Consider the following 144,179-nt stretch of genomic DNA (forward strand, 5'->3'; position numbering starts at 1 on the left):
GTTCATGAGTTCATGCCCTGCATCCAGCTCTGTGCTGGAAGCATGGACCCTGCATGGGATTCTTTCTCTCCCTCTCTCCCTGCCTCTCCCCGGCTTGCTCTCTCTCTCTCTCTCTCTCTCTCCCTCCCTCTCTCTCAAAATAAATAAATAAACATTAAAAATTAAAAAAAAAACAAAACAAAAAACGGGCACCTGGGTGGCTCAGTCGGTTAAGCAACCAATTTTGGCTCAGGTCATGATCTCACGGTTCGTGAGTTCAAGCCCCGCGTCGGGCTCTGTGCTGACAGCTTGGAGCCTGGAGCCTGCTTTGGATTCTGTGTCTTCGCTCTCTCTCTGCCCCTCTTCCGCTCATGCTCTCTCTCTGTCTCTCAAAAACTGAATAAATGTTAAAAAATTTTTAAATAAAATAAAAAAATTAAAGAAAAAACCCAAAGATACAAATAGATGTAAAGTAAAAGGACAGAAAAAGCTATATCATGCAAATAGCAACCATGAGAAAACTTGAGAGGCTATACTAATATCAGACCCAGTCAATTTTTTTAAGGTTTAAAGCAGAAAGTTTATGTTTAATATATACAGTAAATGTGAATTTAAATTAACCATTAGATTTCTAACATATACCATCATCATAATACTTTTTTAATTGAAACACAATATTGTATTAGTTTCAGGTGCCCAACATAGTGATTCCATATTTATATACATTACAGGATGGTCACCACCAAGTCTAGCTGCCATCTATCACATACAAAGTTGTGGGGTGCCTGGGTGGCTCAGTCAGTTAAGCATGCGACTTCAACTCAGGTCACTATCTTGCGGTCTGTGAGTTCAAGCCCTGCGTTGGTCTCTGGGCTGATGGCTCAGAGCCTGGAGCCTGCTTTGCATTCTGTGTCTCCCCTCTCTCTCTGCCCCTCCCCCGTTCACGCTCTGTCTCTCTCTCTCTCTCAAAAATAAATAAATGTTAAAAAAAAAATTCAAAGTTCTTACAACATTATTGACTATATTCCCCTGTGCTATACTAGACCCGATAGATTTTTTTTTTAATTTTTAAAAATGTTTATGCATTTTGAGAGAGAGAGAAAAAGAGGGAGAGAGAGAGGGCACTCTTATATCTTTAAATCTAAAATCTGTCTCCTATAGATAGCATATTGTCGGATATTGGTGTCGGATCTGATGATCTCTGCCTTTTAATTGGATTCTTTAATCCGTTCACATTATTGATAGTTGTATTTGCCATCTTGCTAGTTTTCTAAATATCTCATGTCTTTTTTGTTCCTCTATTTCTCCCAGACTGCCTTCTTTTACAATGTGAGTATTTTCTAATATAAGATTTAAATTATTCCTAAATGATTTTTTTTTATACCTATTTATTTAGTAGTTTTCTTAGTGGTTGCTCTAGGCTAACTGTGGACAGCTTACTATACTGTCTTCCTGTCCCATCCAGGTAAGATGTCCCCAGGGAAGGTCCTGGGCCGAGTGTGTGGGCAGGAAAGCTGCCTGAGCAAGAATGGCCTTGGAAAAGGGATGCCACTGAGAAGGACTGAGGCATTGAGACGGCCGCATGGTGGCCCCAGTGAGCGATACGGAGGATGCAGCTTTGATGGAGCATTTGGGGGGCTGCATGGCCCTAGGCATCACCTCGGATTTCCTGAGTCAGATGTTCAGGCCCAGGAGAGCAAGTGTCCTAAGGTCTGGGAGCAGCTCATTGGTAGCCCTGGGGTCAGGCTCCCCTGGCAACTGCCCCTCCTGCTCCTTCCTACACCTTAAGTACTTCTCGGTATAACCCCTGAGCTCGTCCACATTCCCTTCTGCCCCCAGAGACAAACAGGCTGTGGGGGCAGGGCTCAGTGGCAATGGTAGCTACCCTCTGCCCTTTCCCTAGAGTATCCTAAAATTCGAAGCCCGAGCTAAGCTGGGCTGGAGGGTAGGCAAAGCATGGAGTGGGGGGATTTGAACATGAGGAAGCTTGGAGGGGGACAGTCGCAGAAGGCTTCCGCCTATCTCATTCAACCAGCGGCCCTGCTAAGAAAGCAAACGGTCTCTATTGGAACCCCACAGTGGGTCTGGAATCTGGATCAGTGCATCAGTGCATCTGGATCAGTGGGTCAGTGCATCTGGGAATCTTTGGGAACAGACCTGGGAGCAGGGAACGGGTGGAGCACAGGACAAGGTGAAGACCGGGGTCACTCACACACCAGGGATCAGTTCACTCACTGGGGATAGGGCCCCGTACTACTCACTCAGACTTCTATGAAGGCCGCGACTGAAGACTGGGTCGGGGCAAGGCTGAAGCATAATGAGGGGTACTCTGCCCTTGAACCCTCACCCCAGGCCCCTGACCCTCGTCCCAAGTGATGCCCAGTCCCATGATTTGCTGCCTTCCAAGCTCCAGTCCAAAGTAGAAGTGGGGGATATGATGTCTGAGGACCCCCAAGAGAGACCTCTCAGAAGAGGTCTCTGCCTTACGCCTCCCACCCTCCCATCCTGACCCGCACCCCAACCCCAGTGCTGGTTCTTGGACTCCAGAAACTGAGCCTTCATGAGGTTTTCCCCATGAGATTTGGGGCTCCCCACCTCTCTGCCTCTGCACCCTCGGACTCACAATAGCCTTCGCTAAACACCCAGCCTAACTGAAAGAGGTACAGGGTGCGGGAGGGGTGGTTTGCAACCTGACAAAGTATCTAGGTCAGACAATGCACATGGGCAAGTGTTCATGCGCCCAGCACAATGCCAGGCCCCTCCTGGCACCGCCAGCCGCGGAAGGGAAAGCCTCCCCCTCCCCATCAATCGCCACCATCCCTACCTCCCAGGGCACTCTGAGAACATTCGAGGTCCCCAGGCCAAGCTCTGCTCCTCCCACCAGGAGGCTTGCGCTGGGGAGCTGGTGCTACTCTGCAGATGTGCACACTATACTAATCGGGGTGACAGGTCCCTCGGTCTCCAGTCTCCACCCTGCTGTCCCTCACTTCCCCTGCCCTGCAGCATCAACACCCAACTGAACCCAGCCCTGAGTGGCCCAGATGGAGAAGGTGGGGCCTTGGTGAGGGGTGGGGGTGGAGCTAGGGGGTGGGCAGCCCCTGAGTGTGTTTCCAGTGAGAGGGAGGAGAAGCAAGGCCTCCCGGGCAGGGCAGGGCAGGGCCACACAGGCTCCCCAGTGCCTGATGGCACCCCCACCCCTGCCTTGGCCTCTGCTTCTCCAGCTCAGGGTCCTTTGCAGGGCCTCGAAGTGGGTACTTAGGAAACAGTCCTTAAAGGCCTAGAAGGGTGGAAATCCTGGGGGAAATAATCCACCTTGTTCTTAGTGCCAGCACGAGCCAGCCTCTTCCCATTATATCCGTCACTCATCCATCCTCAAATTCGTCATTCATTCATTCATTCATTCGTTCATTCAGGAACTTCCAGCCTGGAAGAGCAGCTGGGAGGCTTGGTTGCCCCCTGGGGAGAAGCCTGAGGTAACCTTGGGCCCTAGGGCATATCCCCCAACCCCCCCCCCATCAGATTCCTCCCTTTCTCTCTGCTTGCCATCCCTCCCCCCCATCCATCCTCTGCTTTCTTCTGCCTCACTCCACGCCCCAAGGAGGCTGGCCTCCTCAGTCCGCATGCCCCTGGCTCTCTTGGTCTCTGGATTCCGGGTGGCTTTGGCTAGGGGGAGGCATTGGCAAGAGATAGGGGGACGGATACGGAACAGACAGTGCTGTTGCCTTGCTGTGGCAGGTCCTGGAGGTTGTCCCTCAGAGGGTAGTAATGGTTCCCGATGATGCGAAGCCCTGGGTACCCGGACATTCCCCACTGGCTTTCGTAACCCTGTTTAACACTTCTGCGAACTTGCCTCCATTTAACGCCACCTGTGTCCTGCCAGGGCCCCAACTTGTCCGCCTGTCACCTGCAGCCACCCATACTGAGGGTGGGCCCTTTGTCTGAGCCCCTGGGACAGTCAGGGAGCTTGACAGAAGTCAGCCTCCGGAGAGCTGGGAGGAAGTCAGGGAGGCACAGCAGGGCCCTGACAAGCCAGGCTGGAGGGAGGGAGACACAAAGGGTAGGGACAAGGTGCCACTCCTGCCTTTCTGTGAAGGATGTATTCCTTTTCTTTGCTTCTCTTTGTTTAATTACTTAGAAATTTTATTTTAGGTTTATTTAAAGAGTTCTCTAAGACATATTTATCATATTTGGGTCTTTTGCTTGCATAAAAAGGAAACTACAAACTAAATTTGTTAAGCTATTCCTAAAACTTCTTGACATTCAGAATTTGGCTCTTCTTTTTTTTAAATTACTTACTTAATTCATGTAATCTGCCCCCACAGCCAACGTGGGGCTCGAACTCACAACCCCAAGATCAAGTTTCACACGCTTCTCCTGAGCCAGCCAGGCGCCCATAGAATTTGGCCCTTCTGAATCACTTTTTAAAGTTTTGTCATTTCCATACAATAAAACTCATTCTTTTTAGTGTACCCACTAATTTTAGTCTTCCCACCGCTTCGTGCTGCTCCTTTGTGGTCAGCCCCATCCCTGCACCCCCAACCCCTGGTCTGTTCTCTGATCCTACAATTTCTCATGGGCTTGCCCCTGAGGAAGAGAGGGTGAGGCAGCTGGGCAGTAGGCAGCCTCCCTCAGGGGCTGTGGTCATTCTCTGAACACCCAGGTCACCTTTCCACACAGACAACACCCTGGGGCCTGGGCATGGGAAGGAGGCCCCCAGCTGCCAACACCCTCCACCCCCCCCCCCCACTTGTGTCGGGCCCGGTGGAGGGGAAGAGTTGGAGTCATGTCTAGGGGGTGCAGCTCCCCAGGGAGCTCTGGGTGGCCAGGGTGGACTGATCTGCATGCCTCCCTGGCTCTGACTGCCCTGGGGACTCAGCAAGGACAGGTGGTCGTAGGGAGGCAGCCACCCAGAACCAATAGAACACAGGACATGCCCTACCCAGCAGCTACTGCTACATTTATATCACTATCATTTCTTCTAGTCTGTGTCAGTCACCGGGCTAGACCTCATCCTCACCCTTGAACAGCAGCACTTTGTTGTTGACGGGACAATATTGACCCTATTTTTCAAATGAGGACACTGAAGGCTAGAGAGGGTGAATACCTCTCCAGGCCATCCAGTTAGGACCTGAACCCTGGTGTGTCTGACTCTGGCATGATCAGACGTCACTTATGGTTTAGTGTGGTTCAAATCCCAGACTAGTTGCTGTGTGCCTTTGGGTGAACCACCTAACCTTGCTGAACTTCAGGGTCTTCGTCTGTAAAATGAATGCGATACATTCTCCTGGCTTCTACGGTTGCCATGAAAATCAAATGTGACCCCAGTGTTTGGTGCAAAGTAGGTTACATGTTAAATATTGGTAGGGGGTGCATTATTTCCCCTCAAATCCGTACGTTAAAGTCCTAACTCAGATCCTCAGAATGTGGCCTTATTTGTACATAGGATCGTGGCAGATGTAATTATTTAGGTTAAGATGAAGTCATTAGGGTGGGCCCTAATCCATTATGACTAACATCCTCATGAAAAGGGAAATTTGGACACAGGACACAGAGATACGACATGGGGAAAGGCACCATGTGAAGACTGAGGCAGAGATCGGGCCGGTGCTTCTATCAGCCGAGGATGATACTAAGACTACAAAGAAGTACATAGATTAACTTGTCCAAGTTCACGGGGTTAGCAAGTCTCTCAGCTTGCCTCTTTGTAAAGGGAGATACTAATAATGCCCACTTCATGTTGGCTGCTCATGGCAATTAAATGCAGTAATAACATGAAACGTGCTTAGTAGCGTGTAGCATGTATTAAGGACTCATTAGGATCGTCTGGTTGTAGCTGCTCCTCAGGTCAGCCCAGCATGGGGCCTGCCCCCTCCACACCACATGCATTTCCAACACCGCCTTGACCCAGCATTCCCCCCTCCCTGGTGCTGCAGTGGGGCGGGCGGTGACCGCTCCTGGCTCTTCTCCAAGGCCTGGGATAGGCTGTTCCTCTGCAAGGGGCCTGCGCCCTACCGTCTCTCCCCTGAACCCCGGGCCCCGAACCGCAGTGAGGATGCAGGATTGAGCGCTTGCTCTCTGGATGGCCAAGTCCCAGGTGGGACCCAGGAGCCCTGGGATCACTGTCCCCCTGCCCAGTTCTTTTGGACGCTCTGTGACTTGCTACTTGCAAAGCCAAGCCTTTGCAGTGTGTTGGGGGGTGGGGGGTGGGCATGATGAAGAAGCCCCTGGGAGCTCTTTCCTGCTTGAGCAGGTAGCTCGTTCTTCCTGTCTCCGTGATGGGCCCCGGATAACTGTCAAGTCATGTCAGTCCCCCTGCAGATCTGGAAGCACTGCCCCAGCAAAGAAGAAGGAGGATAGGCTGAGAGAAACAGGACATACGTGGCCTTCCAGACTGGCACAGATCAGTGGAGACTCCTGGATCCCACATGCCCACCAGCATCCATGTGGCTGCTGTCGGCCTGGCATGGGGACTTGGGCGGGCATCAGAGTTCCAGGTGGCTCCTGGCTTGGAGACGTGTGAAACAATGAGGTTCCAGAACACTGGCCTGGTAAGAACCACCGCCGGACTCCCCTTCAGAGAGGCCTGACAGCCCCCTCTTCTCTGGGACCCAAGAGAGCAGGGTAGGCCTGTCCTAGGAGCCTCTCAGGGTCCTTTAGCCCTAGAACTTTGTGCTTTCTTGACTTTTCACTGCTGGCATCCGAAGCTACCAGAGCAGTAATCTGGGGACACCCCAACCCAGCACCCCCCCCAGAGGCCTGACCCCCAGGAAATAGTAGTCCAGAAGTGTCTGCTTGGCAGGAATCAAGCACCTGTTCCCACAGTTCTGTTTGGCTCCCACCAGCCCCCAAGAGCTCCCACTCCTCCCCCCACCTCTAGTGGGAGATGCTTAACCCACACCCCCCCACCCAGCCTGCCTTGTAGAAGGCCAAAGAGGGGCAGTGGACATCTCCCTTCCGCGACGAAGTGTTGAGAGCCCCATCCCATGACCTGCTTCAGCTGCTCCAGGCCAGAGAGCACCTCTTCCGGAGTCCCAGAGCCAACCCTAGTCCTCTGTCATCTGCCTACCACCCTGAGGGCTAGATGTGAGTTGGGAGCACCCCTATGCCTTTGGGCTGACCCTGACATCCTAGACAGAATTGACTCCCTCCCTCACTTCTCACCTCAGATGGACACCAGTCCTGCCCCAGGCAGGGGGCAGGCAGTCCCATGCACTGACTGGTTCTAAGCTGCAGGGACTCGAGATGGGTCTGGCTGATAAACCCACTGCAGCCTGTGACCACAGAGTCCCCTACCTGCCAACCAATGATGGGTGGACCTCATGGACCTGGATGGGACCCCTCTCCCTGGTGGGGACATATAAAGAGTCTAGGCTTCAGTCAGGTCTTTTGGGGGACAAGAGAGAACACCAAGGTCCACAGCTGGATCCTATGAGGCCAAGTGGCCTCTGTCCCCATAAAGCAACTATTTGCACTGCAGAAGCCTAGAAGGTTTCCTCCTCTTTCTTTTCCTTCTTGTCCAGGTGCCTCATGCTCTACCAACAGGCAGGAAGGACGGGAGCCCTGATCTCTTCTGTGACAGAGCCCAGCAGTGGGGACGGAAGTGGTTTGAGTGAAATGCTGAGCTCAGCAGATTTTAAGAGTGCTAGAATCAGCACCCGTGCTGCAGTGGGGGCGGGGGTGGGGGTATCAGGATGTCTGGGTGGGGCATTCTGGCGTCTAGAAGGATACGAGTGGGGGAGGGGTCAGCAGAAGAACCAGTGACAAATGCACTGAGACGCAGGGCAGTACCAAGGAGGGGGGACGGCAGGAAGGCTCTGAGCTGAGCTAGGAGAGTCTCCACCATCTTTCTTTAAAGAGCTGATGAGACCTCCTGGCACTAATGAAATCCCAGGCAGGATCTGAGAGTCTAAGTGAGAGAGATGCTGAGACTGGAGTTTCTGAGGCGTTCCCGGGAGTACCAGGGCCTGCTTGAGCTGTGGAACCAAGGTCCAGAGCAGAATCCATGGGAAAGGCGTGGAAGCCAGGCTACAGGGGGTCAGGGTGAGGAAAGGTGCTGACCACAAAGGAAAAGGGAAGTAACATTTGTTCTTAAAAGGGCCAAGGGAGCAGAGAGCTGGGGCCTGGGATGATGGATGCAGGAGACAGCACGGTGTCTTAGGCCTCAGGCCATGTGAAGAGGTAAAGAGAGCTGCAAATTGGGAGACGAGGGGACATGAGGTCTAAAGACGTGCATGTGACTATGCTGGCCAAGTGGGGGACTTCCAGGTCATGCCCCAGAAAGCTCTGAGGAGGTGGCAGTTGGTAAGAAATGGAGAAGAAGGGGCGCCTGGGTGGCTCAGTCGGTTGAGCGGCCGACTTCGGCTCAGGTCACGATCTCACAGTCCGTGAGTTCGAGCCCCGCGTCGGGCTCTGTGCTGACCGCTCAGAGCCTGGAGCCTGTTTCAGATTCTGTGTCTCCCTCTCTCTCTGACCTTCCCCCGTTCATGCTCTGTCTCTGTCTCAAAAATAAATAAACGTTAAAAAAAAAAATTAAAAAAAAGAAATGGAGAAGAAGCCCCGATATGGCCTCCTGGGCGTCACTAGTAATAAAGCTACCACTTGTGTGTTTACAAAGTCAAGAGTGGCCAAGTTAAAACCTAAGTCCGGTCATGTCGTGCCTCTGTTATCCTGCACAGTGACCCACGAGGACCCCCGATTTTGTTACTTAAGCATTTACTATCTCTCACCATAGATAGGGCAGGGCATTAGACAGAATCGACTTTTGTTCTCTCTTTTATCCTGGCCTGAAGAAGGTGCTCACTGAGCATTTGTTGAATTTAGGCCCCACAGCCAACCTGCTACAGTGCTGTTATTCTCGCTTTACAGGTGGGAAATGGGGGTTCCAGGAGAGTTGGTGGTTTGCTCAAGGTCACACAATGCCTCAGTGGTAGACTGGGGAGTGACTCGCGCCTGTTAGACTCCAGAGCCCGGTGTTTAGCCAACAAGTTTCCAAAAACAGGGAATATCCGAGGAGAAGGCCAGCCTGGGGAATCCCAAGGGCTGGGCCTGAGGGGGTGGGTCTCCTGGAGGGGAGGGGAGGGCAGCTGTAATTTGCACAGAACTGCATTGACGGGGGGCGGGTCCAGAGTTGGGTGGGAGGTCTTGTCCCACTTACCCCTTACACCTCTATCTTCTCTCCCTACCGCTCACACTAGGCTTCTTTCAGTTCCCTTTGGTGACACAGCTCCCCCCACCCACATACTCATGCACCCTGGCTTCTACCGGAATCAAGCCTCTCACCACACCCTCAGTCTGCCACCCCAGTCAGGGGAAGTGGGGGCAAGGGCTGGCTTACTGCTGGGAGTAAGGCTCCTGGGGCTGTGGAGGCCAAGTCTCTCTGCTCCCGCGTGGCCGGGCCCCCGTGGGGAGGTGCGGAGGTGGGGTGGGGGATGGGGAGTGATTGCATGGCAGGTGGTCAGGTGCACCCTCACTTCCCCTTTGCTTTTTCTTCACCACAGACAGCGTTGGGAGGCAAGGGGACCCTTCTGTTTTGGAAGAGCCTGAATGATGCTCTCTGCCCCTGCCCCTTCCTCGCCATGCCATGTCTCTGTCCCAGAGTGGTTCTTCGTTCAGGTTCCCTCGGTCTGGACAAGGCAGGACCCTAGTGGAGCTCCCCTATTGCTGGAACCTCGCGCCAATGCTATGAGCTTGGTAATATCATCTCCCCTTTACAGACAGGGAATGAGATTCACAGGACCTGCCCAAGGTCACTTAGCAACAGAGATAGATGCCAGCTCAAGCGTGGTGAACTTCAGGTACACATAGCCCCCGCATGGTTCCTAACAAAGTCAGAGTCTCTAAAAGTCGGGTCCTCACCTGAGCAAGAGGGACAGTGTATAGGGGGCAATGTGCAGAATCCTAGAGTCTCATGGTCCCTCAGACTCTGTGTGGGGCATCTGACAATAAAAGAATTCTCTTGATGGCTATTGTTCCAGATAATTTTTTCTGGACCAAATAGAATATTGTTTATCAAGCATAACTGGTCTCTGGTTAAAAAAAAAAAAAAAAAAAAAAGGTTCCCATTTTGTGATGGCCACTTTCAATTAAATGGCAGTTTCATTTTTACAGAAAAAAATATAAAACAATCTACCTACCCACATTTTCCCCATCCACACTTTAAATTTTAAAAACTATGAAATAGTGAAATATGCAGCAGATACTATTAATAAAACCCTTGTACATAATTAGATTTCCATTTTACATTAGGGCTGGGGGTTGGGGGAGAGGGAGAGAGATGCAGAAAAGAAGAAAAAAGACAACACATAGTAAGTAATGACACAGATTAGTAGTAAAGATGAACCCAGGTATTCCTAGAGGGAAAAGGGGAGGGGAGGGGAAGGCCAAAGTTGATTCATCAACTAATACTGGATTTGTGAAAAACACAGGAGCCTCTAAACTCTAAAGGGCAAACAATACTATCTAGAACTTATATATTTTAGTTGCTATCTAAAATTTGGTCAGTTAACTTGGAAATCTTCATTTATAAATTTTTTTTTAATTACTATAGAAAACAATGAAAAAACAAGAGTAATCCCTGAGTAAGCTGATTCCAGTGGGAATCAGACTTTAAAATAAGAATTTCATAAGGGAAACCAGTGAGGATGAACTCTAGAGCTCAGAAACCCGACGAAGGAGAGGAAGTCAAGGTAGGCTTTCCAGACGAGGCCATGCTGAAACAAAATTCGGAGAACAGTCATTATCAAGCAAAGAATGCTCCAGGAGAAGGAACAGGACGTATGAAGTTTGGGGCCAGTGAGTGAGACCCACTTGTGAAATCAAAGAACGTTCAGAAGACAGATGGATGGTCAAGGTAGCAGTTAAGTGTGGGACAAGAGACCACGCACTGATCCTGAGAGGTCCCAAAGGCAACCAGGGAGGGAGAGCTGGGGCAGGCAGGTTGAGACTCAGAAAAAGGGACAGAATGGCTTGAGGATCCTTGTCTGCCAGCACTTCGAGGAGGGGGGTGTCCGGATCCAGGTGCCAGCAGCTTGGCCCTGGAGCGACCCTCCAAGGAGCGCGGGCGGGCAGGGAGAGGACCGAGAAGCTACCTATCGGTCGGCCTTACCGCGCCCTCGTTTGTACTTTGTTGACGGCCTGTGTCTGACCCGAACTTGAACTCCCGGAGGGCGCGGGCTGGGGAAGTTCCCGGGCCCCGCCGAGCACTTTGGCTTCGTGGGGAGGGGGTCTGGGGCTGTCAAATGACTATTTTGCGGTTCCAGATTGCCGAAGGAGCCCAGTAGTCGGTCCAGGCCACCGCTCGGCCTGCCGTTTCCCTCAGAGGCCTTGGGCAGCCCTGGGGGGCCCGGCCTGGCCCGCTCTGCAGCCCTCAGTCGCCGGGTCAGAGCCGGGGGCGCCCAGGGTGGTCCCGAGGGGCAGGGCGGGGCGCCGCCGGCGCGCAGAGGCTCGGCGGCCGCGATCCAGGGGCGGGGGCGGGTGATGCGGAAGTGCCAGGCGAGCGGGAGGCGCAGCTCCGGGAGAGCGCAGCTCGGCCCCGCCGCCCGGCCCGTGCTCCCGGGCGCAGCCACGCGGGCGCATCGGAGACAGGTAGGTCTCGGCCGCCCGCGCTCCTCTCCGCGCCCTGCGGGCACCGGCCGGCGGCGGGCGGGGAACGGAGGTACGGCGGGCGCGCGGGAGGGGTCCGCGTCCGGCTCCTCCGGGCGCTCTAGCTCCCGCGGTGGCGGGGGGCAGAGGGGGCGCCCACGGCAGGGCGTGCCCCTCCGGTCTGGCGGCCTCCAAGGTGCTTCCTACGTCCGGATCAGTCTGGGGTGCCTCACACCCGCAGCCTTCGTCCCTCAGGCTCCCGGGGAGCCCGGGGACCGGCGGAGGGGTCACCGCTGTCAGGAGCCCCAGGTCAACTCTGCTCTCCCTCCGTCTCGCCGCCGCAAGGATGGGGAGCGCCCGGGCGCCCGACAGCGGTCTAGCTTGGGTCGTAGAGGGGTGAGCCCCTATTCCCCCCTTTTGCACGCTTCGCATCTCTTCCCCGGGCACCTGCCAATGACAGGAATTCGGGCAGAGTGTGTGGGAAGATGGTGTCGGGTGGAGGCGCCGTCTTTTGACTAGTGGCCGAGAACAAGAGGCACTGACCCTCGTAGCAGAGAAGAATCACGGGGCGCACTTCTTGGACTAGTTTCCTTACATACTTCCCTCGAACTTAAAAACAAAACGAGTCTAAAAGTAGAGGGAAAGTGAGATGACTGTGGCCGACGCGGGTAGAAGGTGCCCGCCACCGCGCGCAGTACTCTCTGGGCAGTCTCTGAGCAGGGGCAGGGGATGGGCGGCGGGCACGGCAGGGTGGGGGAAGAGACAGGGGGCGCCATCAGCCCGCGGAGCGTTCCAAGAGGCAGAAGCGGAGCCCGCGCCCCGGGGGTGGATCCGCGGGATTGGCCTGGGCTCCCCGCGCGCCCCAAACGGGGATAAGTGACGAGGACCTGCCAGGACGCAGGCGGGGCCGATGGAGGAGAATAGAGGGGCAGCAAGGCCACAAGCATCGTCCCGCCCTCCCTGGAACTAGCCGGTGGGGGCGCTAAGGCTCCGTCAAGTGGAGGGAGGCACTGGGAAACCACCCTTTTTTGCCTAAAGGCCTTCCTTTGGGGTTTCCCCCTGCACCCTGGCCTTCCCCTGAAGGAAGCCTAGAGAGGCATCTGGGCCTCAGCTTGTCTCGGGATGTGGTCAACTCACCTGGAGGCGGTGGGATTTAGGGTCACGCCAGGCGCAGGGAACCCTTTGCCTTATCCCTGAACTTAGTGTGGGATTTACCGGGAGGCTGTGTGAATCAGACAGGTAGCAAGGGGCTTGGGGCTCCTCCCACTACCGGGCTGCAGAGCTCCTCCCCTAGGGGGTCCCTGGTCTCCGCAGGGTTCCGGGCTCCTCAGGTGGTTGGCTCCGGGGATTCCAGGGCCTTGGTGTGAATTGTGGGGCTTTCCTACCCCAGCAGAGGTTCCTGGGCTGCCCTTCTCGATGCTTCACTGTTACAGAATTCACCCATAAGGGCTTTCTCAGGTCCTCAGCAGCCCACACCTTTTCCTTATTTCCATGGAAACTGATGCAGGTTCTTCTGGCTTTCCCCACTCTCCGGGGCTCAAATCCTAGGTGTGGGGGCGGCAGAAATGTCACCCCAAGTTTCCAGAAGGCACACGTGTTCAGCTGTCAATGAGTCAGGGCAGACCCCCTGGTCAAGCCCGCCCTCTACTGAAGAATCAAGTCCTCCCACCGGCAGAGCACAGTGTGGATGGACTTTCTGAGAGCTGTGCTATAGCTCCTGAGGTGCCCGGGAAGTCTGGGCCACTATTTCTACCTGGAGGGAAAGTGGGACGGGGCCCAAACGCATTGAAATTCAGAACTCTTGGCATTAGGATAGTCTGAATCAGATCTAAGCCCACCTCTAGGCAGGAGGAAGCCTCGTTGGGAAACACACTGAGCCTGGGCCTGGTGCACCTGAGGCAGAAGATCTTTCTTTGGCCTGCCTGCTGGATACCCTCCCTTGGCCCTGGCTGCTTGTTATGGGAGCCTTTTCTCCATACTCCCCTCCTTAGAATACCCGAAGCGATTGTGCATTACTGCCGTGAATAATTTCAACATCTTTCTACTGAACAGCACCGCTGGGCCAGGCTAGGCGGCCGGGGAGGGAGTCACCCTAACTTCCTCCTTACCCTGGGCAGAGAGAGGAGTAGGCCTGTCTGGTGTCCCAGCTCCATCACCCCTGGCGCAGCTGCGGGCCTGACCGTGTCGGGGGCTGGTCGTCAGGGAAGCTTGCCTTCCCCTCTGGGTCACCAGAGCTTTCCTCTGTCCACTTCACATAGCCAGAATGGCAGCTCTTGGTGGCTATCACCGGTCATTCTAGGACCACGGCCTCTCGTCTGAGGATGTGGGTGGGAGCTACAAATACAAATGTGGGTGGGGATGGGTGAGGCCATCCCCAAAGCTGTGAACCACACCAAATGTACAGTGACCGTCAGTGGGGGACTGGGGAATGGGCTACGGGGTGAGGGATTGAGAATTTGGTCTTGGGGACCCAAACGTGAATTTTTCCATGTAGCTTTCCCCCAGTTCACAGTGAGTCAGATTTCCGAGTTGTCTGTTCTGGCCACTTTCATTTCCCCTGGGGCTGGGTGGAGGCTGGTGTAGAAAGGGGAACTGAACCCTCAATCTTTTAAGGCCTGGGAGCAGGGCTGGGGGCTCTCCTAAACTCCCTGTCCTAGCCCAGAGCTGGGCACTGCCCTGAGGAGAGGCCCGCAGATGGAGACGTCTTAGCAGCGTGGAGGTGGCGCTTAGCAACCACAGCCAAAAAGGTACTGGGCAGGGAAACCGAGGCCAGGGCTCCCAGCAGGCCTGGAATGATAGGGTCCAGGCCTGAGAGATCATCTTGGTCAATCTGCCACCTAGGGCAGGCCACCTGGAAGCCCACCTGGGCGTAGGTACCTCCCAGAAACCAGTGGCTCCCAGGCCGAGCCTATTGATTGCATAGCTTTAGCTGTTAACATTTTTTTCAACCTGGGTCCAGTCTGCCTCAGTGGAGGCTGTCCAGGTATTGACTCAAACCCTAGTCCTTTTGTCACATGGTGGTGCCACAAAGGATAGCTCTTGTCCCTACCCACTAATCCAGACGCCCTAGTTCCTTCGGCCATTCCTTCCCTGACAGGCCTGCCCCCCCTTGGACCCTCGCCTGTGTCACAGCCCCAGCGGCCTTCCTCTTATGTCTGGTCTCAACCCCCCCTCAGAGGAGAGAGCAGGGCTGGTCGGGGAGAAGTAGCTGGAGGACAGAAGCTTCCAACATCTGAGGTGTATCAGTTGGCTGGTATTTCTCAAGTCCCACTTAAGGCTGCTGCCCTGGTGAGGCAGGAGGTAGACTGAGTGGGCTGATGGGATTTCTCTCAAGATGTCCAGGTGTGGGGAAGCTTCATCCTTGGAGGGAAACTGAGGAAGAAAGGAAGCTCTGAAGAGTGGGTGTGAAAACCCTTCCTCCATTCACATGCTGGGACTTGGTCTTTGGCCAAGTTTCCTAGAAGGGGGCATAGTGAGGGAGTTCTCTGGATAAGGAGAGGGAGGGCAGAAGGGGTGGGGAGAGGAGGGGAGCAGGGTGGGGCAGGAAGAAAGCTAAGCAAGGAAGTGGCATCGGCTGCAGATGGCCTTCGGTTTGACCCCACACCGAGCTCTGGAGCGCCTGTTGCACCGGTTTGCCCCATCTGAAGCAAGGGGACTGGCTTTTTGTCCCCGTGTATCAGTCACTCACCGGCTGTGGGCTGCCTAGCCGTGGAGTGAGGCAGCAATGGGCCGCCCTGTGCCTTTTGGGCCGCTGCAGCCTCACGGCAGCTGGGGAACTGATGCCCCACCTGGTAAAGCATGCCTGGCCGGGGCACGCATGCATCCCCTCTATCTGAACCCCACCCCCTCTCCCACCTCCCAAACACAAAGCAGATGCAGTGACCCTGTGACCAGAAAGCTGACAGCTGGAAAAGAGAATTGGCCGTGAGCATCTGGGCAGACCAGAGAGGAAGAGGAAGCCAGCAAATCCCTGGCTTGGCCCCCTGCACATCTTCCTGCTGCAGGGAGCGGCCAGCTGCAGAGCTTCTGATGTCCCCCTCTGGCTTTCTCCTGCAGATCCCTTTGCCATGAACCAGCCGGCCCCCAGGCCTCCCCCTCCACCCCGCCGTGTGCGACTCAAGCCCTGGCTGGTGGCCCAGGTGAACAGCTGCCAGTACCCAGGGCTTCAGTGGGTCAATGGGGAGAGGAAATTCTTCTACATCCCCTGGCGCCATGCCACACGGCACGGCCCCAGCCAGGACGGAGATAATACCATCTTCAAGGTAAGCCCAGGATGGGGGTACTCCTGGACTTCTGATGCACCCCCTTCCTAGAAGAGGACCTCCCCATACATCTTAAACTGACCGCTGTCCCAGCTGCCTTGCTGCAGGCGACCCCAGGCTTGGACTAAGGGGATGCAGGCATAACCACCGTGTGCCTTTTTTTTTTCTAACGGAGCCAAGAGGTGCCCCTAAAGTGTGCTTTAAAAAAAAATTTTTTTTTATGTTTATTTGTTTATGAGAGAGAGAGTGTGTGTGTGTGAGAGAGAGAGCAAGGGAGGAAGAGAGAGAGAGAGGGAGACAGAGTATCTGAAGCGGGTTCTATGCTGACAGCAGAGAGCCCGATACCGGGCTCAAACCCATGAACTGTGCAATCGTGACCTGAGCCTAAGTCAGACGCTTAACTGACTGAGCCACCCAGGCACCCCTGCAGTGTGCCTTTTTTTAACCTTGTGCCCAGAGCAAGGTGGGGACTGAAAGGCCCCCAGGAGACCTTCCTGTAACTCCTCCTCCTCCTCCTCCTCCCTTTTCTTGTCACTTTCTCATCACACGAGTATGTGTGCAGTGTGCGTGTTTGGAGTGCACATAACAACTATGGATATTTTTTGCTTGTATGTTCAGTTTTCTGCATGTGTGTCTATAAAATTCAAAAATGGAATCAACCTGGAATATCCTGCACTTTTCACCATCCAACATCGGAACCAGCTTTCCTCTGCCCTAAATGCCACGTCACTTTCCGTGACCAGTGCGGGGCTTAGCAGTTTAGATATCCAAACCCAGTTTTTGGACACTTCACATTGCTTAGTGCTTAGTGTTTCAGTGTCGAAGACCCGTTGCCACGGATACCCTCTAAACTCTTACCCTTTGTACATCTTAAATGATTTTCTTTGGGATTAGTTCCTAGAGTTCAACATTGCTGCGTCGAAGAGAATCCTTATTTTTAAACATTTGGATAGGGTCTCCTTAGTCTTTGCAGGTTGATATTTACCCTTTGAAGGTTCTTTTCAAATCCGTTTCTTATTTTTGACGAGGTAACACAATTCAAAATTTAAAAAGTGTAAAATGGTTTGCAGCAAAGTCTCCCTCCCACCCCTGTCTTCAGCCACCCATTCCCTCCCTGGAGGCAGTTAGTATTGTCAGTGTCTTGTTTATCCTTCCTGAGAGATTTTTGTGCATGTGTGCAGATATGTACCTATCTTTTCTCCTGCTTTTCACAAAATCATAGGTGTATACATACCCTCCGGTACCTCGTATTTCTTGAAGATTATGACGTTAGGATATCAAAAGCCCCCCCCCTCCTTTTTTTTTTTCTTGCTGCCCACTATTCCGTTCTAAGGATTGGCCATAATTTAACTAGTTCCCATTGAGGGACATTTATTTGGGGTCTTCCGCTTTTACAAAGAGTGCTGCAATGAATAAACCTTGTTTATGTGCAGAATTTTGTGCGGATGCTTCTGTACCCCTAGGATAAATTCCTGGAAGTCGAATTGCTACGTTAAAGGGAAGAAACCTTTGTAATCCTGGTATTAGCCAACTGACCCTCAAAAATAATACCAACGGCTAAAGTGTATGGAGCCCATCCAAAGTGCAGGCACAGTTCTGAGTGCTTTATGGGCCTTGGAGTCTCTGCTACCACCCTGTGAGGTGGGCACTCTGATGAGGACATCACAGCAAAAAGAGGCAAAGTGACATGCCCCCGGCACAAAGCTGGTGGGTGGCAGTTTCCAGATTCAAACCCGGTCCCACTCCAGATCCTATGTTCTCATCCACCATTCTCCGTAGAGATTTTACCTTATTTACCCTTGCAGGAGCGGTGGATAAGATGCCTTTCAAAGCACTTAGGTTTCCTTTAGTTTCTTGGAGCCCTAAGGGCTGGGAAGGCCTAGAGTCGTATCCCTACCTTGCAGAGGGACACTCAGGTCAGGCTGTGTGTCCCTGAAGGTCTCACTGGCTCAGCAGTGACTCCCAGAGGCCAGGAGGAGCTGGGGCTTTGGTGAGGGTCGAGGTTCTCTGTGGTTGCCTTATCTTTTCTTCCTGCCCAGGCCTGGGCCAAGGAGACAGGAAAGTACACCGAAGGGGTGGATGAGGCAGACCCGGCCAAGTGGAAGGCCAACCTGCGCTGTGCCCTTAACAAGAGCCGTGACTTCCGCCTCATCTATGATGGACCCCGGGACATGCCACCTCAGCCCTACAAGATCTACGAGGTCTGCTCTAATGGCCACGCTCCTGCAGGTATCACCCCTGACCCCATGGGCCACCTAAGGAAACTGTGCGGGAAGGCCCAGGGCCCTGGGCCTGCGAGATCATTACACCCCGGGCTTCCAGGAGTGGCCTGCGACGGACCATTTGTGAGGCCCGGGATGGCTTGGCACAGACCAGGCTTTGTGTCTATCTTGCTCACCTTGCCCTTGTTCTTGGCTCCAGTGAGTGTAGGTCTAGTGGCCTAAGGAGCTTAGTGCCATGGGGTTGGAGAGGTCCTTAGTGATTCCTGGTGGCTGTGTGGCCTTCCACCTTCCTGTTTGGGCAGCTCTCGGCAGGGAAGAAGCCACAGCAGGAGCTGCCCCATGGAGCCCTGATGGCCTTCTCCCATCTCCTCCTCCTCCTCCACTGACTGCGTTTCTGTTTTTGTTTTCTGTCCCTGCTCTGCAGAGTCACAGCCCAGTGAGGATTACGCTTTTGGTGCAGGAGAGGAGGAGGAGGAGGAAGAGGAAGAGGTGAGCTCCAGGCCACTCTTGGCAGTGTCTGCCTGCACTGACATGCTGGGCCTTGTTACGGCCTTTCTGCTGTCCTGCTCTGCTTTAGGATTAAGCGGCCCCTTTCCTCCGGGGCCCTACTGCCCTTTCTGTAGCTCTTCTCTGGAGCTTCTTCTTGGGAGTTCTGATAGGAACACAGTCAGCACCCTGAATCTCCTTAGGGTTTTGTTGGTACAAAACATGACCAGATGTCATCTGACACACCCTCAGGAGTTGGGGCTGAGTAGGTATTACTACCTGTAGAAGGCAGATGAGGAAACGGAGGCCCTGAGAGCTCACTGACCTGCCTGGGAGGGCAGAGCTGGGACTGGAGGCAGGGTCTGGCCTTGCTAAGCTGAACACTGGGGAATTAATTGCCTTTTGTGGTGCTCATGTGTTATTTCTTTAGCATCAGATCAATTCATTAACCTGGCCTCCCTTCTCTCTCTCTGGCCTCTTCCCTTCTCCTTTGCCTGTCTTCTCTTCAGCTCCAGAGGATGTTACCAAGCCTGAGCCTCACAGGTGGGGCTGGGAGGTGGTGTGGTTGGGGGCCTAGAGTAAAGAGAAGCTGCAGGTACCACAGGCACCTGGGAGGGGGCTGAAGGGAGGCCCAGGGCCAAGAGTAGGTGGGCCTAGGGGGCAGTTACCAGAAGTGGCATTAAAGCTCTGTTTGCCCCCACCCTCTGTAGAAGCAGTGCAACCTGGCCCCCCCATGGCACCCTATTCCTTACCCAAAGAGGATGTCAAGTGGCCACCCACTCTCCAGCCACCTGTGGTGCTGGGCCCTCCTGCACCAGACCCCAGCCTCCTGGGCCCCACCCCTGGCAACCCTGCTGGCTTTGGGGAGCTTCTCCCTGCGGTCCTGCCGAGCCTGCAGCCTGGGTCCCTGGCTGCCAGCCTGCCCCCCACAGGCGAACAACTCCTGCCCGACCTGCTGATCAGCCCCCACATGCTGCCTTGTAAGGACCCACAGGAGAGCGGGGGGGGGGGGTGGGGGGTGGGGGGTGGTTGCTGTGTCCAAAAACAGTGCTGGGGGGGGGGGGTTGGTTTGCAAGAAGGGTGGAGGATGAAGAGCAAAGATGCTCAAGCCAGTCCCTCCTTGGGTGGGGGGAGCTTGGGTGGGGGGAGATCTAAGTGGGAGAGCTGACGAGATGGCCTGGCTGCTGGGCAGAGAGCAAGTCAGTGGGCTGCAGAATGAGGCGGCACAGGGCTCACAGACTGGGTGGGCCTGCCCTCTGCCCCACAGTGACTGACCTGGAGATCAAGTTCCAGTACCGGGGGCGGCCACCCCGTGCCCTCACCATCAGCAACCCACAGGGCTGCCGGCTCTTCTACAGCCAGCTGGAGGCCACCCAAGAGCAGGTAGAGCTCTTTGGCCCCGTGAGCCTGGAGCAAGTGCGCTTCCCCAGCCCTGAGGACATCCCCAGCGACAAGCAACGCTTCTACACAAACCAGTTGCTGGATGTCCTGGACCGCGGGCTTATACTCCAGCTGCAAGGCCAAGATCTGTATGCCATCCGCCTGTGCCAGTGCAAGGTGTTCTGGAGCGGGCCCTGTGCCTCAGCCCACGGCTCACAGCCCAACCCCATCCAGCGGGAGGTCAAAACCAAGCTCTTCAGCCTGGAGCATTTTCTCAATGGTGAGGGACCCACATTATGTTCCTCCTGGCTTCCTGTCGCCCGGGAGCATGGTTCTAGCCTCTAAGGGTCTTGATCTTGCTGCAGAGCTCATCCTGTTCCAGAAGGGCCAGACCAACACCCCGCCACCATTTGAGATCTTCTTCTGCTTTGGGGAGGAGTGGCCTGATCTCAAACCCCGAGAGAAGAAGCTCATCACTGTACAGGTATACCACCATCTCCTCTCTCAAGCCCCCACTCTGCTTTGGCTTGAATATTGGGAAATCCTGGGGCTCAGCTCTTGCCCCAGGGTGGAGGCTCAGGGCTCTCTGAGCAGTGTGAACTTGGCGGCCAAAGATAATCAAGGCCCAGGGCTGTCCACACGTAACTAGCCTTTGTATGAAGGAGAAATTGGTAGCCCTTCTTCCTGATGGATGCCTCAGGCACAACTAGATTTGACAGTCCCGCCAAGGTTCTCCTGTCCCTCTTTGCCTCCCAGGTGGTGCCTGTAGCAGCTCGGCTGTTGCTGGAGATGTTCTCAGGGGAGCTTTCTTGGTCAGCTGATAGTATCCGGCTACAGATCTCAAACCCAGACCTCAAAGACCACATGGTGGAACAGTTCAAGGAGCTCCATCACATCTGGCAGTCCCAGCAGCGGTTGCAGCCTGTGGCCCAGGCCCCTCCTGTGGCAGGTCTTGGTGCTGGCCAGGGGGCCTGGCCCATGCACCCAGTCGGCATGCAACAATGAGACTGCGGATAGTGACTGGCATGGGCTTCCCAGGTGTCTGTGTGGATTCATGTGGAGGTGCAATGGCCCCAGTTGGCACCTGACTGGCTTGCAGGTCCTCTTTCTGGGTCTTCTGGAAGTGGATTTGTGCTAAGGAGAGGGAAGAGAGCTCTGTGTTCCAGGCTCTCCTCGCAGCATCTGAGGGAAGCTAGAAGCCACTTTTGCTTTCAGGGCTCAGTCTTCCTGGATGTGCCTCGCCTCTGCTCACTCTGGAGGAACTCCGCCATCAGCCCCGGTGAGCAGAGAACTCCCCCAATCCTAGGGGCCTAGCTGAGAGGGATCTGTCCCAGAGTGGCCCACCCTTGTGGTTGCCCCCCAATTCCTCAGGCAAAAACAGTCAAGTGCTGTGGGCCATGCTCTCTCAACAGGGCATGGGCCTGATCTGATTTGGGGGTTCCCTAGTTTGAGCCTCACACCCTCATATCTGAGACAGATATGCACATAGGTATTATACCAGATGCTTAAGGCTGGCAGCTACCTCCTTGAAAGAACATGGAATAGAAGTGGAATTTTATGTATTTTTCAATTAATAAATATTGAAAAGATCCAGTCGCTTCCATGCTGTTCTACCAGACCCGATTTCTGATATCAGCTGGCTCTATTTCCCCTAGCACCTGCCCTCCATCTCTGGGGCCATGACACAGGGCGGGTCTGCCTTCTAGGCTGATGAGTCAGTAGGGCGCCAGGAGCACTGAACTGGCTGGCTTTGCTTTCCAGGAGGAAGCTAGCTGAAGTAAGGGTGTGGATTTTTAAATGTATGCAGCCTAAGATCCTGTCCAAGTCAAACTCTGAGTACAACCGATGTTATGCAGGAAGGTTTGTTTCGTTGGTTTCAATATTAGATAGAGCTCTGCAGTCAAGCTTATTAGCTTAAAACCCAATTACTTTAACATACTGAATGATCCTATTGATATAAAACTAAAGAAAATGCAAACTAATCTACAGTGACAGAAAGCAGATCAGTGCCTACTTGAGCATGGGGTGGATGGTAAGAGGCATGAGGAAACTTTTGGGAGTAAAGGTATGTTCACTATCTTGTGTTAATGGTTTCATGGGTGTATCCTATGTCAAAGCTTATCAGCTGTATAACTTCAATATGTGCAGCTTATTCTATGTCAAGCATACTGCAATACAGGTTTCTTTTTTTCAAAGACCAAATATTGTACTCGGTAGGTTAGGAATTAATCCATCTACTTGGGTGGCCACAGGAGAAAGAATATACGTACCACAAATGTAGCATGAGCTTTAGGGTGAACTAGAAGAATAAAAGATGCAGAATGAGCCACTCCCCTGAAATATGAAGGGTCCGTGGCACCAAGAGCAGGAGCCTGCTGTTTAAACTCCATAGGCAGCCGTCTACCAGGTAGTGGCTAAGACTGCTCACTCGTGTCGTCTAGCTGTGTCATTTCAGAGCTCTGAGGCAGTAAAAGGAAGGAAAAACAAACACTGATTAAATTTTAAAAATTTATTTCTTTTCTTTTTTTTTTTTTTTTTGTTTGTTTTGTTGCTGTTGATTTGTTCTTGAGATGGCTGTAACACCAGACAGAACAGTGCCCTCAAATCTAACACCTGTGCAGGGCTACAACTCCTTTAAAACATTAAGATCAGCTTTGGGCTTCCCTCTCCCGCCTCACCCCCCCAACAAAGTCAAATAATTTCCACATTTTTTAGTAAAATACAGTTAGCCCTGTAAACACTTTCCCTCATATTTCCCACCCACCCTCCTTTTCCCCTCTCTCCTGTCTGTGGGTGAAAAATTAAAAAAAAAAAAAAAAAAAAAAATCTTAAAAAAACCTAAAACTCAGAATATACATTTATATCCCACTCACCCTAATTTTGGCTGATGACAACCCACTGTGGATTGGAAGTGGATTTAGAGATTGGATAGAGTCAGGGTTGGGATATACATGAATTTTGGCCCTCACAGGTCCTGGTATCACTGATGTGACCATGATATAAAACAAACAGGCTCCTCGTCTGAACAACTCTAGAGGTGGGAAGAAACGCTGGGAGAGTGCGATAAATTTCTACTCGTTTTCGTTAAAAGAGGAGGGGGAAAGGGCAAGAAGGGAGGGTGGGAGAGAAAGAGAGGAAAAAAACAATAGAAAACCTTAAGAGAGGATCCTGACCCTTTTCTTCCAATTGCAGCGATTTCATCTGAATTCCCATTTTCCCTAAGTAAATGGTTTCTGCTTCATAAAAATTTGTACTTTTATTTTATTGTATGTGCACATGCATGTTAGCATGTGTGTGTAGGTACGTGTGTGCATGTGTGCATGTCACTGCTGCCAAGTGAACGTTTCAGTTCTGGTTTCAGTTTAGTTTTCCTTTTTTTTGTTTCCTTTTTTATTTCTTTAAAATTACTTTTCCTTTTGAAACAAGTTCACCAGGAAACCAGCTCCCCTCCCACCACACCGGACAGGCCACAGCCATCTTTTTTTTAAACCGCGCTGATTTTCCCTCACACCCCCAAACAGGAACTCCTCAGGATGGCCTCTGAAGGCTGGAGTCTCTCCCTGTCTGGCGGGACGCCCTGGTGGCGGTGAAGGCCCCTCTGCCACAATGGAGGTTTCTGATTGTGGGACACAGTCTGGTTTTTGTTTTCTTCCTGTCTTCTAATTAAAAAAGACATTCCTGACAAAAGAGAGGAAACAGTCAATAATTGTGGTCCAGGACATAGTAAGCTTCTTACAAAGTCAAGGCAGACGTTTCTCTACTTGCTCAGGTACCTCATTCTACCCTCTGCAACAAGGACTCAGTTTAAAAAAAAAAAAAAAGAAGAAGTTGGATGTTTTACTTGTGATTTCAAGACAGCTTCTGCTTTAACGATACAGTCTGCAGCCGTTTTCTGATTCTGAGTGTGCTGTGGAAACTAGGGAATGTATGTTGGGGGTAGAGCGAACCAACAGGTCCAGGCTGCCCACCCCAAACCAACCACAAAATATCGATTTCAGTCTGTTTATATACTGGGGTTTCATGCAAGAGTTTAGCCTGAAGGAAGACTCTGCCTGCTCACAAAATTTTAAAAACCACTGATTTAGTCTGTATGAAAAGGTACTATGTAAAAGTATGAAGTACCATGGTTAAAAGTGAGGACTCTGGCACCACAATGTCCACACCTGAATCGTAGCTCTATAAATTACTGACTGTGACAATCACGCAAACCGTTTAACATTTGGAACCTCTATTCCCCTGTAAAATGGGAATAAAAACGGTCACTAACTCACAGAACCGCCTGAGGATTATCTTATAAAGCACTGGAAACAGTATCTGACCCACAGTAAAGGCACCATAAACGTTAGCTATCAACATTCATAGCTGTCCACTGAGAAGCCTGAGTGTATCAATGTTAGCTATTCCTGACACTGCAAAACTTGAAGATCCCAGATGATATCACTACTTATTAAAGAACCAAAGTTTAGAAATAATTTCTGGTGTGGTTAGGCACTGCTGAAGACTCCCTTAATCTACTGGTGCATTTAATAACAGAAACCGCCAGGGAGGTGCTGCACATTCGTTGAGAATTGCCTCCTGGGAGAATAAATTCTGCCTAAGACATCAAAGGTGGGGCTTAAGAGGAGAGCTGCCTTTCTTCTCCCAGTGAAGAAATTGGCACCCAAATCCCACTACCCAGTCCTTTCTGTCCTCAGTTAAGCTTCTTGCTTTACCTCAGAACGAGTGTTAGGAAGCACATGGGAGAAAAACTGATGATCAAGAGCTAGACAAAGAGGCTTTCCTACACCTTTCCTATACCTCTGGCCTTGGTCATTTCAGCATTCAGACGATAAAAGTGATAAAAACCTGGCATTTCAGCATCTAGACTATAAACGTGGTAAGAATAAGTATCTTTGCTCATTGATCTAGAAGGTCAATTTTAGGAAAATGGTGTCAGGTAATCACAGTCGAAATAGGTCAGCACTGTTTCACCAAGGTAGCCAGGTTAAAAAATACTTAATTCGTTTAACATACACATTTACCACCCTAAAATGTCTGTAAGAAGATTACAGGAAGATTTTTATTTATTTATTTATTTTAGCTCTTCTATAATAACTTTCCTGTGGGGGTGAAGACGGCATGCAAAAGCAGCTGACAATACTGGCTGCCTTAGCCCAAGAAAATCAGGGCCCTGCATTTCCTAGCTGTTCAGCAGTGTTAAACTGTTAAGTCCTTCCCTGACCAGCTATAGTATAAGTCCCATGATGGGCATTAAAACCTACGTCATCCCCAAGCATTCCTGACAGCCAGGGGAAAAGGTGAGACACTCACCTGGGTGACAGGCACAGTGCAGGAGTGTGAGCTATCGAAACAACCTGGTGAAGTCTCGCAAGGCCCAGCAAACTTGTTTACATTCCTCAGCACTGGAAAAGAAAAGGCAGGATGGTTCCCTGACTCAGGAGAAAGATACAATATGCTGAAAAACAACCGCAACACTGAAGTACACAGAGAAGGATCTCAGCTCTGCTTGGAGCTCTCTCTACTGTCTCTTGACTGCTTCTGATCTTTCTGTAACTCAAAGGCAAATACTAACTACTGCATATGAGAATAATTATATGCTGTATGCTTTCCAAAGAGTGTATGGAGAAAAACTGCCAAGGTTTGAATCTTGGGTCCACCGCTCTTGGGCGAGTTACCAAGCTGCTTCAGTTGCCGCATCTATTACTGACCTCATAATGTCTGGAGGATTATATCAGTTCGACACTTCGTTGAAGTCCCTGACATAAACACAAAAAAGCCAGAACTCCCAAGTAAAAAAGCAAGCATATCCACCTAAGGCTGATAATTTTAACTCTACAAGCTGAACTAAGAGACCCTGGTTTCCTCGTTCTCTTCCAAAGGCAGATTTTGTTTACAAAGCCCAGTCCAGCAACTAAGCCTCTATCAGTCATTGATTTTCTAGTTGAACAGGCTGCTCAGGGTTTCCTCCTGTGGGAGGAGAAGGGAGAGGAGATAGGAAAGGCTTAAGACATGTAGAAAGGGAGAAGGAGGAAGCAGGACTTGGTCCTTAGGCAAGCAGTGAGATGGGGTTTGAATAGCCCAATATTCATCTGACCCTGTTTTTTCAAAAGGCCTCTTTTGTCCAAAACAGTCACCAAGAAATCAGTTGATGCTCGCTTCATTCTTTTGTTGTCAGTCTGCATAACCAGTGTTGGTAACTAAACACAAAGCTAAGCTAAAAACAGTGGAAAAGGAAGTACTTCCTAATACGCTCATCCTTCTGCAACCCTCTCTTTGGCTCAGAAAAACTTAGGAACCACAGACTCCCACCTAGGGTTCATCTTCAGAAGAAAAGTGCTCTCTCCTTCTCTTAACAGTTAAACACCCGGGAAGGAACTGCTAACAATGACTCCACAGAGAAGAAGGTGGAATGAGAACTATCCCCTTAGTGCCTACATCTGGATTTCCCCACCTATTATAAGGTCTGAAATATCATTATGAACCTTGATTTAGACTCCAGGATTCGATTCGACAGAATATTCTAGAAACTTTCTTCCAGTCTCTCTTCATCTTAACAATGTAATGAAAATGATGAAGTCTTCTGGGTTTATTGAAATTCTGCCATTTGTGAATTTAACATGTTTCAAATACAACCATTACCTTCCTCAGTCTATTTCCAAATCAATACTGACTACAAAGGAGGTAGTTGGGGCGGCGAGCACATATCACTCACGCTTCCACTGTCACAAAGGAAAAAGATGTGTAACCCAAAAGAAGCCACTGTGAGGCATTCTATTGTAACGAACTACGATAACAGGAAACAGTTAAACCGTGGGACAGCAATGGGGACTGAAGATTCTTTTGCTATCCTAAAGCCTTATGTGTTTTAAATTCGACCCTTCTCAAACAGACAGCTTGGTTTAATCTGGAAGAGCACGATAACTCCACTCCTTGCCTCTCTTGTGACACAGGAGGAAAAGTGCCGAAACCAAAATGCAAGCACAGAGATCTGTGGTGAGCCAGGGTGAAGGAGGGGTAAGGCCAGCATCTCGAACCAGCTCAGCTCCACTCCTAGTCCTGCGGGCAAGTGCTCTGGTGTCCGGAGCTGCAGCCAAATGTTTAATGTGTCCTTCCTTGGTGATTAAGCCCAAAGAAATGAATTTTTTTAAAAAAGAAAAACGTAAAAGCTACAAGTATTTTGTTTTCTGCCTCAAACCTTCTGGCAATTATTTTCCATTTCATTCATTTAAAATGGCCACTATTTTTCTAGGTTCTATTTTCTGGCTTCCAGTCCCACAATTCCAATCCTTTCACCATACTTCTGAATACTTTTATGGTGACCATTCCTCAAACCCCATAATCCTAGTAGCGGTTTGCTGAGAAATGCAACCCTTTTCACCCAACGTTCTGGTGCATAATGGAGAGTAACCAGGCTCTAACTAACAACTTGAGCAAGAAGACAGCCCCATACTGGCCTCTAACTCTAGTGTCCATGCTTCCTTTTATTCAACATCTTCTGACCTTGAGATCATCATGCAAGTGATAAGAGTCAGAGAATAAACACCAACATAGAGAAATGGGAAATGATGGCAGGATTTCTTCTAGTCATAATTAGTGGTGCTTGGAGACCAAGAATGATTATTGCAGAATGAAAAGCCCCAGCAGAAGCTGACCAACTAAAGATGTTAGGGAATTAATTAATTACCAGTACTATGTGAAAAACAGGCTTGGACTTGCTGAAATGAAACTGAACCAGTTTACCTTCCCTGCTAGAATGGCAAACAAAGCAACATGTTGAGGCAGGAGTTACAGGACCTCAACTTCAAAAGGGAGACTGAGTCATGCATGGAACAGAAGGTTCAAGGGCAACGTGCATACTAGAGAAAGAGAATTACTATGAGGAGGTGAGCAATCTCAAACCTTTTCTCTAGCACCTTAACATTACAACTTCTGTTCATTTCCCACCACTGTCACAGCCTACTATAGGAGGAGCTGCAAAACCTGTTCAGCGGTGAGAGATCAAGTAGGCCAAGTTGGTAGTGCATCTTCATTTCCCCCTATCACAGGGCAAAGATCACAGATGTTTTTGTTTGTAACATTGCATTGTTTGGGTTCCTTTTCCGTGCCCCTCAGTTCTCCTTAAGTTAGGGAATTCCATGACTTTTCTGACTTTCTCTATCATTCTATTTGTCACAGATTAGCCCAGATAAGGGAATACAGGTTTGGTGGAGACTTATTTTAGAATGTGTGGGTGGTTGCCTTAGAGCTGTCAGGAGACATGCTCCGGCTAGCTTTGTAAGTGCATAATGACATTCCAGCAGGTTCTTTTCCATGGAGAAAGTTAACATTCACTGATCACCTACTACGTGACAAATCTTCAGATTTCCATGTGGTATCTCATAATAACCCTTGTGAATAAGATAGGTATTACTAACCCTATTTTGCAGATGAATAAGCTGAAGTTCAGTGACAACATTCAAGCCAACAGCCTTGACTGTAAGCCTAGTCCTTTGAGGGTTCTCTCCCCAGACTCCCATTTGCTTTATGGAAATTAGAGCCAGTCTGATCCTGCTCTTCTACTGACCAATACTAGATGGAATACAGCAAAAAATAGCAGAAAGAAGCCACACTCTTTCTCCTGAGACAGCTTGTAGGTGGAATTCTACTTCTACTGTGAAGACTCATAGTGAAAAGAACATAATTTTGTGAAGTTATCCCAGTCAATACACACCTATCTAGAAAAGGGGAAATTCCCTTCTTCTGCCAAAATGTGGCATGAAGGTAGTCACATGCTATGTTTCAGTCATGCATGTCACTTGATCTGTGGCTAAAAGTCAGTTACTTTGGGGACATGATGTTAAGACACTTAGTAAGCTGCAAAATAACATCACTCATAGGTTTGGGATTTTAACAAATTAACACAATTACTGGAGAAACTCCGGGAGATGAGAAAGTAAACCATTTTGCAAAGTAAGATTAAGAAATCAAGTCTCAGAAAAGAAAAGTAACCCTTGTACCATCGCCTAACCTTTATTTTCTTCCCCCTTTAAAAACTAGGTCTGGGTTATTTATAAAAGTATACCACATGCTCCTGAAAAAAAGTAGAGAAAGTTATGAAATAAAAAGTGAAAAGTCTTCTCTCCTCTCCGATCCTGGTCCTAGCTGTGTATCTTTCGAGAAATTTACTATGTATATGTATAATATATACAATAAAGCAGCTTTTAAAAGTGCAAGTTGGGGGGTGCCTGGGTGGCTCAGTCGGTTAAGCATCCGGCTTCAGCTCAGGACACGATCTCGCGGTCCGTGAGTTCGAGCCCCGCGTCAGGCTCTGGGCTGATGGCTCAGAGCCTGGAGCCTGCTTCCGATTCTGTGTCTCCCTCTCTCTCTGCCCCTCCCTCGTTCATGCTCTGTCTCTCTCTGTCTCAAAAATAAACATTAAAAAAATAAATAAATAAAAACTAAAAGTGCAAGTTGAGGGGCACCTGGGTGGCTCAGTCGGTTAAGCATCCAACTTTGGCTCAGGACATGATCTCACGGTTCCTGGGTCTGTGCTAACAGCTCAGAGCCTGGAGTCTGCTTCAGATTCTGTGTTCCCCCCCATCCCCTGCCTCGACCCCTTCCTGACTCGAAAATAAATAAACATTAAAACAATAACAACAACAAATAAAAGTCTTTAGGGGCACCTGGCTGGCTCAGTTGGTGGAGCATGTGACTCTTGATCTTGGGGTTGTGAGTTTGAGCCCTACACTGAGTGTAGAGATTACTTGAAAATACATACATACCATACATGAAAATTATATTAAAAAAAATAAAGTACAAGTTTGTTCACTTATAGATGCATCAAAAAGACTATAATACTTAAACTATAAAATGTTACTGAAAGAAATTAAAAACACCAATAAATGTAAAGACATCTCATGTTCATGGACTGGAAGACTTAAATTGTTAAGATGTCAATACTACTCCAAGCAATCTATAGATCTGATGCAATCTCTATCAAAACTTCTAATGACTTTTTTTGTGAAAATAAAATAATCTACCCTAAAATTCACATGGAATCTCAAAAGACCCCGAATAGCCAAGATAATCTTGGACAAAGAACAAAGTTGGAGGTCTTACACTTCCCAATTTCAAAATTATTAGAAAGCCATAGTAATCAAAACAGTATGGTACTGACATAAAGAGATCAATGGAATAGAGGAGAGGGCCCAAAATAAATCCCTTGCATATATGCTCAAATGATTTTCTTTCTTTTTTTTTTTTAATTTTTTTAATGTTTATTTTTGAGAGAGAGAGAAGAGAGCGAGCGAGCACAGGCGGGGGAGGGGCAGAAAAGAGAGGGAGACATAGAAAGAATCTAAAGCAGGCTCCAGCCTCTGAGCTGTGAGATCATGACCTGAGCTGAAGTCAGACGCTTAACCGACTGAGCCACCAGGCGCCCCTCAAATGATTTTCAATAAGGGTACCAAAGACCATCCAGTGGGGAAAAGGACAGTGTTGAGAATTCTTCTCAATCCAAAAGAACTGAAAGCAGGATCTTGAAGAGATATTTGTACACTTATGTTCATAGCAGCATTACTTACAATAGCCAAGAGGTAGAAGCAGTCCGAATGTCCATCAACAGATGAGTGAATAAATAAAATGTAGTATATACATAAAATGGAATGTTTTTCAGCCTTAAAAAGGAAGGACATTCTGACAAATGCTACAACATGGATGAACCTTGAGAACGTTATGCTAAGTGAGTCACAAAAGGACAAATACCATATGATTTCACTTGTATGAAATATCTAGAGTAGTCAAATCATAGAAACATAAAGTAGAATAATGGTTGATGGGGACTAGGGGACAGGAAGAGAGGGAGCTGTTTAATGGTTATAGTTTCAGCCTTACAAGATGAAAAAAAATTCTGGAATTGCGCAACAATGTGAATGTATGTAACACTACGAACAGCACACTTAAGAATGGTTGAATGGTTGAAACGGTAAATTCTATGGTATTTTATGACAAAATGTTTTTAAATTGTCAGTACAAGTTGGGTTATATGATACTGTTATTTTTTCCCCTGTATCATACACTTTCTATATCATCACATGCATAGTCTTGCATCTTTTTTTAGTGCCTGTTTAGTTACATTCTATTAATTATTCTCTCTTGATGGGCAATTAGAATATTTCCAGTGTTTTCACTATCACCAAACCTTACTGTAACACACATTATCAGACCTATAAATCATTCCACCACTGTATGAATATAAGTCAATACCTAAAGGAGTGTCTGGGTGGCTCAGTTTGTTAAGCAATCTCACTCTTGATTTTAGCTCAGGTCATGAGCTCATGGTTTGTGAGATGGAGCCCCACGTCAGGCTCTGTGCTTACAGTGCGGAGCCTGCTTGGGATTCTCTCTCTGCCCCTCCCCGGCTCACGTACATGTGCACGCTCCCTATCTCAAAATATTAGAATTTCAGTATCTTTAGGCGTGGCGAAAATTTTCCAACTCACTGCAGCTTACATCATCTACGTTTCACAACTAATGCTTCACCTATTCACATCTACATTCCTGACACCTGAATATGGATGAGAACAGAGAAGGACTTCAGAAAGATAAAGACAGATCTTATGAAGGGCAGTGGGCTGCTCAATGCACTTTTCTTTTGGAAGAAATAATGCTTCCACTTACCCATTAAGATCTGATACCAGTTAATACATTTGTACAGTAAAACTGATGCACACCTATACAGCATGATGATATGTCCCCCCCAGACTGGTTTCTTTCTAATGCCAATTTGTGCAATTCAATGTAAACAGACAGTAAATTGTGAGTTTACAAAGGCACACAAGAAATATACTCTTAGGTAAATTTGGTATGAGAAACAAAGATGTATTTTTTCCTGCACACCTCAGCTTCTGTTTATATTCCTTAAAAAGACAAAAAAAAAAAAAAAACCCCAAAACCCCACATCACTCACCTAGTGACTTGTTTGTGGAAATCTGTAAGTTGTTTGTGTGTCACTGTGACGGCTCCCACGGTTGTCTCCTTTGGCAAACCTTTCAAGGAATTCTCTAACCATCGACAAAAAGTCTGTGCAGAGAAGAGGGTTAAGAGTTATAAGAGGAGACAGGACTTACTCAACTGGACCCTACAAGTAATAACAAAGACTCACAGGTTTTTCTTAGCAGCATTAGTGCTTCCAGACTTGGAAGCAAGTAAAGGAATTAACAAAGCAGTACTATCTTTAGGCCTTTCAAACCTCTGGGGTTTGGAACAGTTTGGAAAGGAAGGCAAACCTAGACTTCCATTCAAAGAAGTAGTAGCAGGCATCATTTCAGAAAGAGCCCTTCTACTTTGGAAGTGAAGTCTTTTCTGGATGATGCTACTGTTCTATTCCTATCATTAAACTTCTGCCAGAAGTTTAATGATAAACTTTTTAATTTCAAAAAAATTAAACAGCTGCCAGAAAACTCTTTGGTGAAAAGGTCAAAGGCAAAAGTTCAGTACCACAAAAAGCAAGGGCAAAAAGTACAGTAAGTAAACATGTCAAAATTATATATACATAATATAAATCCAGAGCCCTAAGGATTTTAAGGTCATCTCTCTTAGGAGAACAGTCATTTCCAGTCACTTCTTTATGATACCTACCTGTACTCTGAGTCAGAAAATTTTGTTGCTCACTCTGGTTGCTATTTAAAAGAATATTATTTACTATCTGAGCATAACCTGATAGTAACCTGTCTGCCCCTATTCCCCTTACTTCCTTCCTCTTCAAACTAATAATCAAAATTCTAGAGACTTCCTCTGGGTTCTTATTTTCAATGAACTGTTTTTCTTTGAGTCCGCTCTAATTTTTCATGCCTTTCTTAAATAGGATGTATACTTTGGTCAGTTTTCAGCAGTAAGATAACCTTTTTTATAACTAAACTTTTACATTATATATTCCCCCGATATGTTGACTTATGATAACAAACCAGAGCAAAAGTAAATATTCCATTATAAATGCTTAAGAAGTATCGCTCTCCAAATGCTGCCCCCAAGAAAGACAACACTCTACTAAAAGATAAAAACACACAGGGAAAAGAGATACAGGAAGAACGCTTAATTTGATAATTTTGGCATCCAAAAATAGCCTGTGAGTTAACTACAGTACACCCCCAAACAAGAACAATAAGAAACAGAGCACCTGGGTCCATTAAGCGTCTGATTTCGGCTCAGGTCATGATCTCGAAGTTCGTGAGTTCGAGCTCCACGTCAGGCTCTGTGCTGACAGCTCAGAGCCTGGAGCCTGTTTCAAATTCTGTCTCCCCTCTGCCCCACTCTGCCCCTCCCCAGCTTGCACTCTCTCTCTCACTCAAAAATAAATAAACATTAAAAAAAAAAAGAACAGTAAGAAACTAAACTAAAAAGCAAAAACTAGCTAGCACACAATGGGTTTCAGCATCATCTGAAAAATTTGGTTGGAAACAATGAATAAATTTGCCAGATGGGTATCCAACAAAGAAAAGGAAGAACAGAGGTAAGAGTTTAAATAGTTTATTCAAGTCACAAGCAAAGATGATATGCCATCTTCTACTGAAGAATTTGTGTGAATTTTGGAAACGGTATGACTATGAAAGTGCTCAAGAATGCAAATTTTCGGGTGCTTAGGTGGCTCAGTCAGTTGAGCGTCTGACTTGATATTGGTTCAGGTGGTAATCTTGCAGCTGTGAGATGGAACTCCATGCTGGGCTCTGCTGAGCGTGCGGCCTGCTTGAAACTCTTTCCCCTCCCCACCACTCGTTTTCTCTCTCTCTCTCTCTCTCAAAAATAAATAAAAAGAAAAAGAATGTAAATTTTCTTTGGGTTTACATCATTAGAATTTTAATCAGTTGTTGGGGTACAGGCAACCCAAATTTATGTAAGAGTTCCTTTACAAAAACTCCGTTTCAGGTTGATATTTATATAAAACAATCACTTTAAATTTCTTGACACACATTCTGTGGGTATCTATACAGTAAACTCTTAAGAGCCTATGGCTATCTGGTTTTTGTTCCTGCTTAACCTTGCTGTTCTAATTTTCTTCTTCTGTTAGCACTTAACCACATGTTTAGAAATCAAGAATGTTTTTATAAAGTTAAATTTACAAAACAAGTTTTGTTAGTTGGGAACCAAGTATATTTGTAAAAAAGTGAAAAGAGCATGCAAATTTTTTTTCTCATGTCAATGACTTCTGGAATTAAACTTGTTGGTCTTGAGGGGCCCACTGAGTACTTTCTTCAGAAAAATACAAAAATATTGCTGTATAAGATTGAAACAGAACATACTGAACAACCAGCAACAGGAACTGTAGACACTATTTTATTCCTGAAGCAAGTTCCCATGGAAGAACTGCAGAGGTATCTGATGGAACCAAAGTCACATAGAAGTCTCAGAGTTTGATATATAGGAATTAAAGTTCAAGTGGCTATTTCTGAAGTATAAATATAAAGAAAATGTTAAAAATTTATTAAGCATCTGCCCTATATATGACTGTCTTTTGTTTGATTGAGCCAAAGATCAAGTAAAGCAAATGCTAAGGCAATATACATTAATCGCTGAACTTTGGAGATGAACACATAAATTGAAGGCAGAACTTTCAGCTCAGTGATAGAGATTTTTTTAAGTTAAAATAATGTTTTTAGTGTTTACTTTTGAAAGAGAGAATGCGAGTGGGGGAGGGGCAGAGAGAGGGAGGGAGACACAGAATCTGAAGCAGGTTCCAGGCTCTGAGCTGTCAGCACAGAGCCCGATGTGGGGGCTCAAACTCATGAATTGCAACATCATGACCTGAGCCGAAGTTGGACCATTAACCAACTGAGCCACCCAGGCGCCCTTCAGGGACATGAGATTCTAACAGTAAAAGTATACTTTGTTTTGTGAAATTGCTGAAACTGAGGCTAACAACTGCCATCAATGATACAAAGTAGGAGACAACATTGAGATGTAACAGACTTAAAGGTTACAATAAACTTGTATATCTGGAATTTTCTGTGGTTCTGGAAGACAGCTAGCTCACTTTAACTAGAACCAACTATGCACTTTTCTGAACTGCTTTTATATTAATATTAAAGATTACATATCCTAGTGTACAGGGTATATATATACTTTACCACTATGCTCAAAACTTTCATGCAGTGCACATAACCCCGATTTATGATCATGTGGCCCATACTGAAATTACTTGGACATTACTGGATAGCCTAAAAAAACATTCTGTGCTCAGGTGATAAATGAGCTGGTGCAAGAACTGAAACAAGATGCAAATTAATCCAAAGAAGAAACAAATCCAAGTGTACATTGTGAGCTAATTTTATATTTCTATATCCCCAAAAGCTTTGGCTAGATTTACCAAGGAAACTCATACAGTGCTATCTAAGGAGCTTGAAGTGAATTAACACTTCTCGAATAACCTGTAACACTGTATAACTGATATATGGGCATCTCACAAGTGAACAAATTTCTCAGTCATCAGCCACATAGCTGAATTCAAAGCTTAGTATTCACTTCGGGGAATATAAACCCTATGACAGTGACACAAACATACTTTCAAAAACCTAATAATGAACTATTGGCCTTCCATAGGCCCCTTCATCTAATAAACTTAGTAATATGCCTAGGTTAAGCCCCATGGATATACAACAGGGCTGGTTTCAAAGTTATAGTCAGCCTCCCGAAACCAAAGTTTAGAACTGTGAGAATGGGTTCTTCATGAAAACAAGCTTACCGGCCTGTCAACCTGCATGATCTCCCAAAGCACTTCAGCCACATCCGGTAGGGTATAGGGAGGGAGACAAAAGCAGCATGTGTGGAGCAGCTGGCTGACAAGTTGCTGTCCAAGCTGGTTCATCACCTGTCCAATCAGTTCTTTCCGTAATTCAAAGTCTTCTTCATGCTATAAGGAAGTAAGAGCAAAAGATATGTTCTAATTTCAACTTTCCACCTAGTAACTCCTCTTTCCTGGAGAAGAAAGTGTATACTTAATAGCTGGATTCAAAAACTTATTTTCTTCCTTCCTATAGTCTTTGAATATATATATGTATATATATATACACACATATATATATATACACACACGTATATATATACGTATATATATACATATATATACGTATATATACACGTATATATACACGTATATATATACGTATATATACGCGTATATATATACGTATATATATATGTGTGTGTATATATATTTCTAGTATCTCAGAAAAAAATAACTTTTTATAAACTGCTTTTCATTTCTAGTTTCTTAAATAAGTAGCCCATTCAAATAGTGGCTATTTCTCCACTGCTGTTACCTTCAATTCTATTCCACATTTACCCAAATCTAACTTTGAAAATTTTGTGAACCATTTTACTACTCCAGCCAAACAGGTCTCTTAATTGCCTAACATACTTAGAACTATCCTGACTTTCTCTGATTATGATTTATGCCCCAGTTAAGACTATCTTCCCCTCTCCAATCCATCCAAATTCTACCTATATCTAATGGCCCCATTGAGGTCCCTCTTTGTCCAGAAATTAACCCACTTCCCAACCTACTTCTGACCAAAAAGCTTTCCCTCCTCTGATCTCATAGCAATCATGACTTTTATCACTCATTTGGCAATCAAATACTACCTTCCTACTGTTATTTAAATGTTTATATCTATTTATCTTTTCAGCTAAACACTGAATGACATGGGACGAGAAATATTTTTATACTGCTTTATACAGCTTACAGCACTTAGTAGAGGCTATAAATAGTTGATGTTTTGGTTAGTGAATGGTATGTACAGATCAAATACAGGTCAAAAAGGAGAATCTGGAAATTCTCTAAGGAATAAGGAAGAGCTATGAAAAGATGATGAGCTGCAAAGTAGAAAGGTACAATGTTTCTACTTACATCATTGGCAACCCCTGTATGGATGAGGTCTCGTAGGAACCTCATGACACTACAGTTGGCATCCCGGTGGTCCAGGGTAGTAGAGGCAATGGCCCACTGCAAGATAGGGATGACTACTTGGCTCCTCAGCAAGGTAACAGGACTACGCTGAATAAACCTGGGTTGGAAAGACAGGCCAGGTATAAGTGACAGGATTAGACTCTAAAAGCAGCCAGACTAAATGGCAAAATTATAGACAGAGACAGTAAAAAAGGTCAGTGGTTGCTAGGGGTACAGGGTGAGGGAGGGCTGAACAGGTGGAGCACCGGGAATGAGGGTATTAAACTATTCCATGTGATATTATAATGGTGGATACATGCCATTATACATTTGTCCAAACCCATACAAGGTACACCATCAAGAATGAATCCTAAAGTAAATTATGGACTTTGGGTGATAATGATGTGCCAATACAGGATTTATCAATTCCAACAAACAGACCACACTAGTGGGGATGCTGACAGTGAGGAAGACTGTGGAGGTTGGGGGCGTGGTGGAGAGGTGCAGTGGGTACATAGGAACTCCCTAAACTTTCCACTCAATTTCCCGTAAGACTTTTCAGATCCTTTAACATACATGGAGAATCTCCATGAAAAAGATACTATATATTCTAAATTTATTTCACCAGGTAAGCATTTGTGTAAAGAGCATCTCTGGGGATTAGTTTTTCAAGGAAGACACACTGGGAAAACAGACACTGGAGAGCTCACCCAACAGTTCTCTCATATCAACAACAAAGGTGTTTCTAACTTGTCCAAAAACTTACCAAAGAAAGTGTTTGATATTTAATCCTGAGATGAAAGAGTCGATACTACTTTGCATTTATAAATGATAAAACATACACTACTTGTATAATTACATATAACAATTTAGTTTGAATAATTTTTAAATGATTTTATGTTCAGGGTGCCTGGGTGGCTCAGTTGGTTCAGCATCTGACTCTTGATTTCAGCTCAGGTCATGATCTCACAGTTTTGTGAGTTCAAGTCCCAAGTCAGGCTCTGTGCTGACTCTGTGGAGCCTGCTTGGGATTCTCCCTCAGTCTCTCTCAAAGTAAATAAACAAACTCAAAAAAATTAATTAAAAAATGCTTTTATGTTCACTAACTGATTTGTTTTCAATTCTTTTGTCCAGGGACTAAATAAGTAATAATATTCCTTCAGTGTTGGGAATAATATCATCAGTGTTATCGGTAAAAGGAATTTAAGCAATAATGGGGGTGGAAGGCTGGGGGCAGAACTGCAAAGTGAACTTCTAAGGCACCTTAAAATCCTAAAAATTTTTTCACTCTGAGATATGATATCTAAAGGATGCCAAGCTTCCTCAAGGAAAATGTGAAGTGAAGCATGATATCACAGCATCATAAAAAGTTAAAACCACAGGGGATTCTGGAGATTTTCTATTCAAATGTTTTTACAAAGCTGGTTTTATTGTCTTGTGCATGTTCCCTCCTTTGTGACAGAAACCCAGCTGCTTTCTCCTGCTCCCATCCAGCTCCTCTTCCTCACTTACAGGGATATTCCAGCTCACAACTTAACTTTGGGCTATGAATCACTAACCTACCTCTACTCCACTGACCTCATTTTATAGAGAAGCAAACAGTCAAGCGTTATGTGACAAGACGAAGCAGTGATGGGGATGAGCAATAAAAGAAAGGGTTGCTCTTCAGAAGGACTGACCTGGTGGCCAGCCTGAACAGGTCATCCACGGTGTCAGGGTGATTCTGGAGCCCATTCTGCTGTTCTAGCAGCTGAAAGGTGGGGATGCACAGTGCCTAAAAGAGAACAGTGATTTTAGAATAAACATGTGTATATAAATGCAACAGCATCCAGACTTGTTAAATATCACAATATACACAAAAGGAACAAAGGGAGGAAGAACGGATAGGAAAAGAAAAAGACGGATGAAAATCAGTTCAAGAAAAGGAAGACAGAAATCTTTCTCAGTTGATACAGTTTTTATATATGAAGTCCACATTTCAGAAAGGGTTAAGGGTATAGATTTTAGTTGATGAAACTGGATAGATGTCCTCTCAAAATTTTAGAATTTTCTCAAAGTAAAGACTGCTTATGTATTAGACGTGGTCTAGCCCACTAAGGAGATTTTTATAAATTTTAATAATAATAATAATAATAATAATAATAATAATAACAATGAAATGTCAGTTCAAAGGAAAGACATCTTGGGAAAGAGCATCATAATTTAACTCCCTTATATATTTTCTTCCCTATGACGAGAAGGGGAAAAAAACCAATATATCAGGAGCCTTTTCCAATGCTTGCTATTTACTCTAAAACCATCCCTGCTAAGTGAGCTAGTTCACTGATTTTTCCAGGCAAGAAATTAAAAACAGAATTATGCTTGAGCTTAGAGATCCTTTGTTTTACATCCATTTGTTCCTTTCTCTACCTCTCAAAAGACCGTATCTCTAGAGAGTATAAATAAGTTAGGCCGTAATAGCTGTAATGATCTTTACATTCATACGGTCAATCTCTTCTCTCATTCTCCTAAGCCATGTCTGTCCAGAGAACAACTAAAAAGTTTCTACCTCCCAGGGCACCTGGGTGGCTCAACTGGTTAAGCGTCTGACTTCGGCTCAGGTCATGATCTCACAGCTATGGAGTTCAAGCCCCAAGAAGGGCTCTGTGCTGACAGCTCAGAGCCTGAAGCCTTCTTTGGATTCTGTGTCTCCCTCCCTCTCTCTCTGCCCCTCCCTCTCTCAAAAATAAACATTAAAAAAAAAAAGTTTCTACCTTCCTGTTATTAGGAAATCAACATGACTGGAGGAGAGACATAGAGAAGGAAGAGAATTCAAGAGATGGTGAAGAACACACTGCTAAGCCTATAGACGCTCCAAGATACTGCCCAGGGAAAACAGACCTGGAGCATGTCTAGTAGTCCCTGCCGACAGCCCTCTTCCATGCCGTATTCATCCACAAGGATACTGCCAAGGTACAGGAAACAAGAATGCTGATGTACGTGGTACACATTCACCATCTGCCAAGAGAGAAACCAGTTAATTCAATTCTTGTACCCCAAAAAAAGTATCAACTTAGGAAAGTGTCTGGAGGAAGACATTCAGACACAGAGTGGTTTCTTCTCTTTAAGACAATATAGTAAAGCTTGTTGGCAACATTTCCTAAAACACAAGGCTCAATTCTTCAATAATTTTCAAGTACTCTCTTTAGAGTCCTATCAAGCCTTTTACCTTTTATCTTCCCAAAACAATGTTGTAAGAGGGTTGTATAATACATCAAGCTGGAAGCCATTAGGATGCTATCATCCAAGCTATTTGCAAACCCGTAGCATAAATCCCAACACCTAAAGGTTGTTCCTTTTGCCTTGAAGATGAACTCTTAAGGAAAAAAAAAAAAAAAAAAGGCACATATAGCCATAGGAGGGCTAAAAATACCAAACATCCTGAAGGAGACTCTGAAGGCACTGTTTAAATTTTGAGTTTCTCCTAAACCCCTCTATTTAAAGTAAAACAGTATTCCCAACCAAGATACCTGGATCTCAAGAAAATAAAAATGTTAATACAATATACATATTTAAATTAAATGATTTGTTTAGGATTTGTACCCTACTCTCCTCCAAAAATTAAGAGGCATCTGTACATTCATATGTTTAAAATGCCATCACAACACACGTATTGATTTTATTATATAAATTCAACTCAATGAATGGGGTGGGGGCTGAAAGACAAAGTAACTGACTCTTACTAGCATGTACCATGGAATGGAATGGGCAGGTGATGGGAGCTATGAATCTGTTTGGTACTGGGTACTCAACTGTATGCTCTACTGCTTAATGAATGATTTACGTCAGTTGCTGACAAACTTTTTCTTCAAGGGCCAGATAGTAAAAATTTTAGACTTTGCTGGCTTTACAAGTCTGTCTACGCAACTGCGCCACAGTAGCACAAAACTGGCCAATAGAGAATACTTAAATGAATAAGCATGGTTACCTCTTCTTTGTAAAACTGTATTTATAAAAATACGTGGCAGGCCCACTGGTTCTAGTTTGCTACCCTGTGAATTTTGGATTTAAAAAAATACTTTTTTTCCCCCACATGTACTGACTTTAGAACATACTTCCTATACAAGGTGCTCCTCTATTAGGCTGGTCACATACTTAATTAGCAGGAATTAAAAAAAAAAAAAAAATCCAAGTCACGAGGGTATCCTCTAACAGCAAAGGGCCATTAAATCAAGTTATCTTTGACCCAGAATGTATTACACTAAAGGGGACACTTAACCAAAGGTGGAAACATATGCAGTGCAAACATATGGCATCATCAGGATATAGTAAATGTAAACTTTACTCAAATCTGCAACATAAAGGAGGCAGGGTTATGCCTATGTCAACTGATAGGCACTTACTGCAAATGCAAGGTTGACACTCTGCCTTGCCTCTTTTAATTTTGTACCCATGGCACCTCACTTGCCTCAATCCAGTCCTGGCTCTGCTGTAAGGTTAACATCAACACAAATTACTTAGTGATCTAAGTCACTAGCTATAGGCATCTCATACAGAGTAGTTCTTGATGTGAATATGATCTTGGAGAACCTCATACAGTGAGTCACACCATTGCAATTACCTATCAATCTTGGTGATTAAAAGAGTCAAACTTGGGGCATATGGGTGGCTCAGTCGGTTAAGTATGTGACTCCGGATTTTGACTCAAATCATGATCTCGCGGTTTGTGGGATCAAACCCCGTGTTGGGCTCTATGCTGAAGCATGGAGTCTGCTTGGGATTCTCGCTCTCCCTCTATCTCTCTGCCCCCCCCCCCAAAACAAACGAATGAACAAACATTAAAAAAATAAGAGTCAAACTTATTTTTTGACAAATAACAGACTTATGTGACCAACTGTGGTTGAGATTAAAAAAAAATCTCTTTGGGCCAAGAGACAGCAAATTTTGACAGGACACATATTTTCCTTTGAGAGAGCGCACGCGCATGAGAGAGCACGAGTCGGGGAGAGGGGCAGAGGGAGAGAGAGAATCTTAAGCAGACTCCATGCTCAATGCAGAGCCCAAAGTGGGGCTTGACCCCTGGGATCATGATCTGAGACAAAACCAAGAGTCAGATGCACAACCAACTGAGCCACCCAGGTGCCCCAACAGGACCCATTTTTAAAAAGAAAACTAGTGGGGTGCCTGGGCGGCTCAGTCAGTTAAGCGTCTGACTTCAGCTCAGGTCATGATCTTGTGGTTTGTGAGTTCGAGCCCTGCATTGGGCTCTGTGCTGACAACTCAGAGCCTGGAGCCTGCTTTGGATTCTGTGTCTCCCTCTCTCTCTGCCCCTCCCCAGCCTGTGCTCTGTCTCTATCTTAGAAAAAAAAAAATTTAGTATAAAAATGCCTAGCACTGCTACAGAAGAGCTGAGCATTAAAGTCATTCTCTTTTCCTGGGGCGCCTGGGTGGCTCAGTCCATTAAGCATCCGACTTTAGCTCAGATCATGACCTCGCAGTTAGTGGACTCGAGTCCCGCATCGGGCTCTGTGCTGTCAGCTCAGAGTCTGGAGCCTGCTTCAGATCCTGTGTGTGTGTGTGTGTGTGTGTGTGTGTCTCTCTCTGCCCCTCCTCCACTCATGCGCGCTCTCTCTCTCTTCTCTCTCAAAAATAAACATTAAACAATTTTTTTAAAAAGTCATTCTCTTTTCCTAATTTCACACGGAAACGTGTTACTATTTAAACTATCACTACACAGAATAGATGACAGGCTGCTTCCCTCAGAGGCACCATACTTACCATGGGCACTACTTACTGCTTTCAAATATTTCTGAGTTTGTATTTAATACGTACAAAAGTGTTTCATTTCATCAGCAGAGTTTTTGTACTAAAGACTTCTATGTCAAATCCTGTACACGTTACACTTTCCCGCTTCGGGAGAATTTACCTGTGTAACTAGTGGCTGCAGTAGGGCTGCAGATCCTTTGCCTACACAGCGAACAGCAAAGCGGAGGCACCTGCAACAACGCTCTACAATCCGATTGTCAGCCCGGTGTTTATTTAGAGTCTCAGATAAAACTGGCCATATCTGAGTCAAAGAGCACAAGAAAGAAAACAATGAACTAAGAGCTGAAAAAAATGCTCCCAAGTTGATAACATCTGATTTGGTTTTCAAATAATTTGGAAAAAGCTTTCTTTACAGAAAAAGTTCAATACAGTATCCATCACCAAAACACAACCACTTCTTGAGAGAAGCACAGCGACTCTTTAGAACAGGAAGAGGAGCATGTCTAACTTCACTAAAAGATAAATTTTCCTGAACTTTGGACTTTCTGATTTAGGATGAAAAGGATTAGTACGAGCTATAGAGAAAGAGATGGTTAAAGATTATAGCTCCAACTTAGAATATTTTGAACAGAAGGACTGGAGCTAATGAAATAGCATTATGTGATACTGGTGAATATTTAAGGATACTTGGTGTTTCCCCCCCGAAGTCTGAATAGCACTTCTCAAAACATGCCTTTTGATCTTCATATCACCCTCAGTGAAAAAAGAAGTGCGTTTATATTGGGGAAACAGAAGCCATGAGGAAGAAATGGCTTTGTCAAAAAAATTTCTGCTAGTATTAATCAGGCCTCCTAGCAACTCTGAGATTCACGTAATCTCTCTCTACTTCTTTGGGTTTTCGGTTCATTACCCCACAGTCTGTTTTCTTATCAAATCTAAAGTAAAAAATATTTGAATAGTTCTATTCTTCTGTTGATTGAAATTTAAACTGTATCAACAAATTGGATCTTCCTATGAACCCAGAAGACAGTACCGTCTCACTTTAGTTACCCACAGCCTTGTAAAGAAAAAGGAAGAAAGCCTTGTTGCACAGGCATCTGTTAAGCACTTACTTCCTGTATGACTTTTTGGCACGGATGAGTTTGTCCATTTTCCACAATAGGATTGGTGTGTCTGGGGAAAGGTAACAAACCAAAATAGTTAAAGAGCAATGTAACTGAAATTCCACAGCCCCAAAGCCTGCTAGCTTACTTAGTCACATTGTCACCATAAAAAGAATGCCAAATAATTAAATTATGTATGACTCAATACCTTTCCTTTCTACTCCATTCAAACATGAGCACAGAGTTCAAACCAACCTCCTCCCCTTCCTTTGCCACGTTTAAGCTACTTCCATTAGAATATGCACACTCAATCCAACTCTAGCTTAAACGGGTTGTGGGGCACTACAATTATCTTTTCCATTTTTTCCCTTTAAAAATCAGAATATATAGGCTCTTCCAAATTAATTGAAAGTATTAATTAAAAACCAGACTGTCTACAGGGGCCTGGGTGGGTCAGTGGGTTAAGCGTCTGTCTGACTCTTGGTTTCGGCTCAGGTCATGACCTCACGGTTTCATAGGTTCGAGCCCCACAGTGGGCTTGCACTGGCAGCGTGGAGCCTGCTTGGGATTCTCTCTCTCTCTCCCTCTCTCTCTCTCTCTCTCTCTCTCTCTCCCCACTTCCCCACTCATACTGTCTCTGTCTCTCTCAAAATAATAAACTTAAAAAACAAAAAAACAAAACAAAAAACCCACAGACTATCTAAATCCACTATGAGAAACCAAGTACTGCTCCATTCCCAGCATTAAAAGGCAAAAGCTTTAGGAATCCTAATTTACCAAAGATGTTTCTCATGGTTCTAGTCTGAACCCAATGACATAGAATATGAGCCCACCCACAATATGTCAAATCCAATTATTTGCCTAGTTCTAGAATCCACTAATTTGAAAGAAAGCAGGAAAAAACAAAAACAAAAAACCCTGTATGATTACCAACCTCTTCAAAGGAAATTCTTTAATTTAAATGAGCTCAACAGCAACTTAACAAAAATCTCATTTTCTTTAAATTGGGGGATTTCCATCTATTGCAGATTTTCTTCCACTTATTATGAAATAAGGACTATTGTTAATAGGCTTTCAGAATGTCATGTTAACAGGGCTATCATAATTATACAAGAAAAGCACTGTACCAAATTAAAAACACCAGCTGACAAGAAAAAGCTAAAACACCTCAGTTTTAACTTACTCCACATAGGCTTTTTACACAAGTACTCTTATATTCCAATTGTATTTGTGGGTCTCACAAATTATGTAACTCAATAAGGATCACTCTTTGAACATTGTTACTCAAATGCCTTTTTAATCATTAGGCTCCTCTTGACTTCAAAGAAGGATTAATTTCACCTGATCAATATTTTTTTGCACCCCTACAATCTATAGCAATAGTTCTGAAAGCGTGATCCTACAAATGGCAAGCAGCAGCAACAGCTGTCAATTCTTGGGTCCTACCCCAAATCCAATTGAACCAGACACTCTGGAGATGGGACCCAGCAATCTGTTTTGATAAGCTGAGCCCTGAAGGTGACTGTGATGCATGTTAAAGTTGGATAATGACTGATCTAATTACATTTTACAGGTCTTTTGACAGAGGTCTACCAAAAACTAATTCTTAGAATTTATCTTTGCACCAAAGTTTCAGGTAATGGGGCTTATCGGTCCTCTAACAGAAGATTGTCAGATGTACCTGGAAGTTTAGGAAAAAAACACTTGCTTTCTTCAGTACATAATCATCTTATTTGAGCTTTTAACCTAAGGCAGGCATCCAGTCTCCCTTCTTACCTAAATATTACTGCAAGGCGATCTAAGAACACAGTGGGATCTGAGGATATGCCATTGCTGGGCTCCTGAGACAACAGCTGAAGAGACAGAAAGACATTAACACTCTGTTCTAACACATACAAACCTACAGCAAACACTGTAACATACACCTTTAGACATAAACCTCCTTCTCAATCTCTGCTTATTTCCCTAGAAGAGATTCCTGATAGTTACTCAAATGGTGCAAACTTTTATAACCATTAAGATATTATATATACTATAGTTTATATATGACATTATTTAATCTATTTTAATTTCACTTTCTATTATAACTTTTAAATTATTATGGCTTCATAACATATATTAAGAGATAAGGCAAGTTGCTTCTTATTCTTCTTTCCCAAAATTTCTTAAATACTTCTACCAGCATATTATTAGAGATAAACTTTAGAATCACTATGTCAAGTTCTCCTATTATTTTGCTGTAAATATAAATGTAACTTGGTAAGAGCAGACATCTTTATGATATTCTTTAACGGAACATTGTAGGTTACGGTTTTGGGTGCCAAATTGGTGTTTTCCCTGTTGTATCTCCTAAATGGTACTACTGATAGTGGAAATCTACTGACTTTAGAATACTTATCCCACTTATGCAGCTCCTTTTATAGATTTACTAATTTTAAGAACGTTTTAGTTCATTGCTCTTGACTTATCTAGGTAGACAGAAGAATACCTGTAAATATATAATTTTGTCTTTTCCTTTCTAACCTGTAATCATGATATATAGGTATAAAACCCCTCATTTAATTGGGCTCACCTTTTTCAATGCCATAACCTGAACAGAACAAAGTTCACTAAGGCATTCAGTAATCTTATCCAAAGGTAATCTGGCTAGAACAAGTGCTGTCCCTGCAAGACAAAGAAAAATACAAATAAAATAAAAGCTGAAACTGAGGTAACTCACTGGTCTACATCATTGGCTAACAGAAGAGGCTGGCTGGTTTCATTCTTTTAAAAAGATCATCACTTTTTTTCAGGTCCAGTATTTTGTTATTTAGGGCTGATTTTTCTTTATTTAGCTTAGACGACTAAGTGACTTTCACACTAACATTTACAACTGAAGTTAATATTATTTCTCCTCAGTAGCCTATGGACTTAAAGACGTTTAAATACATCTCCCCTTCCAATTCTTCATATACTTTAAAAACCTCCTTTACAAAACCAATGCCAGGGACACCTGGGTGGCTCAGTCGGTTGAACGTCTGACTTCGGCTCAGGTCATGATCTCGAAGCTCGTGAGTTTGAGCCCTGCATCCGGTCTGTGCTGAAGCTCAGAGCCTGGAGCCTACTTCTGATTCTGTATCTCCCTCTCTCTCTGCCCCTCCCCCACTCATGCTCTGTCTCTCTCTCAGAAATAAACATTAAAAAAAATTAAAAAAAAAAAAAGAAACAAAACGATGCCAAAGCTATTTTTATACGGCATGGTACAATGGCTCTCAAACTTCCCAGAGATTCTGATTTAGGAGGTAAAGGAGAACCTTTATTTATTTTTTTACAAGTACAGACAAGACATTTTTTTTTTTTTTTTTTTTTTTTTTTGTAAAAAGGGCTGAAATTAGAGATCCGATTCTAGTTATACCTAACAGAATCTATGAGCTAGGTGAGGTATTATCTCTGGGCCTAGTTTCTTTATCTGTAAAATTAGTGCTTTGAACCAAAGAGTAAGTTAAGTGTGCCTTTCTTTCATTTTCCAAATCATTGAAAAATCACTTTTTTTATTAAATAAAATCTTAACTTGAAATTCCAATAAAATAGGTTAAAAAAAAAAAAGTAGCTAGGTTAAATTAGAAGGCCCAGACCCTTCTCACTCAGCCTTCCTCTTGTCATACTCCCCACCAAATGCTTAAGCATATCCCCCAAAACCAAATGATTACATATTAGCCTAGGTTCTCTCAAGGTATAAAAAAAAAAAAAAGAAAAGAAAATCCCTTGACTATGATTTTTCTCATCTCCCAAAACTGCATTCAACAGAACAGTCACAAAACAGAACAAACAAACAAACAACAACAAAAAAGAACAGTAATCAATCCATATGTCTTCAAATGTGAATTAAAAAACTAAATGATTTCTTCCGGTAGTCTATAAGCCATACATGAGTTAGACTTATTTAAAACTGAAAGGGGGAGAAATCTAACTTAAATATGACTTTTCCTTTTAATTCATTCCTACAGAAAAGAATGTTACTACAAAGTTTTCTTTATCTAGAAGATAAAGATAACTGAGATGCCACATCCTACTACAGTTAGACATCACTTCGGCATCAAGGTTCAATTTCACTAGAAAATTACAAGATGGCAACAATAACCACTAGCAGTAGGTCATAAGAAATAAGGATATTTGACTCCGATTTAATGCCTTATTATCTATGCTATGAAGGGAAATGACAAAAACCCATGCTACAAAAAGAAAATGTCTTGGAAAATGCAAATACACCAGAAGGAACTTCGTCAGGTATAAGAACGAACAGTTAGTTCACACACAGGTCATCCAATCTAGCCAAGACTAACTTGTTTGCTACTCACAGAAGCTTAAATGATGCTGCACAGGTTATGTTACCCAATCCTTTATTTGATATATCCTCAATCCCCTCTAACTACCAGCTGTAAGGATTTTATTACCTCACAGGGCACCCCAATCTGCTTTTAGAGTTTAGTTAGAAAGCATTTTCTTTCTAAGAGCCAGTAAATATCAACAACTGACTACTACTCATAAAATAAATCTGTCCCCTCTTTTATAAGGTAATCTTTCAAATATTTAAAAATAGCCATCATGCGTAAAGTCTCTTCTGTCTGTGTTCCTAGCCTTTAATATCTCCGGTTCTTCTTACTCAACTTTATCACCACTTCGGCTGCTTGCCTCTGGATAGGCTATCACTGAGTGTAAAGCTGATCCATACTGGATCATACTGCTAAAAGACCAAGTTTCTACTACAGGACTGATCCACACACACTACCTTTAAATTTCCACCTACCTCTTTGGTATGGCAATGCTATTTGGTCTCCCTTTTTATTCTCCCCCCAACTCAAAAACGAACTATGTTTAGTTGGAATGTGTCGTCTCTGCCCAAAATCTAGGTCTGTGCTCTACACACTGTAAGCAGTTTTAATTAGTTATATAGCCTTAAAACATTCTAAGAGATGAACGCATGTGTATACAATCAACACCCTCCCCTGAGTGGAAAGGTCACCTTCTCCATCAGTAAGTATGTTGCAACTGAAAAACTGGGATGTGATTAATGTAAGATAACCCCCAGAAGTGGCTTAGAGATGTTACTGGTTAACATCTGAAGTAAATACCTTTTAGCAAGCCCACAGCAGCTTCCGGAGACAACATGAAGGAATCAAGGGAACGGGCAATCTCCAGGAGTCCATTAAAGTGCTGAGCCATGTGGTCTCGGCAGACAGAGCAAATGTTATGAATGGCTTTGGCTGCAGCAGAAGCCAGAGGCTTTTCACACAAGCCCTTCATCAAATAGCCCAAAACAGGGTCTAAGGAGAGAAGCCACAAAGTAAAGATTAGGTATGTGAAACTCAACGAAAACTTCTAGTTTCTTAGAACAGAGGTTTATATCCCCCCTCCATTTTTTTAAAAAGCAAAAGAACCATTAAAAAAACTTTAATGTTTGTTTTTGAGGGAGAGGGACAAGGAGGGGAAGAGGGACAGACACAGTGTGAGCGACGGAGCAGCAAAGAGAGGGAGACAGAGAATCTGAAGAAGAATCCAGGCTCCTTGAGCTATCAGTGCAGAACCCCATGCGGGGCTTAACCTCACGAATGCGAGATCATGAGCCGAGTCAAAGGAGGATGCCTAACCAACTGAGCCACTCAGATGCCCCACAAAAGAACCATTTTAAAAAATGAAATGTGGGGGTGCCTGGGTGGCTCAGTCAGTTAAAGCCTCTGACTCTTGATTCACGCTTGGGTCATGATCTCATGGTTCATGGGTTCAAGCCCTGCATCAGGCTCTGGGCTGACAGTGCAGGTCCTGCTTGGGATTCTCTTGCTCTCTTCCCCACCACTCTGGCCCTCTCCCTCTTGTGTGCTCTCGCTCTCTCAAAATAGATAAATAAACATTAAAACACACACACACACAAATGGAGCTTGATTTTGCGGACTTAGTGTCAGGAAGCCCTGGGTCCTCTCTATTCACCTTCTATTTCTTTCTTCATGGCTAAGCCTTCACACAAAACAGTCTGAAAACCACTAGTGGATATCATCATCCAAGTATCAAGAATAAGGTAATGTAAGAAAGAATATAAAGTTCAGAGAGTTACCATTATTTATACTCAGAGATAAGTCATTATGTAAAAACAGCCTACGTTAATTAGGACAATGGCAGTTATCTAAAGTGGACACTTTTATACTTGCTTCTTTATAGTTACAAAAGGCCTTAAAAACATGCAAATGGTGCTTTACTGCTTCTGGAAAATTATGTTTTATCTTTTAAACAATGGAAGTATACCAAAGAAACGGATTATGAAAATGAATTTCTACAAAACAAATTTTATTTATTTTTTACCTTACTTTATAAAAATCAGAGTGATTTTCTACGGAAAAATCACATATGATTAAAGAGTACTTCATGAGTACTTTAGAATAACCTCACACCAAACCATAAAAGGAGTAAATAATGTCTTCAAGCGCACTAAAAAGTTATTTCCATTTCCAGTCTAATAACCAATATAATGTACCAACCAGGATGAAACCCTGGCCCTCTCCACAGAAGAAGCCTTTTTGGGGCACCTGGGTGGCTCAGTTGGTTAAGCATCCAACTTTGGCTCAGGTCATGATCTCACAGTTCGGGAGTTCTAGCCCCACATCAGGCTCTGTGTTGACAGCTCAGAGCCTGGAGCCTGCTTCGGATTCTGTGTCTCCCTCTTTCTCTGCCCCTCCCCTGCTCATGCTGTCTCTGTCTTTGTCTCTCTCTCTCTCAAAAATAAACACTAAAAAAAAATTTTTTTTAAAGAAGGCTTTTTAAGCCTAAAAATGAGAAGAAGTAAAATGTAGAACCTAGTATAGGCAAACCATAATATTATAGACTTCTGTGATTCTCAAATGGAATATTTATTGTTTTGACTATTGCAAAGTAAGTACGAACATCTGTCTTATTGTCAAACTGCTTCAGGATTTGTCTTACTGCTGAAGCACACATTTGAATCCAACACTGCAAAGTGGTACTGAATGATAAAGCTTTTTTTTTTTTAATTTTAATGTTTATTTTTGAGAGAGAGTGTGTGAACAGGGGAGAGGCAGAGAAAGGAGACAGAACCCAAAGCAGGCTCAAGGCCCCAATGTCAGCACAGCGACCTACGAGGGGCTTAAACCCACGAACTGCGAGATCATGACCTGAGCCAAATGAAGGTGGCTGCTTAACCAACTGAGCCACTCAGGAACCCCTGAATGATAACTCTTAAACAAAAAAAAAAAAAAAAACAAACCTACTCTGTTTCCTGTGGGAAAATCATTCAGAAAAGAAAGCCAAATAATGGAAGTGAAGAAATCTAGGAAACAGGTATTTTGAAAAGATTTTTAAATGGTATGTTGAAAGTATCTCAGCTATAATGTGAGGATATCTAGGCTCTGTATACAGAAACAAGAAAAAAAGAAATATACATCACTTTTTTTTTAATGTTTGTTTATTTTTGAGAGTGAGCACAAGCAGGGGAGGGGCAGAGAGCAGGTGAGACAGAGGATCCAAAGTGCGCTCTGTGCTGACAGCAGAGATGCGGGGCCTGAACTCACAAGCTGTGAGATATGACCTGAGCGGAAGTCAGCTGCTTAACCAAATGACCCACCCAGGCGCCCCAAACATACATCATTTTTTAAGCAAGAGTTTCAAACAAAAAAAAGATATGTAAAACAAAATCAAGCTGAAAAGTGGTAATAAACATATAATCCACTAATTCCACTACTGAGTATTTACTCAAAGAATACGAAAACACTAATTCAAAAAGATATATGCACCCTCCTATGTTTAATGCAGCATTATTTACAAGAGCCAAATTATAGAGATATCCCAAGTGTCCATCGGTAGATGAATGGATAAAGTAGATGTGTGTGTGTGTGTAGCGGGGGGGGGGGGGGTGTATACATATACATACAATGGAATATTACTCAGCCAAAAAAAAAAAAAAAAAGAAAAGAAATAAAATCTTGCCATTTACAGCAACATGGATAGATCCAGGGAGTATAATGCTAAGTGAAATAAGCCAGAGAAGGAGAAGTACTGCATGATTTCACTCATGTACAATTTAAGAAACAAAACAAAGGAATAAAGAGACAAACCAAAAAACAGACTCTAAACTATAAAGAACAAACTGATGGTTACCAGAAGTGGGGTGGGTGGAGGAGATGGGTGAAATTGCTGATGGGGATTAAGAGTATACTTATCTTGATAAGCACTAAGTAATGCATAGAATTATTGAATCACTGTATTGTACACCTGAAACTAATGTTAACACTACTACTATGTTAACTATACTGGAATTTTAAAAACCCAAAAAGGTGGTGATTAAGATAAGTATAGGAAATATATCAAACTTAATGATATAATTAATGATATTCACAAGTTTGGTTGGGGGTTCTTAAAATTCTCAGAATATATCACTCTTGAACATCAAGGGGGCTTAATATATACTACTCTGGATAGTCTCTTTGGATTGTTATCTAGAAAATGAGAGGGATAAAAGAAATGATTTCTACTTTTACTTTCAATTCTAGAAGCAAACTGTTTCCCTATATAGAGATCTTATCTTTCAAAGATGATTTTTCCAAGGTCTGATCAGAGTATAAATGTTGTGTCAAACTAAACAATAACTCATATCATTACTCTCAATGTCTAGAAACATTCTGCCTACCCATAAAAACAGAAAAAGAACGAGAGCAAAAGAGGAAGAACAAAATCAGAAAAATCAGACACAGCAGCTACAGAGGGGTGAGTTCACACATACCAAGAAACTGAGGATTTCGATCAACCACTTCGCTCATCTCTCCAACCAATTCAATGCTGGTGTATCGCACAGCTGTATGTACAGTCTCTGGAAGACGGACAACTCCTTCTAGGACCTCAACAAGTGTTGGATTGTTCTCCCTGAGTACAAAAGGCAAGTATTCACAGTTACTGATTTCAGAGGTTAGGTTCTGGCCTGTTAACAGGCTGCAATGAGACGAATCATTGCTAAAGGGCTTTTTTCTAAAACAACCATTTGGATAAAAGTGCTTAACAGCTGGTATGAAAGTTTATTTGAGTCCTCGAAAAAAGCGAAAAGACAGAAATGGAAGATATCATTGTTTAAAGAGAAGCATTCTGCTCCTTAATCTTCTAAATGACAGTAAAGTGTCTAAAGACACATCCTGCTATCAAATAAGGCTCTTTAAATTGGAGAAGCAGGCATTTACTGTGGATGAATGTCTTCTTTTAAAGAATCCATTTTATTTATTCCTCTATCTGCAGTTCCTAGAACAGTGCCTGGCACATAGTGGGCACTCAATAAATATTGCTGAATGGCTAAATTAATGAATGAATAATTCTCACAGACCACTTGCTATTGGTTATTCTCCAAAAGATTTCTTATAACTGGATACTGAAGACTTTAAGAACAGAGAAGTATGGATGAGCCAGCTCACTATCTAAAGGAACAAGAATACAAGCTGCAGGAAGAGGTAAAGGTGCCCTGACGTGGAACATGAGGGAAATTAACCAAATACTCTCCACAGCTCCATGAATTTATTTTTTCCCTTTCCTTTTCTTTTTTCCACTCCCCAAGAATACTGGCTGAAATTCTTTACAGAGTGGAGGATGCCTTCAAAATGGTAGGATACGATCCAGAAATGAAAGATGTTTAAAATCCAAATAATGTCCTGGATTAGAGCAAAAGCACTCCCTGCTGATAAACTAAGTCTATTGAATCCTTTATATACACTAAAAAACTGTAACCAGGCAGTTCACTTGAAAGGTGGTAAAATAAAAAACAATGTAAAATCTTCTCTCGTTTATGCCTTATTGTTTCCTGGGGGCACTAAGCTAATTTTTGAGACTCTCTACCCATCCTTTTTCACATCAACACATATCAGTTAGAATATTAGTGATTTTAATATCAGACTATCACCGAAGGTTCCCAAAGATACCAAAAGGAGTTTAAGAGCAAATAGCGGTATACAATTCAGGACCAGAACTTCTTGATAGAGAAAAACAAACCTACTCTATCTCCTTGAATATTTACTGGGTTAGAAACAATGTAAGATTTCATTGACTAAGCCCTGAAAAGCAGCTAATAAAGAAGCACTATACTTTTCATAAATACATGCCAACCAAGGCTTTGGATAGAGAGCTCAACTGCAGGTATCTGATCACAATACAAGAAAACTTGATAGATATCAGCCTCAATTTATAAACTCAGAGCACAAAGTAAATTCTGCTTTTAGGAATTCATGTTAAAATCATAAATAGAATTTCTATGCTTATCAATTAGGAATCAAATTCTAATTAACTTAAACATTTCCAGTGGCAATAGCAAAATAACTGCCCCTTAGATTTTGCTCCTCTTTTAAGGTGAAACAGTGTCTATGTCTTGCCTCTCTGAAACTCGCAAATGATTCTCTAAGGCAGACAAAAAGGAGAATATAATGAAATATTTGTGAGAATAACTTACTGAAGGTCGCAAAATCAGATGAGAGCCAATTAGTGCCTATTCAACTGCTTTTAATCAAGTACCAACAATTTAACAGCCTAACAAATTTTTGATTGTACCAACTTTCACAAGGGAGCCTCGGTTGGAAAGATAAATCAACATTCTCTTCCTAGCATCAAAAACAAAACAATTTTAACTCTAGGAAATGTGGTTAAAACATGGATATCAGCAATGCATGCTACTCTAGAATAGACTCTGGAAGTCAGAAGACTAGGCAGCATTATAGAAGAAGTTCTAAGAGAATTTCCAAATATATACCATATAAGAAAAAAATGGTAATTTTCCTTCCTTTGATATTTAGAGTTCCCAGCAAAAGACTTATTAGACACTCACGGATCAACACTCTTTGCTATAGCAGCCATGATAAAGAGAACCGCTTCTGTCACCTCCCAGGGTGGGTTGCCTTCTTTCAGAGTAGAATATAACTAGAGAAGAAGAGGTGGATTATGGATCCATTAAAAGGAAAACAGAATAGAATTCCAAAACAAACAAAACAAAAAAATCCTGTTAGTTAAAATAAATCTAGCCCCTTGTTTCTAAATCTAATTATCTCTCAGAGCCAGGGGAGAATATTATTTTCTTTTTTCACATCTTCACTGACTATAAGTAAATGTTATTTTAATATCTAAAATAAACCCAGTTAGATCCCCAAGAGTATATCAAGGTTATCATCTGCGCCCACAGAATGAATATTATGGAAAAGCAAAACATAATACTTAAGTGTCTTTTCCTGATCATAGCTGATAAATACATATATACACTTATAAAACTGAAATACAATGTGAATTTTTTATGTATGTATTGATTTTACATTTCTATCGTTTTAAATACTTGTCTGCATCAAAACTGGCAGTACAGATTAAATTCCAAAAAAAGCAGCTATTTAGAAGTATCTATCACAATCCTATATCCAAGCAAGGGGAAGAAAAAGGAGACCAAGCAGAACACTCAGAGATGTTCTAGTCCAGAAATTTCCCAGGGCATATCCATCTGTGGAATGTGACTGGGTGTTATTCTAAATAGGATTCCTATAGTCAAATAACAAACACTGCTAAGTAAGAAAATTAAAGAATTCTCTTGTTGTAGGATTTCACAAAGCCTTTCATAGACTGCTTCAGTCATTTCCTAAATTTAATTGAAGATAGTTTGGTGTTTTGTTTGTGGGGTGTTTTTGTTTTTACCAAAAAACATCATTTACGACTGGTGCTCCACAGAAAATATCTTGGATAACATTGTTAACTTATGTAAATTTGTAAACTGAGGTCTGAAGAACAAGTAACTTGCTCAAAGCCACATTGCCAATGAGAATAGAGTTGAAATTGAACACAGGTCATCTGCCTGTGATCTGGTGATCTCATCGAATCTGCTTTCTAAGAATCTCCAACCCTTTGTAATTAGATCAATAAACACACTTTGCTTAATATAAAGAAAATAATTTTAATTTTATTAACACTTTCTAAATCAGATTATGCCCCAAATACACAAAATGGCTGGGTTACCAAAAATAATAAAATAAAATAAGGGTTAGTTCAGTATTGCTGACAAAGCATCAAAACTTGTATTTTAGAGCTTAGAGCATGATCCAGTAATATGAAAACCACCTGAAATTATGCTAATGTTAAGTGATGTGGAATGGTGATGACTGCAACCTCATGAGGGAAAATGTTACTGATTGTCAGGAAAAATCACAGGACTATGAATCTTCTACTCTAGTATAGTCACCTCTGGGATGAAACTGCACAGGAATCCAACCGTCAGTGTGGACAAAGGAAAAGCCAAATAACTAAAAGAGTTGCCAGGAGTTGGTACATAATTATTAAAGCAGAAAAACTTGCCTACTTTTCCTGGCTAGGTCCAAGTTCCCTATAAATACTTGGGGCTTTAAGGTTCATCTATGATTTTCCATTCCAACTGGACAAGTGGAACAGCTTTCATTACCAAGAATAAAAACCGTAACTGAAACATCCATAGTCTGCAATTTGCTTGTAAGATACTAAATAAAGCTACTATATGCCAGGCAGTGTGCTAGGCACCTGCATATCTACTGTCCCATTCAGCCATTAAAACCGAAGAAAAAGGTGGAACATTTACAGAAGACACAGAAGTGAACACACCTAAAGTGATCAGTAAAACTGCTAAGCATCTCCAAATGGACTTACCTGAGCAAAACACTCCATAGACCCAATCAAGAAAATCAAGTCTTTCACCAGGTCTGACACCCTCATACGAAACTCTCCAAAATCATCAGTTTCCTCAGGAACTCCCTCCTGAAATTTCAAGTCAGATAACATTTGTTTTAAATTCACTAAGGCTTTCACTGACCTCTAGAAAATCGAGAATAAAGAAAAAGCCATTCAGCAGTTCAGTACCAATGAACAAGAGATAAGTTGCCTAAATCAGAGGGTATTTTACTATACAGGGTGTCCTAAACTTTTAGGTATGTCAAGTCAATACAACCTATCTTTTACCTTTACTATGAGAAACTGTTCTCCCTTTTTTGCTCCCCATTTCCAAGTCATACCTTGCTCTGTTGTTGGAAAAATTTGGAGTGGTCAGAGTGGGAAGTGATCTACTTTAAGAGCTTTTAAGTTTATCTAGAAGTTTAGTACTGAAGAAGCCTCTGAAACTTCATGGTTCAAAATTTACCAAAATCAGGGTGCCTGGGTGGCTCAGTCAGTTAAGTGTCTCACTTGATTTTGGCTCAGGTCATAATCCCAGGGTCATGGGATCAAGCCCCACAATGGGCTCCAGGCTGAGCATGGACTCTGCTCAAGATTCTTTCTTTCACCCTCTGCCCTTCTCCCCAGCTCGCGTGTACTGTCTCTTTCAAATAATAATAATTAAAAAAAAAAAGATTCACAAAAATCATTATCACAACTAGATGCAAAACTGAATTAGACTTTAAGAAGAATTTTATGTAGGTAGACAGATACTATACTGTAGATAGATACAGTATAGTAAAATATTAATGGTAGAATTTAGATAATAGGTATAGATATTCACTGTAAAATTTTCATCTTTGCCAAACATTTGAAATTTTTCATTAAAAAATAGATCATTTTTATTTCATGCTTCCAATTGTGAGATGGTTAAGGGCATGTATAAGAATCTTTATCCATGACTATCTGGAAAAAAAACCTTAGTACTATTGAGAATTGCTGATCGAGTCCAACCTCCTTGCTTTAAGATAATGTAGTTGAAGATAAGATTCCTCAATTAAAAAACTACAGAATGGTGCCTGGGTGGCTCAGTAAGTTGGGCGTCCAACTGTGGCTCAGGTCATGATCTTGCAGTTCGTGAGTTCGAGTCCCTCGTCAGGTTCTGTGCTGACAGCTCAGAGCCTGGAGCCTGGTTTGGATTGTGTCTCCCTCTCTCTCTGCCCCACCCCGCTCGCATTCTGTCTCTTTTTCTCTGTCTCAGAAATAAACATTAAAAAAAAAACCAAAAAAACAAAAGAACACTAAAGAAAAAAAGATTGAAAACCACCAGACTACATCATCATGAAGATTCTTGGAGATGGAAAATACCATGACTCAAACAACAATGTTAACACTAAAATAAAGAGAACAAAGACAGTTACAGTTTTCATGTCAGATTTAATTGTAAGCAATGGAAAAAAACCTCTCCAAGTCCTAGGTTAAGGGACAGGAATTAAACCAACTAACCAACCAACCAAAAGGATGAAATAAATGCTGTAAGATTTGAATAAACTAAGCAAGAAGGGGGTTAAAGAGTTTTCCAATGGACTATTTTATAGTATTTCTAGTATATATTCTTCTAGGCAAGTAGATTATTCCTATATTTTAAGTTATAAAATCAGTATAAAGAAAAATGTGTATTTTGTGGGGGGGGGAGGGAAATCATATATAACTCTCCACCTCCTCCAATACTTTACTTTTGTGTTAGTTTTAAACCAACCATTATACTATTTAATTATACTATTACACTATTAAACATTATACACTATACTATTATACTATTAAAAATACAGCATATAAAGTTTTACATTCTGATTTTTTTCATTTAGCAAACCAACTCCTACTACTTCAGAAGTCACTACATTTAACTGTTGCTAATTGTCCATCAAGTGGCTGCATCATAATTTACGTAACTCTTCTTATATTGTTGTACATGAGTTCACCGTTTTTTTATTTTACAGATAATGCTTTGTACATAAAATAGCCATTTTTTTTTTTCTTTAAAATTATTTAAGGTAAATTCCCAGGAGAAGGATTCCTGGCTCAGCAGAATTGATTTCTTTCTATATAAGCCTTCTACTCTTCATTATACTGGTATTGATTCCTTCAGTGTAAGCTACAGAGTGATAGAAAACCTGTGGATTCCTTTTTTCAGTTCATTTTCAAATTAGCACTGAAAAGTGTAGGAAATTAAGATTTGAAGAAGTGGAGAAGGAAACTTACATGGTCTGGTTCTAGCTGGCAGTGTCGAGCCAAGGCATGGAGCAGCCTCTGAATGTAAGCTTTGAAGATTCCATGAATAACTTCATCATTAGTTTTGTACAAATGTTCCCCAAGTCGGTACCAAAAGTTAAAGGAAATTTCTACTACCTGTCAAATTAGAGAAAAAGAAAAGATTTATTTGAATCAGAAAAGGAATGGAATATGAAGACAATTTTATTACCAGAGCCTTACAGGAAAGAATATATACTTTAAAATATTATGAGTAAAGTTAAGAAGGCACCTGTTTTCTCTAGCAGATTTATTATTATCCTCCCAAACTATCTTCCCATGTTAGGACCCAAACTCTATTTAGGATGACTGGCTATGCAGTCCCTATATTTAGATGATAACTTCCCAACAGTAGATTCTGAATTTAGAGAAACAGATACAGAAATGGAAGTCTCTTTTAAAGTCTTTTTTCTCAAATCTATAACCCTTTCATTTATTTATTTTTTTAAATAGGATTCACGCCTAGAGCAGAGCCCAATGTGGGGCTTGAACTCATGACCCTGAGATCAAGACCTGAGCTAAGATCAAGATTCGGACACTTAACTGACTGAGCCACCCAGGCGCCCCTAAAATCCTTTCGTTTTGAGATTAACACACCTTTTGCCAGACAAACCATCTGCAAATCCCTGAAAATACCAACCTTATGTCATTTTTACTCCCCTACTTTTTTGAGTGGGACAGAAAGGGAAGAGTCTGGGACCTTATCCACAGTTCATCTTACTCATGAACTATTTAAAGGAGTGATAACTATTACATAGTGCTGTACTTCCTCCCCAAAATGTTTTGCGTTTCATCCAAATCTAGATATCCTCATGAGATCAAGCCAAACAAATAAACATTATTTTTTATGCAATAAGAGAAAAAGGGATGAGAATCACAGCACTCCTGTGCTTCTCCCTAAGAGGGGCCTTACCACCCTTTTCCCATCAAGGATCCAAAACAGATCTATTTAAAACAATATCCAATTTGGGAGTTCCTTCTCACTTCTTATACTATTAAGAGGAGGCAAAATTTCTTGAATAGACAAGATTTTTAAAAATCTAGCCAACTCTTTTAAGAGGCAGGGTATTGTAGAGATTTTGGAATGTAGACTTTTAAATCTTTTCAATCCCTCCCCCCACCTTTTTAAAGTTTATTTATTTTGAGAGAGAGAGAGCGCGTGCATGTGCACAACTGGGAGGGGGCAGAGAGAGGGAGGGAGTGAGAGGATTCCAAGTAGGCTCCATGCTGTCAGCGCAGAGGGGGCTTGATCTTATGAACTGTGAGATCATGACCTGAGATAAAACCAAGAGTTAACACTTAACCAGCTGAGCCACACAGGCACTCCTCAATCTCTTTCTCATTCCCACCCACAATTTGGAGAAAAACTTTGGATGTTAAAACTTATAGATGCAGAGTGAAGCTTTTATATGAGCTGTAAAGCTCTAAAAAGAATAACTGGATGTAGAGAAGGGACTCAGTAAAAAAGTACTACACTTTCTTTCTAATGGGTTCCCTAAGGTGCCCAGGGCAGTCAGCCCAGCTAACCAGGTAAGAAAACAGAAAAGAATTCAAAGCAGAAACCCAAATATAATTTAAAAAGAAAAAACTCCAATACAGAGGAAATTCCTATATCACGTTTATCAAAAATGAGACTACAGTTTCGCACAAATAAAAAGCGGGACGAGTGGCAATGGAATATAGGTAATATGCAACATACAGCTTGGGAGAATAGTGGCTTTAGCATAATATAGACACTACCTCATACTGAGGATGTCCTGCACAAATGAGCAGCAGTTCCAGAGTTCGTAGGTCCCCGAGACCTTGTCCTGGAGTACAAACTATTTTTTCAAGAAAAGTTTCACACAGTTCAGTGAAAATACGGCAGTAATTCAGAACTCTGTAGATGAAAGAGTAATGAGAACACCACGTCAGAAATCTGTATATTATATGTACAGACTCAGTTAATTAAATCAACAAAAGGATCCTTACCCTAAGGGACATGTGGTGATTATTTGCTATGTTGTATCAAAATCTCCGTAACAGCTACCTTTTTTTAATATTTTATACAGATAAGCAAATGACTCTTAAGTCAGTTCAAATTCTCAATTACTAAAACATCTGAACCAAATTCTTATCAAATCATACTTGATACTCCAAAGTTCACCCCTAATTCTTGGAGCCTTATCCTTTGTGAGGATCCCTTCCATGGTTACAATCTCTCTTTTTGCATCCAATTTACCACTCTAGGTTCAGTTGAGAATAGTAGACCATCTTTAGGATGTGGTGTCTTTATTTACAAATAGAGTCATAAAGAATCACGAAGGATGGAACCCAGGGCTACTGCCTGAAATAATTACTCACTTGTCTAAATCTTCACGTGCCACAGCCATATGATACGCAGTCTCCAATGTCAGGACTCCTTGAAAAAGTTGCATGGCTAACGGCAAGTTAGTCTCCACATTCTCAATGGCATAGAGAGCTGAGCACACACAATCTGAAGCAGCTTCATGTAGGTTGGATGAGGTCTTATCTTGTTGCTGGGAGATAGCAGGAATGGGGAAGTATGAAGTATGATCACTGGGCCGTAATCCAAGTACTAGCAAAACAATTACAGCCTGTTTCTGAACATGTACTTTAAATGTATAGCCTAACAGTCATGGCCTTCAATCAGACAATATTCATCAATCTTCCCTGTCCTATTTCTATTTCCCTATATGCCAAGCAAATCAGCCTTTTTGTACCTTAATCACAGTCACATGACTTCTAAAATTCCATGTGTTTTCTCCCCCCATACCAGTTCCTTCAAACAGAATGCCATGTGTTCCCCGTCCCCTGTTTTAGTCTGTGGAAATCTTTTCCATCTTTTTTTTCCTTCTGATATTCAAGTACTACCTAAAATAAAAGCGTCCAACAAGTCTCAAACACCCATACCTAACACATTATCATGCTATTTCAGAATATCAAAGTTCAACGGAGGTTCTTGTAACTTCTGGGGATGAGAGGAGAAGGTAACTTTGAAAGGAGCAAAGATCAGTTATTCAGCTTCTCATTAGCAATGATGCCTGCGAGTATACAAGAGAGAAAGGCCTGGGAAATCTTGAAGGGAAAAAATATTGAACCTAGAACTCTATATCTAGTTAAACCACCAACCAAGAACGAAAGCAAAATAAAAATGTTTCCCAGGAATGCAAAAATCCAAAGTTTATTTCCCACATATCCTTCTGAGGAAGGTATTTAAGGAGGTTCAAGAAACAATCCAATCCAGAAGCATAGTAGAGAGAAGTTCCAAGATGACAGCTGGAGAGCAGATCTAAAGAGCAACTGATACAAATTAGAGCAGATCAGAAGAAGGTTCAAAGAGCGAGACCTCTAGGGTTTCTATTCAGGAGAATACAGTTGAGAGGATGGATAAATTTAGTAAAGGCATATTAGTCTTCTGTGAATAATAAAATACAAGGACATTTAGAATCTCCAGAGCTGTACTAGCAAGGTCAGGAGAACACACAGATATAATTAAATCATTCATTAGATTATTCTTAGGTTAAGCGGTAGATTCATAAATATTTCTGATTGTTACTACCTTGTAAAAATTAAATGTTCAAATTTATTCTTTTGTAATGTTATATGAAGTATCATATTTGTAAAAGCTTTTTAAAAAAGAACTATGGGAGAAAAGGCTATATTTATAATAAAGTTGTGGTCAAACTATAAAGCAAACTGAAATATGCCATGATTTTGAACCACAATGAATCTAAGAAGAATGAGAATATATTTGACCCTGACCCTAAAATCGCTCTTCTTTTAAGTGGCAGAGAAGTCCTGACACTGGATCAGTAGAGAAGATGGTATCATGCTGGCACACTACTGAGCTCATTCCTTACCCCAGTCTTACTTCCCAGAAGTAACACTGTCTTGAGTTTGAAGTGTATCCTAGACTGTGCTCCTTTCATATGTAATCAATCATAATCATGAATTTTTCAGCCAACAGTGGGATTTTAATTTTATACTGACTACTCTTCACACAACTTGGTGACACGAGAACACAAATTACCATTACTAAGGTAGGGCATCAATAGACATGATAGCAAAATAATTATTAGCATCCTAACTTTCCTGAGTCTTAGCTCCTGATGCAAAAATGCAGCATAAATACACTGATGACAATGAAACACAAAAATGTCTCCTTGAATATGCCTTCCTTTTTCTTTTCTTTTCACAGCAGTATCAATCGAGTATCATGCTACCATCTTCTAAATAGTAGTGCACCAGCACACAACCAGTATCCACAGAGCTTCCATACTAATGACTTCATGGAAGGTAACTATCCAGGAAAACGGGACAAAGTCACTCCCATCTCCAAAGACCTGTTCAATATGTCCTTGAGATATTGCTGTTCCTTGTGTTAAAAAGTAGTCTTATTCCACATGCTTGCTTAGTCCTATCTACCAAGACAAAGGAATGTATTAGGAGGCATTATCACTTTCACAGTTTATGGAAGACATGCATAAATATATAAAAAGATACTACTGTTTATTCCATTAATCTCAAAAGCCCTAAATCTACCCTATGCTTAAGTGAACCCTGATGCTTAAGTGAACTATCTCAATTGCGAAGATAATATTCTCACCTATAACTGTCTGAGACCCAATGACCATTATTATATTTTTAAAACAGGTAAAAAGAGACCAATGGTTTTTTGTTACTTAGAGTTTAATATGTAAATCACGGATCTATGTATAAGACCGCTTTCCTATTAAATCTAACTACATTCTATTCTGAGTATTAATACTAATACCTTAATTTGGTACTTGGTAACAAGGAAGGGACACTGCTGCTTTCTTACTATACACCTTCCAATCACCGTGCAGAAATCTGAAAACACGATGTCCCAGAAGGTTAGTTATTACCGAAAGCGACTATGTGGTAGAAATACTTTCATAAACAAAGCCATTCCTTACCAAAACCTCAAAAAGGAGTGCTAGTAACTTATTGTTAGCCATGAAGTTACTGTCCAAAACTCCTAAGTTAAACCAACTTCCCAAACAGCGGAAGACCTTCATAAGCATCTTCTCATCTGTTCCTGCTTTTTCTACACAGGTCATCTGAAAAAAAGGAAAAAAAAAGTTAAATAATGCCCAACTTTATATTTAAACCACTAGGTCCAATCACCTTATAGGTGTAATAATGAGAAGGATAATAATAACAGCTAACAGGCAAAAGTGCTTTGTAAGTGTCGGATGCTGCTCTCAACACTCTTCATTAATCCCCACTAAAGCTACAGGCAGGCACTATTATCTCCACTTTGTCAACTGGGAAGCTGAGATAGATTACAGACTTCCCTCAGAATAGTTGTATTCCAGAAATAACTGTTTCTTAGATCCCACTTCTTCATTAATGTAATCTCATCAAAAAATTGTCTATAAGGGCAACTAGGTGGCTCAGTCGGTTAAGCGTCCGACTCCTGATTTCAGCTCAGGTCATGATCTCACAGTTCATGGGATCAAGTGCCCTGTCAGGCTATGCACTGACAGCGTGGAGCCTGCTTGGGATTCTCTCTCCCTTTTTCTCTGCCCCTTTCCCCGCTCATGCACGCTCTCTTTTTCTCAAAATAAACATTTTTTTTAAAGTGTCTTTAAAATAGTACTCGTCTATGCAGTTGATTTTACAGAATAAAAATAAGCTAGCCCGACTAATGTACATCCCCACATGAAAAGCTGACGTTTCAGCTTCAGCACTTGAACATTCTAGCAAATACGCCATTCCACATAAAGTGACTCTACTATAAATATGGTGGGTTGATAAAAGAGATAAAATGAAAACTCAGACTAAAACTCACCACTGTTTCTCTCTGCAAACTGTTTTTGTGATGTATATTTTTTCCAAAATCAAGTGTAATGTAACTTTTTCTGGATGAAAATAATGTTTCAAAATAACTTTTACAAGTAATGGATTAGAAATATAATTGCCATGGGGTTTGGGGGGCATGTGTTGGGGTTCAGAATCCCACAGTGGTCTAAATGTTGACCCTTGTACTTCTAGGTAGCCACAGTCCCCTTATGTTTGCAGTATCATCAGGCCAATTATAATTACATACTTCCCAATTAGTATGAATTGTACTGAACTGAATTGAAATCAAAGAAGAAAAACAGAAATGATTCAAGTTAAGTTCACTGCAACCACACATAAACTTGAATTGACGAAGCTCTTGATGTAAAGTCATCACAGAACCATTTGGCCTTTACACTTCCTGAATGACATTTCAATTTACTAAGATAGGATGTTTACAAATGGAATGTATAGAATGACTATACATTCTAACTTCTGACTCAAAAACAGAATTTTGAAAAAACCCTACATCTAAATCTAGTTGCTTTGAAGGGAAAAAAAATCTAATTAAATCAAACACACACCATAAAGCTTCAGAACTAAGTTACCCTGGGTTCCTCTTTAAGAACTGTATTATTGGGGCGCCTGGGTGGCTCCGTCGGTTAAGCGTCTGACTTCGGCTCCAGTCATGATCTCACAGTTTGTGAGCTCGAGCCCCGCACTGGGTGCTGTGCTGACAGCTCAGAGCCTGGAGCCTGCTTCGAATTCTGTCTCCCTCTCTCTCTGCTCCTCCCCCGCTCATGCTCTGTCTCTGTCTCTCTCTCTGTCTCTCCTCCAAAAATAAATAAAAACATTTAAAAAAAATTTTTTTGAAGAACTATATTAAGAACTCTGTCTCTGAATAAAAAACAAAACAAAACAGAACTGTCTCTTAAAGCAAAGCCTCAAAACCTGAAAGATAAATGCCAGAAGAGTTCACCAGTAAAAATATAGCAGAGGTAAGAATTGATCTTGGATTAACAAAATGAAGCATAAATGAAGGGAAAAAAAATATATTAGAGGACAGGCTCAGTTCAACTGTAAGAAAAAAACAATAATATTTGAAATTTTTAAAAGTTCAACACAATGTTTAGGAATGGCTCCCCCCGAATAGAAGACAAAAGTATAATACTGACAAAATGAGATGGAATAGAACGAATAAGGGAATGTGGGGGAAACCACGAAAAAGGTTTTAAGAGGTCTTTGGTACCTTGGATTACAGCCAGCCTATTTTTCCTGGCAATTATGGACTAATTTCATTTTCTAGATTCTGTAACATGACAAGCGACATGACACAATTATAGACCTTATTAAGTTTATTAAGTACCACAGGGAAAAATTTTTCAGATGTCATCACAACAAATCAAGCTATTGTCTGTTGTTAATTATGAGGAAGTGTTAGTCAAGCATATGACTGGAGAGTCCAAGCGGCTGCTGCACTTGACCACTGTCCCAGTAATGATGACTGCAAGGACTGTAGTGTCAACTGGATTCTTCTGACTTCACTTAAGTGCTTACAAAAAGAAAATGACAGGGGTGCCTGGGTGGCTCAATCAGTTAAGCATCCAACTCCAGCTCAGGTCATGATCTCTCAGTTCACGGGTTTGAGCCCTGAGTCAGGTTCTCTGCTGTCAGTGTAGAGCCTGCTTCGGATGCTCAGTCCCTCTCTCTCTCTGCCCCTCCCCGGCTAGTTCTCTCTCTCGTTCTCTCTCTCTCTCAAAAATAAATAAACTTTAAGAAAGAAAAAAAACGAAACAAAGAAAATGACAAGCTCGGGTCCCTTAACTCAATTTAAGCCACAGTCTGAGAACCAAAGCTTCCACAACCACTGTAAATGAGGCCCTTATTTTGTGTAGCTACAGGGCTAATATTTATACACAAAATTGTGTGGCTTGCTGAATTACAAACAACAGCTGAAATCACAATCTCATAAGATTTCTCAAGTGGAAAGTAGGAAATTGTAAAGCATGGGATTCTGAAACTTGGAATGGAGACATCTGGTTGGACCCTAATGAAACAATCTTGAACTCCCAGATTACCACATCTCCCTTACTAGAAGTAGTCTGCCTTCCAGTGTCTGAGAAGATGCCTTCTTCAGCTGCAAAGCCCTGCAATAACCTTATCTAAGATAGGTGCTTTCAAAGGGATGCCTATTCTCTTCAAGACCTACCACAACCATTTCCTGTGCCACCCATAATTATGGCCAAATCTTAGCACGTTCCAGGGGACAGGTACCCACAGAGGAAATAACTTACTAAGAGAACTCTGTAACTTTGCCACCATGTATATGAAGAAACCTAGAGAACATATGCGGAAGTGATTCTAAGGGTGTTAGACCAAGAGACACTGGAATATACCACTAAACTGAGGTAAACTCATTGATATGAATGTACTTCCTAGAGAGTCTGGATTTAATGAGTATATGGCACCCCTGAGAAGTACCAATAGGAAGGAAAATCACAGTACAAATATCTAGGATTTGGGAGTAAACCTATACCTTCTCTTTTGAGAAACAAGCTTCTGGCTTGCTACTGATTCTTGGCAGAGATTAAACATATGCCTGAGGTTCCCATCATGAACTGAGTATTGTGTGAGTTACCTAAACATAAGGTTGGGTATGCATAACAGCAACCTGTCATTGAACAGATATGGAATATAAGAGACTGAGTTCAAAAGGGTGTAAGAAAGTTGCACAAGCAGGTAGATCAGATTCCTCTGACACCAACTCTTCTTGCACTGATTCATCTCCCTCAATCCATGCCTGTTGCTTCCTGCCTCTAGTGATGCTCCTTAAAACTAGATAACTAAAGAAGAAAACTCAAGCTTGGATTACAGATGATCTGTCCAACATCATGCTGGTATCACCTAAAGGTGGACAGCTGCAGAATTACAGGCCCACATAGGGGCTGTAGTGAAGGACAGTGAGTGGTTGAAGAAAAATTCTTATGGGCAGAACTTCAAGCAATAGAATTCATTGTTCACCACATGTGGAGTAAGAGATGACTGAAAATATGGATCTACAATATGGGGCACCTGGGTGGCTCAGTCGATTAAGTGTCCAACTTCAGCTCAGGTCATGATCTCACAGTTCGTGGGTTTGAGCCCCTCGTCGGGCTCTGTGCTGACAGCTCGGAGCCTGGAGCCTACTTCAGATGCTGTCTCCCTCTTTCTCTGCCCCTCCCTGTTTGCACTCTGTCTCTCTCTCTCTCTCTCTCAAAAATAAATAAATATTAAGAAAAAAAAAAGAAAATATGGATCTACATGTATTTATGGACAATTTTCAGTGCTATGGATGATCAGGGATTTGGAAGAAGCATGGTCAGAAGATTGGTGACAAGAAGTCTGAGGCAGAAGTACATATGAATGGTATACAAACAGGCCCAGACTGTGGAGTGATTTCTGTCCTGTGTGAATACAGAGGAATCTTTCAATGACAGAGGGACAAAATGACAAACTCTATAATATCAGTCTCTTTCCCCAGCCACCCAGTGCTTACTCAATGGCCTCATAAACAAAGTGGCCACAGTAGCAGGGATGGAGGCTACACTAGAATTAACATGGACTTCCACTAAGTTAAAACTACTGATGAGTATCAAACCTGCCAACAGCAGAGACCAACACTGAGGCCCTAAAATGGCACCATCAGCCATAGGAACCAGATTGACTGATTATGTTGCACTTCTATCACAAAGGAAGCAGAGATTTGAAGGACAAGACTCATAGGAAGAAAGGAAGGAAGAGACTCATATTCTGGATATGGATATGCCTTCCCTGCTTGCAATGCTTCTGTCAGCAATGTATCATTTATGGATTCACCGAATGCCATATCCAACCATCATGGAATCCTGTCTAATCAAGGAATTCATATCAGGGTAAAGGATGTATAGTAAACAGCGAATCTGAGCTCTGTTGGTTTTGAGATCTTGGCCCCCAAGGAAGGAATGCTTCCACCAGGAAAACACAAACATGATTCCAGTAAATTGGAATATAAGTCCACCATCTGGACAATTTGGGCTTCTTATGCCACTGAACCAATAGGGAAAAAAAGGGCAGGGGGTTAATCTGTAGGCTGGAGTGACTGATCCCAAAAACCACGGGAAAACTGAGTTCCTTCTATACAATGGAAGCAAGAAGTTCTTGGTCTGGAACCCAGAGAATTTTCTAGAGAGCTTCTTAGTAATTCATGCTCAATAGTAAAGATTAATGTAAAACTACAGAAGCAACAACAAAAAACAGCGGGATTGCTGATGGCTCAGATTCTTTGGGAATGAAGGTGTGGGTCACAATACTGATATTGAATTAGAAAATAACAACCATGGCTTTTTGCCTCTAGGGAGCAACTTAGTATTTTAAGCTTCCTCACCAAGAGAGATACCACTGTACTAGAGTAGAAAGCCAAATCTTCTATAATTTCTGTGCGCCGGTTAGCTCCAATTCGTAAGGAACGGCTATGTACTTCTTCAGGTAACACTGTAAGGATCTCCAGCAAAAAAGGCAGAGAAGTTACATCATTGCTATATCTGGAAAAGAAAAGGGGAGAGACAGAAGTTATTTACAGTCAGAAAATAATCACATAAGATAACAACAGGCCTCAGAATAACCTACAAAAGCAGCATTTTTACTACTGCTAAAGTGGAAAAGATATATATGTAATTTTTTGGAGAGGTATCTGGAGATCAAAATTTCAACTTGTATAATCTTTGACCTAGCAATTCCACTTCCAGAAATTTCTCTCTCAGAAAAATCTCGCATACACATGCAAAGTATACAAAAATATGCACTGTGGTATTTTTATAATAACAAAAAACTGGGAAAATATAAAGGTCCTCCATAATTAGGATAAAAAAAGTTACAGACAGTCATACAATGGAACATACACAGCCATTATACTGAATGAAATATCTACGTCCTAACATGAAAAGATGTCCACAATGTATAAAGTAAAAAAAGTATATGGAATATATTACATATGAACAAATGAATACATAGTACATTAAAATGCATATGCACTTATTTTAAAATGCTTAAGAGAAAAGTCTGGAAGGCTATACAGCCAATCATTAATAGTGATTACTCATGAAATATAGGAATAGGGAGACAGAAAGGCTTTTACCCTGAAACCTTCCATACTATTAGAATTTTTTCAAGAAGCATGTGTTAATTTTCTCAGTAAACATTTTCTTAAAACAAAAAAAATAAATTATCCATATAAAGGCCTTAATGATGCACTGTAGTGGGAGGTAAAAAGGACATCCACTTTGTTCAAAAATAATTTTCTTAACCAAAATGCAAGCAAATACCAAGATTATCTTGCCAAGACCATGAGGAAATGCTTTTATTCAAAGTAGTAGGCTCTGTGTATCTAAAAATGATACTGTCCTTTTGAACAGATAAGAAACAAACCCCAATTAATAAGAACTTTTATGCATAATGACTTTTAAAAAAAATTTAATGTTCATTTCTGAGAGAGAGAGAGAGAGAGAGAGAGAGAGACAGAGACAGAGACAGAGACAGAGAGATAGATGAAAGCACGCATGGGGGAGGGGCAGAGAGAGGGAGACAGGATCCCAAGTGGGCTCCACACTGACAGCAGAGAGCCCAATGGGGTGCTCGAACTCACAAACTGTGAGATCATGACCAAAGCCAAAGTTAACTAACTGAGCCACCCAGGGCCTCATATGACTTTCAATTTAATAATCTTAAAACATTCTGACAATGTTTTTATAGAACTGCTGACATGTCAGTTAGTGGGAGTGACCCACAAGACCGCGAAAGACTTTGCTGCAGTTAACTCAAGGAACATGTGTGTGTGTGATTTTAAGGGCCTTTTATGTCCCACGCAACATACTTCTGTAATACTTAAATTTTAAATGATTTTCTTTTAATCCAACAAAAGTTAATAATAAATAATTCTACGTTAAGGGTTTGGGAAAATACTCCACATGTCTAGCTAATGCTAACAAATTTCTCTTTGTAGCTTAATAGTTATTCCAAATGCTAGTATACAGTCAGTACAACTTACTTTTCCACCAATGTTTGCACACATCCCTTCCAGGAAGGCATCTGTAGTGCAAGATCTGCTATTGCTAAAGCCAGCTGAATAAGAGAGAATAAATAAATGAATCGATGAACAGATATAGGGTTACCATCAACACTAGTTGGCAAGCAAAGAAACTAAACTTTTTCCAAACAATATGACAACGAAGACTGACACCCCCCTACCTCTCCTCATCTCCACAACTACATATCCATGTAAACTCTTCTGGGCTGGCTACCAATTGCTAGGATTTAAAAAGTTAACCTCTAAAAATGAAAAAACCAAAACAACAAAAAGAAGCCAGAAAGAACACACTATAGATTTTCCTCAGAATACATTAATACTTACTTTTATTTGGCAATACCATAGAACTTCACGGACAGATAAATTATACTTTGCCAAAAGGCCAAAGCTACTGACAAAGTCAGCCCTTTGACTCACTTCTCAAGTAATGGAATGCCATTTCCCTTCTCTTTCCATTTCTCATCTTGAAGCCTTAGGCAAAAGCCTCCTTCCTCTTCAAGGGCACTTCTACGCCAGGCAGAGAACACATGTGAGTATGTATTCACTAAAGCTTCCAGTTTTCCTTTCCAATGTATTTCCCAGTCTAAGGGGGAAAGGCCAGATGGTTCACTATTTCATTCATGAGAATTTTACCAGCCAATTGATCCAGAAAGGATTTTTTTTTTAAAAGCAACTATGTAGACTTCTGACCCAGAACAGTAAACAGTACTTTTATCATCTGCAATTTTAACAGTGGGGTGGGGGGAAGGGCACATTCCTGCCTGTGAAAACTTCTACTCACCTCCCCCACTTCTGGTATTTAAATTGGTTTTAAATCAAATGAACTCTAAGATTAATATAGAAGATTTACATTTTCACTTTCTATCCACTTAAGAATATAGCAAGGAGTCTGTAATAAAGTTGTTAACATTACTTAACATGGCCTAGCAATGTCAATCAAAATTAATTTGATGAATCCAAATGACCTTACAAATTTCCCTAATGAGAAGCACAGGATTTACCTGCGTTACAATGACAGGTGACAAGTCTTTCAAGTTCTGGATATGGGTTAGTAATGAGTCCCGTAAAGAGGCATGAGAGTCTGTGGGGAGCTCATAAAATGAGGTCTGAATCTTCATTTTCATGGTCTGTGCAGCAAAATAGCATGATTCCACATCCTGTCGGATCTGTAACAATTGGTCTGAAATCTCCCATGCATGAACCTGAAAGCAGACCAAACAAAAATGTCTTAAAGATTATTTTACTAAATAATTTTAATGTATCTCAATACACATAAAAACACATATAGACCAAAGTATAACAAAAATCTGACAAGCTAAATCACCCACTAATTCAGCCAATACCTCAAACTATGTATTTATAGGCCCTGTTCAACAAAAGTATTACCTAAATTCTTCTGACTCATTCTGGGAAGGCATGAGAGTTATCAATCAGGTCAATAGATCTAATCTTGCTGATCAGAATCATTAATTGTGTAGGGGGAGAGTATGAAGAAAAAAAGTCCCAAAAGATCCTACTAAAACTGGCACTGTGTAACTTCCAAACCTATCTATACGTTGGATGTTTCTTTTCCACCTGAATAAACTTTTGTTCACTCTGAGAATGGAGTCTAGAAACCATTTTAATATATCTATAAATAGGAGAATAGATTTCATATTGGTCTCAATAAGCCTACCTTTCAGTCTTTAGTTCCTGAATAAGACAGCAAAAAAATTATCTCACCCCAAGTGAATATTTCTCATACTTCTATTATTTTCTGATGTATTTATGTTTGGCATAGTACTACACATAATGCTAAAATCATTTTCACAGGAGAAAATAAATATATCTATTAAAATAATAATGGAACAAAAGCACAGGAATTGGTCTCTAACAGCCAGTCACAGTTATAAAAGAGAGTTCTATTTTGAAAGATAACTTTGAGAACAAAGTCCAGTACTACACAGAAGACAACTAATTAACAACTGATAAAATTCTAATCTAATTCTACTAAACTGCCTCTTCTTGGGAGAAGGCTAAAATGTCTGGCAATAAGGAACTGAAGAAAAAGTTTCAATCTTAGTTCAGGAATAAAGGCAATTGTGAAAAGAGATCACATAGATCTGCCTAGTCAATTTCTTATGATGATAGAGTACTTCACAAGTAATATATAATGATTCTTCAAGATCTTTCCAAAGATAAACAGAAGTTAAGGAAGAGAAACAGGTAGAATAAATGGTCTGCACAAATTCCCAAAGTAAACTGAAAACAGAGAGACCCTGAAATTCATGACAGGTTTATTAACATAAAACTGAGCTTTCGGGGCACCTGGGGTAGCTCAGTCGGTTAAGCGTCCAACTCTTGGTTTCGGTTCATGTCATGATCTCATGGGGTTTGTGAGTTTGAGCCCTGCATCGGGCTCTGCACTAATAGTGCTTACTGAGACTGCTTAGGATTCTCTCTCCCCCCCCCCCCCCCCCCCCCCATGTTCTCTCTCTCTCCCTCTCTCTCAAAATAAATAAACTTAAAAAAAATTCTTAAAAAAAACCCCAAAACTTTAGCATTCAAATAAGATGGTGGAAAATAAGCATGAAACATTGTATCACAAAAAATCTTCCAGTCACCTAAGTTTTTAGCTATTCAGTATCTAACCAGTAACTCAAGCACACCTGTAGTTTAATGACATCAAAATATATTTTGCTCAAACTGATATTTTATAATCGAGTCTTTTTTTCTTTTTTTATTATTTAAAAAAAATTTTTTTTAAGTTTATCTATTTTTGACAGAGACAGAGTACAAACATGAGCGGGGGAGGTGCAGAGAGAGAGAGGGAGACACAGAATCTGAAGTAGGCTCCAGGCTCCCTCCAAGCTGTCAACACAGAGCCTGACACGGGGCTCGAACTCAGGAACTGTGAGATCATGACCTAGGCCGAAGTTGGACGCTTAAATGACTGAGCCACCCAGGGGTCCAGTCTTTTTTTTTTTTTTTTAATGGTTATTTTTGAGAAAGAGAGTGCAAGCAGGGGAGGAGCAGAGAGAGAGAGGGAGACACAGAATCCAAAGCAGGCTCCAGGTTCCGCTTAACTGAGCCACCCAGGGGCCCCTAATCTTTTCTTTTTCTTTTTCTTTTTTTTAAAGTAAGCTCTATGGCCAACATGGGGCTTGAAATGATGACCCTGAGATCAAGAGCTGCGTGCTCTACTGACTGAGCCAGCCAGGCACCCCTCAAACTGACATTAAAAAAAATAATTGCAGAAAGATTCTATGAAGCCTTGTAATCTCCATAAATGCCCTCATAAAAACACACCAATTAACGAACAAAATTAAAGCACTATGGACATTTAAAACAAAACCGGATATTATTGAGTTATCTCTAAGAACCCCAAAATATAAGTTGCTGGAGACAAACCAGTAACATCTAAGACCCGTGTAGTTTCAGCTTCAGTAAAAGCAGAAGCAGAGGAAAACAACAGGGTATCTAATGGATCTAAGAGCAGAGGAAAACCTATAGAGCCAAAAGATATTCAATGGAAAGAAAGAACAGAGAGACAATTTGAGAACTGAAAGTGGAAGAGTTTTGTCTAATCCAAAAGCAGGTGGGTAGAAGAGGCCTACATAAAATCTAAGGAGATGGTGCAGTCTAGCTTCTATAAACTCTTGTAACTGGAAGGACAGGATAGGACTACAAACTGAGGACAAGTGCTGTGAACTGAGTCAAAATAATGCAGGACAAGTAAAATGAGATAAAGGAAGAAAAGAAGAAGGTAACAAAGCTAAGAAATCTTAGGAATCAAACTACCATATTTGTAAATACTATCAGAAAACAACAGAAAAGGAAGTTCTTTGAAGATGAAAACACTACCCATAACCACACCTCCTAAAGTTCAGAAAGACTAATTTCACACACAAAAAAAACAACTGAGGTCAAATGCTATATAGCTATAGGAGGAAAAAGAAAATAATGAACAGAATAACATCTTTACAAGGAAAGTAGGCCAGAAAAACATTAAAATTTTTTTTAACGTTTATTTTTGAGACAGAGACAAACAGAGTATGAGCGGGGTACAGGCAGAGTGAGAGGGAGACACAGAATCCAAAGCAGGCTCCAGGCTCTGAGCTGTCAGCACAGAGCCCAACGTGGGGCTCGAACCCATGAGCTGTGAGATCATGACCTGAGCCGAAGTCAGATGCTCACCCGACTGAGCCACCCAGGCACCCCTAGAAAAACATTTTTCAAACTAGCCTAAAGTCCAAAGGACATAGAAGCCAACATGAAAGGGCTCAATGGCCAAAGATAAAAAACCTAGTGTAAGAAAGTAGATTATTACGATAGTGTTGGGTTATAACTCAAAAATAAAGCAAATACCCATGAGTCCACAATGATGTGAATAATGATCAAATAAATAACTGCAGAGAAGTTATCTGTAAGATGTAAGACATCTTTTTTTTTACAGAAGAATGCTTAGTTAATAAATGTAAGAAGGAATGAGAAAAATAGACAATCACTATTTCAATACCACAGTAATAATTGCTACAGCAAGATTCATGGATGGGGGATAAAATCAGTGCACTTTAAAAGAAACAGGGTATATCAAAGCATCTCCCCAAAATATTTATTGGTCTTAATGCATGTCCACAAATTCTTGGACAATTACTATGTAAGAACTCGGACTACTCTGCTGGAGAGACAATGTAAAGACACCTAAAACTACATGTAAACAAGAGGAGCCCAGCTAAGTCCAGCCTTCCAGCCATTTCTACCAGAGTGTCAGGCATGTAAACAAAGCCATCTTAGAACCTCCAGACCAGCCCATCCACCAAACTTCATGGAACAGAATTATCATCTACAGAGCCCTGCTAGAACTTGTGACCTACAAAATTAAGAGATACAATAAAAGGATTTTTGTTTTAAGTCAATAAGTTTTAGGGTAATTTGCTTCACAGTAGATCACAAGAACAAACCACCAAATATTATGTGCATCTTGATAAAAGAGGATACCAGAATGACAACAGGATCAAATCTGTGTGTCATCAAGTCTCTGGATTCTCTGGCAATTTGCAGGAAATACAGAGGAGACTAGAACTGACTCATAAGTATACAACTGGCAAAATCCACACTTAGGAAATTCAACAGGTCAAATGGCCCAGATTCTTCAACAGTTAAATAATCTATATATAAAGAGAACCTACAGATTAAAAGACACTCAAAACACATATTCTTAAAAACAGCAGCAAGGGGCTCCTGGGTGGCTAAGTTGATTAACCATTTGACTTCGGCTCCGGTCATGATCTCACGGTTCTTGAGTTCAAGCCCAGCACAGAGTTCTGTGCTAACAGCACAGAGCCTGCTTTGGATCCTCTGTCTCCCTCTCTGTGCTCCTCCCCAGCTCATGCATACACACACACACTCTCTCAAAAATAAATATTAAGGGGCACCTGGGTGGCTCAGTAGGTTAAGCGTCTGAGTTCAGCTCGGGTCATGATCTCATGGTCCGTGAGTTCGAGCCCCACGTCGGGCTCTGTGCTGACAGCTCAGATCCTGGAGCCTGCTTCAGATTCTGTCTCCCTCTCTTTCTGCTCCTTCCCAACTCATGCTCTATCTCTCTGTCTCTCAAAAATAAATAAATGTTAAAAAATTTAAAAAAAAAATATCAAAACAACAACAGGGGTGCATGGGCAGCTCAGTCAGTTGATTGTTGGACTCTTGATTTCAGCTCAGGTCACCATCTCACGCTTCATGGGTTCAAGCCCCCCCATCAGGCTCCACGCTGACAATACAGAGCCTGCTTGTGATTCCCCGCACACTCGCTCATAAAAATAAATAAAAAATAAACTTAAAAAACAACAACAACACAGCAAGACTAAAAACTATAAAGAAATACAAAGAAAGAATTACTATGAAAGGACAGTGGTTACCTTTAGGGAGAAGGAAGCAGTTATGTCAAACAAAGCACAAGGAAAACTTCTGGAATGGCCAGTAGAGTTCTATTTCTTGACTTGGGTGGTAACTATATGGATACCCACATTCAGTAATTTACCAGGTTATACATTCCTCCCATGCTGTTTTCTGTATCTGTGTTTAAAAACCAAACTGGAGCGACAAAACAAACTAAAAACTTCAATGTAAAAGTTCATTACTGGGGTAAGCATCTGACTTCAGCTCAGCTCATGATCTCGAGGTTCATGAGTTCGAGCCCCACGTTAGGTTCGGTGCTGACAGCTCAGAGCCTGGAACCTGCTTCAGATCCTGTGTCTCTCCCTCTCTCTGCCCCTCCCCCACTCATGCTCTGTCTCTCTCAAAAATAAACATTAAAAAAAAATTACAAAAAAAGGAAAAGTTCATTAATTGTACAATGAATGCCATACTGTGCTTTAATCTGAATGGCAGAAACCAGTAAAACTTCCAATTGTATCATTATGGGTTATCTATATTTCTAACTTACATCTTTCTACCTCTTTAAAAGTAGAGACTTGGGGAGCCTGGGTGGCACAGTTGGTTAGGCATCTGACTCTTGGTTTCAGCTCACGTCATGATCTCACAGTTCATGGGTTTGAGCCCCACATCAGGCTACACGGTGTTGGCGCAGAGCCTGCTAGAGATTCTCTCCCTCTGTCTCTGCCTCTCTTCTACTTGTTCTCTCTCTCAAAATAAATGTTTCAAAATAAATAAAACAAACATAGAGATCTCAAAAGAAAGGGCAGAATCAAAAGTCAAAACAAAACAAAACACTACTTCCTTGTGGACTGTTAAACTTGGGGGTAGGGGTGCAAAGATTTATTTTTCAAGCATCTTTTTTAGACTTTTTTTAAAAGTAACCTCTACACCCAATATCTCACGAACCCAAAATCAAGAATAGCATACTCTTCTGACTGAGCCAGCCACATGGCCCAAAAGTAACACATACTAAAAACAACCAATGGGACAAGAAACAACAAGAAGGGAAATTGAAAATATCTTAAAAGAAACTGGAAACACAAACCAAAAATTTTTTTTTTTATTAAAAATTTTTTTTTAATGTTTATTTATTTTTGAGACAGAGAGAGACAGAGCATGAACAGGGGAGGGTCAGAGAGAGGGAGACACAGAATCTGAAACAGGCTCCAGGCTCCTAGCTATCAGCACAGAGCCCAACGCGGGGCTCGAACTCACGGACCGCGAGATCATGACCTGAGCCGAAGTCAGCCGCTCAACCGACTGAGCCACCCAGGCGCCCCTCAAAATTTTTGAGATGCAGCAACAACAGCCCCAAGAGGGAAATTTATAGTTACACACATTTATGTTAGAAAAGAAAAAATATCTCAGATCAACAACCTAACCTTATACCTTAAGGAACTAGAAAAAGAACTACTTAGCCCAAAGCTAGCAAAAAATAAATATTGGAAGAATAAAAGTTGGAGCAAAGATAAACAAAATAGAGAATAGAAAAACAAAGATTTGATTCTCTGAAAAGATCCAAAAAATGGACAAACCTTTATCTATGTTAACTAAGAAAAAAGAAATAAAATTAAAATGGGGACATTACCACCAATTTTACAGAAATTAAAAAAAAGATTTTAAGAGGGGTGCCTGGGTGGCTCAGTAGCTTAACCATCTGACTCCGGCTCAGGTCAAGATCTCAAGGTTCATGGGTTCAAGTCCCGCATCGGGTTCTGTGATGACAGCTCGGAGCCTGGAGCCTGGAGCCTGGAGCCTGTTTCGGATTCTGTCTCTGTCTCCCCCATGCTCATGTGCTCTCTCTCTCTCTCTCTCAAAAATAAACATTAAAAAAAATTTTTTTTAAGATTTTAAGGGTTACTATGAACAACTATATACCAACAAACTGGATAGTCTAGATGAAATGGATAAACTGCCAGAAACATACAATGTACCAAGACTGAATCCAGAAGGAATAGAAAATCTAAATAGACTATATTACTATAACTAATAAAAAGATTGAATCCAAGTCATCAAAAATCTTCCAATAAAAAAAAAAAAAAACTTCCAATAAAGAAAAGCCCAGGGCCAGGTGGCTTTACTGGTGTATTCTACCAAACATTTAAGGAAAATCAACTTTTCTCAAACTCTTCCAAAATACTGAAGAGAAGAGGGAATACTTCCTAATTTATTTTATGAAGAGAGCACTACTCTGATACTAAAGGCAAAGATATTACAAGAAAACTAGACTGGGCACCTGGGCGGCTCAATCGTTTAAATGTCCAACTTTGGCTCATGACATGATCTCTATGGTTTGTGAGTTCGAGTCTCACGCTGGGCTGTCTGCTATCAGCACAGAGCCCACTTCAGAAGCTCTATTCCTTTCTCTCTCTGCCCCTCTCCCACTTGCACAGTCTCTGTTTCTCAAAAATAAACATTAAAAAAAAAAACCAAAAACTACAGACCAATATCCCTTACAAATATTCATGCAAAAAACCTCAGCAATATGCTAACAAACCAAATTCAACAGTACATTAAAGGATTATCCACCACAACCAAGTGGGATTTATTCAAGGAATGCAAGGTGGTTCAACATACAAAAATCAAAGAATGAAGAATGAAGGAGAAAAAGACATAAACATCTCAATTGATGCAGAAAAAGCATCTGTCAAAACTTAACACTCAACAAACTAGGAAAAGAAGGAAACTATCTCAACATACAAAAGAACCATATATGAAAAACCCACAATGAACATCTTACTCAATGGTCACTGACAGCTTTTCAAAACTCTTAGACCAGAAACAAGACAAGGATCCCCACTTTTGCCACGTAAATTCAACACAGCATTGTGTTGGAAGTTCCAGCCAAAGCAATTAAGCAAGAAAAAGAAATAAAAGGTATTCAAATTAGACAGGATGGGGTAAAATGATGGTTACTCACATATGGCATGATCTTCTATGTAGAAAACCCTGAAGCTTCCTCAAAAACCTGTTAGAACTAATAAATGAAGTCAGCGAAGTTGGAAACTACAAAATCAACACCCCAAAATCAGTTTTTATACATTAACAATGAACAAGTTGGAAAGGAAATTAAGAAAATTGCATTTACAATAGCACTGAAAAGAACTGAATACTCAGGAATGAAGAAAGAAGGCAAAGAGACTTGTTTTGTACATTGAAAACTATAAAACACTGCTGAAAGAAATTAAAGACAACATCAATAAATGGAAAGACATCCTGTGTGCAAGGACTGGAAGACTTACTATTATTGTCAATACTATCCAAAGCCATCTACAGATTCAGTGTAATCCCTATCAAAATCCCAATTATGTTTTTTAGCAGAAATGAAAAATCCATCAGAAAATCTACACGGAATCTCAAAGGACCCCCAGAGGGCCCAAACAGTCTTGAGAAAGAACAAAGTTGGAGGTCTCACATTTCCCAATTTCAAAAGTTATTATAAAACCAGAATAATCAAAACAGTATGGTCCTGGCATAAAGATACAGATAAACCAATGGAATAAACAAAGAGCCTAGAAATAACCCCCCACAAATATAGTCAAATAATCTTCGACAAGGGTGCCAAAACTGCACAGTGGGGAAAGGAGAATCTCTTCAACAAGCAGAGTTGGGAAAAGTAGACATCCATATACAAAAGGAAGAAGGTGGACCCATGTACAAAATTAACTCAAAATACATTAAATTAAGACCTAAATATAAGACCTGAAAACTGTAACTCCCCAAAGAAAACATAAGGGGGAAAACTTCATGACAATTATTTTGATGAGGATTTCACGGATATAACACTAAAAGCAAAGGAAACAAAAGTAAAAATAGACAAAAGAGACTATATCACACTTTGAAGCTTGTGCATAGCAAAAGAAATAATCAACAAAGTGAAAAAGCAACCTATGGAATGGGAGAGACTATTTGCAAACCATGTATCTGATAAAGGGTTAATGTCAGGAATATATAAAGAACTTCTACAACTCCAAACAAATAAACCAAATAACCCAATTTTAAAATGGACTTGAAAAGGCATTTCTTTAAAGACAATATAATAATGACCAGCAAACACATGAAAAGATGCTCGACATCATTAGTAATCAGGGAAATGTAAATCCAAACTACAATTAGATATCACTTCACACCTGCTAAATGGCCACTATCAAAAGAAAAAAAAAAAACAAACAGAAAATAAGTGTTGGTGAAGATGTGGAGATACTAGAACTCTTTGTGCACTGTTATAAAACAGTAAATGTAAATAAAACAGTACAGATGCTATGGAAAACAATATGGAGGTTACTCAAAAATTAAAAATAGAATTACTATATGATCCAACACTCCACTTCTGGATATATATCTTAGAAAGATATTTACACACCCATGTACACTGCAGCATTGTTCACAATAGCCAAAAGTTGAAAACAACTCAAATGTTAATTGACAGATGAATGGATAAATAAAATGTGGTATATACTTAGCAATGACATATTATTCAGTCTTAAAAAAATAAGGAAGTACCATTACATGCTATAACATGAATAAACCTTGAGGACATTATGTTAAACAAGTAAGTCACAAAAAGGCAAATGCTGCATTATTCCACTTATATGAGGTATCTAAAGCAGTCAAAATTAGGGCCAGAAGGAGGGTGAGGTGGGGTATTTTTCAGTATGTCTAGAATTTCAGTCAGGCAGAATGGGAGTGGGGCTCAAGGTATCTATTATACAACAATGTATATGTGGTTGACAATATTATACCACATACCTGGAAACTGCTGGGAGGGTAAATTCATGTTATGTGTTTTTGGCCACAATTAAAAAAAGTATGGTATTGGGGGCACCTAGGTGGCTCAGTTGGTTGAGCATCTGACTCCTGGAGGTTGAGCATCTGACTCTTGGTTTCAGCTCAGGCGTGATCTCACGGTTTGTGGGTCTGAGAGCCCTGCACTGGGCTCTGCACTGACATTGTGGAGGCTGCTTGGGACACTCTCTCCCTCTCTCTGACCCTCCCCTGCTCGCATGCTCTCTCAAAATAAACAAACGTTAAAAAAAAAAAAAAAAAAGTGTAGTACTGGCATATGACAGACACAAGACCAACAGAATAGAATAGAGAACCCAGAAATAAATCCTTGCATATCTGGTCAAATGATTTTCAACAAGGACAACAGGACCCTTATTTTACATCATATACAAAAACTAACCCCAAAAGGATCACAAACTAAATATTTTTATAAAACTATAAAACTCTTACCAGAAAACATAGGGGAAAAGCTTCATGAATATTGGATTCGGCAATGATTCTCAGATCAAAAGCACATGCAGCAAAAGTAAAAGATAAACTGGACTATATCAAAATTTAAAATTTCTACTTATTATCAAAAGACAGGATAAATATGAAAAGGCCACCCACAAGTGGGAGAAAATATATGCAAATGATAAATTTCATAAGACGTTCATATCCAGAATATATAAAGAATCCCTACAACAAAAACCCTCAAACAACCCAATTAAAAAATGGGCAAAGGCCTGAATAGACACTTCTCCAAAAAGACACACAAATGACCAATAACCACATAAAAAAATGTTCAACATCACTCTTCATTAGGGAAATGTAAATCAAAACCACAATGAGATACTTCATTCTCATTAGGATAGCTACTATCAAGAAAACAAAATGGTATTGGATGTGGAGAAACTGGCAAACTGTGCGTTGCTGGTAAGAATTTAAAATAGTACAGCCACTATGGAAAACAGCATGGCAGTTCCTCAAAAACTTAAAATTACCATATGATCCAGCAATTCTGCTTCTGAGTATGTGCCCCAAACAATGGGAAGTAGGGACTCAGATATTAACACACCAATGTTCGTAGTAGCATATTTCAATTTATTTTTTGAGACAGAAAGTGAGGGAGGAGCAGAGAGAGAGAGGGACAAATGATCCAAAGCAGGCTCTGCACTGACAGGTTGACTGCAGCAAGCCCGACGTGGGGCTCAAACTCACAAACCACGAGATCATGACCTGAGCCAAAGTCGGAGGGTCACCAGACTGAGCCACCCAGGCATCCCATAGCAGCATATTTCAAAATAGCCAACATTGAAAACTCAAATGCTAACTGACAGATGAACAGATGAACAAAATGTGGCATATATACACAATGGATTATTATTCAGCCTTAAAAAGGAAGTACCATTAAAAGCTACAGACACAAAAGGACCAATATTGTAAGAGTCCACTTATATGAAGTACCTAGAGTAGTCAAATTCATAGACAAAGTTAGAATTTTGATTGCCAGGCATTGAAAGGAGAAGATAATGAGAGTTACTGTTTTTTTCAGTACAGTTTCAGTTGAAGAAGATGAAAAGTTCTGGAGATGGATTGTGGTGATGGTAATACGTTGATGTGAATGTATTTAATGCCACTGAATGGGTACTTTAAAAGTTAAAATGGTGCTAAGTGAAATTAGAGAAAGACAAATATCATATGACTTCACTCATATGAGGACTTTAACATACAAAATAGATGAACATAAGGGAAGGGAAGTAAAAATAATATAAAAACAGGGGAGGGGGACAAAACAGAAGAGACTCATAAATATGGAGAACAAACTGAGGTTACGGGAGGCATTGTGGGAGGGAGGATGGGCTAAATGGGTAAGGGGCACTAAGGAATCTACTCCTGAAATCATTTTGCCCTATATGCTAACTTGGATGTAAATTTAAAAAATAAATTAAATTTAAAAAAACCTGTATGCACCATTAAAAAAAATGAGATGAGAACTCACTCAACTTGTGGAAATTATATAGAAATATAGAATGCAGTTTGTGTACAAAGGAAAAAATAAATAAATAGTTAAAATGGTAAATTTTGTTACCCACTGAAAGAAAGAAACAAACAAACAAACACAGTTTAGAATCTGCTCAATCTCTTCTTAAAGGGATTTGGCCCTACTATAAAGATCCACCAGAAGCAAAAGAACTCATGTCAAGTGGAAAACATCATTTATTATCTGTTAAACTTTTCATAAACAATATATCCACTATCAAATAAAAGCAAAACTAGTAATAACAACAAAAGAAAAAGAAACAGACAATAGAAAATAACATATCTAAATGGACTAAAACAACTAGGATGCCTTAAACGAAGTGGCAAAATTTAATATCACCAATAATGGAACAAACAGATTTTATGCTACTCCTGATGTGATTCACTGAAAACAATAAATTATCATCCATGTAGTATTCCTCCAAAAATTGTTTCACCTGAATGCAACCATGAGAAAATGACGACACAAATCCAAATAGCAGGGCACATTAAAAACAAAGACAAAACGAGCCTGGATTGGTTTTTTAATGCCATTATCATAAGACAAACAAAAATACCCCAAAGAACTAAAAAGACCAACTACAAGCAATGCATTTTCCTTGAATGAATCCTAGATTAGAAAAATAAACACTTTAGAACTACCCTCCGACACAGCAATTGCACTACTAGGCATTTATCCAAGGGATACAGGTGTGCTGTTTCGAAGGGACACATGTACCCCCATGTTTACAGCAGCACTATCAACAGTAGCCAAAGTATGGAAAGAGCCCAAACGTCCATCTATGGGTGAATGGATAAAAATGTGGTGTATATGTACAGTGGAGTATTACTCAGCAATCAAAAAGAACGAAATCTTGCCATTTGCAACTATGTGGATGGAATTGGAGGGTATTATGCTAAGTGAAATTAGTCAGAGAAAGACAAAAATCATATGACTTGACTCATATGAGGACTTTAAGAGACAAAACAGATGAACATATGGGAAGGGAAACAAAAATAATATAAAAACAGGGAGAGGGACAAAACAGAAGAGATTCATAAATATGGAGAACTGAGGGTTACTGGAGGAGTTGTGGGAGGGGGGATGGACTAAATGGGTAAGGGGAACTAAGGAATCTATTCCTAAAATCATTGTTGCACTATATGTTAACTAATCTGGATATAAACTTTAAAAAATGAAAAAATAAAATTAAAAAAAAAGAAAGAAAAAGAAACACTTTAAAAGCAACTGGGAAATTTTAATATAGACTATGTTTTAGATAATACCATTATACCAAAGTTAAATTTCTAGAGCGTAACAATGGTTTTAGTTTAGTTTAGAAAAATGTTCTTGTTCTGACAAGATAAATGTCACTGTTTACGGGAACAGCATTATAAGGTCTTCAATTTACTTAGGAAAGATTAAAAAGATACATACACAGAAGGACAGAGAGAAGCAAATGGAGCACTGTCAAATTGAGGAAAAGGGTTTATCCGTGTTCACTGTACAATTCTTTCAAGTTATGAACTTGTCAAAATAAATAGTTTGGGGGGATGCCTGGGTGGCTCAGTCAGTTAAGTGTTTGAGTTCAACTCAGGTTATAATCTCATAGTTCACAAGTTTGAGTCCCACCCCGGGCTCTGTGCTCTCAGCTGACAGCTCGGAGCCTGGAGCCTGCTTCTGTGTCTTGCTCTCTCTCTCTCTCTCTACCCCTCCCCAGATCTCACTCTCTCACTCTCTCTCAAAATTAAAAAACCATTTAAAAAATTAAAAATAAATCGTTTGAAAAAAATTAAGTAGCTAATTAATATACTCAAGGAATTAGAAGCCAAATTGGAAAATTTCCATTAAGAAATGAAATCTATAAAAAATAATCAAATAGGGGAACCTAGGCGGCTCAGTCAGTTAAGCTTCCAACTTCGGCTCAGGTCATGATCTCATGGTTTATGAGTTTGAGCCCCAGGTAGGGCTCTGTGCTGATGGCGGAGAGCCTGGAGCTGCTTTGGATTCTGTGTCTCCCCCTCTCTCTCTGCCCCTCCCCTGCTCACGCTCTCTCTCTCTCTCTCTCAAAAATAAATAAACATAAAAAAAAAAGAAATTCTAAAACTGAAAAATACAGTAACCAAAATTAAAAACCAAATGGAAGGGTTAAAATAGCAATCAGAGAACTGAAGACAAGATTACTATGCTAGAAATAGATCAAGAGAAAATAACGAGACAGAAGCACAAAGTCAAAAAAGATGAACAGTAAAAAATGGGAAGAATCCGAGTGACATGGGGGACACAGTGAAAAAGTTTAACATACATATAATTGAAATCCTAGAAGGAAAAGAAAAAATGGGGCAGAAGTACTAAAGATAATGGCTAAGAAATTTCCAAAGTGACAGAGACACCAACCCACAGACTTAAGAAGCTCTATAAACCCTAATGACAGAAAAACCAGACCTATGCACATCTTAACACTCCTAAAAAGCCAAAGAGGAAAATCTACAGGGCAGAAAAAAAGATGTATTACCTTTAAAAGAACAATTAGACTGATAACTGACTTATCAACATAAACAATGGGAACCAAGTATCTTCAAAGTACTGAAAGAAAATAACCCCCCATCAGTTATTCTGTACCCAGCAAAAAACTCCAAAATGCAACAAAATTAAGATAAAAGGGGAGCCTGACTGACTCAGTTGGTAAAGCATGTGATTCTTGATCTCCAGGTTGTGAATTTAAGCCTGATGTTGGGCCTATTGCTTAATCGCTTATTTGCTTGCTTCCTTTCTTACTTACTAAATAACTAACTAAAATAAATTAATTTTTTTAAAAAAATAAAGGAGAAGAAGACAGTTTATAACCAAAAGACCCAAAAAGAAGAAAATACTAAAGGGTGTTCTTCATGGAATAGGAAAATAATTCTGGATGTAAACATGGAAATAGAAGAAATGAAAAGTAAGGGGAAAGGTTAAGTATGAGAGTAAATCTTTATGGACACTGACTATATAAAGCATATCATCTTGTGAGGCTTAAAACATATGAATACAAATACCGGAGAGGAGTTCTATACCCATGTAAGAAGTAGAAAGTCAGAAAGAACACTGCTTTTGCATTAACAATAAACGAAAGCAAATAAACTACAAAATAACTTTTCTTAAAATGCATCAGAAAGCTGAGATCCCAAGGCAACCAAGTAGACTGAAATCTAAAGACAGACCTCTCCAAGGAGACAGGAGGCAAGCACTGAATCATCTGTGGCAGAACATATGAGGAAAACACTCAGGGCACCAGATAACCAAGTAATAAAAATTCTGCTAAAATTATGAACAAATTGATGAATGCTGAGTGTGGGCTAATGTGAACATACAAAATCCCTAGGGCTCACAGGCACAAGGGTCACAACCACCTACAGGCTCCTCTGCACAGACCTCTCCCAGAAACTCAGAACAGACTGGGCATTAGGGCAAAAGACCGGTGAGAACTCCTTTGGCAGGATGATCCTGGACAGGAACAGCCTTAGCCGCAGAAAAGGCACAAAAAGCTGACTAGATAGACCCTCCCCCTCCCCTACTGAACAAAGCCTCAGACTCCGTGGGGACAGCAAATCCTGTCACCCTCAGGGCACAGGCTAAGACCTATCCCTGATGCACAACCGTGGAAGTCTCCTACGACTGAGGGAGGGGCAAAAAAATGTATCCTGCACAAGACCTGCCAGATGCAAGGCAGAGACAGACTTCCACAGGTGAGGCCAGGATCACTGAGACAACCCACCACTGAAAACGGCAGCACTGCAACTGTCTAAGAGTATGGTACACTGGGGCAACAGAGAACATTCCCGTCCCCTGTTCCCCCACACAAATAAACACTGAACACATCACATTCAAACTCCTGAAACACAGAGATAAGGACAAAACACTGGAGGCAGAAATCCATTTACATTGGCTCTGTAACAGCTCAACTGTAGAACTTTGTACTGTAATTACTTAGGCCACCGTTCATCTTTTCTAATAGGCTGTAAGCTCTTCAAAGGTAAAGAAAGACCTTAACTGTATCTACATCTCTCAGAATACTCTGGCCCTAAGAGGTACTTTAAATAAAGTATATATTAAATTTTTAAATATAAAGTGAAACGACACAACACCATCATCTCCTAAGTCCTTAACACCTCTTTGTTTTCCCAAATGAAAAAGCCCATCCTTTTACTAGGTAGCTAGATACTTACTGGATGGGCAGTCAGCTCTAAGAACAGAATCCAAAATGTTTAGAAAGAAAGAGCAACAGAGAACAAGCAAATCAGTTCTTTACAGATAAAGAAAACAAAGACCCTGAGAGGATGAGATGTTTTTCATTCAGAATCTTCACTTGTAGAACTTCACTTGCCTTGCCCAGATGGAGCCTTGGTTTTGTTTTGTTTTAAACATATATTTTGTTTTAGCAATGAAAAGAAGCTCAATAATTTCCTAGCTAAAATCTGAAGATTTAGAATTTTCAGAAAAACGTCAGTGAAGAGAACCTTAAAATCTCCCTAAAATGGGAGTCTTCTGAAATGAGTGTACTTTAAAATATTACCAGTATTTCTGAAATAGGAAAAAAGAGAACAGCACTGAAGCAACTAAATCAAATATAAAACTTATATCTTTTCATGCTCATTATGTAATTATCTTGGGTTTTTTTTTGTTTTTTAACTAAAATATAGATGGCAGCTATATGAATTTCCTAGGACACTTCTATGAGAAACTGGTCTTTGAAAAATTCCCAAATTGCTCTTTGTGCAAATACATCTGGTAGAACCAAAGCAAAAGAGCTGTCTTCTCATTTCAACCACTCTTATCGTCAAGCTGCTTCACCCACTGGTCAAATGTGCCTCTCTTTTCAACTATTTGTCTTTTGGAATAAGAATAAAATACAAGAGTAACCTCTAAAGAAACCTGGCAAACTTAAATATCATGGCTACTAAGTAAACTATCAATGAAAAATTACCTGGGATGATACTGTCAGTACTATAGATTAAGGGGTCATAATTTATCACTTTCTTTTGAATTCTAGGAGTTTCAGCATTGTCGGCATCCCCAAACAAGTAATCTTGTTTTGGTCACTGAATCATAAAGAAAATGCATCTAAATCCTGATATCCTAGACACTATAGTGCACTGCTCATTGTACTTCCCCTCTGCTAAGGCTGAAGAAGGAAGAGAAGGAAGGAAGGAAGGAAGGAAAAGGGATTCTTGACAAGGAGAGAATAAAGCACTTACACTTCATGGGACTTTCTAGCCACAGATGCCAGGTGCTACCCACTGAAATCCAGGCTTGGACTAAGCTCCACATTTCTGAAAGGACCATCTCAACCGAAGCCTGGGGCTCAGAGTCAGCAGGAGGAAGCTGCAGCTCCCACCAGCAGCACATTTCAAAGAGGCTGCAACAAGAGAACATTTTCCATTTAAGCATCTAATTCCAATCTTCCATTTCACATAGCAGTAGCAGAACAGGCCTGTGTATCAGTCTTTTCAAAGATATTTCCATGACTATGTGATGAATATGAATGAAGCAGGCTATGGCCCAGCAATCCTTTCACTAACATACTCTAAGTCTTTCATTACGCTTCACAGCAGATCCTAATAGTACTTGCTCTTTCCTTTCTTTAATGATGCTCTGTTGCTCCAAGACTCACTTCTATACCAACAGTTCTAAAACTGCCGAGAATCCACCTAAACCACTGAGCTGGCGGGCGGTCAACAATGCAAGCACACACCCAGATGGAAGCCTAAGGATTCCTTAGCTGCCAAGAATTAGAAGTGGATTAGAGCTGCTAGTTAATCCTACAAAAAACTCCTCAAATTAAGCAGAATTACTTAAAATACTTCACTGAGGACAGAAGAGCCCTGGCAAATGGAAAATGAAATTCTGTAAATACAAATATTTCAGTGAAATTTGAAAAGTAACATAAAAGTGTCAGGTTGCTGTACTTTTTTAAGCATTTCAATTAGTGAATAATATATTTATTAAATAAAGACTTTTAAAGATTTACAGTATATTGAGGGAGGGGGAGACTAAGAGTAGAGTGAAAAGAACAAAACAAAAACAAAAAAACCTATCAAAGAACACATTTTAGGCACATGTCCTATAGCAATGTGGCATAGAGCTAGAAAACCAGAATTTCCCAGATCAAGAAAAAAAAATCATTCTCATGGGACAGGTAAAAAAAAGAATAAGTCTAATTTACCTGAAACAGAGAAAATAACTTTTTAACTCGGTCAACTATCTTAAGTTTTTGTACCTAATCTTTTATGAGAATTTTACAAATTTAGGACAAACTGCTGGGTCTGTCACAAGATACCTTCTGATGGTTTTCTAAGACAGCAGGGAAAGAAAATGGTTTGAAGGGGGTATTATGAAAAACACAAACTATGGGCTAAAAAGATTACTACCTAAAAATTATATTTTTCAAAATAAGTTGTTTTGTAAGACGGCCTGAAATGCAAAACCCATGATGAAATGAACTTAGCTAATAACTTCATCACAGCAGTGATGAGTACACAACCCCCAGCTCCAAAAGGAGTGTAAATGAAAAATAGTCATATAAAGCCCCTAGCAAGCTCCCAGACCCACAGAATACTCTTGTGTGCATAAATAACTTTTCTAGAAGCAAAAAGGCTCATTTAGAGACAAATTCAGCCAACTTACATTTTGACAGCCATCTCTATAATGACTGAGTAAATAATTAAAAGGGAGATATTATTTCTCTTATGGGAGGGAAGAGATTCCAAGCTAAAAATAATTCTTTAAAAAATCATAAGCAAAAAACAACAAAAACAAACAAACAAAAACATAAGCTATTCAAATTCCATAAGAAATACCCACTTTTAAGTCAGCTTTTAGACTAGCACCCATATGCACTGTTCCATCTTGATTTCAATGAAAGGAATCCGTAAGATCAAATGACAAGACTGCACCCTGTGGTCTCCTCCATTTCGGATGATATCCCCGTGTTTCTGGGACAAGCATTTTCAAACAATCCTCAGTCGTAATAAACTCTGCCAAATGAAACTTGGCTCAAATTTGTGCTACTGTGGCTGTCAGTCATGTATAATATGGTACTGAGAAATCTTGCCGAGATGTTTTCATGACAAGAGTAAAAAATCCCTATCCAACTTTAAAATCCTTAATAACCTATGTATGTGAAATTTAACTTCAAGAATGGCCCTGAAAAAAGATAAATCTGGATCCATAAGATCACCTTGGGTTGGGAGTGACCGAAGTATGCATTGGTAATCACCTTGCTGTGGGCCTTACTAATTATACCAGGCAGCCCTACATTAAAAGTAGAAAATGCCAAGCTTGAAACCATTTGAAGCAAAGCCGATGTCAGTACTTCCTGAAAGCCAAAAATAGAAAAAGTGTATTTCCTTTTATCGCTGGTCCCTATTGCTGCCCATCTGAACAAGTTTTATAACAACTCATCTAAACCAGAAGAATGAGAATATCATCAGACATATTAAGCAATATGTTAACAACGTGCTTAAGATTCAACTTTTTCAAACTTATAGGAATATGAAATGTCTAGCTTAAAGTACTGTTTAAAAAAAAATGCACTGGAGTGTTAAAAAACTCTGAATCCTTATATAAAAAACATGTATATTTTCAGGTCTCATTCAAGTATATTCTTCTGTTTGGGGGCTACTTAAATAGGATTATACTATGGCTGAGACAAAATACAAGGAAACGATGAACACAGAGGAAAAACTGAAAAGAAATGGGCTATGGGCTTGAGGAAAAAAAATAGGTAAAAAAACAATGTAAACTCCATTAACAGAAAATTTCTCACCAAAGGAAAATAATATATGTTTCATAATATTGTCATTTTAGAAACTCTACAAGAAAGGAAAATTAAGTCAGTATTTTTAAGTGACTTTTCTCTTTTTTTATGTTTATTTATTATTTTTGAGAGAGAGAGCACGAGTGAGGGAGGGGCAGAAAGAGAGGGGAGACACAGAATCTGAAGCAGGCTCCAGGCTCTGACTTGTCAGCACAGAGCCTGACGAGGCGCGGGGCTCAAACCCACAAACCTCAAGATCATGACCTGAGCCGAAGTCCGACGCTTGACTGAGCCACCCAGGTGCCCCTAAGTCAGTATTTTTAAGGAGTTCTGCACGTCAAACACTACAAAATTATCCCCTTTAGCCACACTATGAATTTCCAATTAAAGACAAATAAAGCTTCTGAGACTTCACTTGTACAGCAGTAAAACACTCTGGTAGTATTTCAGTACCTGAGTGCAAGCTAGAAAAATACAGGAGTGATAATCTGAGCAATCTCAACTTCCTATGAATTAAATGCTTATAAATTCAACAGAGCTTAAAATTCTATAAAATCTGGAAAACAGTATGGCGGTTCCTCAAAAACAAACAAACAAACAAACAAACAAACAAACCAACCCACTCGCAATAGCCAAAAGGTGGAAGCAACCCAGTTTTCATGGATAGATAAGTGGATAAACAAAATGTGGTACATACGTTATTATACAGTCTTAAAAGAGGATGATACATTATTATACAAACTTAAAAAAGGATGAAATTCTGACACATGATACACCATGGATGAACCCTGAGGACACTATGCTAAGTGAATAAGTCAGTCACAAAAGTTCAAATACTGTATGATTCCATTCATATGAAGTACCTAGGGTAGTGAAATTCAGAGACAGAAAGCAGGTTGCTAGAAGCTAGGGGTGGAGGGAGGGGAAAATTGGCAGTTAACTTTAATAACCAGAGTTTCAGTTTTACAAGAGGAAAGTCTAGAGATGGATGTTGGTGATGGATGCACAACATTAATATACTTAAACCCACTGAACTGTACACTTTAAAATGGTTAAACGGTAGGGGCGCCTGGGTGGGTCAGTCGGTTGGGCATCCGACTTCGGTTTAGGTCATGATCTCACAGCTTATGAGTTCAAGCCGCACATCGGGCTCTGTGTTGACAGCTCAGAGCCTGGAGCCTGCTTTGGATTCTGTGTCTCCCTCTCTCTCTCTCTGCTCCTCCCCCATTCATGCCCTGTCTCTCTCAAAAATAAATAAATGTCAAAAAAAATTTTTTTAATAAATAAATAAAATGGTTAAACAGTGGATCTTATGTTACGTATATTTCACTGCAATTTGAAAAAAGGAATGAAACTGACACAACCTACAACCAGAACAAACATTAAAGATATTATGTGAAGTGAAATAAACAAAACACAAAAAGTACAACAGTGTAAGATTCTACTTATATAAGGTACCTGAAATAGTCGAATTCATGGAGACAAAAAGAATGGTGTTGCCAGGGGCTGGAGTTAAGAGGGAAAGGAGAATTACAGTTTATAGATAGAGTTTTAGTCTAGGAAGATGAAAAGTTCTAGAGATGGGTGGTGGTAACAGCTGCACAACAGGAAAGTATTTAATGCCACCAAACTTTATACTTAAAAATGGTTATTTATGCTATGAATATTTTACAATAAAAAAATCTATACCATCTATTTTCCATTTCCCTGATAAACATCAGTGCAAACAACGTGAAAAAAAAAATGCTGAAGGAATATCTGTAAAGCTTTGGAAGAAACCTGTGTTATAATTAGAATATACAGCACTGCCCTGATAATTTTACATCCTGAATCACACCACCAACTCTAGTGCAAGGCCTGGGAAGACAAAAATTAAACTAATCCAAACATGGACGAATGCCACCAGATAACAGACTACCATGCCAACATAAATACCATCACAAATGCTCATTCACAGGCTCCAGTACACCAAAGACATGAAATGTCTATATCTGCAAGGTCCAAGACTTGGAATGTGGCAAATAAGGAACTGATTTTAACTTTTATTTAATTTTAATTTAAGTAGCCACAATAGCCATCTGGCTAATGGCTACCATATTAGATGACACAGCCAGATTGGTCAACTCTGGAATAAAGGTCTCTAGTTTTTATCATTTATGTTTTTCTAGTTTCCAGCAAGGCAAGGCAGAGAGTAGTCCTATGTTCATTGAATTTACTGATTCACAGAATTTGTAGATGAACATTTTCTCTTTTCTAGAAGGTTTTTCTTTCAAAAGCATGTTACAAGAGTCACTTAATTGGAGGATGAGAACAAAAGCATTAAAAAAAAAAACCCAGATTTTTAGATGTCAGCTCAATAACTGCAACTGCTAAAAGGAAAACCAAAACACTGGTTTTTTGAACTAGGCTAAACAATCAACAAATTCCAAAAACGAAAACTAAGAAATTTGAAACTGAAATTCCATGATCCCTGACTTTCCTGATATGATATGTAGAAGAAAATTCCCAAGGATATGTGATAAACCAAACATGACAATGTCAACATAGTCCATCAGAGCATGATTTGACTTATCCTTTTTATAATTTCGTCATTCCTTTTCAGTTTCCAGACTAAAATTTTTGAGGTAACCTCTGACCCACAGATTGTATTTGTAAAAGTAGTCTATAATCTAAATTACAAACTTAAAACAAATGCATAGCATCATTCATTAGCCATATAAAGAGATGGTCTTTCCTTCCATTGCTTTCTATACTGTCTACTGATTTGGGTTACCAGAAGTAAACAAAGTGTTCAGAACAGTTCACTGATAAGATAGGCTTCCTTTAAAATCTGTCTCAAAATAACCTTTTTAAAAATACACTGGAGGGGCACCTGGGTGGCTCAGTTGGTTGAGCGTCCCACTCTTGATTTTGGCTCAGGTCATGACCTCTCAGTTCATGAGATGGAGCCCCACAACAGGCTCTGCACTGACAGCCTGGAGCCTGCTCTGGATTCCCTCTCTGCCACTCCCGTCCCAACCACACTCTCTCTCCAAATAAATATTTAAGAAATAAATAACAATTAATAAATGAGGGTGATACAAATTTATCTCACAAAGATAAATTTGTTTTTTAAATAAAGGATGAAAAGACTGAAAGCAGAGCATCATAGGACACCGAATGATAATGTTTATTTTCAATTACCCATAGGTATGGTAGAGAGGCAGCAAAAATAAATGAAATTCATAAAGACAAATTTCAGATATCCAAGTATCCCTTTGGAGATGCCTACAAGCAGCTATTCATTCAACACACATTTTTAAGAATCTGTCAGTCATCTTGATCACTGCTTACTTAATAACCATTAAGTTATTCCCTCAACTGGGGCGCCTGAGTGGCTCAGTCGGTTAAGCTTCCAACTTCGGCTCAGGTCATGATCTCACACTCCATGAGTTCAAGCCCCACATCTGGCTCTGTGCTGACAGCTCAGAGCCTGGAGCCTGCTTCATTCAGATTCTGTGTCTCCCTCTCAGTCTGACCCTCCCCCAACTAATGCTCTTTCTCTCTCTCAAATAAATAAATAAAATAAAATAAACATTAAAAAAATTTTTTTAATGAATAAATGTTAAAAAAAAGTTATTTCCTCAACTGTATCATATAAACAATTCTACAGTCTAGCAGGGAGAAGAAAACAGATTTCCAAAAGGTAAAGAAAATTATACAGATTATAAATGTAATTAGATAAAGTGCTCTAGGTGCTCAGTGGAGGCAGAAATGATTTCCAGTTGAAGAGAATCAACTAAGACTTCAAGGAAAATCGGGCACCTGGGTGGCTCAGTCAGGTAAGTGTCTGACTGTTGATTTTGGTTGAGGTCATGATCTCAGGGTCATGAGATCAAGCTCCGTGTTGGGCTCCACACTGAGCAAAGAGCCTTGCTTAAAATTCTCTCTCCCCCTGGCCCTCCCCTATGCATGTGGGTGCATGTTCTCTGTCCCTCAAAAAAATAAAAGGTGGGGAGACACCTGGGTGACTCAGTCGGTTAAGTGTCCAATGCTTGGTTTCGGCTCAGGTCCTGATCTCATGATTCCTGAGTTCAAGCCCCCCACATCGGGCTCTGTGCGGACAGTGTGCCTCCCCACACGCTCCACCCTCTCTCAAAATAAACTTTAAAAAAAAAAAAAAAACTTAAAAAAAAAAAGACTTCAAGGAGAAAGAATTTAGGCTGGGGTTTGAAAAGATAGGTTAGTTTCTTCATTTGAAGACAAGATTGCGAGGGTGCCTGGCTGGCTCGGTTGGTAGAGCATGCGACTCTTGATTTTGGAGTTGTAAATTCAAGCCCCATCATGGGTGTGGACATTACTTAAAAAAAAAATAAAATAAAATCTTAAAAAAATAAGTAAAATAAAATAAGACAAGATTGGGAAAGAGTAACAGCATAGACGTAGTAAAAGAATCAAAGAAATCACAAAATTGGACAAAGGTGGCATTCTCTACCACCACCCCCTCAAAACCATTTGCTTACTATTGGAAATATTACAGCTGTATGAATGCTGATGGGAAGGGCCCAGTAAAGAGGGAGTCTGAACGAAGATGCAAGTGAGAGGGTAACCAAAAGATCAAGGTTCCTAAGAATTCAGAAAATGAGATGCAGAGCACCTAGAGCTGACAGGAAAAGGGAGAAGCAGTTGACTAAAACTATGCTAAAGTTTTACCAAAAATGAGAAGTGAAGAATTGATATTATAGTATATTTAAGAAAATGACTAGAATGATAGACCCTGTAATCCAAATTAGAAAGAAGTAAAGACAAGACCTAATAAAGAAAAAGTAGGAGCCAGTCAACTGAATAAGGTTTTGATGAAATTCAAGAACTAATGCAGGGATTTGTTTAACATTATTAAGTTGACTGAACACATCTGTTTGCCCATAGGTCCCTTCCAAAAATCCATTAAAATCAGTGTAAACAGATTATTTTAAAGAGGGTGGGGGTAATGCTACAAGGACAAAAATGGATTTGTCCATTGATTGTTAATCAATCATTTGATTGATAAACAAAACAAAACTAGAAAGCTAATGGAGGAGTTAATTGTCTTAGCAGGTCTGAAAAAGTTGAAACTTTTTCAGAGGAAGGACAGGATGAAAATGGGGAAGCCAAGGGGCAAAATGATTCATGTTGCAAAATCCTAATCAGGCTCAGGAATTACAAGTACCAGGTACATCTGAAGGCAGACGCACAGGTAGAACAAAAAACAAAGTGGGTTCAAAATCTGCATAAGCAGTTAGACCAAGATTTTCTCCCTAACACAGTGGCAAGGCTACTATCCTCCCACCATCACAGAAGACTCAAGAGTTACTTTGCAAAGACTGATGCAGAGGGACTCTGGACTCTTAGTAGACTCACCTAAGGACAGGAATATCATACTGAAAACCAGTTAAATTAAAGCCAACATACTTAGTGGTAAGATCCATCCCTGGCTCATTCTTTCACCTGCCACCAACAGCCTCATTTATATCCAGAGGCTTGATCTCAGGATAAAAGTGGTCCAAGAAAAAAGACCAACAGAAATACAACAAGAAAGAAGGAGTGAAGGTTCTCAATTACCCATCAAATGAGGGAGTATTCCAAGAAAAGATCATGGGATCCAGGATTCAGTGCATCCATCCAACACAAGAAAGAGAAGGGAATTCCCTAAGAGTGTTAAAGAGATCCCAGGACAATAATTATGCAACAGACTTGGAGAACAACAAGGCCAGATTGGAGGAGAGAGAGAGAGAGCTCTCAGAAGAGGTTTCCTTCCACTAAAAAAGGAAACAGATTACCAATTTGAACATACTAAGAGGATATTTACATACTAACATAGAATTTGGGATGAATTATTGCAGATACACAGAAAATGAAGCAAATGTGAAAGAAAGAAAAGGTAAGGACTATCACCAGGAGGAAAAAAAAAAGTTGCACAAAAAGGGAAACATTACCACAGTACACATGCTACATGGTGCACAATGTGTATTTATTTAACCAAAACTATGTTAGATACAATGGAAGAGAAAGTAGAGGGAGCCCAAATCCTCATCTTTCATAGAGGAAAGTCTACACATAACTTCTCTTTTACACCCTAGGCCTTTTTCTTGTAAAGTTTCCATTTTATAACTTTTTAAAGTTTAAAAAATTTTTAAATTTTAAGTTTTAAAAATATAGATTTCAAAAAATAAAATTATATGAGATTACTTAAATCCTTAAGCCAACAAACTGGAAGAGTGGGTTGTGATCAGAGCAAATGTCTGAGTTAGTGATGTGGGGGGGACTGGTGACTTTTTTTTTCTTTTACATGTTAAGTTCTACATACAACATAGGTCTTGAACTCACCATCCCAAGATCAAGAGCCACATGCTCCACCAACGGAATCAGCCAGGGACTCAGGGTGGTAACTTTTTAATAATGACAAGATCCAGGGTTTGACTGCGTGACCATGTGGCTGAGTTAGTGACTTGAGAGGTTGGTGACTTCTTAGTAATGACAAGATCCAAGATGTGACAATATGACCACATGGTTGAGAAAAAGAGGTAAAGGAATTAAGGAGCTAAAATGTTAGCTGTGTTGTGAATCCAGATGCCTAAAAATGATAATGTGGGACTGTGCTAGACGTTTTCCAGTTCTATTCTTCTACCCTCGCCTACCATGCTTTTTGCCTCAGTATGCTGATCTCTATGGACTGTATCAACAGGTTCTTGCATCCCCTAACTTCTGGTTGGGTTTGCCCAAAGAAGAATCCCACGAGGTTAGGAGAATAAGGTCAAGACATTTATTCCTCCAGCCCCCTCCCTGAAAAAATCACCTCATGATGATTGTGTCCCTTCAACTGCCATTCCTCTCAAGGCAGCCAACTCCATAGTTTCCTTAATAGTTCAAGTAACCACTCTTCTCCTACTCTTTCTGGCCTAGAGATGTTAACAATTTGGCAACAGGTTACTACACTATTGCCACATTATACCAACATCTTTGGAAACAATACTTTTATAAAATAAACCCTTTTTGAATTACTCCATTTCAAGCTTGCCATCTTTTCCAGTTGGGGCCCTTACTGCAAATAGCAATAATGATGATAATGTAAGGTTGTAACAGAGCATAGCGGAAAGTAAGAATAGTGACTACCATTTAAATAATATTTACTAACTTTAAAAAAAAATTTTTTTTAATATTTTATTTATTTTTGGGAGACAGAGTGCCAGCAGGGGAGGGACAGAGACAGAGGGAGACACATAATCTAAAGCAGGCTCCAGGCTCCAAGCTGTCAACACAGAGCCCGATGCGGGATCATAACCTGGGCGGAAGTCAGGATGCTTAACAGACTGAGCTACCCAGACACCCCTAATTACTAACATACTTTAAGCTCTAGGTTCCAAGAGTTTTTCTAAGCTCTTTGTAGATATTAACTCAATCACCACAAATCTATGTGGCAGACATTTTTGTCTGGATCATTTCCATATACCATCCCCTAGCACAATTTCTAATATAGGGTAAGCACTCATTATTTAAAATACACACAACAATAAGCAGGTTTAGTAGGGAAGAGATGACTTTTGGTATGGTGTACGAGACTTGTGACTCCCCAAAAACTAAACACTAAATAAGACCATATATGAGTGATTTTCTTGTGTAGCCTACAGTGAGTCTAATTCCTTTATCTTCCCATGAGGTTATCCAGAACTTGAGGTCCCAAATTTTTTAATGTAACATTTAAAGCCAAAGTTGAGAAATTTTAAATATTATGCACCTGAAACCCAGAGGCTCACTTAAGAGGGCAGAGCACCTCTAAGTACCAGTTACAAGTTTTTTAAACAAAGGGAAGAATTTTAAAAATATGCTTGGGAATATAAAATGCAAAAATAAGAAAGGTAGAGTCAGCAAAATCATTAAGTATACACACACACTCTCTCTCTAACACAACACACACACAGAAATAAAGCATAAAGCACAGAAAATGTGAATATAAAAATTAGAGGAAGGATAAGGCATGTGAATCAAAGAATGCAGAAATACAGTAAGTATAATAGGTTGAAATTAAACCCCTCACTGCATGTTCACACAATCATATGGAATAATCAAGGCAGCTGTGATAAAGAATCTAAAGTCAGAGAAAAAACAAGGTTAGAGACCAAATAGGCAGCAAAATGTGAACTGGAAAGATCTTCTGAAACCAGAATTGATATTTTTTCCCTTCACATCACATTTCACTCGAAAACACGGCGGAAATTCACGTGTATAAGAATCTAGAAACCTGAGAAGTTTCGAGAATAATAGACTCAAACTAGAGTGAAAAATCAGCAAGGAACAGTGAGGTGAAAGCTACGACTGAAAGCTACGAAGGAACTGCCAGGTGCTACACTGGTACACCGAGAAGAGACGGATTAAAAAAGCATCCCTAAGTGGAAGATGGAGAAAGACTGGTATTGGATTCAGTTGAAAGACTAAACGGAAAAGCAGAACTGAAGAAGCATGTAGCGAGCTTAAAACTTAAACAGGACCAAATCGATGCCAAGAGCGAGTACAGGACCTACAAATCAGATTCTACAGGGTGGGGAATGAGCCAGTCCGCGACCGACCAGCTGCGACTAGTTTCCGAAAAGCGGCGTAAATGTAGCTTCGCAGCCCCACCCCGCGGCAGAGCAGCTCCTCCCTAAGGAGCATCACACGAGGCCAACCGCCCGGCTCAGGCTCCAGTTCGAGCCTAGGTCCCACCCCGCCCTTGCCCCGCGGCGCAGAACGGCCTCTCTCTGGGCCCCTCACCGAACGCTGCAGCTCCCCAAGCCAAAACGAGGCGCGCTCCTTTCCGCTAGGATCTGGGTCGTGGTAAAGCGCCTGCACTGCCTGGTACACGAGCTGCAAAGTCGGCTTTGCCCCTTCCATGGTGGTGGCAGTGGTAGCGGCAGCGACGGCTCTGGCGGTTCTCCCGAGGGTTCTCCGGTTGCTCCGCCTTCAGGCTTCCTCACTGTGTCGGCCACGGCCGCTCCCTGACTGGCGCCATCTCCTCTTTGGCCGTTACCAGGGCAGAGGGGTTCCCGTGGAAGTTGCCCCCTCGGAAACAGAGGTTAGATTGTATTCGGGTTCCCGGCCTTTTTTCTTATCCTCCCCCTAGACGCCAGACTTCTAATTTCAGCCGCCGTGCTCGCCTCTTTACCCACCGACTTGTCCTCAAAAGTCTGTCCCGGCGCGACACAAACCACGCAGCGTACCTCAGCCGCGTTAACCCGGACCGGAAGCCGCAGCACCGATACCTTTGGTACACTTCCGCCTGGTGCGGCGCAAACGGCCTCCTTCCCGGCACGCCTCCTCCTGTCTCCCCGCCCCCTCCCGGAAGTGGCCCTGCCAGGCCAGGAGCCGGGAAGCGGCAGTCGGTAGCGGGTGTCTCGATTACTCGCGCACGACTGGAGCAATAGGACCGATGTGTGTTCCACACCTGAGCCGCGCATCCCTGCTTGGCAGCGGATCCGAGGTCTTTCCAACCTCTTTCGGATTTCTCTATGCCCGTGGACAAGGCGCCTCAATTCAACTATCCCAGCAATGTCCACCGGACTGGAAGTGCAAAGATGACTAAAGACCGGGTTTCTGTACTGATTCTAGTGGATGAGACAGACACGTAATCAAATAATGTACAAAACTGAAATATGTGCCACATTGAGATGAATCCAAAATGCCTTCAATCCCTGTTCAGCCCCCCTTTCCACCAAGTTCTCACCAAAAAGGATATTTCATTCAATTGCCAGGATGCTGAACTCCAGAGTATTTATTTGCATACATCTTTAGGGTCATTTCCATATTGAATTGAATTTTTGTGTATGCCTTGCTTTCCGAATCAAAAATCAGCGGTGTAACAATTCTCAATTCACAAAAGAAAATAGGATTCTTGGAATCTGTCCTCTGAAGAAATTTTGGACATAAGGTAGTATGTAAAAGGATTTCCCAACATTGCTGCTAGTCCTTTGCAATAATAAATGCCACTATCTGATGAATGCTTACAGTGTGTTAAGCACTGTAGTTAAAAGGTCTGATTTGATGCTTTTAATAACTATATCAACTAAATCCCCATTTTGTAGACTAGGTAGGTAATGTACTTTGCCCAAGGTTACACAGTTCTTAAATGAAAGTCAGGATTTGAATCCAAATCAGTTTCACTACCTCAAAGCCTGTTAAATAATACAATTCCTATTATCTTGTGAATTAATTTCTGAATTGTTATTGTCAACAGATTAGAACAGAAAACATCATAATGAAAACTGTGTTAATGCACAGAATTGATATAATTTCACACAAAAGAAAAGAAACGATATTAAGGCTACCTAACTCACCCATTCATTAAGAAAAAATTTAAGGACATCTGGATGGCCCTGTGGGTTGAGTGCCCCACTCTTGATTTTGGCTCAAATTATGATCCCAGCCCTGTGTCAGGTTCCACACTGAGCATGGAGCCTACTTGAGATCCTCTTCCTCTCCCTTTGCACCTCTCCCCTGCTCATGCTCTCTCTAAAAAAATTTAAAAAAGAAAAAGAAAAAATTGAATAAGGCCATTTTGGTGTCTGCCCTCATGGAGTTTACAGTCTAATTGCAAAGAAAGACAAGCAATTCAATACAATTGAGAACAATAAAAGTTCTGGGGGCACCTGGGTGGCTCAATCGGTTAAGCACCAGACTTCAGCTCAGGTCATGATCTCATAGTTCGTGGGTTTGAGCCCCGCGTTGGGCTGTGTGCTGACAGCTCAGAGCCTGGAGCCTGGAGCCTGCTTCAGATTCTGTGTCTCCCTCTCTCTCTGCCCCTCCCCAACATACACTCTCTCTCTCTCTAAAATAAATAAACATTAAAAGAACAAATTTTTTTGAGTTCTGTAAACATTCACAAGCTAAAAAAATGACATTGGACCTACCTTGCACATATACAATAATTAATTAATTAATTAAAACTATAAAACTCTTGGAAGAAAATAGGACTATATCTTCATGATCTTGGATTAGGCAACAGTTTCTTAGATACAATAACAAAAGTACAACAACAAAAATAAAGATAAATTGGACTTAATCAACACTAAAAACCTGTGTGTCAAAGGACATCATTAAGAAAGTGAAATGACAATCCACAAAATGAAAGAAAAGGGGTATACCTCAGGGGTAGAACATCTGACTGCACAAAACGAAAGAAAAATTTTGCAAACATCTAAAGGATTAGCATCCAGTTCAGCACTCAGAGTTCAACAATGAAAAGACAATTCAGTTTTTCAAATAGGCAAAGGATTGGAACAGATATTTCCTCAAAGAAGATATGCAAATTAACATGCAACTATGCTCCACAGCCTTAATCATCAGGGAAATGCACATTAAAACCGGAATGAGATACCACTGCACACTCAGCAGAATGGCTAAAATTAAAAAAAAAAGACATTGAGTGTTGGTAGGGTGCGGAAAGACTGAAACCCGTACACCATTGTAGGATTGTAGATTGTAAATTGTAAATTTATAGGATTGTAGGACTGTAAAATGGTGCAGCTGCTTTGGAAAACAATCGCTATTCTTCAAAAGGTTAAACAGAGCTACCATATGAGCCGGCAGCCGTAGATGAATGTTCATAGCAGCATTTTTTGTTAATAGCCAAAATGTGAAAAAAACATAAAACAGAAACGGCTAAACAAAATGTGATGTATCTGGATGATGGAATATTAAATATTAAAGGAAGGAAGTCCCGACTGCAGGTCAAAGAGAGAATGACCTCAGGAGAACTTAATCCACCAACATGTTGATCTGGGACTTTCAGTCTTCAGAACTGCGAGAAAATCAACTCGCGTCAATCAGTCACAAAAATAAAGGAATGAAGTGCTGATACATGCTACAAGTTGATAAACCTCAAAAACATACTAAACGAAAAGCAGCCAGACCCACCCCCTCCCCCCCCAGAAAAGGCCACATGTCATAAGGTTTCATTAATTTGAAATATAAGAACAGGCAAATCTCTGGAGACAGAAAATAGATTGGTGGTTGCCAGGGAGAGAGAAAGTGGAGAGAGATGGAATATTCTGGAATCAGACAGTGATGATGGTTGCACAACTTTGTGAATATACTAAAAACCATTTAATACATCTTTAAGATGAATGTTATGGTATGTGAATTCTAGTTCAATAAAATCATTATTTTAAAAAGCTTTGTGAGGGGCGCCTGGGTGGTTCAGTTGGTGAAGCATCCAACTTCAGCTCAGGTCGTGATCTTGTGCTTCATGAGTTTGAGCCCAGTATCCGGCTCTCTGCTGTCAGCGCAGAGCCTGCTTCAGATCCTCTGACTCACTCTCTCTCTCTCTCTCTCTCTCTCTGTCCCTTCCCTGTGCTCTCTGTCTCAAAAATAAACAAACATTTTTTAAAAGTTCTGTGACTAAAATTTTTTAAATGCCATGTAGATGTTTGGCCAACATTTGCAAAAACAAACCAACCATCCCCCCCACACACACACACACATAGTGTCCTACTCATCTTTGTGTCCTCAAACCATTGTCTAACATATAGTGGGTATATACTAAAGGTTTTAAGACTGTCTCTTAGCACTTTACTCAGAAAAATCAATCTAGTTGCAACACTAAATGGCCTTAGGGAGGGGCGGGGGAGGTTGTGGGAAGGACAGAAATAAAGGAATTTTTAATACCCCTGGTGAGATGTGGTGGGGCCCTAGAGTGACACAGCAGTGCTGATGGAGATATGGATATTCAAGACAAATTCAGGAAGAAGAATTTTGATATGGTGATTGAGCTGTAGGGCATGATGATAAGGAAGAGAAACAAGGCTTCTGAGTATGGAACCCAGAAGAAACAGCTTTGGTGGCAGTGGGGAGGGGTGCAAGGGTGAAGACGGTGAGTTTAGTCTTAGCTATGTTGAGCATGGAGGTGTTTGTGAAAGGGCCAAGGCCGGAAGACCATAGCAGGTCTTCCCAACCAGGGACTGGTTGAAGATCCAGAGTTGAGAGTCATCAGTATATACTGGTGGGGGGTGAAGACAAGGAAATGGTTGAGATGAGCTAGAGAGAAGAGGGACGGAGGCAGGGCCTTGCAGATAAACACTAAAGGATTAGCAAGGAAGCGGAAGCTAGGAAGGAGTAGCCAGAGGGGAAGATGGGGAATCAGGAGCATGTACTGCAAAGGGATCATCTCTGAAGCAGCATCAAATGCTCCAGAAGGGTCAAATACTGTGAGAATAATAAATCTGAAAGAAAATGTTAGAAACGTTTTAAATACCTGGGGTGCCTGGCTGGCTCAGTTGGTAGAGCATGTGGCTCTTGATCTCGGGGTTGTAAGTTCCAGCCCCATGTTGAGTGTAGAGATTACTTAAAATCTTTAAAAAAAGAAAGAAAGAAAGAAAGAAAGAAAGAAAGAAAGAAAGAAAGAAAGAAAGAAAGAAAAACATTTGAAATACCAAAAGCTCTATGATGACTTTTGTCCTAAGGCACAATGGCCACACTAGGAACATTGAATTCTGGTGCAAAGTTTAATGTGCCCGACCCCACTCCCAACAAAAAGGTCCCCACTTCTTCCTTCTGTAAACCAAGAAATATATTCTATTTAAGAAAGAATGTTTTTCTGTAGGAAAGAAGAGAGGATGTTTCTTTTACTCACTAGTGGTGAGCTTACCCAAAGGTTGAATATCATACTTCAATAAATAAGTTCCTCTCCAGTTCCAGGCAGGTGCTGCCGTGGGGAACTTCCATAAAAGCTTAGGTCTGCCATGGTGTGGTACTCCTGACTTGTGGTGAACTTCAGGTTACATTAAGCATAGATCATGGCCCCGCACAGTTCTCCGTAATTCCTTCTCTCATCCCCTGACCCCTACTCCAAGCCCCAGGGTGAAATGAGCCACGGCACTTTGGGGATAAGTTGCAAAAGCAGTGATAGGGGAAAACCTGTTATAAGATGGCCGACAGGACTGATAGGGGAATACCAGTTCCTGCCTGAAGACTCCCCTTCCAGGTTTTTCTTCCCACACCACTTACTGCACCCAAACAGACTATATATTGTCCCCTCTGCTTATGCTTGGGACTCAGACCTCTGGAGAGTTATTTCCTCTGAGCCCTCCGGTGGAAAATAAACCTCCTGCCTTCCAAGACCTTTGAGTGCTGCTTGATTCGTTTGCTGTCTGATCCAGACCAGTTTCCATAACAGCAGCATGGCAAAGTCAATAGCTTACCCCCAATACAGATACCTATTCTTTAATTTTTTTTTAATTTTTATTATTTTTTTAAATTTACATCTAAGTTAGCATATAGTGCAACAATGATTTCAGGAGTAGATTCCTTAATGCCCCTTACCATTTAGCCCATCCGCCCTCCCACAACCCCTCCAGTAACCATCTGTTTGTTCTCCATATTTATGAGTCTGTTTATGTTTTTGTCCCCCTCCCTGTTTTTATATTATTTTTTGCTTACCTTCCCTTATGTTCATCTGGTTTTGTATCTTAAAGTCCTCATATGAGTGAAGTCATATGATTTTTGTCCTTTGCTGACTAATTTTGCTTAGCATAATACCCTCTAGTTCCATCCATGTAGTTGCAAATGGCAAGATTTCATTCTTTTTGATTGCAGAGTAATACTCCATTGTGTATATATACCATATCTTCTTTATCCGTTCATCCATCATTGGACATTTGGGTTCTTTCCTTACCTTGGCTACTGTTGATAGTGCTGCTATAAACATTCAGGTGCATATGCCCCTTCAAAACAGCATACCTGTATCCCTTGGATAAATACCTAGTAGTGCAATTGCTAGGTCATAGGGTAGTTCTATTTTTTATTTTTTGAGGAACCTCCATACTGTTTTCTAGAGTAGCTGCACCAGTTTGCATTCCCACCAGCAGTGCAAAAGAGATCCTTCTTCTCTACATCCTCGGCAACATCTATTGTTGCCTGAGTTGTTAACGTTAGCCATTCTGACGGGTGTGAGGTGATATCTCATTGTGGTTTTGATGATGAGTGATGTTGAGCATTTTTTCATTGTCAGTTGGCCATCTGAATGTCTTCTTTGGAGAAGTGTCTATTCATGTCTTTTGCCCATTTCTTCACTGGATTATTTGTTTTTTGGGTGTTGAGTTTGATAAGTTCTTTATAGATTTTGGATACTAACCCTTTATCTGATGTGTCATTTGCGAATATCTTCTCCCGTTCCGTTGGTTGCCTTTTAGTTTTGCTGATTGTTTCCTTTGTCGTGCAGAAGCTTTATATTTTGATGAGGTCCCAATAGTTCATTTTTGCTTTTGTTTCCCTTGCCTCTGGAGACGTGTTGAGTAAGAAGTTGCTGCAGCCAAGGTCAAAGAGGTTTTTGCCTGCTTTCTCCTCTAGGATTTTGATGACTTCCTGTCTTACATTTTTGTCTTTCATCCATTTTGTGTATGGTGTAAGAAAGTGGTCCAGGTTCGTTTCTCTGCATGTTGCTCTCCAGTTTTCCCAACACCACTTGCTGAAGATACTGTCTTTACTCCATTGGATATTCTTTCCTGCTTCGTCAAAGATTGGTTGGCCATATGTTTGTGGGTCCATTTCTGGGTTCTCTATTCTGTTCCATTGATCTGAGTGTCTGTTCTTGTGCCAGTACCGTACTGTCTTAATGATCAGAGCTTTGTAATACAGCTTGAAGTCTGCCCAATACCTATTCTTGTTTGGGTTGTTCAACCCTTCCTAGAGTTCCCTCTAGGAAGAATACAATACTTCCTTTCCTAATTCAAATTGAGTTTCTGTTACCTGTCATCAAAAGAGTTTTGATTAAATACTCTGCTGTCTTACTTTAGGCTGCCATAACAAAGTACCTTGGACTGGGTGGCTTAAATGACAGAAGTTTATGTTCTTATGGTTCTGGAGGCTGGAACTTCAAGATCAGGGTGCCACCATGGCTGGGTTCTGGTGAGAGCTCTCTTCCTGGCTTACAGATGGCCAATTCTCACTGTGTGCTTATATGGCAGAGGAAAAGACAGTGATCTCTCTCTCTCTTCCTCTTCTTATAAGGCCACAGTCCTATCTGAATAGGGCATCACCTTTATAACCTCATTTAATCTAAATGACCTCCTAAAGATCTTATCTGCAGTGCAGTCATCCCATCAGGATTAGGGCTCCAACTTTTGAATTTGGCAGGAAAGCAATTCAGTCCCTAGCATTTTCTATTACCTCCACTTGGCCTTGGAGAGCTAGGACAAGGCCCTTATATTCACCCAAAGGAACCAAACAACACCAGATTTCTTCGGCACACGGATGATACTAAAAACTCAAGCACAGCTGTGCTGACTCTCAAGGACAGAGATACACTAGGCTTAGCTAGAAGACAAATCCTTGGATTTCACTGCTTCCTGCTAGGAACAAACAGCCACAGTTTTCTCAAGTAGTGAAAGGATACTTGTAGGGTTGAAAGGTGCACACATAGGAAGGTTCATCCCAGTGTGGTTTGCCTGGTGAAAAATGAAAATATCCTGCATTTCCGTCGATAAGGAACTGAACATTAGGGTGCATGCCTACGTTAGATACTAGGCAGCCATTGAAAATCGAGTCAGAAGTATTGTTACCCTGTTACATAGGGATGAGGGATAGAAGCAGGAAAATACTCACCTTTAGCCCAAAAGGCTGACCTATAGCCTACATAGTTCTGATAAAGATCAAATACATGCTGGTTGCTACATTCTCAAAGGGCCTCATGACTGCCTGTACATGTCACTGATAATTAATATCAAGCTGAATGAGAAGCACCAGAGAAATCTTGTGAAAGTACTTTTAAAAGTAGAAATTCAAAGAAGACATTATGATCTAATACTCCCTGCAGGCCCCCTCCCCCTTGAGCACTAAGCATATAGCCACCAGCTTCATACAGCAAAAGTGCAGCTCTTTTTGCCCACAGGTCCTGTCCCCACGCTATAATAAAAGCACCTTTTTGCACTAAGACCATCTCAAGAATTCTTTCTGGACTGTTCTTTCTTGACCTCACATCGCATATGATAGTGGTATTTTGGTTATATAGAAAAATGTTCTTATATGTCTATTTTTTTTAATGGTTTATTTATTTCTGAGAGAGAGAGAGAGAGAGGAATGAGCAGGAAGGGGCAGAGAGAGAGGGAGACACAGAACCCAAAGCAGGCTCCAGGTCCTGAGCAGTCAGCACAGAGCCTGACGCGGGGCTTGAACCCATGAACTGTGAGATCATGAGCTGAGCTGAAGTCCGGTGCTTAACCGACTGAGCCACCCAGGTTCCCCTATATGTCTATTTTTTTTAAGCGTTCTTTAAAAAAAAAAAGTTAAAAGCTTATTTATTTTGAGAGAGAGAGGAGGAGAGGAGGAGGGGGAAGGACAGAGAAAGAGAGAGAGAGGGAGAGGGAGAGACAGAATCCCAAGCAGGCTCAGGGCTGTCAACACAGAGACGACTTGCTTTGGGGCTCCGATCTCACTGACCATGAGATCGTGGCCTGCAGCAGGAAGCCCAGCCAACTGAGCCACCCAGGCACCCCTGTCCTTATATACATGTACTGAAGTATTTACAAGTGATATGGTATAAAAAAAGAATATATCAGGTCTTTGTCCCCAGTTCCTAACAAAATGCTTCAAAAACTCTTGGAATTTCCTGAGTGATAAGAACGTCTTTGTTATTGTAATGAAGTGACTTGTGGTGGGTCCCTAGACGGTCCAGGATGCAGGTGGGTCACCGGAAAGACCAATTCAGGAGTTGTAACTTTGGACTTGACTGATCTCTTAGGAGGGAAAAGGAGCTGGAGATTGGTTTCAATCACATGATCACAGATTTAATCAAGCATGCTTAGTAATGAAACCCTGATCAAAACCCTGGACATTGTGCCTCAGTGGAGCTTCCTGGTTGATGAAGAAATTGATGTGCCAGGAGGGTATCACACCCTGAGTCCATCAAGAGAGGGCATGGGAGCTCTGCCTTCCTCTCAGACCTCACCCTAGATATAGCCTTTTAAAATAGAACTTTAATCATAAGTGTAGCACTTCCTTGAGTTCTGTCAGTTGTTCTAGCAAATTACTGACCCTGTGGGGGCTGTGGGAACCCCTGAATTTGTAGCCAGTTGGTCAGGAGTGCAGGTGGCCTGGGATCCCTGAAGTAAAGCTGACATCTGAAATGAAGGTGGTCTTGTGGGAGACTGAGCTTAAGACTGCGGAGTCTGATACTAACTCCAGGTAGTTATGTCAGAATCGAATTATAATCCATCCAGTTGGGGTGGAAACAGAAGAGGTGTTCATGGGGCGCCTGGGTGGCTCAGTCGGTTAAGCGTCCGGCTTCAGCTCAGGTCATGATCTCACGGTCCGTGAGTTCGAGCCCCGCATCGGGCTCTGTTCTGACAGCTCAGAGCCTGGAGCCTGCTTCCGATTCTGTGCCTCCCTCTCTCTCTTGCCCCTCCCCTGCTTGTGTTCTCGCTCTCTCTCAAAAAATAAATAAACATGAAAAAAAATTAAAAAAAAAAAGAAGAGGTGTTCATGAAGTCTATAATTTAGTCTAACAGACATAAGCCACTCCCCACCCCCCATAGATGAAGCAAATATGAGAAAATGTTAATAATTGTTAAATGGGGATTAGTAAAGTGTCATATCATTCTACTTTTCCTTTTTTTTTTTTTTAAGTTTATTTATCTATTTTGAGAGAGAGAGAGAGTGGGCAGAAGGAGCAGAGAGAGAGGGAGAGAGAGAGAGAGAGAGAGAGAGAGAGAGAGAGAGAGAATCTCAAGCAGGCTCTGCACCTATAGTGAGTTTTACTTTCCTTTACTATAGTGCAGAGCCTGATGTAGGGCTTGAACTTATGAACTGTGAGATCATGACCTGAGCTGAAACCAAGAGTCAGACGCTCAACTGACTGAGCCACCCAGGTGTCCCTTTTCTCTCTACTTTTCTACATGTTAGAAATTTTCCAAATTAGACACAGGGCCAACATGGCAGAGAAGTAGGGGGATCCAAAGTTCCCTCATCTCACAAACAAAGCAGGGTTGAATCTAAAGTACTTTGAACTCTGAGAGTCCGGGAGGAAAAGAAACAGTCGCTTCCAGGGACCCACCGGGACAACCTGACGGGCCATAGGGCTACTTCAACGAACAAATCAAAGCACACCTTGTGGAGTGTTCAAAACATCACTACGAGTAGGGAGATAAAGTAACCAGATTCACGAAAACAGAGAGCAAGTAACACTCTCCAAAAAACACCTGCTGAAGGGCCAGGCCGTGGACAGTGTATGACCCCTCTTTAATATGGTAGTGCTCGCAGGTATGGGACACATCACAAGCTTTTAAAACACATAAGGGACAGAAAACTAGCCAAAATGATGAAACGGAAGAAGTCTCCTCAAATGAAATTTTCCAAATTAAAAAAAAAAAAAGTCAAAACCAGGGGGAGAATCATGTCAATTTTTATTTATTCACATGACAAGATGTCAGAAAATATTATTAGAAACATAAACAGGTTGTGCCCAGCCTATGAAAATACCCGTTGATATAAAATTATATCTATATTTGTACATAAGCAAGGAGAGGTGTCTGTGAGGCTATTCACCAAAATGTTAACAATGGTTATTTCTAGTGATGGGATTTTGAGCGGCTTATACTTTCTTATCACCACTTGACATATTCCATATTTCTTTATTTTTTGGCTACTCCTCCATTAACACGTAGGCTGTATGTAGACAGGGGCTCTATTTTGGTCACTATTCTATCCCCAGTGCTTTGAAAGGTGCCTGGCAAATGGCAGGTACAAAATAATTATTTGTTGTATGCATTAATGTTATATAAATAATAATGATTATATAACTTGAATTTTCTTTATAATGATGATTTACATTTTTGACAAACATATTTGATCAAAACCAATACAGCTGGGATGCCTGGCTGGCTCAGTCAGTAGAGCGTGTCCCCTTTTTTTTTTTTTTTTTAGGTTTATTTATTTATTTAAAAAAAATTTTTTTTAACGTTTTATTTATTTTTGAGACAGAGAGAGACAGAGCATGAACGGGGGAGGGGCAGAGAGAGAGGGAGACACAGAATCGGAAGCAGGCTCCAGGCTCTGAGCCATCAGCCCAGAGCCTGACGCGGGGCTCGAACTCATGGACCGCGAGATCATGACCTGAGCTGAAGTCGGCCGCTTAACCGACTGAGCCACCCAGGCGCCCCTTAAGTTTATTTTAAGAGTGAGAGTGCAAGCACATATGCATGGGGGAGGGGCAGAGAGAGAGAGGGAGAGATTCCAAAGTAGGCTCTATGCTGCCTGGATGCAGGGCTTGATCTCACGACCCTGAGATCATGACCTGAGCCAAAATCAAGAGTCGGACTTAAGTCACTTAACTGACAGGTGCCTCTCGACTCCTCATCTCAGGTTCGTGAGTTCAAGCCCCACTTTGGGCATGGAGCCTACTTAAAAAATAAATAAAAAGATAAAAAAACCAACAGCTGTTTTTTTTCCCAAATGATACTATAAACGCAAAAAAGTCAGAACCATCAGGGAACCAGTGTTTACTAAATCTTGGTGGCTAGTTGCCAAAAAAGGCTGCACAGCCCAAGTCTCTCCTGGCCCTTCTCCTGACTACTCAGCCCTTGGGACACATGTTCTAGACCAAATGCTTTCCAGCTTCACAATGCGAGACAGCTATAAACCCAGCATCGAACAAATCTCTTTTCCCTCAATTAAATCCACATGCAGGGCTCATGCGCTGAGGACAGCGTCTGCTTTTGTCCAGCTCTCCCCTCAGAAGTGCCCTCAGTCCTGGCCAACCTTTCACCCGATTTTGCTTGCAAAGCAAATTCAAACTGGTGGAAGAGGCTGGGGGAGGGGGGGGGTGGTGAATAGAGATCATGCATTTCTTTTTAATTTTTTTAAGATCGCGAATGTCTGTGGAATAATGAAAGCACAAATTAACTGCTTGCAGTCCAAAGAAGCCTTGTTTAAAGATGTTCTGAGGGACAATTCTGATACATTGGGTGGGAAAGCACTGAGTCAGTTTGAATTGTTCTCCACATTAACAAAGTGGGAGGTTTATTTTATTTTATTTTATTTTATTTTATTTTTATCATTATCTTGTGCCTGGTATCCTGCAGTTCAGAGACCAAAAAAGGGAGATATGTTTTAGCAAAGGAAATACATTCCTGCACAGAGAACCCAGGGGCAATGGAGAAAAAACACACAGTTCAGCAAGGGTCCACCAAGCTGCCCCTGAATCCCCCTCTTTTGTTTCCTACAAAGTCTTCCTCTGTTGAGCTCTTCTCTTTGGAAGCCAGACATTGGGGTAGAGGGAGTAGCTTTCTCTCAACAAGATTACTTTTTGTAAGACATGTTATATCTACATTTCTTGACACTTAGCCCAGTTTTCTTTCAGGTTTTTAAGCAATGCATTGGGACTGGTGTGATTCAAACTGTTGCCCAGTCAGGCACTTCCAGAAGAATTCACTTCCTCGAAAATGCAGAAGGCCTCACTCTCTCTCTCTCTCTCTCTCTGTCTCTCTCACACGGCTTGGTAGAAAGAGGGCTGTCCTAAAATCAGACCCCCTGGTGCCCATCCCAACGCCATTTTTTTCTAGCCATGTGACTCTAGCTGAGTAACTATTTTCCTTAGCTGGCCTCTCCGGCCTAAAGGGGTCATGATAGTTACCTACCACACATAAAGAGGACCAAATAAGATAATGTGAAAGTGCCTTGGAATTGGCCTAGCGGAAACGACTGTTAAAGTAGTTAAATACCAGTTTACACATATGTGAAGTCCAACAGTCACTTCTGGTCTTGTTGAGAGACTTAGAAATCACAAGTTTTTACCCTCATCAAAAGGCTTTTCAAATACTGGAGGAACAGTGTATTTAATGAACTTCCCAGGCAGTAAACAAACCAAAGGCTTGGTTCATCCACGAGCCAAGCACCTGTCACACCTGTCACACTGCCTGCATCTCCCCGCTTCTCTGAGCTTATCGGCCAGTTCTCGCTTCCTGAAGAATTTAGGTATTTAGACCCACTTCTGACTCTCACCTTCCCTCCGTTCTGCTTAGTGACCACCGAGCACATACCTGCTTTCGTTCCAAGCTGCTGGATCTCAACTGCAGGACTTCTTTCCATGAACAAACCCCAAGCCCTCATCATGCCCCAGCCTTCTAGATCTCTCTACAACCTCAGACATTCCAACTTCCCTCTTCCCCCAACGTCCAAATAATTCACCTTTCAGGACTCCAACCTCCATGATCGATCCCTCTCTACTTGTTACTTTGATTCGCCCTGGTCCTATCAACCCAGCTGCACACTAAAATCACCTGGGAGAACTTTAATTTTGGCCTTGACTACCTCCTTAGACCAGTTAAATCAGAAACCCTGGGGCTAGGGCTGGAGGTCCAATCTGGGTACTGTAGAGCTTTCAGGTGATTCTAATATGCAACTAGGTTAAAGGTCATGCCTTCGTTTTTGTTACAAAAGTTTCTCAGCAGGAGAGTTACTGGCATTTGGGGCACAATTCTTCCTTGTGTAGTTTTCACTCAAGTATCACAGAATGTTGCTAGCACACTCCAGAAATGGTGACAACCAAAAACGCACCAAACATCTCCAAATACCCCCATTTGGGAGTCTCACCACCTCCTCTTTCTTTTTTGCACCCTCCCTTCTCCCCCATGAAGGCCCTTCCCTTCCTGCCTCGGCCTTCAGTTCTCAGGTGACCAACTGTAGCTTGCTCAGGACGAAGGGGTTTCCCAGGACGTGAGACTTTCGGCACAAAAGTAGGAAAGTCCCAGCTAAATCATGATGGTTAGTCACCCTAGATTTTCTTCTATCACCTCCCATAAAGGATATTCATTGTTTTTTCTCCCCTTCTGAACCCCAGCCTTCCTCCTTTCAAAGGTCATATTGAGAGCAACCTTGAGGAGGTGGCTAACACAAACCAGGCCACCTGAGTTTCTCCCTCAGCCTCTGTAATTGGAACCGGATGCTAGTCTCAATTTGGCTAGTGCTAAAAAAAAAAAAAAAAAAAAAAATTAAATTTGGGAATCGTTGGTGGCCATTTTCTACCATGAAAACTACAGTGGTCTGTGGGGAGAATGGGGAGTGTGGAGAGTCTGTCTGTAGCAACAGAGAGACATATGACTGGAAAGAACAGAGGTGAGGTAGAATCTTCCTGGCTTCCCCACAGTGCTCAAGCGATTTTCAAACTTGAGACTGTACCAGTATCCATCACCAGAGGGTTCCTTAGAACACAGATTGTTGGGCCCCATGCCCAGAGTTTTCAATTCAGTAGGTCTGGGTGTGGCCCAGAGATCTGATTTTCTAAGAAGTTCTCTGGTGGTGTTGATGCTGGAAGTTAGAGACTCCTGCTCTGGGCCAGAGTCCTCAAAGAGTCTTTTGAGAGCCCAAAAGACACAGCCCTGCCCTAGAGTTACATGAGTCTTGATCTTTCCAATAAATTTTCCCCCCCTAAATAGCTTTACGGAGATATAATTCACATACCATGCAATTCACCCCTTTAAAGTATATAATTCAGAGATGCCTGGGTGGCTCAGGTTAAGCGTCCGACTCTTGATTTTGGCTCAGATCATGATCTCACAGTCGTGAGACTGAACCCAATGTGGGGCTTGGTGCTGGACTGAGCCGTGGAACCTGCTTGGGATTCTCTCTCTCCCTCTGCTCCTCCCTGGTTCACGAGGGCGCGTGCGCATGCTCGCATGCTCTTTCTCTAAAAAAAAAAAAAAAAGATAAATTGTACAATTCAATGATTTTTAGTAGCTTCACAGAATATGCACAACCATCACTAGTCAATCTTAAAACACTTCATCACCTCAGAAGAAATCCCATCCCTTTTATTCCTCTTCTTACCTGCTTCCCTCCCCATCCCAGCTGTAAGCAAACACTTATCTACTTTCTCTACAGAGCTGACCCTTGAACAGCATGGGTGTTCGAGGCACTGACTCCCTGAACAGTTGAAAATCTGCAATTTCACTTTTGATTCCCCGAATACTTAACTCTTAATAGCCTATTGTTGACTGGAAGGCTTACCAATAACATAAACAGTTGATTAACACTTACTTCGCATGTTATGTATATTTCATATGCTCTATTTTTATAATAAAGCTAGAAGAAATGTTAAAATCATAAGGAAGAGTGCGTGGGATGATGCTCTTACAAAAGAGACCACAGAGCTCCCTAGCGTTTTCTGCCACGTGAGGACACAATGAGAAGAAGGGAGCCCTCACCTGACCATGTTGGGACCCTGATCTCAGACTTCCAGCTTCCACCACTGTGAGAAATAAAATTCCGTTGTCTGTAAGCTGCCCAGTCTCTGGTATTTTCTTACAGCGGCTCCAACGGACAAAGACAGGGTCCTCTGAAGCATTTTTAACCTTGTTGAAGTCCGATTTATCTACTTGTTGTTGTCGCTCATGCTTTTGGTGAGGAATCCTTTGCCAAATCCAAGATCATGAAGATTTACCCTTACATTTTCTTTTCGGAGTTTTATAGCTTCATATTTTATATCCATTTTGAGGTCATCTTTGGATACTGTGTGAGAACTTCGTTCGTTTGCTTGTGTGTCATCAGTTTTTCCAGTAGCATTTGTTGAAAAGATTATTCTTTCCCCATTAAGTGATCTTGCACCCTTGTTGAAAATCAGTTGACCATAGATGGATGGGTTTACTTCTGGACTCACACATCTATTCTATGGGTCTATAACTATTTTTATGCCGATATCACACTGTGTTGATTGCCATTGCTTTCTTGTAAGTTTTGAAACTGAGAAGTGTGATCCTTCTGCTACTTCTTTTTTCAAGATTGTTTTGGCTCCTCTGTGTCCCTTACTATTCAATATAAATTTTACAATTAGCTTGTTAATTTCTACAAAGAAGTCAGCTCGGACACTGATAGAGATTACACTGAATCAGACCAGTTTGGGAATATCCCCACCTTAAAAAACTCATGTAAATAACGGCCACCTGGGTGGCTCAGTCAGTTAGGTGTCCGACTTCAGCTCAGGTCATGATCTAGCAGTTTGTGAGTTTGAGCCTCACATCGGGCTCTGTGTTGACAGCTCAGAGCCTAGAGCCTGCTTCAGAATCTGTGTCTCCCTCTGTCTCTGACCCTCCCCTGTTCACACTCTGTCTCTATCTCTCTCAAAAGTAAATAAACATTAGGGGCACCTGGGTGGCTCGGTCGGTTAAGCATCAACTTTGGCTCAGGTCGTGATCTCACGGTTCGTGAGTTCGAGCCCCGCGTCAGGCTCTGTGCCGTCAGCTCGGAGCCTGGAGCCTGCTTCAGATTCTGTGTCTCCCTCCCTCTTTGCCCTTCCCCTGCTCACACTGTCTCTCTCGCTCTCAAAAATAAATAAAAAACATTAATTAAAAAAAAATTTTTAAATAAACATTAAAAAAATTCATGTAAATAACATCTTCTATGCCACAAGAGAGTCCTGTTCATTTTAAGATTAAAATAATGATTTTTTTCAAGATAAGCCTTTACTATATGATCCAGCAATTTTATTTCTGGGTATATATCCAAAAGAACTGAAAGTAGGAAGCTGAAAAGTTACCTGTGTTGAACATGAACCCATGTTCATGGCAGCGTTATTCATAATAGTCAAGAGGTTAAAGCAATTCAAATGTCCACCAGCAGATGAATGGATTAATAAAATGCAGTGTATCCATACAATGGAATATTACTCTGCCTTAAGAAGGAAATTCTGACGTGTGCTACAACATGGATAAACCTTGAAGACATTAAACTAAGTGAATTAATCTGGTCACAAAAGATAAATACTGTGTGATCCACTTACATATCTAGGGTACTCAAATTCATAAAAACAAAAAGTAGAATGATGGTTGCCTAGAGCTTGGCAGAATGGGAAGTTGTTGTTTTCTAATTTTTTTTAATGTTTATTTATTTTTGAGAGCTAGAGAGAGACAGGACACAAGCAGGGGAGGGGCAGAGAGGGACACACAGAATGTGAAGCAGGCTCCAGGCTCTGAGCTGTCGGCACAGAGCCCGACGCGGGGCTTGAACTCACGAACCGTGAGATCGTGACCCGAGCCAAAGTCGGACGCTTAACCGACTGAGTCACCCAGGCACCCACGGGGCATTGTTGTTTAATGGACATAGACTTTCAGCTTTGCAAGATTAAAAGATGTGGGAGATTGGTTGCACCACACTGTAGATATACTTAACCGCACAGTTCAGTACACTTAAAAACGGTTTAGATGGTAAATTTTATGTAATGCATTATTTACTTATTTTTTATTTTATTTTTTTAATGTTTGTTTATTTTTGAGAAAAAGAGAGAGAGAGAGAGACAGGGTGTGAGCGACAGAGGGGCAGAGAGAGAGGGAGACACAAAATCCGAAGTAGGCTCCAGGCTCTGAGCTGTCAGCATGGAGCCCGACGCGGGGCTTGAACTCACAGATCGTGTGATCATGACCTGAGCTGAAGTCGGAGGCTTAACCGACTGAGCCACCCAGATGCCCCTATGTAATGCATTTTTTAACACAAAGAAAAGATCATTTAGAAATTTAAAAAATTAAAAGAAGGCCTTATGATTTTATTTAAAGAAGCAATTAGTGTCTAGATTCAGCTAGAGCCAAATACACTTCTTTGGTTTAATTTGTGGAAATGTTTATACAGTCGAATTTTAATTATTCTGTAGGGACTTCTCTGCCCCGAGAATCATCCTAGTCCCCAAGCCAACAATAAACAGAAACTGAGACGGAAGGATAGAACTATATGACTCTCAGTGTGTTTCTGTCATGCCAGGTGGGCCTTTCTGGGTCACCGCCTATTGTGTCTCAGGATTTTTTTTAAGTTTATTTATTTATTTTTTGAGGGAGAGAGAGCAGAGGAAGGGCAGAGAGAGGGGGAGATAGAGAATCCCAAGGAGGCTCCACACCATCCGTGCAGAGCCCAATGTGGGGCTTGATTCCACAAACCCATGAGATCATGACCTGAGCCGAAATCAAGATCCAAAGGCTCGACCAACAGAGCCACCCCAGGCACCCCTGTGTCCCAGGATTTAAGGTGCATTCTACTATGTCACTCAGCATACGTTAAGGATTAGGCTTTATTAGGTAAGAGGAATTCTTACAAGGCTGGATCAACAAGCAAAGAGAAAGCAGGGGTCCCGCATCTATCTATGACCCGATAGAGTGGTATCCTTGGGGTCAGGGTCCTCTGCTGGATCCACAGAACATGTCCATGTTCTGCCGAAGGGACATTGCCTCTCTGTTTTACCTTGTTCTCTCAGTGCTAATGAATCAGGAAAGAACGACTTGACAAATGTCTGACCAAACAAATGGCTGGAAATACCAGCCTCTGGAGCATCCAGTATACCATTCCCTTCCCCGAGTTCACATAACAAATGTTCAAAGGCTCAGCGCAATAACGTTGCCCCTGCGTTACGTTTGTATTTCTCCTTAATAACAGGATCACCGTGTCCCCCGTGTCTGTATATGCCATGGGGAAAAGCAGCAACAAAGGAAAATCAATCAGAATTTTTAACAAAAGAAGGGCCAGCAGCAATGGACCCTCCCACCAAGAAGAAACCACGGTGAAGTTATTTCCCAGACAGCTCTAAAGTTCTCTCTCCCCTAGAAACAGCTACCCAGCCAATTTTCGGCATGTCTCCACCCTTGTCCCAAATATAAATGAAAGCAAACACTTACCTATGCTTACTGCGTGCCAGGAACTGATCCAAGCTTCTTACATATATTAACTCACTTAATCATCACACCAACCCGGCGAGGAAAGCACTAATTTTATGCCCATTTCATTTATTTACTAAATTTAAAAAAATTGAGTATAATTGATGCACAGTGGTGCATGAGTTTGGGCATACAACACGGTGTTTGTTTTTTTTTTAATTTTTTTTAATGTTTATTTATTTTTGAGACAGAGACAGAGCATGAACGGGGGAGGGTCAGAGAGAGAGGGAGACACAGAATCCGAAGCAGGCTCCAGGCTCTGAGCTGTCAGCCCAGAGCCCGACGCGGGGCTTGAACTCACCGACCGCGAGATCATGACCTGAGCCGAAGTCAGACGCTTAACCAACTGAGCCACCCAGGCACCCCAACACGGTGTTTTGACAAGTCTATACACTATGCTGTGCTCCCCACAAATGTAGTATCTGTCACCATACAACTCTATCCCAATTTCATTGACTATATTCCTTATGCTGTGCCTTTATGCCCATTTTATAGATAAGGCAACTAAGGCATATAAAGGTAAATGAACGTGAGTCAGGGTAGAAAAACCAGGACTGGAACCCAAGGAGTTTGTCCCAGAGTCTGTGCTTTTTTTTTTTTTTTTTTAATGTTTATTTATTTTTGAGAGAGAGATAGAGTCTGAGCAGGGGGGCGGGTAGAGAGAGGGAGACACAGAATTGGAAGCAGGCTCCAGGCTCTGAGCTGTCAGCACAGAGCCCGACGCGGGCTCAGACTCACCAACAGTGAGATCATGACCTGAGCTGAAGTCAGATGCTTAGCTGACTGAGCCACCCGGATGTCCAGACAGAGTCTCTGCTTTTAACCACCAAACTAAATCAGAAGTAAGACGCTGTGCTAAGTTCTGCAGGAGTCTTATATATGCATCATCCTAGGACCTGGACAGCCTTAGGGAGAAGAGCACCAATGAATGTGGCGAGAAAGGGGGTGCACCCTGGAATAGAGCAATGTGGATGGGAGAAATTGGAGAGCATTGGTGAGTGTAGAAGAGCAAAATAAGTTTCAGGGAGTACAGCTGGGAGGGAGCTTTCGGGTGAAAAAACGCTGACATGACAGAGGTGAAACGGCAGAGTCTTGTAAAGTTCTCTGGATTCTTTCAAAATAGTTTTATTGAGGGGCACCTGGCTGGCTCAGTCCGTGGAGTGTGCGCCTCTTGATCTCTGGGTTGTGAGTTTGAGCCCCACGTGGGATGTAGAGATTACTCAAAAATAAAATCTTAAGAAGATAGCTTTATTGAAGGATAATTGACATACAATAAGTTACACTTGTTTAAAGTGTAGAACTTGACAAATTGTGACATATGCATACAACTGTGAAACCACAGCCACGGTCAAGATAATGAAAGTAAACATTACCACCAACAGTTTCCTTGTGCCCTTTTGTAAATCCTCTCTGCACCTCCCTCCAGACTCTCCATCTGGTAGTCCAGAATCTGTTTTCATAACTTTAGATTATTTTACATTTTCTAGAATTTTTTAAGAAATAGATTATACATTATTTACTCTTTTTTTTTCTTTTGGTCTGGTTTCTTTCACTGGGTATGATTATTTGAGACTCATCATGTTGTTGTTTATCAATAGGTTATTCCTCTGATAAGGGACTTATATCTACAAGATGAAAACAACTCTTATAAGCAGTTAATAAAAGACAAATAATCCAATTAAATAAGGGGCAAAGGACCTGAACAGGCATTTCTCCAAAGAAGATACACAAATGCGCATGGAAAGATGGTCAATAGTCATCAGGGAAATGCAAATCAAAACAATAATGAGATACTACATTACACGCCCTAGGATGGCTGTAATGAAAAAGTCAGATAATAACAAGTGTTAGACAGTATATAGAGAAATTACAACCCACACACAACTACTGGTAGGAATATAAAATGGTGCAACCACTTTGGAAAACCGTCTTGCAATTCCTCAAGAAGTTACATACACAGTTACCATTTGACCCAACAATTCCACTCCTAAGCACACACCCAAGAGAAATGAAAACATATGTACTCACAGCTTACACACACATGCATATTGCAACATCAGTCATAATAACCAATATGTGGAAAAAACCCAAATGCCCACCACGTGAAGAATGGATAAACAAAATGTATAATCCACACAATGGAATAGTATTCAGCACTGAAAGGAATGAAATGGTGTTACATGCTAAAGCATGGATGAATCTTTTTTTTAAATTTTTTTTTTAATGTTTATTTATTTTTGAGACAGAGAGAGACAGAGCATGAACGGGGGAGGGGCAGAGAGAGAGGGAGACACAGAATCAGAAGCAGGTTCCAGGCTCTGAGCCATCAGCCCAGAGCCCGACGCGGGGCTCGAACTCACGGACCGCAAGATCGTGACCTGAGTTGAAGTCGGACACTTAACCGACTGAGCCACCCAGGCGCCCCATAAAGCATGGATGAATCTTGATAACATTATGCTAAGTGAAAGAAGCCAGACACACTAACGCACAAAAAAACATACTGCATGATTCTGTTTTAATGTTAAATGTTGAGAACTGGCAAATGTGTAGAGACAGGAAGTAGATTAGTGGTTGCCGAGGCCTGGGGGTGAGAAATTGAAGGCGATTGCTAAAGAGCACAGGGTTTCTTTGTGCAGTGATGAAAGTGTTCTCAAATTGTGGTAACGGTTGCACAACTCTGAATACATGAGAAACCATCAACTTGTACCCTTAAAATGGGTGGATTATATCTCGCGAAGGCTGTTATAAAAAATCGTTTATTTCTTTTTATTGATGAGTAGCATTTCATTGTTTGAATATACTTCAGTTTGCTTACCCACTTATCTGTTGATGGCGATTTGCTTTGTTTCCAGTTTGGGGCAGTTCAAAATAAAGCTGCAGGGTGTGCCTGATGGCTCAGTCAGTTGAGCGTTAGACTCTTGATTTCGGCTCAGGTCATGACCTCCCGGGTCATGAGATTGAGCCCTGCGTCCAGCTCTTTCTCACAGCGCAGTCTGCCTGGGATTCTCTCTCCGTCCTTCCCATGCTTGCGTGCTCTCTCTCTCTCTCTCTCTCAAAATAAATAAATAAACTTAAAAAGAAATTAAGCTGCTATGAACATTCATATACAAGTCTTTGTATAGAATATGCTTTCTCTGCTCCTAGGTAAATGCACAGGCGCAGAACGGCCAAATCATATGGTAGGTGTATGGAACTTTTTAAGAAACTATCAAATGGTTTTCTAAAGTGGTCGTACTGTTTTACATTCCCACCAGCAGTTTATGAGAGTTCCAGTTCTTCCACATCCTTGCCAACTCTTGGTATAATTGGTCTTTTTAATCAGACATCCTAATAGGTATGTAGCAATATCTCATTGTGACTTTTTTTTCAAAATAAGCTCCAGGCCCAGTGTGGAACCCAACGCAGGGCTTGAACTCACAACCCTGAGATCAAGACCTGAGTTGAGATCAGGAGTCAAACGGTTAACTGACTGAGCCACCCAGGTGCCCCTCTTGTTGTGACTTTAATTTGCATTTCCTGGGGCACCTGGGTGGCTCAGTAGGTAAAGCATCCCACTCCAGCTCAGGTCATGATCTCACAGATTGTGAGTTCGAGCTCCACATGGGGCTCTGTGCTGACAGCTCAGAGCCTGGAGCCTGCTTCAGATTCTGCGTCTCCCTCTCTCTCTGTCCCTCCCCCACTCACACTCCGTCTCTCTGTCTTTCAAAAATAAATAAACAATGAAAAAATCTTTTTAAATTTGCATTTCCTTAATGACTAATGATGTTTAACATCTTCTCATACGCTTATTGGTCATCCATGTATTTTCTTTGGTGAAATGTCTGTTTATCTCTTTTGTCCACTTAAAAAAATTAAGTGATCTGTGCCATTATTGAGTTTTCAAAGTCCTTTATATAGTCTAGACACAAGTTCTTTTTTAATTTTTTTTTTTTAACATTTATTCACTTTTTGAGAGACAGAGACAGAGTGTGAGCAGGGCAGGGGGCAGAGAGAGAGAGGGAGACACGGAATCGGAAGCAGGCTCCAGGCTCCGAGCTGTCAGCACAGAGCCCCACATGGGGCTTGAACTCACGAACTGTGAGATCATGACCTGAGATGAAGTTGGACGCTCAACCGACTGAGCCACCCAGGTGCCCCTAGACACAAGTTCTTTGTCAGATAAGTGTTTTGCAAATATTTTTTTCCCAGTCTGTGATTTGTTTTTTCATTCTTCTCACAGAACAGAAGGTTCCTGTTTTTTTTTTTTAATGTATTTTTAGAACAGGAGTTTTAATTTTGATAAAGTCTACTTTATCGCATTTTTCTTTTATAGATTGTGCCATATCTACAAAATCTTTGTTTAATTACAGGTCACAAAGATTTTCTCCTCTGTTTTCTTCCAGTAGTTTTATAGTTTTAGATTTTACATTTCGGTCTATGATCTCTCTTGACTTAATTTTTGCGTGTGGTATAAAGTATGGATTGAAGTTCATTTTTTGCATATAAAGATCCAATTCTTCCAGCCTCATTCATTGAAACAACTATCCTTTCTCTGTTGAATTGCCTTTTTAAAAATCAATTCTTGTCACTATATACATATACATATTTTTTCTCTGTTCACTACCATGGTCTATCTTGAGGTCAGTAGCACACGATCTTAATTACTATTGTTTTATAGGAAGTCTTGAAATCCGGTAATGTTAGTTCTCCAACTTTGTTATTCTCTTTTTGTTTCTGTTTGTTTATTATGAGAGAGAGAGAGACCAAGTGCATGGTGGGGAGAGGGGGAGAGAGGGAGGGAGAGAGGGAAAATCCCAAACCGGCTGGGCTCAGTGCTCAGGGAGGAGCGCAGGGTGGGTCTCCGCTGGACCCCACGACCCTGAGATCAACCTGAGCTGATGTCAAGAGTCGGATGCTGGGGCGCCTGGGTGGCGCAGTCGGTTAAGCGTTCGACTTCAGCCAGGTCACGATCTCGCGGTCTGTGAGTTCGAGCCCCGCGTCAGGCTCTGGGCTGATGGCTCGGAGCCTGGAGCCTGTTTCCGATTCTGTGTCTCCCTCTCTCTCTCTGCCCCTCCCCCATTCATGCTCTGTCTCTCTCTGTCCCCCCCCAAAAAAAAAAAAGAGTCGGATGCTTAGCTGACTGAGCCACCCAGGAGCTCGGGTTCGTCTCTTTCAAAGTTGTTTTGGCTATTCTAAATCTTTTTCATTTTCAAATGAATTTTAGACAGTTTGTCAATTTCTACATTTGTTGTTGTTGTTGTTGTTGTTGTTGTTTGGAGAAGACACAGGAATGCAGCTTGTTAATGAAGAAAGCAGGGGTCTGAGGTCAGTGTGCTTAGGTTCAAGACCCAGCTTTATCTCTTCATAGCTGTTTGGCTTTGAGCAAGTTACCTAACTTCTCTGCAACTCTGCTTCTCATTCATAAAGCTGAGATAACAGCATTAACAATCTCATGGGGCTGTGATGGGGCTTAAGTGAAACAATGCATATAATGCTGAGGGACTGAAAATACAGACAATGGACAGACCATATATGACAACGGGACTCTGACCCACAGCCTCTGCAGCAACTAGTCTAGGAAGCCAGATCACAACCTCTGCACCAATCGGCCGAGAACAGTCAGGACTTGACCAAGTCAGTGAGTGCCAACTTCCCTAATTTTTGCCCGGGCTTCCAGCTCAGAGAAATCTGAGAAAGCAAAATATGCTCCCCAAACCAATCACGTAGGATGCCCCATTTCTAGTCAGCCCACCTCCAGCTTTCCCAAGGCCCAGAACCTTCCATCGGGGCACACCCGAAGTCTTCCCCACTTTCACTGTAAAGCTTTTCCACTCCCCTGCCTTTGAATCTCTGCCAAATGCAACCGACGGTGGCTACCTCTCCGGCTATAGCCAAGCTTGGAATAAACAGCTTTGGTATCTTCTCATTTGGGGGATCTTCATTTATTTCCACAGTGGCTAATACTGTGTTCTTGTAGTTTAATGGGTGCCCTATAAATTTTATAGAGAGTGGCAGAATTGTTTTTTTTTTTTTTTATGTTTATTTATTTTCGAGAGAGACAGAGAGAGACAGAGTGCAAGCAGGGAAGGGGCAGAGAGAGGGAGACACGGCATCCAAAGCAGGCTCCAGGCTCTGAGCTGTCACAGAGCCCCATGCAGGGCTCGAACCCACGAACTGTGAGATCATGACCTGAGCCAAAGTCGGATGCTTAAAGAACTGAGCCACCCAGGTGCCCCAGAATTGTTTTGTCAAGTGAAATTTTAGACAGAATCCCAATGTATAAAACAGATAAAAGTGACTTTCAATAATTTATCTAAGCCAGCCAGTGCTAACACTGGTGGTGTTCTCAGTAATATTAAAAGGGGATAATGAGTGAAAGCTGTCGACACGGTATTTTTTAAAATCCTGATTCACACCATAAAAGTGGTAAACACTAACAGTTTTTTTTCCCTTTCCTTTAAGCAGATCCCCTTACAATCAATTATTTGCAGAACCCCCAAACACGTCTTCAAAACTCTAGGGCTCTCAGGAATATGGAGTAAAAACTGCAGATGTGAGATCAGGGTGCAGGGTCACGTTGGGCAAGTCACTGACTTCTTCTGTCTCAGTTTTGTTTCTTCCCCTGCAGATTGAGGAGGCTGAAGTAAGTCGGAACCCAAAATTCAGTGCGCATCGACCAGTGTGTAGTGAAGGGGGATGCAGTAGTGTGCTGTGTGCCTATTTAAAAATGCAAGTTTTCTGGTCCACGTCGTGGGTCTAACGCAGTAAGTCTGGGGTGGCGCCCCGGAATCTACATTGTAAACACGCACCCAGCTGATTTGGATGCTGGTGATCCACGTGCACAACCCAAGAAACCCAGGAGTATTTGGTCTTTCAGGCCCCCTCTGGCTCTGGCATATGTTGCTCAGGCAGAGTTGGTGAAGTCTCAGGAACGGAACAAGGGGAGAGGAAAAGTGGAGGGGAAAATCTCTCAACAGGGAAAACGTTGATAGGGAGTGTTTTAAAAAGCCTACTGTATCAATATACCCTTTTTGAAAGCCCCCACGACTGTGGTCCAGAGAGAGTTGGATTCCCGGCGTTGGTCTCCAAAGAGACCTTGAGAAGACAATGCACATTTTATTCTCCATTAGCCCCCGGAACAAACCACTCCCAAACTTTCCAACCCCACGCCCCAGATTTGAATACACCAGAGATAAACTGCAATGTGCAAAACGCCTCCCCGCCCTCCTGCTCCCCGATTCCCCCATGGATCCCCTGGGGTAGGAGAAGACAAAGGAGGATTTGCACAGTCTGGGGTCGGGTTCTCAAAACTAGATTAAACCCTAGGCCATTGGGCGCTCAGGCCGAATCCACTCAATCCAGCCGTTGACACCCTCGGCGTGGCCATACCGCCCTCTTGTGGCGGAAATCGGGATTCGGCCCGGCGAGGAGAACAAGCGCCAGGGGCAGAAACAGCCCACAAGGACCCAAAGTCCTTCCATTCCAAGGTTGGGTAAGAGAAGGAGAAAAATAAGATACCACCAGAGAGACACTCTCCATTGTCTCTTTCTCCTTTACCTTTCCTTTCTGCCTCCCCAAACCAGTCCTTCCACTTAGCTTTACCCTCGATGAATATCTTTTTTGTAATGCCTTGCAGTTTATGGGGTCCTTCACCAATACCCTCTCATGTGATCCATTCTGACTCCCTTTTCACTTCACCTCTCTTCCCCTTAGAGAATGAGAAGGCAAAACTGAAAAATAACCTGTGTAAATGCCTTTCTTGTATTTTGCATAAGGGTAGACGCGCAGACACCCTTATTCTTGGGTTGCAGGATCTTTGAGCTCTCTGTGTTCATGACCTTAACACCTGTAGGAGCCCATTAACTTTGTTCTGCCTTGTGGTCACAAACAGAACTTGAAATTTGCCAGGGCTTGGTCACTAGGAAAAAAGAAAGCAACTCATAGGACTAAAGCAGCACAAGCCCAGATAAACAATTATGTTTTTTGTTTAAATTTTTAAAGTTTAATCAAGTTATAATAAGAATAGAAACATGCTCAAGCCCTAAACGTACAGTTCAATTCATTTTGACAAATTGAGTGCATGTGTAACCTGCATCCGTACCAAGAAACAGAACATTACCAGCAGTCCCCTAATGCCCTCCTCATAACCCCATCCAATCCCAACTCACCTCTAAGGTAACTGCTATTCTGACTTTTTTTTTAAAGTTTATTTTGAGAGAGAGAGAGAGAGAGAGAGAGAAGGCGAGCGACAGAGAGAAAGAGAATCCCAAGCAGGCTCCTAGCTGTCAGAACAGAGTCCAGTTTAGGGCTTGATCTCACTACGATGAAATCATGACCTGAGCCGAAATCAGGAGTCAGATGCTTACCTGACTGAGCCACCCAGGTGCCCCCCCGCTATTCTGACTTTTAACACTAGAGATTAGTTTTGTCCGCTTTTGGATTTCGTATAGACGGAATCAAACAGTAAGTACTCATGCATATGACCTTCGCTGAGCATTGTGAAATTAATCTGTGTGGTTGCCCACGACTCATCCTCATTGCTGTGGTATACCACTGTGGAAATATACCACAATTTATCCCTTTTATTGATAGCAGACATGTCGGGTATTTCCAGTTTGGGGCTACTATAAGAACGCTTCTGTTGGGGCGCCTGTGTGGCTCAGTCCGTGAGTTCAAGCCCCGCGTGGGGCTCTGTGCTGACAGCTCAGAGCCTGGAGCCTGCTTCCGATTCTGTGTCTCCTTCTCTCTCTGCCCCTCCCCACTCGTGCTCTCTCTCTCTCAAAAATAAATAAAAATTAAAAAATTAAAAAATTAAAAAAAAAAGAATCCTTCTGTGAACATTCTTGTACGTAGCCTTTAGGAAATATATGTACACATTTCTTCGATTGGTTGTATAAATGGGAGTGGAATCTCTGGGTCATAACATTGCTTTAATTGATATTGCCAGATTTCCAGAGTGTTGTACTAATTTACACTCCCATCAGCGATGTGTGAGAGTTTCCATTGTTTCATATTCTTGACGACGCTGGGATATTGTTTTTCATTTTAGTCATCCTGGTGGGTGGGTAATGGTATTATTACCTTGTAGTTTTCATTTACATTTCCCTGATGACTAACGAAGTTGAGCACCTTTTCATGAGCTTATCAGCGGTTTGGTGTGGATATCTTCTTTTGTCTTGTGCCTAGTTAAGGCTTTAAGGCAAACAACTTAAACCTGCATCACCCCACCATGAACGATAACAGCATTGTTAAGCGTTCAAGTTAATCCCAAATAAGCTCATTCTATTATTGGGCTACACTGAGAAATATTCCTTACACTTGTATATACATGATGTCATACATCATGTATTTGGTTAATACAACAAGTACTTTGAAAAGTAGAAGGTGGAGGTTTTGCTTGTTTTACAAGGGGGAGCCATCTCCGGGAAATTGAAACATGCTCAAAATAAGTGGCAGAACCAAGATCCTCCAGCAAGATTTTGCTGTTTCCTGGCTAAGTGTTCATTCCACTGCAGGGTTTCTCAAACCTATTTAATCATCCTATCTTTTGTAACAAATATTTTGTATCACCCCCCTTTACTACAGTGAAATTAAATTTTGGGATGCCTAGGTGGCTCAGTCAGTTAAGCATCTGACTTCAGCTCAGGTCATGATCTCACTGTTTGTTGGGTTCGAGCCCCGCATCGGGCTCTGTGCTGACAGCTCAGAGCCTGGAGCCTGCTTCGGATTCTGTGTCTCCCTCTCTCTGCCCCTCCCCTGCTCATGCTCTGTCTCTGTCTCTCTCTCTCAAAAATAAATAAACATTAAAAAAAATTTTAAATTAAATTTATAGATAATTTCAAAACATAATCAATATGTCGCCCCTAAGTATAAAGGAGAAATAAAAGAACAGTGATTTATAACCAATAATTACTACAATTACAAATAAAATAATAAATTCTCAGGACAACTATACTCGAACATATAATCAAATAATTGATGCTTACCCCTAAAAGCAGACTCACTATAAATTCAAACAGTCACAAGTAAGACAAATACAATTCATTATACTGACAACCCTAAGCCCACACATCGCTGTTGCTGACATGATTTTCCAAATTGGAAATTTAACTTGAGGTTAAATTCTGAATGAAACAAAGTACAGTCATCCTTAACTTATACCGTAGTTTATTCCTGAGAAGGTCACTGTATTTTTTTTTTATTTTTTTAATGTTTTGTTTATTTTTGAGAGAAAGAGAGAGAGAGAGAGAGCATGAGCAGGGGAGGGGCAGAGAGAGAGAGGGAGACACAGAATCCAAAGCAGGCTCCAAGCTCTGAGCTGTCAGCACAGAGCCCGACGCGGGGCTCGAACTCACGGACCGCGAGATCGTGACCTGAGCCGAAGTCGGCCGCTCAACTGACTGAGTCACCCAGGCGCCCCCTGTATTTTTAAACCATGTCAAAAGTATTCTGTGTTGATATATAAAAAGGAGTTAGGTTTTAGCCCCAGATAATTCTGGACAGTTTTTCACCTTCATGAATATCTGAGAATACGTTTAAAAATTGGACAGGATGCAGGACAATTTTTCATTTTGGAGATTGTCATGCTTGTTGCAGGACAACTTAGCAGTCCTGGCTCATGTCCTCTACATGGCAATAGTGTCCCCCAATCATCAGGACAACCCCAAACTCTTTGGGGGAGTTCTCCTGCGAAAACACTGCTCTGCATGCTCTGTTTAACAAAGTCCCTGCCTCAAATATGGAAGGCGACCAAAAAGCTGGGCTGCGGACTAGAAAAGACCTGGGTTCAGCACTCAGCCCAACTTGCTCTGCGAGACCTTGAGCAAGTCACTTAGCATCTCTAAGTGCCTCCAGTTATGAGGCTGGCTTCTGTCTCCCAGAGCAGCAGCAACACTCTTGTTAATGTTTCCCTGCACCTGAGGCAGGCTGTGTGGACAGAGCCTCTAGGTCTCACCACCCTGCCCTGCTCCATATTGGCAGACCTTTGGGAGGTTGACCAGTTACACCCGCACGTAGTGCTTTTGCTATCCCCAGTCCCTGTTAAAAAAACATGTTCGGCAAGAGAGCACGTGGAAGATATTAGCACGAACTCTCAGAATACAAGTAGCAAAATACAAATCTAGTGCCTTGGTAGAAAATATTCCTTAAGTCCTTAGCCATTGAAAAAATACACTCTAGGGGCGCCTGGGTGGCGCAGTCGGTTGAGCGTCCGACTTCAGCCAGGTCGCGATCTCGCGGTCCGTGAGTTCGAGCCCCGCGTCGGGCTCTGGGCTGACGGCTCGGAGCCTGGAGCCTGTTTCCGCTTCTGTGTCTCCCTCTCTCTCTCTGCCCCTCCCCCGTTCATGCTCTGTCTCTCTCTGTCCCAAAAATTAAAAAAAAAAAAAAAAGAAAAAAAAAAAAAAAGAAAAAATACACTCTTTGATATGGGCCCAAGTCTGAACGAATTACCACATCGTAGCCCAAATCTCAATAAACGTTATCACCTTCCCATCAGAATCCCAACTGCAAGCCTTGCTCACACATGCCTTTTTGACCTTGGTGATAATCGATTGCCTGAAAAAATAGAAATCCAATTAGTGAGTACGTGGATTTGAATTAGTGCCTTCAGAAGTATTAAGAGAGTCTGAATTCAAAGGCACGGGGGTGCACAATATGAACATAACATGATCAAATACAAACTATACTATAGTTGTTAAGTTCATAACATGAACTTATACAAATATAAAATTAACATGGGCCAAAGACTTTATTCAACTCATTAATTAATGAGGGAACCAAGAAGATGTTACCAGCAGTTCAAATGAGAATTTGATGCATTGGACAATATATTTTTACACTTCTAACAACAGAAGCCATTTGCATTACTAGGGACAAGAAGCATTCGTACGGCTATCAGTTTTCTCCAATTTAATTTCTACCCCTACAGGTTGTAAAACAACCTGGCATCAGTTTCCTACTGCTGCTGTAACAAATTAGCACAAACTTAGTAGCTTAAAATAACACATTAATTATCTCACAGTTAGCTGGAGTCTTTTACAGTTGGAGGTCAGAAGTCTAAAATGGGTGCCACTTGGCTAAACTCAAGGTGTCCTCACAGGACATTTCTTTGCTTTTTCTTTCTTTGCTTTTTCCACCTTCTAGAGGCCATCGCCATGTCTTGGCACAGGATCACCTCTTTTCATCTTCAAAGTCAGCCCTAATTAATGGTCAACTGGGACTTTTTTCACTCTGCAACACCCCAGATTCTTGATTCATTGTCACATCTCCTTCTCTGACTCTCTCCTCCTGCCTGCCTCTTTCACTTATATGGATCCTAGTGATTATATTAGTCCCACCTAGATAATCCAGGATACTCTCCCGTCTCTAGATCTACCAGTGATGGAAACTTCTATAGAATCAGATAATCCCTGCAAAGTCTGAGAGACTACATACTCTGTAGTCCCCTGAAAGGACACCCAATCATCTCTTTCGCCCTTTTTCCAGTCTCAGACCATTTTTCCTGATGATGCCAAGGCTTATAACAAGAGTGACTATGCAAAACACAAGGTCAGGAGCAGCTTTGGGACCACAGTCCTTGAGCAGGGAGGCAGCTGCCCCTTTAATTGGGCCACGGTCACTGTCCCTGCCCCACTGACTTGGCTTGTTTCCCTTGGCCTCTGCTAGCATTTGAATTTTCCAAACCCAGTTACTGATTGACCAAATTCCCTTTCCTCCAACCTGGAGAGATGAAAACAGAGCAGAAACACTTAGTCCATAAACTGGGGAGAAGGAGACAACGAAGGGAAAATAGGGATATGGTAGATCCCAGACAAAGCCGAGCCTTATGATTTCATGTCGACCTGGCATTGTCCCAGAGTCTGGGGCTGGGATTGGGGGCAAAAGAGAGTGGAGGAGATGTCTCTCCACACTGCCCTCTTCCTCCTGTCTGTTTGGCTCTCATGGAATAAGGGGGAGCCAAGAGTTCTCCTGTCACAAGTCCAAGTCGGCTTCAGGCTATTAACTAAATGGCCACAGGCATACGGGAAGCAGCTGGCCACTCTTGATCAATACAACAATTTTCAAACTGTTCTTGCTCAAAGTCCTCTTTGACACTGAATTTTCACATGGCTTAGTTACTCATCTCATCTCTCCTAAGCAAATCCTCTTAAATAAATGGCAATTAACCAAGACATAATGAGGAGCTGCCTGACGGAGCCCGGATGGTCACTTCAGTCAAAGCCAACGTAACTCATTCCTTCCCTGAGCAAACCCTGATTTAGCCTCTGCGGAATGCAAGGCACCAGGTCAGTCTCTGATGGAGACATAAGTCCTGCCTTCAAGGAGTTCCAGTCCAGGGGTAGAGAGGCAAGGGTGGAGTCACATGTTCAAAAGCAAAGAAGGGGAAGAAAATTCCAGACGAATGGGATAGCAGTAGAGAAGACAGAGAGATGTGGATACAGAGGGTGTGTTCTTGGCTGAGAACTTCAGAGAGAAAGAAGTTCAAGGTATGAGCTCAAGCTCAGGACAAATGGCACAATGCCACGCAGATGAGACTGGAGAAGGGGAGAAGGACCAGATTAATACATGTGTGCCTTCAATCTTTGGTTGAGTCCTTTGTTCAATAAGTATTTACTTGGTACTTTTTATGCACCCAAATACTGAGTCAAGCACTGCTAACACAAATAAAAATGAGTAAGAAACGGGTCTATCTTCAATAAGCCACAGTCTAGGGATGTACAAATAAATAAATACTTTCAGTAGAGTGAAGAAAATGTGTTTCGGTGCTGAGCCAGAGACCCATAGAGTTTGCTCACAGGAACAGGGGAGAGGAAGGAGGGCCACTCAGAAAGTTTTGCAACAACCCCTACAATTAGTAATTCTGCCTGGGTAGCAAGTAGAAGACAGGAGAAATTATAGAATGACCACTCATAGTCTACACTGAGGGTCTATGACGATAGACACTCCAAAGGCACAAAACTCATCACATCTGGTGTGACTGGGTCCTTGATGGCTTGGTTCCCATTGCATCAAAACAATCTGAGGCTAAATTTAAACCCTGCACAAATTCACTTCTCTTCTGCTCCATTCACTTGCCTCCCACATTACGTGCCTTGGACCGGTTGCTCTTTGCCCGCAGCTCTGCAATTTAGCCCAGGATTTGGTTTCTCCCAGCTTTTGACCTTGGACTTACTGTCTGGTTGCAGCTCTTTAAATTGCTGATTCTATGAAAGGCCTTAGGGTCACATCCACTGCCTCTACCAGTTACTCAGTAACTAACTCCCAAACTCTGAGATTCCCAGTCAGGCGAGAAGGAAGAGCTTCCAGGCTCTCTGTATTCGCTCTGCTTGGCTAACTTGGCATTGCAAAGAAAGTTTCTCCTTCCAGAGGCAAGTTCCAACTTGTACAGCCAGCAGATCCAACAGTTCTGAGCCTGTGTCATTACCATCCTCCCTCAGTCCTGGCCAAATCCACGGTGTCTCCCCCCGACCCTCCCAATTATGCCAAAGACCCTGCAGTTCCATGGCATCTTCCTGTTGGCTGCATAATCTTTTGACTCTTTAGGTCCCACGTTTCTTGGACAATGAATACCACAAAATGATTTCTGTGTTCCTGCCCTACTGGGAATCTTTAAAGGGTTTGTGCCCCTCATGTAGCCAGAAAGATCCTGCACAGAATCCACGCTACTAGATTCCTCATAGGACCATTTAAAATGAAAAAGACCCTGGCAGGCATTGGCCAATGGCCACTTTGGCTAAGGAAGGGGTTAGTGAGGCTCTCTTTCATGGAATTCTGCTTCCTGGCTCTCGATTTGACCTGTGTGCAAATTCCCAGGAAGTACTGAACATAGTGATGCCATCAACCAGCTTGGATGCTCAAGGAGGTGGCTTTACTGAAACGGTGGCCCTGAAGTTGTCACAGAAAAGTAGGCTGGCTGTCTACACCTCTCCACTAGTCTGGCCGTACCCAGAAATTGTCTGGGGCCTGTACACAGTGTGGAAACCCATGGGGACGACTATAAGCTGTGTGTGTATGACCATAGAGGTAAGTATCATTGATGACGTAGGTGGGGCTTGTTGTTAGCAGTTCCAATCCTATTAATACCTTCCTCTTTTTCTTCATGCCTCACTATGTATCTGTAGGAATTTATCCATGGTTCCAGCCACAAAAGTTTCTAGGAATTGAGCCACCGTAACGAACAGGGTCAGTCCACTGGGCCCAGATACCAATTCACTCCAAGACTTCTGGTCTTGGTGAATGTCAATACCAGATGTGCTCTGCTGGGGGTGAGAGGTGAGATGTCATGTGGGGATGTCATGTGAGACCCCATGACAGCTGGTCACGGAACTTTTGAAGCCACTGACATTTTTATCACCTGCTTGTCGCAGTGATGCTGGCACTTACCTGTTTCAAGATGCCAAGGTAGTGCCTGAGACCTCAAGTGGGTGCCCCTCCTCGGCCCCCTGCTGCTTTCCAAGTCTCATAGTCAAGTGCACGACCACCTCCACCCCCCGCCCCCAGTGTCACCCCACATCCTGAAACATGCTTTCATCTGACTCATCTCACCACTGGCCAAATACGTGAGGAATAAATAACTCATGGGGCAGGGACTATGTCATTACCCTTATGCCTACCGGGCTCGTATTTATATAAAATGTTCAGCACAAGGGAGAGCAGTGAGCAGGCCCTTTCTAAACAGTATTTATTTCCATTATCATTATGCTGTATGATGATCCCTAAATATAGTTTTAAAATTCCAGAAACATCTGTCTTTTTTTTAATGTTTTTATTTCTTTTTGAGACAGAGAGAGACAGAGCATGAGCAGGGGAGAGGCAGAGAGAGACACACACACAGAATCCGAAGCAGGCTCCAGGCTCTGAGCTGTCAGCACAGAGCCTGACACGGGGTTTGAACTCACGGACTGTGAGATCATGGCCTGAGCTGAAGTCTGATGCTTAAGCGACTGAACCACCCAGGCGCCCCCAGAAACATCTGTCTTCTAATTGTCAGTTGGATATTCTTCCTTTTATGTCCTGCCGTGCCTTCAAATTCAACATGACTGCACCTGAACATATTCCCTCCAAATCCAGGTTTTCCTTCCTATTTCTCTATTTCTCTTACCATTCTCTCAGTCTTTGGGATTAAAAACCTGAGAGTCCTCCCTCCAAATCCACACTAACAATGGTCTCTGCTATTTTATCAGTTACCTGATATTTCAGATTCTTTTCAAATGCCTCCCTAACCCGTCAGTTCTCAACCCTGGTTGTACGTTAGAATTATTAGAGGAACAGTCTTAAAATATAGACATGGGTCATGTCTGGGGCTACCTCCCCCATACAGTTGTGCAGATCGTTCAATGCACAAGGGTAAGAGGGTGGTCAATCCAGTTCATGTTCTGCTTGTTAAGCCCCTGGCCCTGGCATGGAGCTACATCTGATGGCAGAAAGGAAGCCTTTTGAACTCATACAAAGGCACTAGATGGACCAAGAAAGCCCTTTGAACTCACACAAAGGCACTGTGCAGACCAAGAAAGCCCTGGCCATCCCTCTGAAATTCTGATTCAGCCAGACTCAGGATCTATGTTTAAAATAATTCTCATGAAATAGAAAAACTTTACCCCTAAATAGTTGCATTCCTTTCTGTCTCTTTTTCACATTCTTATTGTTAGACATATTACTTCTATGTGTGTTATAAACCCAACCGTACATTGTTATAATTATTACTTTTTAAAGAAGCTGAAGGAGAACAAGTATGTATTTATAGTGTTTGTTGTATTAACCCCGATTTACCCTTTTCTTCCTATGGATTTGAATTACCATCTGGTATCATTTCCTTTTCTTCAGCACAGATCTGCTCCCACCTGCCTCCTTTGTGCTATTATTGTCAAATAGATTACACTTTTTCATGTTATGGGCCCAACAATGTCCTTTTATATTTCTTATTTTATGCCATTGCCTTTTAGAGAAAAGAAATATAACTCAATATCATAAAATTAACCCTCTGATGACTTTTGATGACTAGTACTTATTGGTTATTTGCATATCTTCTGTCTATTCAGAGCCTTTGCCTATTTTTAAAAATATGTTTATTTATTTATTTCTGAGGAGAGGGGAGAGCAGAGAGAGAGAATCCCAAGCAGGCTCAGAACCATCAGCACAGAGCCCAACGTGGGGCTTGAACCCATGAATTGCCAGATTGTGACCTGAGCCAAAACCAAGAGTCAGCTTAACTGGCTGAGCCACCCAGGGCCCCTGAGCCTTTACCGATTTTTTTTTTTTAATTTTTTTTTCAACGTTTTTAATTTATTTTTGGGACAGAGAGAGACAGAGCATGGACGGGGGAGGGGCAGAGAGAGAGGGAGACACAGAATCGGAAACAGGCTCCAGGCTCCGAGCCATCAGCCCAGAGCCTGACGCGGGGCTCGAACTCACGGACCGCGAGATCGTGACCTGGCTGAAGTCGGACGCTTAACCGACTGCGCCACCCAGGCGCCCCGCCTTTACTGATTTTTAAATTGGGTTGTTAGTCTTTTGATTGTTGGGTTGTAGGAGTTCTCTAAATATTTTATGTACAAGTCCTCTATCAGGTATGTGATTTGCAAATACTGTCTTTCATTCTGTGGATTATCTTTTCACTTTCTGGATGGTGTCCTTTAAAGCACAAAAGGTTTTAATTTTATCTATCCTTTTTTTAAAGTTTATTAATTTTCTGAGAGAGAGAGAGAGAGAGAGAGTGCACGCAAGAGGAGAAAGAGGAGAGAGACAGAGGAAGACATAGAATCCAAAGCAGGCTCCAGGCTCTGAGCTGTCAGCACAGAGCCTGACAGGGCTCGAAACCATGAACTATGAGATCATGACTTGAGCCAAAGTAGGACGCTTAATTGACAAGGCCAACCAGACGCCCCTCTATTCTTTTTTTTTTTTTTTAATTTTTTTTAATGTCTATTTTTGAGAGAGACAGAGACAAAATGCGAGTGGGTTGGGGCAGAGAGAGAGGGAGACACAGAATCTGAAGCAGGCTCCAGGCTCTGAGCTGTCAGCACAGAGCCCGACGCGGGCCTCGAACTCACGAACTGTGAGATCGTGACCTGAGCCAAAGTCAGACGCTCAACTGACTGAGCCACTCAGGCGCCCCAACGCCCCTCTATTCTTAATATAAGTAAATTAATCTAGTTTTAATAATCTTATCTATTGTTCTTTCTTGTTGCTTGTGTTTCTGGTGTCATATTTAAGAAATCATTGGATTGCCCGAGCTTATGAAAATTTACCCATGTGTTTTCTTATAAAAGTTTCCTAATTTCAGCCCTTATATTTGATCCATTTTGAGTTAATTTTTTTAAGTTTATATATTTGTTTTGAGACACAGGGTGTGAGTGAGACTCGGCTGTCAGTGCAGATCCCGGTGTGGGGCTCAAACTAATGAACCGTGAGATCATGATCTGAGCCAAAGTCGGCTGCTCGACCAACTGAGCCACCCAGGTGCCCCTATATTAATTTTCTTTTGAAAAATGTGTCCTGTTGGGGCATCTGGGTGGCTCAGTTGGTTGAGTATCTGACTCTTGGTTTCAGCTCAGGTCATGATCCCAGGGATCGAGCCCTGTTTGGTGCCCCATGCTGAGCATGGAGCTTGCTTAAGATTCTCTCTCTCTCTCTCTCTCTCTCTCTGCCCCTCTCCCCAGTTCACACACTCTTTCTAAAATGAACATTTTTTGAAGTAAAAAAAATTCTTTTTAAAAGATATCAGCAGGGTTTATTCCTTCTAGGGGTTTTGAGGGGAAAACTGTCCCATGCCTCTCTCCCAGCTTCTTCTGCCTGCTGGCAGTCCTTGGTGTTCCTTGGCTTATAGAGATTCCAGTCTCTGCCCCCATAGTCACATGGCATTCTCCCTCTGTATCTGGGTCTTCATGGGTCCTTTATTCTTCTTATAAGGACACTAGTCATTGCATTTAGGACCCATCCCAATCCAGTTTGATATCCTAACTAATTGCATCTTCAAAGGCCCTATTTCCAAATAAAACCACATTCTGAGGTTCTGGGTGGACATGAATTTTCGGGGGGAACACTATTCAATCCAGTAAAGTCTACCCTCTGGTCCCCCAAATTCACATCCATCACCTGTGCAAAATACATTCACTTTATCCCAAGATCTCCAAAAATCTTAACCCATCCAGCATGAATTCTAAGTCCCAAATGTCATCCTAATATCAACTCAAGGGGCGCCTGGGTGGCTCAGTTGGTTGTGTGTCTGACTTTGGCTCAGGTCCTGATCTCACGGTTCGTGAGTTCCAGCCCCATGTCAGGCTCTGTGCTGACAGCCTGCTTCAGATTCTGTGTCTCCCTCTCTCTCTGCCCCTCCCCCACTTGCACTCTGTCTCTCTCAAAAATGAATAAACATTAAGAAAAATTAAATATCAACTCAAAAAGTCCCACTTGGGGGTGCCCGGGTGACTCAGTCAGTTAAGCATTCGACTCTCATTCAGCTCAGGTTGTAGTCTCGTGGTTCGTGGGATTGAGCCCCAAGTCAGTTCTGTTCTGACAGTGCAGAGCCTGCTTGGGATTCTCTCTCTCCTTCTCTCTCCGCCTCTCCCCCATCCCTCACACGTGCATGTGCTTCCTCTCTCTGTCTCAAAATAAATAAGCAAACTTAAAAAAAAAGTCCCACTCATCATCTAAATTATCTAAACAAGTATGGGTGAGACTCTGAATATGGTCCACTCCAGGGCACAATTCTTCTCGGTACCCAAACCTGTCAAACCTAGAAAATGTGCTATCTGCTTCCAAACTACAATGGTACAGGGGCGCCTGGGTGGCGCAGTCGGTTAAGCGTCCGACTTCAGCCAGGTCACGATCTCGCGGTCCGTGAGTTCAAGCCCCGCGTCAGGCTCTGGGCTGATGGCTCGGAGCCTGGAGCCTGTTTCCGATTCTGTGTCTCCCTCTCTCTCTGCCCCTCCCCCGTTCATGCTCTGTCTCTCTCTGTCCCAAAAATAAATAAAAAACGTTGAAAAAAAAATTTAAAAAAATAAATAAATAAATAAATTTAAAAAATTAAAAAAAAAATAGAAAAAAAAAACTACAATGGTACAATAGGCATAGAACAGACATTTTCTTTCTGAAAGGGAGAAAAATGGAAAGAACAAGAGGGATTATTGATCTAAAGCAAGTTTGCAACCCAAAAGGGCAAATTCCATTAAGTTTCAAAACCGAATCCTCTGTGATGTTCCCCAGGGTGAGCCCGGCCTCTCTGGCCTCTGCCTCCATCGCTCTGCCCGCAGATTCATTCTTCCCCCATCTCTTCTCATCTCTGTCCCTTTCAGTCCAGACTGGCAGTGTTTCTGCTGGCATGAAATTTTCAAAAACCTCGTCGCTCTTCTGTGATGTTGAGAAGATCCACGCCATGAGACCCCATTGCTCACCGTGGAGTCTTCTTGGAAAACCCACTTCTATTCCTTGTGTTTGCCTGAAATGGTGAATGGACTCTAATTCACATGACTACCCTCTTTAGCAAATGGTTGTCTAGGCACTGTTGGTATTCTCTCCAGAGCATGTCTTCTTGCCTTGTGCAATATGGATGGACCAAATCATCAAGCTCTGGTTCCTTTTTGCTTAACGGTTCCTTTTTTAATTTATCTCTTTCCTTTTGTATATTATTAAAAGCAACAAGAAGAAACTAGGCCACACCTTGGATGTGTAGATTAGCGCTTTTCATCAAATTTGAAAAGTTTCAATCATTACTTCCTTGGCTATTTTTTCTGTCTTTCTCCTCTCCTGGTACTACCTACCATTATATATATGTGTGTGTGTGTGTGTGTGTGTGTGTGTGTGTGTGTGTGTGTGTGTTAGTGCACTTAATGACATCCTACGTTTCTCTGAGGCTCTGCTCATTTTTATTCACTCTTTTTTTTTCTCTTTCTTCTTAAAATTGCATAATCCTTACTGATCTATCTTCAAGTTCACGGATTCTTGCTTCTGCCAGATCAACTCTACCGTTGAGTCCCTCTTGTGAATTTTTCATCTTGATTATTTTTCAACTCCAGAATTTCCACTGATTCTTGTAATTTCTACCTCTTTATTAGCATTCTATTTCATGAGACATTATCATATCTTCCTTTAAATCTAAGCATGGTTTTCGCTAGCTTTTTGAACACATTTATAATAAATGCTTTGGAGTTTTTGTTGGCTAAATGCATCACCTGGGCCCCTCAAGGCAGTTTCTATTACCTGCTTTTTCCCCTGTTTTTTGTTCCATGTCTTGTAATTTTTTGTTGAGAAGTAGACAGTTTAGATAATATATTGTAGAAACTGTAGATGCTGATTCCACACCCAGAATTGGGTTATTGTTATTTGCTTTGTCATTTGCCTGTTTAATGACTTAGCGGAAATAATTTTATAGTCTGTTTCCCTTGTGATGTGCAGCCTTTGTTGTCTCTTCTCAGATATTTACCCCTTGTTTTTATCTTTTAGCCTGGTCACCTACAGATCACCCTGGGTTGGCATAATCAATTATTGGTCACAGGTTGTACTTAAGGCTTTTTAGCCCGTTTTATTTTTACAGCTTATTGTTGGATGTGTGTGTGGCTTGGAGGCTGCAGTCATAGTTCAGGGAGGTTTTGCTTTTTGTTTTGGGGGTTTGTTTTTTTTGTGTTTTGGGGGGATTTGGGAGGGTTTTTTCCCCCAATGTTTGTTCAGGACCTAGTGGCTTGGATGTGCCCTCTCTGATTACTCCTGAGAAGCTGCAGCCTTGGGTATGTCCACATGTTGGGCATGTCCCAACTTCCAGGAATGAGTGATTTTACTTTGAAGTCTGATTTCCTAGGAATTGCCCTGTGAGAAGTAAGCGAGATGATTCATTTTCAGAAATACCAAGTAAAGGCTGTGCTGTCTAGTTAACAGTAGGTTTACAATCTGTTGGAAATATGTACGAAACCCTCCCCCCCACCGCCCCCAACATTGGAGTCCCAAACGCTTAGACACTTCACTTCCTGGTGCTTCCCCTCTCCACTTCGTGGGCTTGTTTTTTTTTGCAGGCTTTGTAATAAGCATGAACCAAAGAACTGAGGTCTCTGCATCACTTCAAGGAATGTACTTTTTGCCTTACATGAGCATAGGAGGCGATTTCCAGGTAAGGCAGTAACCTCTGTAGTATTCAGCCTGTGAGGAATCAGGGAAGGGACTTGCACGCTAGGAGATAAATTGCCTTCTGTAACCACCGTGAGTGTGCTTGTCCATCAGACAAGCTTTTGCAAGAACATTGATTAAAGCTTCACTTCACTGTGCTCTGTGTCTCCTTGTCTGTCTGCCTTGATTGGGTCAGTGGGTTTATTTCTCACACCCCTGGTCAGAATAGCTTACGGCTCAGTCATTGTTTGGTCAGAGATTGTGTTTAAGCCCCTTGTGCCATGAGGGGTCCTGTGTTAACAGGCCTGTGCGTGCCTTGAGGGGCATTTTCAAGTCTACCCCATGCCCTGCTCTGATTGCCCATGAGCGAGTACAGCCAGGCACCTGTGCCATAGCCTTCCTGATCCCGAGAGTCAAGTGTGCTTTCAAGAGCTTTCTTCTTGGCTTTCTCTTTCCCTGGTTCCCTATTAAATTTCTAACTGCTCTGCCATTTTGGTATTATCATGGAGCTATCAACCTCTTCTTCAGACTCTGTTCCAGTAAATTCAGGGTCTCAAGCAAAGCTCTAAAGCTCTTCCCCCCCCCCCCGAGAGGGAGGGAGAGAGACAGAGAGATAGAGAGAGAGAACACACACGTGAGCGGGGGAGGGGCAGAGAGAAAAGGAGAGAGAGAATCCCAAGTAGGCTCCTTGCAATCAGTGCAGAGCCTGACATAGGGCTCCAATCCCACCAGCCTGAGACCATGACCTGAGCCGAAATCAAGAGTCAGACCTTTAGCCGATTGAGCCGCCCAGGCACCCCGAGCTCTAAAGCTCTTTACCCTTATGGGTTGCCTTATAGGTAGAACGCCTGTGCCCCTGCATCAGAGCTGGAGGTGGGGCCCACTCTTCCTAGAGTGCCACCCTGCTCTGTGAGGGGGTGGGGGGTGGAAACCACTGATCTCTACTTCGTCCTCCCAGCCCAGAACCCTCACTCTACAGCCTGGCTTTAGAGAGGGGTGGCGTGATGGAACCCCGGGATTCTCAGCCTGTCATCCCTATAATCGGGTTTCTACAGCAGAGGACTAGGGGCAGCGGAAATCTCAGCAGTCTGCCTCTGCCAAGATGAGACTGTAGCCACGGACTGGGAGCTGGGAGGACTCTTCTTGTTGAGAATAGAGCTCTTGGGTAGAGCTTCCATAACAAGGAGCTGGGGGAGAAAGGCCAAGGGAATAATGGGTCATGGCTCAAATGCCTAAATCAGGCATTCCTTCCTACGATTTAGGTTTTGGTTTTTTGTTCGTTTTTATATTATGTCTCCATTTGCTCTATGACCTCAGAACAATTTCCAGGGATTTTAAATTATTGTGTTGTGTTCTTTATAATTTTTATCAGTTAAATTGTTGTTTTGTTGGCGAGAGGGTCCACCTCACTCCTGACTCTGCCATTCTGGAAGTTCCACCCTCTCTGTACTGTATTTAGAACAGTGCCCAACATGGTAAGTACTCAACAAATGATAACTGTGTTGTACTTTTGTTGTTCCCCTTTTATCCTTCACGATTCAGTATTTTCCAACTCTTCATGGAAGCTTTCCTCAAGTGCATAGCTCATGACAGCCAGGCTGGCTCTGAAACCAATAACTTTTATTATGTGCTCCTTTGCCCATTCACTCACCTTCTGTCCACGGGTGCTGCCTCCTTGGCTGGGCCATGAGATGCTCTGCTGCTTTTTTTTTTTTTTTTTTTTTTTTTTTTTATATTCCCAACACATCTGATGCTCAGTAAATAGTTGTTAAATGATATGTAACACAGAGCTGTATTCACGAGAGAGGAATAGTTTGGACTGGACAACTATATAAATAATCTATATTTATAACTATATAAATAAACTATATCTGTGTATAAATAATTAACACATCCACTCAACAGGCTATTTTTTTACATAATTAACATATGATACAATTCACCCATTTAAAGTGTCCAAGTTGAGGCACCTGGCTGACTCAGTCCGTGGAGCACGCAACTCTTGGGAGTCGTGAGTTCGAGCCCCACATTGAGTATAGAGATTACTTGAAAGAAAGAAAGAAAGAAAGAAAGAAAGAAAGAAAGAAAGAAAGCAAGCCCAGGTCAGTGGTCTTTAGTATAATCACGGAGCTTCACAGCCATCATCACAATTTTAGAACATTTCCATCACCCTCGTTGGCAGTCATTCCCCATTTCCCCCCACGCTCCCAACCCTGGGCAAATGTGTTGCATCCACACGATTGCTGAAACAGAATGCTACGGGCACCAGTGACAGTCACAACAAAGTTTATTGCAATGAGAGGCAAGGCCAACCGATCGGGACCGACACTCTTGACCAGAGTGTGGTCTCGAAAAGCAGGAGTACAGAGTTTTTATAGCCGATCACATCGTCTTATCATCACCTGGAGACAGAACAAAGAAATAGTTCCCAGATGGGGGTGGAAACAGTTCAGACATGGCCTTGCCCCAATCCAATCAAACACTAAACCAGTTGATTTTCCTTAAACTTTTGTTCCCTTGATTGATAGGACAAGGCTGTTATCTCTTAATCTACAGTGTTAAAACAAAGCTGTTATTTCTTAAGGCTACAGGTTAGCCCTACACTACAATTTAACCTTTACAAATGTACTTTTTATCTCCATGAATTTGCCTAGTCCAGACATTTCATACAAATGGAATCATTTGTATACAAGAATCATTTCGTACAACCCGGAATCATACACTATGTGATCCTTTGTGATTGGCTTCTTTCACTTAACATAATGTATTCAATGAATCCAAATTGTAGCACATTTCAGTACTTCATTTTTTATCGCTGAATAGTATTTCACTGTATGGATATACCACATTGTGCTCATCTGTTCATCAGTGGATGGACCCTTGAGTTGTTTCTACTTTTTGGCCATTATGAATGATGCTGCCAAGAACATGCATGTGTAAGTGTTTATGTGGGCACATTTTCATTTCTCTTGGTGATGAGGGAGCATGAGGCAGGCTGAGGGGCAAAGCACAGGCTAGCACCCCACCCCCACCCCTGGTGAGATCTGGGTGATATTCCCTGGACACTCCCAGCTACCCAAGAACAAAAGAAAGGGGTTTAGGTGCGGTAATGTGGGAAACTAAGGCAAATAAACTAAATTCCTTACTGCTTACAAGCCCATTGACAAGTCCTTGACCTTCCTTTAGGAGCTCAGCTGCCTCCAAAGGACACTTTGCTAGGGGCAAAAGAGAACCTTGGTTTAACATTGTCACAACCTTGAGGATCCTGTAAATCTACTTCCTTTATCTCAATTGCCCCAGGATGTATGCTGACAATCATGCTCCAAGCTTGTGGCCACTTGATATTGTATCTGAAGGGTCTCCTGACTGAGTTTTTATTGAATGGT

At 42.2% G+C, this 144,179-nt stretch overlaps 2 protein-coding genes across 8 annotated transcripts; one reads left to right on the forward strand and one right to left on the reverse strand.

Annotated features, from left to right (window-relative positions):
* Positions 1–10,803: 10,803 nt before the first annotated feature.
* IRF5 (interferon regulatory factor 5) lies at positions 10,804–22,229 on the forward strand. Of its 4 annotated transcripts, none has more exons than XM_042971900.1 (9): positions 10,804–10,828; positions 15,616–15,821; positions 17,861–18,050; positions 18,468–18,532; positions 19,039–19,072; positions 19,240–19,509; positions 19,797–20,189; positions 20,275–20,393; positions 20,666–22,229. In XM_042971900.1, exons 1-9 carry the CDS (start codon positions 10,816–10,818, stop codon positions 20,912–20,914), a joined length of 1,539 nt encoding a protein of 512 aa, XP_042827834.1. In that variant the 5' UTR covers positions 10,804–10,815; the 3' UTR covers positions 20,915–22,229. The 4 variants fall into 4 exon arrangements, with proteins under 4 accessions (XP_042827834.1, XP_042827844.1, XP_042827853.1 ...); XM_042971910.1 differs by lacking the exon at positions 10,804–10,828 and adding an exon at positions 11,460–11,562; XM_042971919.1 differs by lacking the exon at positions 10,804–10,828 and adding an exon at positions 12,330–14,306.
* Positions 22,230–22,251: 22 nt separating this feature from the next.
* On the reverse strand, positions 22,252–100,279 carry TNPO3 (transportin 3). 4 transcript variants are annotated; one of them, XM_007078071.2, is made up of 24 exons: positions 99,824–99,905; positions 88,497–88,657; positions 71,558–71,758; positions 70,518–70,591; positions 68,859–69,015; positions 63,589–63,732; positions 60,992–61,167; positions 60,389–60,527; positions 58,601–58,747; positions 56,339–56,446; positions 54,513–54,604; positions 52,440–52,579; positions 48,787–48,978; positions 46,248–46,339; positions 45,452–45,528; positions 43,685–43,745; positions 42,733–42,873; positions 39,708–39,824; positions 38,507–38,601; positions 36,789–36,945; positions 35,625–35,792; positions 31,857–31,969; positions 25,220–25,311; positions 22,252–23,587 (listed from the first exon to the last, which is right to left on the reverse strand). In XM_007078071.2, the coding sequence occupies exons 3-23, from the start codon at positions 71,678–71,680 to the stop codon at positions 25,251–25,253; spliced, it is 2,574 nt and encodes an 857-aa protein (XP_007078133.1). In that variant the 5' UTR covers positions 71,681–71,758; positions 88,497–88,657; positions 99,824–99,905; the 3' UTR covers positions 22,252–23,587; positions 25,220–25,250. The 4 variants fall into 4 exon arrangements, with proteins under 4 accessions (XP_007078133.1, XP_007078132.1, XP_042827832.1 ...); XM_007078070.3 differs by lacking the exon at positions 88,497–88,657 and having other exon boundaries at positions 99,824–100,279; XM_042971898.1 differs by lacking the exons at positions 88,497–88,657; positions 99,824–99,905 and adding an exon at positions 70,974–71,063 and having other exon boundaries at positions 71,558–71,644.
* Positions 100,280–144,179: the final 43,900 nt, after the last annotated feature.

Source organism: Panthera tigris, chromosome A2 (assembly GCF_018350195.1).
Source record: "Panthera tigris isolate Pti1 chromosome A2, P.tigris_Pti1_mat1.1, whole genome shotgun sequence".
Taxonomy (NCBI): Eukaryota; Metazoa; Chordata; class Mammalia; order Carnivora; family Felidae; genus Panthera; species Panthera tigris.

Bases quoted from the DNA above. Each gene is read 5' to 3' on its own strand.
- IRF5 (XM_042971900.1), top strand. The intron at 19,510-19,796 runs GTAAGGACCCAC...TCTGCCCCACAG, and splicing joins CAGCCCCCACATGCTGCCTT to TGACTGACCTGGAGATCAAG. The intron at 20,190-20,274 runs GTGAGGGACCCA...ATCTTGCTGCAG, and splicing joins CCTGGAGCATTTTCTCAATG to AGCTCATCCTGTTCCAGAAG.
- TNPO3 (XM_007078070.3), bottom strand. From the start codon at position 99,943: ATGGAAGGGGCAAAGCCGACTTTGCAGCTCGTGTACCAGGCAGTGCAG. The intron at 46,340-48,786 runs GTATTTACTTCA...TTTGTCTTGCAG, and splicing joins TGCTGTGGGCTTGCTAAAAG to GGACAGCACTTGTTCTAGCC. The intron at 42,874-43,684 runs GTAAGTGCTTAA...TCTTTGACTCAG, and splicing joins GCCAAAAAGTCATACAGGAA to ATATGGCCAGTTTTATCTGA.